At 40.3% G+C, this 143527-nt stretch overlaps 8 protein-coding genes and 1 long non-coding RNA gene across 21 annotated transcripts in view; 4 read left to right on the forward strand and 5 right to left on the reverse strand.

The window, feature by feature from the left end:
- Nucleotides 1-1219: 1219 nt before the first annotated feature.
- metrnla (meteorin like, glial cell differentiation regulator a) lies at nucleotides 1220-7361 on the forward strand. The gene is made up of 4 exons (XM_026164773.1): nucleotides 1220-1590; nucleotides 3276-3664; nucleotides 6570-6629; nucleotides 6769-7361. Exons 1-4 carry the CDS (start codon nucleotides 1493-1495, stop codon nucleotides 7080-7082), a joined length of 861 nt encoding a protein of 286 aa, XP_026020558.1. The 5' UTR covers nucleotides 1220-1492; the 3' UTR covers nucleotides 7083-7361.
- A 10368-nt stretch (nucleotides 7362-17729) lies between these two features.
- Nucleotides 17730-27286, reverse strand: atp5pd (ATP synthase peripheral stalk subunit d). 2 transcript variants are annotated; one of them, XM_026164781.1, is made up of 7 exons: nucleotides 27222-27285; nucleotides 23572-23716; nucleotides 20503-20641; nucleotides 20087-20183; nucleotides 19298-19369; nucleotides 19054-19116; nucleotides 17730-17995 (listed from the first exon to the last, which is right to left on the reverse strand). In XM_026164781.1, the coding sequence occupies exons 3-7, from the start codon at nucleotides 20622-20624 to the stop codon at nucleotides 17864-17866; spliced, it is 486 nt and encodes a 161-aa protein (XP_026020566.1). In that variant the 5' UTR covers nucleotides 20625-20641; nucleotides 23572-23716; nucleotides 27222-27285; the 3' UTR covers nucleotides 17730-17863. The 2 variants fall into 2 exon arrangements, with proteins under 2 accessions (XP_026020566.1, XP_026020567.1); XM_026164782.1 differs by lacking the exon at nucleotides 23572-23716 and having other exon boundaries at nucleotides 27222-27286.
- Nucleotides 26452-35677, forward strand: LOC113020639 (acyl-CoA synthetase family member 2, mitochondrial-like). 3 transcript variants are annotated; one of them, XM_026164775.1, is made up of 17 exons: nucleotides 26452-26500; nucleotides 26620-26758; nucleotides 31419-31614; nucleotides 32122-32250; nucleotides 32825-32878; nucleotides 33041-33159; nucleotides 33306-33468; nucleotides 33599-33694; nucleotides 33774-33925; nucleotides 34021-34109; nucleotides 34196-34272; nucleotides 34363-34470; nucleotides 34556-34707; nucleotides 34792-34933; nucleotides 35108-35218; nucleotides 35306-35374; nucleotides 35468-35677. In XM_026164775.1, exons 1-17 carry the CDS (start codon nucleotides 26467-26469, stop codon nucleotides 35516-35518), a joined length of 1881 nt encoding a protein of 626 aa, XP_026020560.1. In that variant the 5' UTR covers nucleotides 26452-26466; the 3' UTR covers nucleotides 35519-35677. The 3 variants fall into 3 exon arrangements, with proteins under 3 accessions (XP_026020560.1, XP_026020562.1, XP_026020561.1); XM_026164776.1 differs by lacking the exons at nucleotides 26452-26500; nucleotides 26620-26758 and adding an exon at nucleotides 27843-28683 and having other exon boundaries at nucleotides 35468-35675; XM_026164777.1 differs by lacking the exons at nucleotides 35306-35374; nucleotides 35468-35677 and having other exon boundaries at nucleotides 34836-34933; nucleotides 35108-35173.
- Nucleotides 35678-36213: 536 nt separating this feature from the next.
- On the reverse strand, nucleotides 36214-59050 carry ndel1b (nudE neurodevelopment protein 1-like 1b). 2 transcript variants are annotated; one of them, XM_026164780.1, is made up of 9 exons: nucleotides 58928-59050; nucleotides 41653-41749; nucleotides 39903-40056; nucleotides 39218-39366; nucleotides 38986-39122; nucleotides 38709-38876; nucleotides 38537-38628; nucleotides 38248-38393; nucleotides 36214-38112 (listed from the first exon to the last, which is right to left on the reverse strand). In XM_026164780.1, the coding sequence occupies exons 2-9, from the start codon at nucleotides 41736-41738 to the stop codon at nucleotides 38022-38024; spliced, it is 1023 nt and encodes a 340-aa protein (XP_026020565.1). In that variant the 5' UTR covers nucleotides 41739-41749; nucleotides 58928-59050; the 3' UTR covers nucleotides 36214-38021. The 2 variants fall into 2 exon arrangements, with proteins under 2 accessions (XP_026020565.1, XP_026020564.1); XM_026164779.1 differs by lacking the exon at nucleotides 58928-59050 and adding an exon at nucleotides 43942-44157.
- LOC113020640 (uncharacterized) lies at nucleotides 52028-57826 on the forward strand. Of its 2 annotated transcripts, none has more exons than XR_003272210.1 (2): nucleotides 52028-52514; nucleotides 52957-53055. XR_003272210.1 is itself a non-coding variant. In XM_026164778.1 (2 exons), the coding sequence occupies exon 2, from the start codon at nucleotides 56285-56287 to the stop codon at nucleotides 57599-57601; it is 1317 nt and encodes a 438-aa protein (XP_026020563.1). In that variant the 5' UTR covers nucleotides 52028-52514; nucleotides 55877-56284; the 3' UTR covers nucleotides 57602-57826. The 2 variants fall into 2 exon arrangements, 1 of the variants encoding a protein (XP_026020563.1); XM_026164778.1 differs by lacking the exon at nucleotides 52957-53055 and adding an exon at nucleotides 55877-57826.
- A 16583-nt stretch (nucleotides 59051-75633) lies between the features above and the next one.
- On the reverse strand, nucleotides 75634-77077 carry LOC113020012 (RING finger protein 222). The gene has a single exon (XM_026163683.1). The coding sequence runs from the start codon at nucleotides 76876-76878 to the stop codon at nucleotides 76258-76260; it is 621 nt and encodes a 206-aa protein (XP_026019468.1). The 5' UTR covers nucleotides 76879-77077; the 3' UTR covers nucleotides 75634-76257.
- Nucleotides 77078-90332: 13255 nt separating this feature from the next.
- Nucleotides 90333-92358, reverse strand: LOC113020013 (uncharacterized). Its single transcript, XR_003272135.1, has 3 exons — nucleotides 92266-92358; nucleotides 92018-92123; nucleotides 90333-91822 (listed from the first exon to the last, which is right to left on the reverse strand). It is a non-coding gene; the product is annotated as an uncharacterized LOC113020013 (long non-coding RNA).
- Nucleotides 92359-98632: 6274 nt separating this feature from the next.
- arhgap44a (Rho GTPase activating protein 44a) lies at nucleotides 98633-122808 on the reverse strand. Of its 7 annotated transcripts, XM_026164787.1 has the most exons (23): nucleotides 122493-122808; nucleotides 112552-112591; nucleotides 111757-111876; nucleotides 111601-111677; nucleotides 111335-111446; nucleotides 111125-111201; nucleotides 110903-111017; nucleotides 110652-110720; nucleotides 109964-110045; nucleotides 109578-109705; nucleotides 109325-109436; nucleotides 108817-108898; nucleotides 108563-108643; nucleotides 107962-108075; nucleotides 107776-107867; nucleotides 106759-106942; nucleotides 105897-105914; nucleotides 105600-105788; nucleotides 103948-104460; nucleotides 102224-102369; nucleotides 101713-102114; nucleotides 101012-101063; nucleotides 99930-99988 (listed from the first exon to the last, which is right to left on the reverse strand). In XM_026164787.1, exons 1-22 carry the CDS (start codon nucleotides 122543-122545, stop codon nucleotides 101056-101058), a joined length of 2814 nt encoding a protein of 937 aa, XP_026020572.1. In that variant the 5' UTR covers nucleotides 122546-122808; the 3' UTR covers nucleotides 99930-99988; nucleotides 101012-101055. The 7 variants fall into 7 exon arrangements, with proteins under 7 accessions (XP_026020573.1, XP_026020569.1, XP_026020570.1 ...); XM_026164788.1 differs by lacking the exon at nucleotides 101012-101063 and having other exon boundaries at nucleotides 98633-99988; nucleotides 102040-102114; XM_026164784.1 differs by lacking the exon at nucleotides 101012-101063 and having other exon boundaries at nucleotides 98633-99988.
- A 15462-nt stretch (nucleotides 122809-138270) lies between these two features.
- Nucleotides 138271-143527, forward strand: part of hs3st3b1a (heparan sulfate (glucosamine) 3-O-sulfotransferase 3B1a) — a 12324-nt gene continuing 7067 nt past the window's right edge. For both annotated transcript variants that reach the window (XM_026164792.1, XM_026164791.1), the window contains exon 1: nucleotides 138271-139069. In XM_026164792.1, coding sequence (XP_026020577.1) covers nucleotides 138576-139069 — 494 coding nt within the window. In that variant the 5' untranslated portion in view covers nucleotides 138271-138575. The remainder of the gene's footprint in view (nucleotides 139070-143527) is intronic.

Below are 143527 nucleotides of genomic sequence, written 5' to 3' on the forward strand. Positions count from 1 at the left end.
CTTACAAAGAGGGACTATGGGGATTTTTTTTAAACCATTATAATACTAGAGTTTCACCAGCATGCCAGTATTGCCAACATACCACTTTTAGGTAATTGAGTCTATGCACCTTTCCTTTGAAAGGACACTGCCAGGAATACCTGCCACTTTACTTCCTTACCTCTTTACCCTCATTGCACTAAGATCTCATTATTTGACAGGGATCTTTGCGGCTCCAGCATCGGGAAACAATAGTATTTCTGTTCATAGAGACAGACACCCACAGAACTATAAAACACTTTATATGAGGGATATAAAAGACCTCTTATAGACTGATTTCTTACAAAAATAAATAAAGTTTATTCTGTTGAAATATTCAACGAATGTCAAAGTGTTGCAACTGCGGAGCTGCTGTGGTTTCTACACAAGTTTTATGCAACTTTCAAGTGCTGTCGGAACTTTTACATGAGTCGAGCAACTAACCAGAAAACAGTCACAGAAAATAACATGGATATTGGGGATTGTTTGACATGATTATATTAACCAGTTTTAAGCAAGTTACCTTAACTCCAATCAGCAATCATATCAAGAATTCGATATTAGCCATATACTTATTCTTTAAAACATTCTGGTGTTTTCAGTCACAGAATAGGATTGTCTCCCCTCGGAGAAAATGATCTGTGTTTAGACAACTGACTACAACCCAACCTGTTAAAAAAAATCCCCTGGTGATGTAATTAACTTCTATTAATCTAAATGTGGCATAGCTATTTTTTTCAGCTGCTTCCTTGAGGGGTCACCACAACAAATCGTCTGCCCCCATCTCGCCCTTTCTTAGCATTCTCCTCTCTCATAACAATCCTCTGCATATCCTCCTTCACTACATCCACGAACCTCCTATGACCATGTCCAAACTATCCCAGATCCACATCCAACTTGACCTCCTGACTTCTTGTAAGTGCCACCGTCTCCAAACCACACATGACAGCAGGTCTCCTCTCCACTCTTGCTGCTATGCTTCTGTCACAAATAACCCCTCTTCAGCTATGCCAGCTGAAGATCAATCATTTGATATACCATATATCATTAATTATGGCGCATTTACAACAGATAACGTTCTAAAATTCAACCAACTTTAATATTTGGAAGGACACAAACCCGCAAAATTTCGAACTTCTAAAATCGGAGTCTGAGATGAGGCCCCTGAACGCAGCATACACAGAGCGCTCGGGTGTGACGTAGAGCGCAATCAGGGCTGCTGAGGCAGACTCGGAGCTGAACTCACTCCACATTTAACGGAGGGCTGTCAGCGCTGCGCGGAGCTACTGAGTGAGTGTGTGTGTTTGATGGGGAAAGCGCTTTTAATCCCCTGAACTTTTCGAGAATAAAAGAAGAAACCCCGGGGAGCGCACGGAGCGGACCGTGGCACATGGAAACGCTATGCAGCTGGAGAGACGGCGGTGGACTTTATCGTAGTTTCACTCAAGAGGAGGCTAAGTGAGGCGAGATAAACATGCTCACCCCGATGCTGGCCTCCTTGCTGCCGCTTTTCCTTCTCTTTAGGATTTCTTTCTGCCAATACTCAAGCGACCAGTGCAGCTGGAAGGGCAGGTGAGGTCTACAGACTTTTTTCCCCCCCCCTTTTAACTGAATGTATTTTGAACGTCAAACTAAACTGCTAAATAAGAAAAAGCGAGGATGTGAGCAAACATGAAAGCTGCTGGTGGCGACCTGAAATGACTGTGACTGAAACTCAAGTCGCCGCGGTGATGTGGGAAGCAGGCGGCAGGGTTAGACGATAAATTAAAACAAAGCTAGCCCCTATGGTGGCTGTAGGAAACAAAAGATTTGTGTAGTTTGTGATATAAGTTAAGAAACTACCGTAATTTTTTGTGTGTGAAAAATGTAGTAATGTCAGAGACACGTGTGTTTGGGGTTGTTTTGGACGTATGAATGACACGATGGTTCAACCAAAGATTTTAATAACATGATGGGAGGACGTTGGAATACGAAAATAACATGTTTATGACATCCCACACACAAATCGCCTTTTTATTTTATTTATTTATCTTTTTTACTTATGTTTTATTCCCCCCCCCTCCCTTCCCCTAAAGAAAGTGTGTGTGGGACATATGCACACACTCATAGGCTCAAAGTATTAAAGGTAGCCACACAGAGATGTATGATAAACGTCAGGAAATGAAGCATTCACTGGAAAGTTTCACCTCCCATCAAACATCTGCTGAAATCTGTTTTGCAGTTCAGAACTGCGCCTTAAATAAGTGTGGTTTTCTTTTTTGTTGTTGTTTTTTTTCATCATCCTGCAGTCAGGAGGGGCTGCCCATACTTTTGAGCTTTCCACCAATAATCTGTTGTTCATTAGGCAGACTCTTGACTAATCTCCTTTAATTGCCTGCAGAAGTGATGAAGTTAGAAAGGACTTAATTAGAGGCATGCTGAGGAGAGCCTGGTTATGGGGCTGCAGAGGCATATGCTCAGCATGTGCTGCGGGTTCCTTTTGAGATCTATGGCAAATTTTGAATTTCAGCATCTCATTTTCAGGAAACTGGGCGTTTCTCCTCCGGAGTCAAACCGCTAGCTTGGCATGTGTATGCTGGTAGACTGCTGATGGCTTCCTGCCTCAGGCTTTGCCACAGAATGACTGACAGAGCCGGAGTTTTCAAATCCCGACCAGGCATTAAGTTCTGGAGGGAGTCATTTGGTCATGCTGGCGCCAGAGGCCGAAGTGCTGCCCGGACAAGTCTCTTCCAGTCTCTTTGGTTGCTTGAAAGCAAGGGGAGGTTCGGTGCGTGACCTGCATTTGCACTTGCATGCTGCAGTCCCAGCTACTGTTGCTGCTGTTGTCTGCCCAGAAGCCCCTGTGTCCCTCCATTCATCCATTTCTGCCTCCAAACCCTTCCCAAAGGCAGCTTGCCAGTGATGCGTTTTGCCAAAGCGCTGGGCGGAACAATGCGGTACGGGGAGTGTGTGTTGGGAGCTGAGGTCATTTTGGCTGCTCCGGCTCGTGACTGGTCATGCAGCCAGTCTTGCGCACGGCCTTAATAATGCTTCAGGAGGAATGTGGTTTAATGTCCTTTGGGTCTGCCAGAGGTCTTCAACTTGGTCAGTTAATTCAGGCTATAAATGCCCCCAAAATCATTTTTAGATTAGTGAATAAGTCTCTTTATTCTTTATTTGGGTAAAGGGGGGTTGAAAAAAATTAAAGCTTTCCAGAGAAATGCCACTTTTATTGCAGCTTGTTTCATATGTTGTGCCTTTTTCTTTTCTTTATCCAGCGGTCTGACCCATGAAGGCCACACCAGGGATGTGGAGCAGGTGTACCTACGTTGCTCCCAAGGCTCTCTGGAATGGCTTTATCCCACAGGGGCCATCATCGTCAACCTCCGACCCAACATGGTCTCTCCCGCCGCCGCTCGGCTCTCTGTCTGCATTAAACCCTCCGCCGAGTCCAGCGGCACCAACATCTACCTGGACCGCAACGGCAAGCTGAGGTTACTGCTGCCTGAGCAGGACCAGGCTCAGGGCAAGGTGCACTGCTTCGGCATTCAGGAAGGGGCCCTCTTTATTGAGGCTGTCCCCCACATGGACATCAGTCGGCGGATTACGGCGTTCCAGTACGAGCTGGTCAGTGACAGGCACAAGGCGGGGCCGCACTTGCTCGTTGGTAAGATGCATCTTTGACATCTTTAGTGATACCCCTGAAAACTGCTGCTTCTTTGATCTGTGTAGCTCCTATAAAGGCCTTACTTTAGATTCCCTCTAGAACTGAGTGCCTTTGTGCTCTGCCCCTGTGGTGCACACCGAGCACTAAATGCAGCCATCTACTGGTGGAAACTTTTATTAGGTTGGACTCTAATAGTAGGAAACTTAACATTTGCTCCAGCACACTGCAAATACTACATCCAAAGACTTTTTTTTTCTAGTAGCATTGTGTTTACATTAAGGATTTTTTTTGGGGGGTGGGGGTTCTTGTCAAACTCATATTTTCACCGTGAGGATTAAAAGGTCAAAATCGGCTTTTAAACTTTAGTTTTTCGGGATAAAACGTTCACCTCTCAGCTCATTTTACAAACATTCTGACTGGATTTGACTTGAACGTTGCACTGTAAGCTTCTATTGTTTTCTTTTTTCTTCTTTTTTGCCTGGCTTGTGTGTGGAGGGGCACAGTCAAACAGAGGGCCTCCAATGGAAAAACAGCCGTGTATTTTCACGCTGCGTACCTGCCAAACCTGCACATTTTCAAGCTGTGCAGCTATGTTTTTTTTCCCCTTCTCTTCCACCTAAAGCAAAATATGAGCAGTATCAGGCCCACATCTGTTTTTACGGCTCTCTTGGTTCACATATTCACATCCTGCGTCATTATCTGGCACAGCAGACAGAAACAGACAGAGAGAGGGTTAAACGTAGAGTAGGAGTTGTTTTGACCGCATTAGCTCGCTCGGCTCAGCTCTGTAGTATAATCTGCTGCTGTAATGTGGCCTGAGATAGCACTGGGATGATTCACAAAGACATTGGTCTCGTGTCATCTGAAGCCTGGAGTCACAGATTGATTGCTGCTGCTCCTCCTTCTTTTTCATGTTTCTTCCTTTCCTCTTCTCTCTGACCTACTGTGCTGGGATTGAGTTGCTCACCATCAAATTGGAATGTATCTCCAACCAGATGTTGGGAGGAACTTCTAGGACCATATAGGCTTGTATTTCCCTTGCTGTCACTCCCTTAACCTCCCTTTCAGCTCGCTTGACTTATTCTCCCTTTTCCTGTCTTCAGTCTCACTATTTCCTACTTCTTAATTTTCTTTCTTGCCTATTTATCATTCTCGTATTTTTCCTTTTCGTTTCCCCCCCCCCCCCCCCCCCCCCTTCCTAGTTGTTTGAAGTGGGTTTCGTCTCTGCTGAGCGGTATTAGCAAGTTGTGCTCCATTACAGTGGAATGCATCTGGTCCCAGATGTTTCAGGGACACTCTAATGTGCCCCTCCACTCCCTCCTTTGCCACTCCTCCCATCCCTCATCCCTCTGTGCTCCTGTGAAGTGGTTCTGATCAGAGTGGCGCTGCATGTGCAGAGGGCCAGAAAGAGATGCTGACTCGGTTCTCAGCCCATTCCTGCGGTTCTATTTCATGTTTGACTTCCTTGGAGAAAAACATAAAAAAAAAACAACCTCTGCTCTGGGTGAGGTTGGCCTCTCTGAAGTCTTGGCTCTCCAGCTGCTACTAAGCCATCCAAGCTTGTGGCTGTTTGACCCTTGAGCCCTCTTTAGTGATGTCGCAGTGCCTTGTGTTGCTACACTAGCTGACCTCAAAGATCCCTCACCTCTGTACACCCATCATCAGACAATCCAGCTAAAAGCTAAAAATAAGGTTAAGCTGCGCTCCTAAATATGACCAAGGGTGAACATCACCGCTTTGGCAAGAAGTCTTATTAGATGTATTGCACACACCAAATTAATATTTATGCTCAGTTTTATGACTGGTTGTGCAAATTAGGGTGCTTTCCAGTGCACCGGGCCCACCTGAGTTAACATTTTTTAAACATTCTTCCACTTATTTTGTGGTCAGACGACTGCTCCTTCCTCACCCTCAACCCACTGCTGACTAGACAGTCCTCTTTTTGCTCCCACTCCTCCTCCTACCCCCACCTGCTTCAGAGTACTACTAAGGAAAACCAAAGCAGGTCTAGGGGTTAATAAAGGCATTCTGGTTAGGACAGCCACAGGACCACCTGAGTCAACTAATCACGGAGTTGACTGCTCTCATTAAGGGCCCTTTCTACTGCTATAAAACAGTCTGGACGAGGGGGCAGGCTGAGTTGCTGCTATGCAGACCCCAATCAAAGGTGAAATGGTGCCTGGAGCAGACTTTTAAATAATTGATGTGGGCTATTGTATTTAATTCACATTTTCTTTTTGGAAACTAAATTACCTGCACTTTAATTGCCCTGTGCCTGTGTAATGCAAGATGTGCACGAAACCGGCAAAATCTATCCTCTGTTTGCTTCTTCTGAATGTGGGCCCCCCTTGATGTTATAGTTGCAGTCTAAGTAGGCCTGCTGGAGTGCTGTGAGAGCTCAGGTCAGATGTAACCTCTACTAGTTTTGCTGTTCTTATACCCGTCATCTGGTCCTTGTTTGTCATGGGGTGTCAAGGGGTTCCTGTTTTGGCAAGGGAAGCTGACTGAACAGCTCCCAGGAGCATTAGACATGCATACACACACACACACACACACACACACACACACACACACACACACACACACACACACACACACACTCTCTTAGCTTTTTGAGTTGTGCTTACTATCAGCAGCGTGCCTCTGTCTGGTGTATAACTCTGAGCTCAGCTGAATCCTGGTCTCTCATTTCTAAATAAATATTCATTTGTCAGGATGGAAATGACTGTGACCCTAATTGTCTGTATGTGAGGAACACTTACTCAAACACAGCCACAGATGTGTGTTTACTGGAAGTCTGTGGGCCTGTTAACACGATTTTTATCACGCCACATGCGTTTTTTAATTTTATTTGCACACCATTTTTCTCTGAACTCATCCACCCTCTTTCTTTATTTCCACATAGCGTCCTGTCAGCCCTGCAGTGACACTGAAGTGCTTCTAGCTGTCTGCACAAGTGACTTTGGTAAGTGCTGTTTTGAAGAATTATAGGCTTCCTGCTTCCTGCTGCTGCATGGTTGGCGTCGATGTCCAATACAAACACACAGTTTGAAATATTGCTGTTACCAGTCTCTAAATCCCATCTTCCTGCTTGGTTTTTCCAGTGGCACGAGGCAGCATTAGGAAGGTGGATCAGGAGGAGGAGCACTCATCTGTCACTGTGGAGATCAGTCGCCTTTACAGACAGAAAACCCAGGTCTTTGTATCTGGGGGTGTCAGGGTACGGAGCTGGACTGGCCGTATCAAAATGCCCCTTCAGTGTGGGGTGAGGTCCGGTGAGGGGGAGTTTTTGTTCACTGGGGCCGTGAGGTTTGGGGAAGCCTGGATGGGCTGCGCACCACGCTACAAAGACTTCCTGCGGTTGTATCATGAGGCACAGCAGCAGGGCACCAACCCCTGTCACGTGGACACTAACTGAGCAGGTCATCTGCCCACATTTGGAGATGGAACAAGCCCTCAGTAACTGAGGAGACTGGCCCAGTAGCCCAGAGCCCCTCTCCTCTCCTGCTGCGCCGTGACTCTTTGGAGACAATGGCTGGAGCTGCTGGATGTTGCCAAGCAGCGTGCTAGCCGAACGCCGGTGATGCAACGTGGAATGTGTTCAGACCGCCTTTCTCACGCACGAGGAATCGCAAACTTTTAAATGTAGCAGACCCCATTTGGTTTTTATGTGTATAAAATGTGAATGAATATTGTACATTTTGAAGCTCTGTGTGCTTTGTTCAAAATCAAAACAAAAACAAAAAAAACGTGATGTACAGTTCTGAATTTATTTCCTATGACAGATGTATAAAATGAAAGACTCTTATTTTGTTTAAAAACGTATTGCAGTTTAAAACCTGAGTTATTTTTTTTCAGGTTGTACAATTGTTTAAAAAAAAAAAAGAAACCAAAAAGTTTTGTTTTGTTTTGTTTTTTTTTGTTTTTTTGTCACTGAGAAGAATAAAAACTTTTATTCCCATGTGCATGCTTACATGTGTGATGTTTGCATACTCTTCATGTATACAGATGTGTGTGTGTGTGTGTGTGTGTGTGTGTGTGTGGTGGCAGATTTTAGACAAAAGTATTAGTAATCGGAAGATAATTATTTAACTGCTTTGACTTTGACTAACTTGAGCTTTTATTTCTAATTTTATATTTTAGATAAAACTATGGTGGCCTGTAGGTACAAATACAAAACACAAAGGAATGAAAAGCAAAGCAACATTTGAGAAAACAAAAAAGTAAAGACCTCTTTTATTTAAGAAGTGTATCAATATCTAATCTTTAAAAAAATGTTATAAACCAAATTATTAGAAATTAATACTCATTGATAATATTCAATCATTTTGGCCATAATGAACCTAATTTAGGGACACAATAGTGCTCTAAGCCTAAATGCTGCAATTTTAAAGAAACCTGGTGGGTCAAAGTAGCTCAAACAATATTCACAAAGCTGTTAAAGAGTTTCATTTTCACCTGATTCTCCATTGGAATGAAAACGCAGTCATACGATGTGCATTAGCTTCTTCACCTCAGCTTTGAGCTGAGACTCTCTGCCAGGGGTACAGAGAGATTGATATCAGAGAGTTGGGGTGGATTCCTCTGCACTGGTTCCTGTGGTGATGGGGTGGCTGTGTTTCAAGGTCGATGTGAAAGGCCCCTTTGTTCCAGCGCAGCAGTCTAGTATGGGAGAGACGACTGAAGACAAACCTGAATACAACCCTGTGACGGGGCACGCAGCATAAAGTCGCGCTCTCCAACCACGCTAATTTTGAATGACGTGCACAACTCTGCTCAGGCACCACATTTAAATGAAAGCCTTTCATTTTCATCACCTCTAAATAAAACACAAAGAATCGGAATATTGGAACTTGTAGCTGTGCAGCACCAGCTGATGCAGCCTGTGAGCCAAGCCTGTTGAGATGACATCCAGTTCATGGCCAAGGCTCCTTTTGTCTGACTTTTCACTTTAAACGGAAATGCACCTAGAATGTCTTTCAGTAAGGTGCCCCACACGGACAATAGCTTTTCCAGACAGCACTGCCCATTGAAATGAATGTCTGGATTCCAGCTAAAAAGCCAGAGGTCCTGGAATTGCTCACTGGGAAATGCAAACAGAGTTTCTATGGTAATGATTCCTTACTGTGAACATTTTTTTGCTCTGGCTTTAAGACCAGGAGCCATGGAGTTAGAGGAGCAGGAGGAAGAGGAGGGTAAGTGGGTATTATTTGACTGCTGGGTCCTTCACTGGTTCTCAAAAGAACCCTCTCTCCTTTTTCCCGGGCCAAACGGCATTTTCATTTCAGGTAACAAACACAGAGTGTTCAGGTGTTTCCTACGCACACTTATATCTCTACATGACTGCTGTGCTGTGTACCCTTTCATATAAATTTCATATAAGTATCTATATCAGGCAAGCTGTACACATCCTGTGTGTTATGAGGATATTTTCAGAGTTTGTATAATTTGGAATATATTCTTTCTTTCTTTCTTTCTTTCTTTCTTTCTTTCTTTCTTTCTTTCTTTCTTTCTTTCTTTCTAGTACACATTGTTTCTTATCCTTTAAAAGTTAAACAATTAATTAAAGGGGAAAAAAATCACAGATTAACCAATATCAGGCCAGGGTGCAAAGTTCCACGGGATGGCTTAAATCAAAAAGTGTTTGATTATACATTAGTGAAGCAGCTTTGCAAAAAAAGAAAAAAGAAAAAGAAAAGAAGCTATCAACAATATAAATACAATTATGATGACCATCGTGTATATTTTCCAGTCAGTGTAGCCAGCTGGTGAGCAGTTCTTCAGAGGCTCTCGTGTCATGAGGGCGTGCATTCAATTAATGCATTGCACACATGCAATCGGTTAAACCTTCTTGGGCGAGGTCAGATTTTGTTGTATTACCAGTTGAGATGGATCAGTCTCAACCAGACATAAATATGTGGAGCCATTGTGCTGTCTGCGTGATTCAGCCAGAAGTCACTGCATGGTCATCTTGTGGGTGGAATTTTTTTAAAAAGAAGGGAAAAAACTGCTGTTGAAACTACAGCCAGGGTGCAAAGTCAGAAGGAAGGGCAGTCAAGTTAAAGAGCAGGAGAACCCCTGCAGTAGGATGAGGCCGAGTTTCTGAGTTTCGTGTAGTGGTTAATATTTCGGTGCCTCTTTGGGAAGTGCTGGAATGTGGGGAATGTGTTGACTTCACACACACATGCATGCGCGGCAACCCCCAACACACCGCCGCCTTGATTAGCCGGAATCAATAGAGTCTCTGTGGTTTTTCTGTTTGCATGCATGTGTGCGTGTGTGTATGCTAGTGCGTTAGTGTGTATGCCTCCACTGTGCACGTGGCTCTAACCCCAGCACACATAAACACACCGCCCCAGTGGCCAGATAGCTGCCACCCACACTGAGCCACAACTTACTCTGCAGCTGCAGTCCCAACGCCTCCAAGCTGACACAAATCTGCCGTGACACTTCTGTAATGCAGTCACATGTACACGGTGAACATAGTTTATCCGATTTTAAATCCATTTAAAATTTGCCCTTTTTCCTGTCTATTTGTCATGTGGAATATTATTATGCCTTTTATATTGTTTAGTGTTCATTTTATTTGATGAAACTGACTTCAGTTTATGGATTGTAGATGTATGTTTATTATACAAAATTACAGTTCAGCTGTGTACAATTTTCTAAAATTGTACATTTGTTTCTACCGCCTTGTTTTTTGACAGCTGGCCTTTGCTGGATGGGTTTTCCTTCTCTACTAACTACTTTAAAATGCTGCTCCATAGTAAATATACTGCATTTCTATAGTGGTTTTCTATTTCATTCTTCTTACAAGGTTCATTCACCCTTTCACACACACATTTTTACAAAAACTTTTTTTTCTGTGCCTAACCATTTTGCCTAACATTCACACACACACTCACACTTAGATGGAAATGTCAGGGGCAGCTCGGTGTTTAGTATGTTGCCCAAGGATGCTTCAGCATGCAAACTAGAGACGCCAGGGATAAAACCACCTTCTGGTTATTATATGACCAGCCCTACCTCCTGCCCCAGCTGCCCCAATTGTCAGTCACTTTTTATCTTCTTTGAAAATTTCTTCTTCTGTGATTATTTAAGTGGGATATTTATCATGTTGGAAAATTTACCTTGTGCTGTTCATCAATCTCCTTTTCATCGTATCTTACAATATTTAATCTGTGCCGAGAGCTCTGGTTTCCTTGTGGACGCTGCACAAGCTGACCTCTGTTGTGCCTGAGAATTCATCTCTTCAGTGCAAGGTTACATAAATCAAGAAATGCGTGTGTGGCTGTTTTCAAGGATAGCTGATAGTTTGTGTTTTACATAGTTGTGTCTTACTGCTTCATTTGTGATGTCTCGCATCTTTCTGAAATCTCACAGTTCAGTTTCTGACTTGTTTAGACCGTTCCTTTATATGTGCCGTAGAGGTAAAGCAGATCATCAACTAACCAGAGGTTGGTGGTTTGATCCCTGGCACTCCAGTCTGCATACCAAAGTATCCTTGGGCAATATACTAAAGTCTGAGTTGCCCCTTTTTCACTGACTCATTCACATAAGTGTGAATGTTAGATAGAAAGCACATAAATGTAGAAAAAAGTGATAGTATGAGTGGGTGAATGTTGTGTAAAGCACATTTATGTAAGTGCTTTCATGTATTTAGTCTAAACTGCATTTGTACTCACTGTTCTTGCAGTGGTCACAGTGGCACAAAGGTTCTACTTTAGGGGTCCTTTTTGATAAACATACGGCCTGCGGTCCAGAACCTGCCCACCAAATGAACTAATCTGGCCCACTAATTTGAAAAATGTAGAATGTTTATTTGTTACACAGTAAAAAAAAATCTGTGAATTTACTGATAATTTATTTTGCTTTTTTAGTAAATAAAGCCCATTTTTCCCACAGTGTAAGCCCAGAGAGCCACACTGCAGTCTGCTACTGCAGCATTTCTTCATAATGTGGAAAAACTGAGACATATTGCTAAACACCTGCTTCATCTTTTTAAAGATATCCCAGGGACTGTATGTGTAGTTAAACACATTTTACATGTTAGCGCTTAAACTAAGGGAAGCAGGTTTTTTAATAGCTTGTTGGGCAATAGCCTTACTGTTCCCGCGCACTTCAGATGAAACCGGGCTGTATGTGGCAAATTATAAACGAGTTCTCACTCCTGGTCTAACCTGTTTGCTTATATTGATGAATAGAATAAATTGCTCAGTTTTGCTGCACTCTGCATTGTTGTGCATGATTGCAATCCCACTTCAAGACATACAGAGATGAAACCTTAGAAAAAGTGGTTCAACAAGCTGTTAAGGCCCCTCCCTGCATGATTATTAATCCCCAGTGGGTCATGAGTTTCCCAGTCATAAAATTCCTTGCAGTCACCTCCCCCAACAAGGCTGCATGGCAGGATTAAAGACTAGGGTGTTGGGTGTCTATAGCAAAATGCAACTGCAGGGTCAGAGCATGGCCCTGCATGTCTCAGTATCAGGTATCAAAGAAGATTGGGAAATAACGTGTTCCAACGTACTAAATGTGTAGTATGCATTAAGCAAACCAGACGCTGTCTTCATCAGATGGTTTGGAGATCACCGTAGGTTCGTTTTGGCTGATGGTAGCCTGTCAAGACAAGGTTTCGCTCCATCTTCTAGTTGGCAGACAAGTTTTGGGATCACATCCAGACAAAAATACAGAGTAGCATTGGCCAAAGTCTGCTGATGAAAATAGAGTTCATGCACGTGATAGAAAAACGCCAGACTGCTATGTTTTATCATGTAGATGACTCCCTCTTGGCTGATGTCTGTATTATGACTAATTATTTCTGTTTGTGTGAATGGTGATTTAGTGCTGCAGTCTGCTCCTACAAGACAGCCTTTTGTCCTAAACCGTCCTCTTTCTCAATGAGTGACTGTGCGGCTGCTGTCAGCTCACATGGATCCCAGAGGCAGCGTCGAGGTGCCCCGTTCCCTCGGCAAACATGCCAGTGTCCTCCAGAGTGGGGGGTCCCGCTGCAAGGAGCAACTCTGAGTTCCCCCCACAATGCTCGGCGGCCCAATAAGGGAACAGAATTTGGCTCGGAGGACGTCAAGCAAACATGCAGCAAATGGCACTTTTATTTGCTTGCCGTCACATCCCCTCCCCCAGCGACCTTCATTTACTGGGATCCACAGTGCCATTTCCAGCAGCCCCATGGCAACAGCAGGACTTGTCAACAGGGGTACAACTTTCTCATGATGTCACCGTGCCGTGAATGATTTGCAGCCCCTAGAAAGTTGATGAAACTCCTTGAACTGATATTTTCTTGCAAACACAAAACAACACAAGCTTTGGATTTATAGATATGAAGCTTCACTTTGAACTGGATAGAAGGAGCATATTTTGCATCAAGTTAATAAGAACACGGTCCTGCTTTCTTTCATTCAATGATGCGATACATTGTAACTGGAACATTATAGAAATATTCACAGACCTGAATGACAAAAGACCATCCTGTCGCTACACCTACCCTGACTCAATCTTGCCTTTGAATGAGCGTGTTGTTGTGTGCTCTATACAACCTGTCATTCATCAGCACTTGCTTCTTTTCTAATTGTGATAATGTGACCTGCTCAGGCCCCATTGCTCTCAGGCCTGTCAGATGCATCGGTCAGAGAGGAAGATCTCCTGTTTGCACAGCCCAGTGAGCACCAGTTGCTTTGCCCTGTTGGTTGACTCCTCCTTGGTAACTGGGCCAACCCACTTTGACCTCTGACCGGGGCTGTGGCCTTTGGATAGGTGGAGAAAAAAATGGCTCCTGCCTAAATTCAGCCATTAAATTCTGGAGTAGACGGGGCCATGCCCTCTAGCCTCCAAAGGAAACACACATTTTAGGGCATTGTGGCATGACAAAGATCATCAGCCCATGGAGGTGCAAGTGCAGAGCGTGATAGATTGCGTAATTTAACATGTGACATTTGATGGATGTCCAAATGAGGGCTATAATAGGTTGTGTGAAGGATAGGTAGGAAGTGAACACTTAGATTTCCACACAGGAGCGGATGTGAGCTGTTTGCTCTGAGGACAGAATGATGGATCGATTCTGAATGGGGGACAACGGCACTAAAGAGGATCTAGGTGCATCCTCCCTGTGTTTAATATACAAACATTACTGTTTGTCCGGACAGCGAGACAGTTTCTAAGGCTAACACAATTCAAAGTAATATGTCAACAACACTGAACAAACCAAGAAATGAATGTGGCAAAAGTCACATTTAGCGAGGTAACAAATAAACATGTTTCCACCCTCATTGACTAATGCTCCACTGCTCCATTCGTGTCAAACAATCCCAATAACCATGCCAGAGTCCTTGGATCCAAGATTTCTCACAAAATTGCGTAGCCACCCCTTCTTTTCTTTTTTGTTTTCAAGGAGCCACACTTTATTGTAATATTTTAAAGTGTGCTTGAGTTATAACAGTTCTTCAGGCTTGTAGTTTTTCATTGGTGATTAAATCCTTTTTCACTCATTTTCAAGCCAGTCCTTGTACCTGACTATTTGAAGCCACTTAACGTTGCTCCATGAAGTGCTTAAGAATAAAAAGGCACCACACTCAAAAGTCCAACCAGTGTTGTGTCTACATACAAAAGGCAACTTAGGAAAATTGCATTTTAAATGACTTTGTTGCTAACAGCCTGTTGCAAAACAATAAATTCTTCCCTAATTTTCAAACTTAATCTACAACTAATGATCATTTTTGGTTTTTTTATTTTTATTTTTGCCCCCCCAAAAAGTGACTCCACCCAAAAATTGAAGAAACTGTAAAAGTGTCAGGCCTAAGAACTATCTGCAGTCGATGAACTATATCTGAAAATGATTTTCTTAAGAAATAGGAAAAAAAACTGAAGCATCAGATTCACAATGACTTCATTTTTCAAACTGAGAAATTACAAGAAAGCGAATAACAATACATGGCTGCTCGTATTTTCACATTTACAACATAAAGAATGGAGGGGTGACTTAAGACTTGTGAATAGCACTTTGGATGTTTAAGATATTTTCTTTCACACCAAGATTATGCCCTCCAAGTCATCTTGGCTCAGTTTTTTAATACACATTGGTGTTGAAACATCTTATACTCTGTATTCCAGGTTACATGCCACAGGAGAGCAGAGGGATTTCATTAAAATCATTACTGGCTGTAAAACAGTGCGCCGAGTCCTGAGCCGTGGCAACAGTTAATAAGCAGACAAGTGTTGGCAACAGCTGAATGGTCAGCTGGGAAAAGAATGGCTGAGGCAAGGGAAAGTATAACTACAGGGGGTCATGCACTCACACTTGCATATGTGTGTAGCTGTTTCGCATAGTAGCTTAGCACAGGTGACTCCCACTGACCATTAATCACAGTCGGGGAACCTGTTGTGTTGCACAGCAGAACAGAAAAATAAGAACACAGTTACAGACCGAGAGGGGATGAAACACATATGTTTGTGGTCTCATTTATCAAGAGAAAGAAAGAAAAAAAAGCATGTTTTTATTTTCCCCCTGCTTTGTTTTTGCCAACAATTTATCCCCACTGACTTTTTTTCAGACTGTTTCCTTCTCTTTTTCAGTCTCACTCTTTGGTATCTATTCCAGAAAACTGTGTTGAGGCTGTATGCAAAGGTGGCAACACCGTCACGTCGAGTTTGCCCAGTCGCAGACTAAAGAGACAAGCGCTCTGTAGTGTGACATGCTGTGTAGATTTTGTGAGGATTATCACCGCTCCACTGTGGAATGTCTTACTGGGAGAAATCAGAGTGGATGGATGAGGCCACGGGAGCCCACTCTGCTAAAAATGTGAAGCGGGCTGAAGATTTCCATTTCTAGTTTTTGTCTGTAACTACAGCAAGGCCGAAATGTTAATCTTACTCTTCATTTTATCTTTAAATTGAATCGTTTTAACATATTTATTCAATATTCAGGAGAAGACAGACCGAGGTTTCCATATATTAGAAGTTTGGTTTGATTCCCAGCTCCTCAAGTCAACATGTCAAAGTGGGTGATTGTGGCTCTGAGAGCTTTGAGTGGTCGAGCTAGACTAGAAGCATAAATGCAGTCTGCTTACCATTTTGTGTTGCTTTGTGTTTAAAATTAAAATCCTCATGAATCTCCTTTTATTGTGCAATCTAACTGCATGCAATTTTGTGAGTCTTATATTACTGCATTACTCTTTAAGTTAATTACAAGAACTGCTGATGCTCACTGTACTGTAAAGGATCACACTCTTTAGGGACCCATACTACTTACCTCTTATACAAGTAGTTGCAAATTTTAAAATCACTTGTATGCAGATAGCATCCAGCTGTTCTGCTCTTTCCCACCTAACCAGATTTCTAAACTTGCAGATCTAAAGACATATTAGACTGCCATCAAGTGTTGGTTAAAAGCTCATTTTCAACAATTACATTTCTGACAAAACAGTAGCTCAGATATTTAATCCCAAAGATCAAACAATACCTCAGATCTGCGAGATCTTCTGTAGATTAAAATTTTGTGTAACACTGGGGGTTATCTTGGACAGTTACCTGCCTTTAAGGCTTTTATGTCAGGAAGCTGACTTGATCTTTTCATCTCAGGGACACTGCTGAGGTAAGATGAAATGTTTCCAAGGTGGAATTGGAGAAATTGTTCATGCTCTTATCTTTTCCCGCTGAAATATTTGCAACTGTCTACTTAAATGTCTTGAAAAATCATCTTTAAATCAGGTTCAGTCTGTCTAAAATACAGCTAGGGATTTCATATCTCTCATATTTTGGAGTATCTTCACTCTGCCTCCTCTTAGCTTTGGAGTTCTTGTTTTAACTCTCAAAGCTTTGAATGGTTAAGACACCACAGACCCTCTCCGAACTTTTACTGACCTACTCTTCCAAGATGTTTGTTACGTCTTTGAAGCGTAGGTTACTGCTGGTGCCTTGTACTCATTTTACACTTAAGGCATTCTTTTTTGGCATTTGGGAAGTTTCATGTGTGTTCTTTAATATATGTTTTCCTTTTGTGTATTCTTTTAGGTGTCAAGCACCTTGTTACTTTGTCTGTAAAAGGTGCTTTATAAATGTACTAGAATTGCTTGTAGAGGTTTGCCAAAAGTTGGTCATGATTGAGAAAATGTTCTCATTTCATAGTAAATTAGGCTTAAACAGGCAAAAACGCTGGTAGAGCAATGTTTTTACTCTATGTTTCATTGCTGAACACAGAAGGCTCGACTCGCTTCATTATGCTTTTTCAGCCCAATGTCGCCCCCTGCAGGTTCCTCTTAATGCAGCAGCTTTCGTCGGTGTCGTCGAGGTTGGGGTACATTCCCGTACTTATCACCATTAAGCCTGCAGTGATGGGCCGAGTTACATACAGCATTAAGCCACAAACCAAAGCCATAATAATAGTGCAGTGAGAGCACAGAAAGCGGGCTTTATGTTTAAAGTCTCTCTCCAGTCCCAGAGAGACTGCTCGTATTTCCATCTGTGGTGAAATGCGGATTTATACTGTAGTCATAACAAAGCCTGAACAAGACTGACACTGCGTAATAAAAGGGTTGGATGATCATTTGTTCTGCAGACATAGCTGTCCACAAACTGATGGATTGCTTGACTGTCTAACGTAACAGTGTATAGCATGTATTCATACATCGAGGGATTACCTAACGACACACAGAAGTAAATATACAATAAGGAAGAGCTGCGTCTGCCTTTCTGATGAGGAAAACTGACAAAGACGAGGCATTGCGGGTTCCCCAAAGGCAGCACCGACCCCACGAAAGAGGGAAACTGTACTCTCCTTTCTGCTGAGTGTGACTTGGCCGAGTGTGTGCTTAAAAACTGTGTATCCACAAGGGTCGAGTTTTCAGTGAGAGCCGGGCGATATTTCATACCAAATTTAGAAAGAAAACAGTTAAAGGTATCAAGTTGAGTTCATGACGCCTGGGAAGAAATCCTGTAATAAAATAACAGTTGTTTGCCTGCGAGGGATCTGAGAGGTTGTTTATAATGGGTCTGTGAACACTGATGAACTTTGACGCTATTTGATGACCACAAAAAAACAAGACAGAGGAGCCACGATTTCAGGATTTAATTACGCCAAATTACAAAGAAATAAAACACACGATGCTTTCATTTCTTGAGAAGTTGATGTACAGACTTATAGACAGATCTTTCCTCAGCATATGGAATATAAATAGTGTGGTGAATTTACAGATCAGCAATGGGCTTGTGTGGCCAATAAGGATGCTTTTCTTTGTCCAGCTTTGTTTCTGGGAATGTGTCATTCAGGTCTTCAATCGTCATCTGGTCAAATGGGATCATGTTCTTGAATTTTTCCAGCTGGGAAAGGAAGAAAAGATGATCAGAAAAAAGAAAAAAAACAAAACATGGCTTTAATAAACCCTACTAGGCCTTAAGTGGAAATGTCTCAGCCGACTTTTTTCTCCTTCAGAATAAAATGTGCTGCCAGTTTTCCATGAACACCCAATATTCAGAAGCACTGGGTGCTACTGAATATCCACCTGAATCTGATAAATACAGAGTAAAGTGGTTGCCCCATGATCGGAAGGTTGGGGGTTCGAATCCACTGAACGGCTATTCTGAGGTACCCCTGAGCAAGGTACTGTCCCTACACACTGCTCTCCGGGCGCCTGCTCAGTGGCTGCCCACTGCTTCACTGAGTGAATGGGCCAAATGCAGAGGAAAAAAAACAAGTAATTTCCCCACGGGGATCAATAAAGTATACATCATTATTATTATCATCATTATTATCACTGACTGTGACTGTGTTCTGGACTGCCAATTTATTTAATATTCCTCTGTCTCTGAATGTGTGCCAGCCTGAAATTAAACTGTGGCTGTCAGAGTTGGTGGAGACACGTATACATAATAATGTATACGTGTGTATATATACATATACTTGTACTTCTGGGAGTATAAGTGTTGAGGGGGGAGCGGAGGCTGCCATTGCAACTTGGATAAATGCTATAATGATTACAGAGTATCTGAAGACTGCCCTTCGCCTCAAACAGGTGGAGCTCCAAACTGCCTTTTCTGCTAATTAATTCTGTGATGTTAACGCTGTGCGCCCCAGTGCACTTTTTCCAGCAGTCACCTGTTGTCTCGGGTGTGGCTATGATACTTTAACCTGATCTAACAGGTGCAAACGTTTTCTGGACCCCTGAGGCAAGTGAAAATCCCGTCATCGCTTCCTGTGTTTCTGCTCCAGCTCCTGACAAACTGCTGCCAGGTACTAACACCTAATGCAAAACCGAGTCAAGTCAAGTAGATGCTAGCGGAAAATAGCCTGATGTTTGAGCTTAAGGAAAGATGGTGTTGAAAAAGTTAAATGTCACTTAAGTTGTCCAAAAATAACAAATGAAAAGTATAAGGCTCACCTGTTTTTCATACTGAGCGATACGAGCCTTGGATGCTTCAATGTAGGCAGTGGCTGTTTTGTTCTGGAAGACAAGTAAACATTACAAAAGACTCATTCATGTGCATGTTCATTATCCGTGTTTATGTTGTGCTTGACTTTTTTTATTTTTTCAAAATTAAACTTTGGATTTTGTCCTTCTCAGCTTTATGTTCAGGATGGGACACACATTCTTACATCCACCATCTCCAAACAGAGGCACTCACCGCTTCCTCCTCCTGAGCATTTATAATTGCTGTCTGAGTGTCTACAGGCTCCGGGACCTTCAGGGCACTGAACTGTGGGACACATTAAATATAAGGTTTATACATTCAAGTAACTGGAAAAAAGGCCACAAGTACGCAAAATACACAAAGCACAGCTGCTAATTTTTTCCCAGTATTTTTAAGCAGTGGTTCAAATGTTTCTAACCCCTGTGAAAAACTGTAACTAAAGTGAATCTGGCTGCTGTTTTGGTTTAAACTTTAAAAAATGCTGGAAAAAATGAGTGCAAATTAAAAAGCATGATTATTTTGCCAAAAGCCTGTAACTGGAAAATATCAGTAATATTAATATGACGTTAACATTTTACATTTCTTCATTAAAGCTATCGTAGAGGCACTACGACACTGATTCTAAAAATGTTGGGACACTGTGTAAAATGTAAAGAACAGAATTCAAATCATATTTCATTTGCAATTCGTTGCTAATAAAACATCTCATTTTGTAACTAATTAGGTTAATTGGCAACAGGGCAGTTGCATGCTTGGTTATATAAAAAGCAGCTTAGATAGGCAGAATCTCAAAAGGAAAGGTGGGCAGAGGTTCACCCATCAACAGACTTTTATTAAAAGTGGTAGATTTTTCATATTTGATATGTTTCAAACACGTTTCTAGGTTTTACTATGAATAAAAAAAGGAGCTTATGAGATTTACAAATCATTGCATTCTATGTTTATTTGTATGTTGCGTAGGTGCCAACTTCTTTTGAATCGGTACATTTAGTGCAGGCTTACCTTCTTTTCAAACTCATCTACCATGCCTGCTTTAGCCACAACAGATCTGTAGTAGCTCCAGTCAATAGCAGGAGGTTTCTCGGGTAGAGAGGTGAGTCTGTGAACACACAACAGCTAACTTACTGTCATCACAAGACATGTAAACAGACAAGACATGACAGAAGAGCTCCTATTGACAAAATCTGCACACTTTCACAGATGTATTCTGGGCATACTCATGATGCAATGCCAATAACAGATGCAGAGGTCGTCTAAATAAAGTTAATTACAGTTAACTAAATACTAAGAAATAATACCAAACATGTATGACACGGGTGGCAAAGAAGAGCATGCTGGTGACTTCACATCAGGCTATTTTATGGGCGCAATGCGCCTTTGTAAAATGCTAGAACAGGGTTTGAAGACTGAATACACACTTGGCAGCAATGGCATCACTTCGTGTCTTCAGGTTGTTGAACATGGTCCTCTGGTTGGGCGGCACCCTCTCAGCGAAAGCCGTCCAGTCAATGGCCTTCAGTGCAGCTCGTCTCCCAGCCATGTTTGGGAATGTGTGAGCTGAAGAGGACAACAAGACCAGAGACCGGTGTTTCAGATTAACTGGTGTTGGTCAAACAGAACGCAGGGACTGAAGCTGTCACAATTTCAGCTTTACATTTGGATTCCTGTGCTGGTTGTTTTTAATGCAACACTTCAGTCATCAGAAAGACACTAAACAAAATCTGAAAACAAATAAAAGTATTGACTCATTTAAAGATTCTTCTCCTGAAAGTGAAACTCCTACAAATACCTCTGTTCCCAACTTTCAGGTGACAAACTTATACTGAGGCCATTTAGTAAATCCAGCAGCTTTTTAACATCAAAAGAAGGCTCTGCGCTGCTGCAGACATTAGTAAATCTGACCCTAAACTAGAGCTGGGCGATATGAGATTTTTTCATATCACGATATGTTTTTTTCATTTCAGGCGATAACGATATCTATCACGATATAAGCCAAATAACTATATTTGTAAGATTTAAATGTGCCGTTGCTCACAAGTAAAATGTGAAATAATCAGCAGCTTGTTTTTATTTAAAATTCAAATTCAATTTTTTTTTATTTGTCACGTACACAGTCATACACAGTACGATATGTAGTGAAATGTTAAATATTTATTTCCCATAATAAGTTCAACAGGGTAGATGTACTTAAGGAACATGAGACTTTTTCAGATAAATAAAGGCAAATATTGCAAACTACACAAAAGGCAGCCGCTAAAGCGTTTAAGTTTCAAAATAGAACAAACGAAACAGACTACTAAATTGTCAATTCCACTTAGAAACAAAATATTAATTCTAAAAATAAATCTTAGTTTGTTTTACAGAAGAACAGACAAAACTGACTAACTTTTGTCAATATCAAATAAACTGAGAACTAAAAGGAAATTCTCAATCTCTCCTTGTTGTATAGCTGAGCTTTTCAAACAGTTTTAACAGTTACTTTAGTCTGACAAAAGCCGAATGACGAATTAGCGCTTCCAGTCAGAGACTGAGGCTACGTCCACACGTACACGGGTATTTTTGAAAACGGAGATTTTCCATTTTCGTTTTAAAAAATAATCCCGTCCACACATAAAGGCAGAAATGAAGGAAAACGCTGCTATGAACATGCCAAAGCAGCAGGTGGCGCTAGATTCCTAACCGTGCCTAAATGTTGGCCAATCAGAAGTCTAGAAGCCTCGGTGGGAAAAAGTAAACAAAGCTGGGGCATAGAAGCAGAACCGAGTCGTATGTGTGGAGGGACAGTAACTGTGTGTATATGTAAGCATTTAAACACTGCAGAGAGTAGAATTAACAGTAACAGTATTGTAGAAATCCATTTCACCGAAACAATAACGTGGCGCACAGTGTGACGCATGCACCAGTTTATTGTATTTCCAGACTTGCTTTCGGCACAATTTACAGTGCACGCTACTCTATTTTTGTCAGACTTGAAATAGCCGAAATACCTTCCCACTACGGAACTTCTATGGCTCTTCCGTTTGACAATCTCTCCGGCATTGGAACCATCATCTGTTTTCTCTTCGGTCACGCTCGGTTGATTTTTCTAGTCGGCACACTCATTTCCTCCATTACCCGCTGGCTGCTTCCCAAACAAACACACGTGCGGCTTGGCACTTGTGCTGTACATAACAAGTCACGCGACGTGACGCTGCGGCTGTGATTGGTTCGGCTCTGCGCTACTTAATTTGGATTGGCTGACCTTTTTTTTTTTTTTTTTTTTTTTTTTTGAGGACAAGAGCGGCGAGGTCTATCGCGATAGCTTAATTTCTCTATCGAGTAAAAGTTATATCGCGATACATATCGTTATCGTTCTATCGCCCAGCTCTACCCTAAACGTTCTTCCATCTTTAAAATGCCAGCCTTTGTAATAAGGGATATTTTTTCACAGGCTTTTCTCATTTAAATCACCCCATAAAACAACAGGGTTGGAACGCAGTGTGCCGCTTTGTAGTCCATCTTCAACACGGCGGACATCCTGAGTCACATCGTTAAGGAGAGACAAGTGTAAGGCTGTTCTCTTTTCCTAAGTCCTGAGAAATTCTCCTATCCACTTTTCCTGGTAAGAGTTTAGGAAAAGAGATTAGGACTAGGATACAGGAGGTACTTTTGGAAAGCATTCCAGGTGTAGTTGTGTCACAGGTTAACCGGGTTTACTGTCACAATGACAGCGTAACATGGGCTGACATCCAATCTGAGTGCAGATACGTGTATGTGTAATTGTATGGTGTAGTTGCAGTGATGATCGATCTCACATCAAAGAAAGCTTTCGGGAATATTTAAAATATCCTGGTATGTTTAAAACACATTGAGCTGGTCATTGTCTAAAAATGGAGAATGAGCACTGAGCATATAGCTGCCCACGTTAGACTGACTGGGTGAACAGCACCATGCAGGGAAACCCGAAAGTCGGTGGAGCTGATCGGTGATGTCATAGGGAAAATATCAGCTTGTGATTTATGTTACAGAAACACAAAGGTGCGCGACCGGACAGAAGGCTTTTTAATATTTATTTATTTGTTTTTAATTAAAATAATGTAATCGTTGTCTGAAGATAATTTTCATACTGATTATCACCTTACAATCAATAACGATGCTGCTTTAACTTTCTGGGTAAAATATTGCTCAGTGAGAGCCATTAAAGGGTTGTTTTTCTTAACAGATTGTTTTTTTTTATTTATTATTGTTGTTCTTATTAAAATGTCCCATCCGCACACTTATGTTATACAGCTAACGCAATGTGCCTTCAGTCTAATGAACTTAAAACGTAGCTAAACATTAGCAGCATAAGCATCCCGAGGTTAGCACGCAGTAAACACAGTTTATACGTTGCTGTCGTTTTATTTTTTCTAACATTATGTGAACAACTTTGAAAAAGATGTCCAAGATTAGACTGTGGCGATTAGTTTTAAGGTTTGTTTTGATAAATCTGAACTTCATGTACATACCAACTCCGCAGGGACAGACCGCCGACAGGAAGCGGAAGACTGTCTTCTTCTTCTACATATATATTGGCGGTTGGCAAACAACTGAAAGGTGCATTACCGCCACCAACTGGTATGGAGTGTGGTCTGGAACATCACTCAAAAAACCCTAAAAAAACCCAAACAAACAAAGCCCATCATTAATCCTTTTCCCTATTTCCACCATAAACTCTGGGACCACAACTGCTACACCAGTTTCTCTCCACATCATATTGTAAGCCTTTTCTATGTCAAAAAACACTGCAACTACATTCTCTTTATTTATTTCTGCTGAGTTCATGTTCCAAACACAATACCGGATCCATTGCATTTCTCCCTCTTCGGAACCCACTTTGATGTTTAGATATATAGCCTTTACTTTCTGTATAGTATATTAATCTTTCATTTATCATTCGTTCCATTACTTTGCAGACATTTGATGTTAAAGCGATAGGCCTGTAAATTTCCTGGGTGGACACCACCACAGCCTCCTTCCAGCTTTGTGGCAGTTTTCCACCCTCCCAAACTCTGTTATACAACTCTAACAAAAGATCTTTAGCTGACTCACTGAGTTGGTTTAACATGATATAGCATGCCTGATCTATTCCTGGTGCTGATAATTTAGATTTCTAGAGTACTCGATGTAGTTCTGTCTTTGTAAAAGGAATATTTAATGAATCATCTGTATCCTCTACCAGTTCCAATAAGTCTCCATTCTCTGTAATTGTCATTTCTCTTCCTCATCGCCCTTCCTTACTAACATTGCCTGAACTGTGGATGTTAACAAAAGTTTTTGCCAACACATTTGCCTTTTTCTCATCTCATGTTACTACTCCATCCCTCAAGATTGGATAACGATACTCCCTTTTCATACCATTCATCCTTCTAATCATTGACCAAACATTCTGTATTTTTGTCTCCCTCCCCACTGAATTACAAAAACCCCTCCAGAATTCCCTCTTTGCATTTTTAATGGTTGTTTTTACCTTAGCTTGTTATCTTTTATATTCAGTGAAATTCTGAAAATTGTGATTCTTCTTTAATATCTTAAAAGCCTAATCACTTTATCACACTTCTTCGTCCACCAAGGTACAATTGTCTTCTTCCTTCTACCTTCTTTCCTTTTTATCACCCTGCTTGCCGCCTCTAAAACTGCCTCACAAATAGAATAATTTAACTCATCCACCCCCACATTCATATCAATCTTTTGCATTTCTTGATCACTAACTATTCTAAATGTATCCCAATCAGGATCATTAAAACACCACTTCTTCACCCCCTTATATCCTGTTTCTCTATAATCAACTCAATCTCTGTCATTATAGGATAATGGTCACTTTCAGTACCTGCCAGGAACAATTACCTCCCAATGAGTTTGACTCCAAAGTAAGGCCAATTGCTGATTCGGACCCTGTTATAACATTCACTCTTGTATCACTTCCATCATTTACGGAAGACGGTCAAACAGTTTAACTGCCTACATGGCTTAAAATTGCCATCTGCTGTTTGGTGTGTGTGACGATCGTGAATAGGGACGAAGGACAAATAGTACAATGAAACAAAGAAAAAAAAGAGAAGAAAAAAAATAGAAATCAACTAAACATAACATTCAATGCTGAAATGAATTATTCTGATAATAAATGCAAGTAAATAGCTGTAATTTGGCATGAATGTGCTTTACTAATTTTTCCAGCTTTACTCTAAAGAGCTGAATGAAATGAACCACAAACCTGGTAATTTTTACAATAAAGTAAAATTTGTAAAATTTTTAGCTGATTTCAAGCCAAAATAAACCAATAATTAATAATCTTTCAGAGACCTGAAAACAAAACACTACAAGAAGAAATACTGGTAAAATGAGAAACTTTATTTTACAACTGTTACATTTTTTTTTTTATTAAGAATAAACAAATTATGGCCAAACTTTGTGTCGGACAAATGGCTTCACATTTGGCTCTAGAACACTCTGGTATACAGAGAGGTTCGTACTTGAATCAGTGACTACAAGACTCTAGTTTCCAATAGCTGGGAATCGAATAAGCCGTGCTACCATGTTTCTTCAGAGAGAAGGTGCTTCTTCCTGTTAACCCTTCCAAACAACCCATGGTAATTAGTCTTTTTCTAACTGTTCTAATTGTCATGGACTTTAACATTTGAACTGAGCCCCGTAGTGTCTGAGATGTAGCTCCTGTTTTGTTAGTTTGTTTTTTTGTTTTTATTACAGTGCCACTGAGCATTGCATTGCCTGACCTTGGGGTGTATTTGCTGGGGAAGAGTGTGAGATTGTGTTAGCATACACCTGAATGCTCCACACCAGAAAACTGCCAAAACCTCTACTTTTATAGAGGTGCTCATGCTGGTTTTTAAAAAAACAACAACAAAAAAACCAAAAAACAAAATCTTAGTAGCATTTCACATAAGATGAACATGTGGATAACTGTGAATAATAAATAATCTGCTCTGGACTGCAGTGAATGATTGCACAGACAAGACAGACTGACATTGTTAATGATAGGAGGACAGCTGAGTTACAAAGAAAAATGTTGAACTTTGAATTTAATACTGACTACATACACTCCTAAAACTGTCCAGATTCGCTGTTGTATAGTGTAGGCTGCTCTGTTGTATCAGACAACTGCATTTCTTCTGACAGACTGAGCGATAAGTGATCAGTGATGACTATCAGAAGATCACTGTAGTCCTGGAATACTCCAAGGGGAACACAAGCAGACAATCAAAATTTGGGTGAATATGCTTTTACTTTGTCTTTGGTTTCATGAGCCTGTGGTGCATCATGCACACAGTTAACACTTAATATCAATGAAATCAAAGATTGCAATCCTGAATGCACTGAAATTAACCACTGACATTCACTTGGAAATGATTAACCCTGAACGCACGTCAGCCAGTGAGGGTGAGTGGAAGTTAAAGATTACACATGAAGTAATAAAATCCAGAGCAAACCAGCAGTCAGCAATATTTATTTACAAGACCCAGCATTTTGCAACCTAGATGTATTTTCACTCTACTTAGATCCAGCTGTCAGTCCAATGCCGACACAGATTTTATCCTTGCTGCTCGGATCCTGTGCCCACAGTCTGAGATGTGTGAATGGACTCAAATACAGCAACACGTGGAAATCATGCTCCGCAGCTTTACTGCAGTGGTGCCGGTAAGTTTATGTGACTAATTTTTAGCACATGTGCAATTCTGAGCAGCATAAAGATTCATCATTTTTTAGGTTTTTTCATTGCATTGGCTCTTCAAAACGATCATTTTAATTGCATTAGTCATTTTATGCCCTGATTGTTCTTGGCTTTTAACAGTGAGACTGAGCTTGATTACTGTGCACTGGTGCATGTTTGAATGCATTTTTTATTTATTTGACTTAAAGGTAAATATTTAAACAATCTCTGTTTTGGAGGAAGGAAGGTTCAGGGTTTAAGTAGTCATCATCATGGGCTCATCTGATTAGAATGAAAATAAGCAGTCAATCATTTACAGGTTTTGTCATTTTATTGAATAATGGGTAAAGGAAGGAAAGACACATGGACTGCTATCTCTAAAAAGGACAAAGTATGATTTAAGTGACTCAAAATGATACATGAACTCAGGCGACTCAAAGAGAAACTCACCTCAGCGGCTGCCCCTTGTGGGAGTGAAGAAAGAGTGAGTGGTAGGTGAGTGCAGTCCTTATATAACGAGTGACAGGTGAGTGCAATTAAGGCCAAGCACCACACCCAATCAAAGGTGAGGAAAAGAAACAAGGTGCATCTGGTGAAGTGAATGTGCTAAAAGGTGAGCCTTTACAACAGCTGCCCCCATATTTCTACTGAGAAATATGTTCAAAGGATTAGAGATGCTCTTTTTCACGAAGCGGGGGCAGAGGAATCAGACATACTACAGGTCTAATATAGTAGTGATGGTGAGATGAAGCCTCATGATGAACTGAAGCTTTCCATCCAATTGGTCGACTCATGGTTCGAAGCATTGTGATGATTCATTTGCTCTACTGCGCCATCAAGTGGACAATTCAAGTGAAGCGGGCTCTTTGATTATAATGATGTGTAAACCTTATGTACATCTGGATAATGACACAAACTAGTGTTTGGTGCTTCACTTTTTAATAAACTAAAAAACAGAAATCAGATTATAGGATGTGTAGTGTTGTTTATTTATATTTTGGTGTTTATCATTTGTGATATTTATTACTGTGTGCATACTTTATTAGGAGAGACAAAATTTAAAAAAAAAAAAAAAAAACATCTCTTCCTTGCTGGTTCCATCGAAGAAGAAATGCACAAGTAACTATGTAGCACGTACGTAATCCAATTCCACAACACGGTGTGATGGGGAATCAGCTGTTTTCCTGCCCATGTTATTTCGAATCTGGCGCGAACCGGTGAACCAGTCCCTGAATCAGTCACGTGGTACGGACTGCCCGCGAGGCCTCGAACGTCACTGCCTACGTAATCAAAGCAAGCCTCGATACGCGCTTCAGAAAAACGCCCCCGCGATTACCCGACGCACGATTCGAAGCTTCGACACACAGGACACATCACTATAATATAGGTTCAGGGGGTCGACCTAGAGGTACACAACGCAGGCCAGACAGTTCAGGGGGCCGACCATGTAGCCAGCGGTGGCGGCAAAGCAGATCCAAATGCCAACCACGTGGGATGCAGTGGCAGGCCCAGACCTGCAGACCGTCGGGCAGTTTTGCAGGCGCTGGGGGCAATGTACGGGGCTTGGCAGAGGCAGGACCAGGTGATGCAGGAGCAGGCAGCGCCCTGACCACTGGCGGAATGGCAGCCACAGGCAGTGGAACTGGTGATAGTGGCACTGCTGGTGACAACATAGGTACTGCTGATGGTAGAGTATGAGGTGGCTGAATGAATTCAGAGCCATCAGCGGACACAAGGATGTGCTGGAGCGGTTCTCCTGAACTGGAAGATGTGAACAAACATTGGGCATGCGTGGAACTGCTCTGGGGTTGGAAGTCTGTGATTGGACCTTGGAGTGTCCATCCTAAGCAGGTTTTGACTGCTGCAGGAGATCCAAATGGTCCATGTCTAACTGGTGCAATAGGCTAATAAGGTGGGTATGATCAGAGCCTATGAGCAGTAGTGGAGCTGCTTTGTTAATAAAGGTTAATGGGATACCTTGAAGACGCTTGTATCTCCGTTGAAGAGAGGATACGGGGTAGGTGTGGTCTGAAAGTGCTAAGTGACTTGTAGCGAAGGCATTATTAATTGTGTAAGTTTTCTCTGGATGTGCGATGGGAGAAATCTGGAAACTTACAGAAGAACCTTGAATAGTTTCAACTTCTTGATGGACAGTTCTGAGTGATGAGCTTCTCAGCTTTCCCAGTTAGGTGGAGATGCTGAGCTGCAGATGTCAGAAGCATGGTACGTTGGGAGCCATCATCAAGTATTGCATATGTTTCCAGGGTTCTTTTGCCATTATGCAGGAGCACTTTCACAACCTTTAATAGTACACTAGTACAATCGCTAGGTCTATCAAAGTACAGTGTCCTCACTACAGGATTAGTTCCAGTTCTAGGTCTCTGATTCACCTCACATAGGATCTGTAGATGTCTTTCCATGCAGGTGGCACATGCTTTCCTCAGATCACACTTCGCAGTGTGATAAGTTCTAGCACAATGCCAGCACCATTTGTTTCTCTTTATCCAGTGTATTTTCTCATCTTTTGTCTTGTTAATGAACATGGGGCACTTGCTAATGTGGTGTTCAGGTGAGCAGCAATATGCACATCTTGCCTTAATCATTATGATGGGTTGTGCTGCCTGTACAGGATCGGATGCATTTGTCCCATGAAATATTGTTGTGAGTGGAGAGGTGTACTTATGGGCAGGTCGTGGCTGGTTAAAGGATGAAACGGCACTGTCCTTTCTTGGTTGACACTTTCATTCCATTTGCAACCAGGATGAGAACAAAGGTAAGTCATACATCATCTCCTTGTTCCTTGTAAATGTGCCGTTTGAAGCAACTGGAATGCTCTGCGGGCAACTTTTCAAGTAGGCGATCGACATGGGAGCCACAATTTAGTTCTGTCCGTCCTTGATCACCCATAGTGCTAAGCAAACCAACTAAAGCTTGCACACGAAGAGCAAAGTTATCCAGAGTCCGACCATCACCTGCTCTGAAAGGAGGAAGCTCCAGTATATTCCGTAGCTCTTTCAATGCTAGCTGTCTTGGTTGCCCATAATGCTCATCAAGAGCTTTGATGGGTGTATTTGGGTGTATTTAAGTGTATGGGTCAGGAGCATAGGAAAAGGAAATAGCTAACCGTTTAGCTTTGTCTACTTTCAGATGATCGAGAAGGACATGATATTTGAAATGCTTTGTCTCATGAGGGTCAAGCAGGTTAGTAAGGGCCATTCGTAACAGCCTATACTGGATTTCATCTTCCCAGTAAGGTCTGGGAAAGAAGGACCCTCAAGCTTATACACATGTTCTAGTGCTAACAGGGTGACTAGAACTAGCAGTAATGGGTACTGAAGGGTTTTGTGCATGCAAACAATCAGATGTAGCTGGTTGCTGCTTTACAGGAGGGTGCTGCCTTGGTTCTGGAATGCAAACGAGAGGTTGAGCGGGGTCTTCGTCTAGAGGAACAGCAGGTTGAACACATGAAATCTGGTGGGGACCTTGCAGTGGTGTGGCCAGGAAATTAAAAGGAGTCTCATCAGGTGTAGGAAAAACTGGTCTAGGCAAACCACTTGAAGGAACTGCAGCATCTAATATTGTTGAATTAGGGAAAGGAGGGCTAGCAGCCAGAACTGCACCAGAGTGACAGCTAACCTGGGGGGGCTGAGAGGGTGATTGACATGTTGCTGGATCAATCACTGGGAACTGCTCATGATGCGTTTGGGGAATGGCTTGTAAACGGCATACAGAGGATTTGCTTTCATCAGATGAAACAGTGTGAATTGAAGATCTGGAGGAATGGGGAGGAGATAAATGAATCATAAATTGCCTAATCTCCCTCATTGTCATCAGGAGTTCCCTCATCACCTCATCTTGATTTGTGGGTAAAGGAGCAGGGGATGTCTCTGGTTGACTTTCTGACTGCCCGCCAGGATCCTGCAGCCCATGTGTGTCTGTGTCACTATGCTGGCATTCTGTTTGACTCTCTGTATCACATCTAGCACTTCTACTTCCGGGATACTGAACGTCATACTGCTGCAGGTGGGCAGGAGGTCGCCTTTCACGACCGGAACGTCTCAAATCTTCAGTCAATGGCTGCTGTGTATCCATGACGTTAACACTACTCCGGCTCGGAGGACCGTGTTTTGGAGGAAGGAAGGTTCAGGGTTTAAGTAGTCATCATGGGCTCATCTGATTAGAATGAGAATAAGCAGTCAATCATTTACAGGTTTTGTCGTTTTATTGAATAATGGGTAAAGGAAGGAAAGACACACATGGACTGCTATCTCTAAAAAGGACAAAGTATGATTTAAGTAACTCAAAATGATACATGAACTCAGGACTCAACGAGAAACTCACCTCAGCTACCACCCCTTGTGGGAGTGAAGACAGAGTGAGGGGCAGGTGAGTGCAGTCCTTATATAACGAGTGACAGGTGAGTGCAATTAAGGCCAAGCACCACACCCAATCAAAGGTGAGGAAAAGAAACAAGGTGCATCTGGTGAAGTGAATGTGCTAAAAGGTGAGCCTTTGCAACAATCTCCTCATTAATGACAATTACGACCTGTGGATTCCAGTTGGGTATTATCGGCAATAATATCACTAAAAATGCACTAAACTCACAGGTCGTACCATCTGATCTCCGAACCCTGTGTTCTATATCAGGGCTCTTCACGTGGACAGTCCTCCTCAAAACCCATCACTGACCACCAGCTATGTCCACGGCACCTCCTCTTTCTCACTACTCCCCCTGACTGTGAGCCAGAGTCTGGATGCAACTGCCCAACGCTGGCCTGAACGGGAAGCTGTGATCTTTGTGCAGGATGGCATCCGAAAAACGTTTGCACAGTTTCAACAAGACGTACGTGATTTCATCCATTTAGCTTTTGCTTTTTCATGCATTTGACAACCCTTACATGTTATTTATATGTATTTAGTTGTTGTTTTAGTGGTTGAATCTGACGTTTTAATCATATTAATATGGGCTTTTCCCATTAAGATCCAAGATGTAGGACCTTTACTGTCAGTGATGACTTTGCATAAGAATCTGGTTGATTGTTAAACCCGATTACATCATTTTAAGAAAAGCATGGACATAAAATGTGGTTCCTGGAAAGTATTAACCTGGTTTGATAGTGACTCTCTGTGCACCATCTGTAGTTTGTCTTTTGAAGAAATTAAAAAATAAGATTAGCTGTGTTAAAAAGCCCATCTTACTGACATCAGAAAGAGACTTAAAAACAAAAAGAAAAGACAGAAGAAGCTTATTTAAGTTTGCTGTTTTTTACCACAGAACCCTGTTAATCATTTTTAACTTTTGAAAGTGTTGTGTGTTTTTTTTTTTTTTTGTCATTTTATTTTTGTGCAGGTTGACAAGGCTGCTGCAGGCCTTCTTGCTCTGGGGCTGAAGCGAGGCGATCGACTGGGAGTCTGGGGGCCAAACACATATCAGTGGATCCTTTTCCAGTTTGCTTCAGCCAAGGCTGGAATCATACTGGTTAGTACAGGAGCTGTGTACATGCCCTTGAAACAGCTTTTACAGCACCGTAGCTTGTGTTATCAAACACAGTCAAATGTAAGTGACAAGGACATTGAACCTGGCAGTTGCATAGAGGAGCTGTTATGTAATCTCACAATTTTATGCTCACCAGCTCAAAAGTAATCTGTCATCATCACCTATAGTATAATGTGCATAATAAGACACCTTTCTCACTCACTATGTGTTAACAGACCTCTCTGCATTAAATCATACTTGTTATTAATCTCTGGCTCTCTTCCACAGCATGTCTTTTATCCTGTCTTCCTTCTCTCGTGTGAGGGAGTTTTTCCTTCCTACTGTCGCCAACCTGCTCGCTCATAGGGGGTCATATGATTGTTGGGTTTTTCTCTGTATGCATTATTGTAGGGTCTACCTACAATATAAAGCATCTTGAGGCAACTGTTATTGTGATTTGGTGCTCTTTAAATAAAATTGATTTGAATGATATGGTATGATTTCTGTAGTCTTTTGAAAAAAGACAGTGAAGCTTTGCATGGATAAAACTTTTGTCTTTGAACTGTTATCTTTGCAGGTGCCCTTGAACCCAGCCTATCAGGTAAAGGAAGTGGAGTTCACTATACTAAAGGTACAGTCAGTTGGCCCTATTGGGACAATAGCCTGAAATTGAATAGAAATGTTTAGCCTGCTTACAATTTCTATGCTGTACTTCCATTGGTTACTGATAATTTACTGGATTATTCAAGCGTAAAGGAATTTGAATGTATTTAAACAGATTTGTTGCATCTAGGTCCAGTGTAAGGCAGTGGTATGTCCAACCAGCTTTAAAACCCAGAGATTTTGTGAGATGCTGAGGGAGATTTGCCCAGAGATTGGCACAACACCAGGAGGCAAATTTAAAAGCTCCAGGTTAGTCAGATTCAAATATCCCTCCTCTGCTGATATTAAGGGACTATGAAATCTTTTTATAACATATCACTTTTAAAAAAATGATAGTGTTGAAGTTGAAGCTGTTTAGGATTTGAGACAAAGATATGGTCATGGTTTTTTTTTAGGTTGCCATACTTGGAAATGGTGATTGTGACCGACAGCAGGCAGCCAGGGATGCTCCACGTAGATGATGTGATGCAAGCAGGGGAGAGTCGGCACCACAGAGAGCTGATGGATCTGCAGAGCAAGCTTTCCTTTGATGACCCCATCAACATTCAGTTTACATCAGTAACATTCAGTGTTTCAACTTTTTCCAGGGCACACATGTATCATATTGACCTGTAACAACAATTAGAGCATTGAAAACGATCTAATAATCATTCTGCTCATTGTTGTACAAATTGCTCATTTGTATAAGGGTACGACTGGGAACCCAAAAGGAGCTGTGCTTTCCCACCACAACATTGTAAATAATGCCTACTTCCTGGGCCTCCGTGTCGGTTACGGATGGAGAGTAAGTTCATGTACGTGTTACTAACAAGAAGAAAGCACAAATAATAGTGAATTACTTCCTTATCTCTATTCACCATCAGCCTCGGGTGCGAGTGTGTGTGCCTGTTCCATTCTACCACTGCTTCGGCTCCGTGCTTGGAGGAATGAGCATGGCAGTTCACGGCATCACGCTAGTTTTTCCTTCCGCAGCCTACAACAGCTGTGCCAATTTAGAGGCCATTCAAAGTGAAAAGTACAGCACCACTCATCTTCACTATCATAAGTGTCCAGCTGTACGAGAATAAGCACTTTCACAGATTACCATCCATGTCTTTTCTTTTACTCCAGGTGCAATTTTGTGTACGGTACCCCCACCATGTTCACTGATCTGCTAAGCCAAGATTTACAAAAACATGATTTGTCTTCAGTTGAAGCTGGTGAGAGACCAAAAGACATGACACCACATTTAATGGGTTAAAATTGGTGTCATGTCTACCCTTCATATTTGCTACTGCATTTTTAGGGATCATGGGAGGTTCTCCGTGCCCTCCAGAGATTGTGAGAAGACTGACAACAGACATGAATATGAAGGAGATAACAGTGAGATGATACCTCTTCAGATAACACTAAAACTTACCGGAGAAGCACGTACCAGCACATAGCAACATATGCAAATCATTTTTCCCCCAGTTATGCTATGGAACAACTGAAAATAGTCCTGTTACATTTCTTGGGTTTCCAGAGGACAACGAGAAGCTGAAGATTAACACCGTAGGATGCATCCTGGGTCACACTGAGGTATAATTTCTTTCCCACACAAACCTTCATCTACACATCCCTCTAACACAGTGACACGTGGTATTTTTGCATGCCTTAACCTTAGGCTAAATTGGTGGACCCCACTACTGGGGAGATTGTCCCTCTTGGGGCCTCAGGTGAGCTGCTGATCAGAGGCAGCTGTGTGATGCATGGGTACTGGGATGAGCCAGAGAAAACCAGAGAGGTGATCTCCCAAGACCGCTGGTACAGGACTGGGTAAGGTGGAGTTTCACATATGTCCCTAGATACACAATTGTTGAGTAGAGGGCAGTGTGGGAAGTGTAGTTGTTGTCTGTACAGTGACACAGCCAGTCTGAACAGTCTGGGATACTGCTCCATTGAAGGACGCATAAAGGATATGATCATTCGAGGAGGAGAGAACATCTATCCAGCTGAGATAGAGCAATTTCTCTACAAGCATCCCAAAGTAAAGGAAGTGCAGGTAAGATTAAACCACTTGGGGGCAGCATATGAGTACTAAGTAGTGTCTCTGTGTGGGTATAGAGCTTAAAAATACTATTTTGGTTGTTGTAAGCAATAAGCAGCCTCTGAGAATACGCATTAATCAGCTGTAGTGTTCGGTATAAACTGTAACTCTTCCTTCCCGTGCTTTCAGGTGGTTGGAGTGAAAGATGAGCGGCTGGGTGAGCAAGTTTGTGCTTGCATCAAGCTGAAGGAGGGTCAGAGTTCCAGTGCGGAAGAGATAAGAGCTTTCTGCAAAGGCCAGGTAGGAAGAGATAAAACATAAGACTGCTAGCACCTGTAACCACTTTAAATTGAAGCATGACTGTAGCTTGCCCCCTCTTGCTTTTAGATTTCTCACTTCAAGATCCCACACTATGTGTTATTTGTGGACAGCTACCCTCTCACGGTCTCTGGAAAGGTAGGAAACGTTCACACCAACATGCCATCTGTTTCCGCCATGTATTTATATACTCATAACACATAATTAATATGAAATGAAATATTTTTCTAGATCAAGAAGAACATATTAAAGGAAACAATGGAGAAGAAGTTGGGCCTTTAATTTTGTGTCCACGGTTGGAGAGCACCTGAAATGCAGAACAGTGGAAACTGGAACATTTCCATGTTCTTTTTAAATTGTAGTTGTGGGGTGCTATATAAATAAAAATTATTACATTGTTGTTGTTGTTGTTTTTAAACCAACCATAAAACTTTCTTAACCAAACTATGAAACTTAAATTGCCGAACTGTTCTGTTTTTTTTTAAAGATCTATGACAACACCAATATTTCACTGAATTAAAAGACAAATTGTACCATTGTGCAGTGTGACAAAAAGAACAAAACAAAAAAACCTTTGGGAAAACGATGCTTTGGAAAAGTAAAAGTAAGCGCTCTTTGTGCTGTGTAATCATGAAGCTCCTTTAAACCACTACCACCCTTCTAACCTGGGACACTGTTGAATGGTTAGTAATGGTGCTTTTCTATTCAGTTTGTGCACTCAAAGTTTTTTCTTATTACTAGTCTCATTTACACAGATGTTCAAATTATTGCTCATTTTCTATGTCGAACAAGTTGTAACCTTGTAACATTCTCACTCCTGATGGATGCGCTGGGTTTAATATCTTGTTTAAGGATACTTCAACACAAAGGCTGGAAGAGCCAGAGATCAAACCATCAACCTTCTGATTAGTAAACAAAACCACTATATCTTGATTCACTACTACTGTGTACATTTCAAAAAAAACAACAACAACACATCCATCATATCAATCTTTATTTAAACAATTTGATATCATAATACAATGGGCTTAACCACCGTACAATAGTAAAACCCATTATCCGAACACATGCCATACAGAATCTGAAATAAATAGGACCTTATTGCCAAATGTCAATATCCACAAAGTGGTAGGCAAAATTGTCATCTATACAAGCTATACACCAACTATAGAACCAATTTAAGTAACAGGCTCCTATTGTGCCCCAAGTGGCATCAAATGATCAACTAACAATGAATACAAGTCTTTGTGTGAGCCTTTAGGGTGCAAATTGGTGACGCTGAGGAATTAAAGATATGTAAGTGAGGGGATGCAGAGCCAAATATGTAAAAATGTAAGTATTGCCAAAATAACATTATAGTTGTTGTTATTAATGCACCATAACTCCAGATAAAACTGAGGGAAAAAAAAAAAATCCTTGAGTCAGTTTTAAGCAGTTTGATTTGTATGAGCCAAAAATGACACCCATCAATAATTAATAGCTGCTAACTCCTAACATGTCACAATGAGGTAATAAGCCTGGAACGACACAAAAAAAAAAAAAAAAATCAATACATTAAATATTATAAAAAGGCAATACTGTTCTCTTGAAAAAACGTCAGTGGACGTCTGCAGAGGAATACACTCGACAGCAGCAGAAACCTGTAAATTCAGGTTTAACCCAGAGGGGAGAACAAGCTGATATTTCCACAAGCACTCCAGACATCAGCCAGTAACAAGAGGAACAACTGCAGCACGGCTACATGGCTTTAAACAGTCAACATTCATTTCGGTCATTCTTCAATTTAAACACATGCAAGAAAAAAATAAAATAAAATCATACAGGAAAATTTCACTTTAAAGTATACTGTGAGATAAATTAGTTAATGTGAACATATCCCTTTTTAAATATAGAAAAATCTAAACAGAAATTAGTTTAACTGTGCAATGCAATGAAACAGAAAAGGAAGGAAAGTTCAAAGGAAGCTGTGGTCTCTCATAGACCAGTTGTCAAGGATGAGTCTTCATATGAACTGTGGAATCACCTAGGTAACCGTGCCAGTTCAAAGTTGACATCTTAAGGTCAAAACATTGCAGTGACATTCATTCAAGCACAGTGCAGTACAGCTTTAGGCACAAGCAAGAAGAGAATGTGGTAGGAACACACACCAGTCAGCCACAACATTAAAACCACTAAAAGCTGATGTGAAAAATGATGATCACCTGGTTACGAAGCACTGTTCTGCTGCAAAGCCCCAGGTACTAAGCTTAACCTCATGGTATATCACTCCCTGATGGTAGTGCCCTTCCTGCTGGAGGAGAACACACCCAGCCACACTCCAAAACAGCTCCTAAACTGCCTGAGAAAGAGTATAAGGCATTGATCTCCAGAGTCCCCAGCTCCCAAACTTACTGAACATCTGTGTGGGAGGCACCAGAAACATCTGCTTCCCGTGCTCCCCAGACACCACAGCTGCTCCAGAAGCCCACCAGGTCCATGCCCCGATGGGTATATACACAATATAGGAAAGTGCTTTCAATGCTTTTTTGGCTGACTGGTGCAAATGACTGCACCTACTCACAGATGCACTTAGAGCTGCAAAACAGACACAAGCCTCTCTTGCACACACCGAGCTAAAAAATTCACACATCACTCCAGCTCTGTTTTCATTCACTCACACACTTACACACACATACACACACACACACACACACACACACACACATACACACCCTCTGTGTTCCCAGACTGTGTTGAGGAGATAAGAGTTTCTTTAGAGCTTTCTCTGGCTTGAGGAGCTCCTCAATCACACACTCAAAGGCAGCATGCCCGGTGGAGACAGGGCTCTGGATGGTGTCATGGAAGTCAAGGTGCTGGGGTCCAATCCATTAACAGTGCTGCAGATGTCAAAAGACATACTCAACATTAGCAAAGATATACACACAGCCGGGGCATCCGATTTTAACATCAAACTAAATAACAGAAGGACAAACAGACAGGGAAAGGAGAAAAGCACATGCTAAAAGACTTACGTTTTGTCGAAGTAGGTAGCATGTAGTGAGTGAGAGAAATTGGTGGCATTGCTGTTGAGAAGCATGCTTTTGTCTGTGGAGTAGTTTTTTCTTGCTGCCTGGTCTTTGGCAAAGTTCCTACAGGCAGCAAGTTTCGACTCCAAAGCCTAATGACAAAACAGGAAATCTCAAATTAGCATCATCATAATTATCTTTCCTTTTAGCGTCGCTGAAAAGACTTGCTCCTCAGTGCAACATGTGCAGAGCTGTTAAAATGTAAAGCCAAAACAGTAAAGTGAGTAACACCTACCCCGACTTTTCTCAGAAGGTCGCCAACAATGTTAAGAGCTGAGATTCTTGCAGAGGGAGTCAGAGACGAGTTACCGCAGCCGTTGGTCAGTGCTAGGACATATAAGCCAGAGTTAACTCATATTACAACTTTTACTCAAACAAGAGGAAAATGGAGTAGGAATAATTCTAACCTTTGGGACTGATAAAAGAGTGCTCTATATTCTTTCCTACAGGTGTTGCTGGGAGGGATAAAGAGGCTTGTACAGCTGAATCAATCTTGTCTATGTCTAAAGTGGGTGAGCTGGGTGCTGACATCCTGTCTGTGGTCCTTTCGCGCACTGCCAGCTCCTGCCTCAGGTCTAAAGAAGGAAAACAAAAAAGAGAGAAAGTTAAGAAACACCGGCTCTTGCACAAATGATGCACGGCCCAGAAAGGGGAAGAATTCATTTATGTGGGCTTTATCTTTACCTCGTGCTTCATCTTTCAACCGCTGCACAGATACAAGGAGAGACTCTTTCTCATCCAGTTCACTCTCCAGAAAGGCATTCCTTTCAATTGCCTGGTTCAAACGGGTCTCAAAGTCTTCAAGAGACACTATTGTAGCCCTACAAAAACAGTGATAAGTATTTTATGAGTGCTGACATGTTTGAGGTAAATGCTAGAATACAAACAGAATTTGCACATTGCACGTCATTCTCACCTTTTTGCTCTCTCGAGGTCATCGTTGGCCTGTTCAAGCTCTCGGACATATTTATGGAGTTGATCCTTGATGCTGCGAGTCTGTCCCAGGTCGTCCTCTAGCAAAGAGATCTGTTTATAACTCTGGGCATATTGCTGCTCCAGCTTTTCCTGGAAGACATGGAAAATGTGCAGATAAGAGAATAGTGAGTCTATAAAGAGAAACAAGGACAACAAAGATGCTACTTGATGAGGAATCTAGTTTAAAAATAACGTTTTATCCACTACAAAGATCAGCATCAGTCAGAACGAATCTCAGGACGGTCACAAGGTTTCAAAGAACATCGTTGTCCGACAGTTGTTAAAGGAAGGCATAATTTATGAGCTCTCTGGTGTAGTTGTACAGTACAGTCACCAATGTGCATAACCAAACAAGCACACTGAAACCAGTGTTCATGTCTACTGTGATAAGAACTAGGCTTGCCTTGCAGTTTTCTATTTTCTTCTTCTTTATCCTGACATCCTATTAAGAAGTGCTGGAGGATTACCTAAGAAAACCCAGATTAACACCTACCATACAAATGAGGCATTAGACCTTGTGTGCAGGATCCAACAAAGATCAGATAACCTCTTAGGTAATCACAAATGACTTTATTAGTGTTCTAGCCAAAGGTAAACGCTAAATGAAGATCAAAAAGGCCCGTTACCTTGAGGTTGGAAACCTCATTCTTTAGCCTCTCGTTTTCACTCTGTAGGTCTCGAAGACGTTGTTCAGCTTGACCAAGTTGTGCCTCCAACTCAGCTTCCAGTTCTCTGCTCCCCTCCTGGAACTCCTGCAACTCCTCTTGGGCTTCATGGCAACTAAATGGCAAAAATACAGAGAGAGTGGGTAAAACCATAAACGGTCATTGTGATAAAAGCTTTCCTGTTCATCGTCCCCCATTCAGTTCTGCACAGCTAACCGGCTGAATGACTGTGCCTATGAGCTCTAGAAAACTGACAGACCTTTGTCCTGCAAGCTGAGCCAAGCCAAGCATGTTCTAGCAGCTTTCTACCCCACTAATGGCCAGAAATAAACCTGTATGAAAGCCAGTTACAGGTTCGTATTTGTAGTCTGGCCTCTGTCAAAGAGGAAATAAGGGTTCAGCTCAGCATTGTCGAGTTAAGCATTCTAAATATACAGCTCTGAAGAGACAGCTGAACTGTGACAGTAGCTGGTTCAAAAATAGGTGAGAAGAACAGGCATGCTGCCATGCATCTCCAGAGTGGAACAGGTTAAAGGTCACAAGCAGGGAAAAAAAACAGGAGGATAAAAGTTATGAAACAGGATGTTTTTACACACTAAATATTGCATAAAATAGTAATTATTTGTAAATGCATTTATGTAAAGGTAGAAAAGAGAGGAAAAGGCTTCTTAATACAATTTATTTTTCTCCTGCCGAGCTGACACTTGGTAACACTGGTCAGCTGACTCTGTGCTGGGATAATGCCTTCACAGTGGCTCCACAGAGCACTGAAATGCATGAATCAGTTGTTGTGTGTTCGACACATACCAGCATCACACATGGTGCTTGATCAGCAAACACAGGGCCCTGTAACATAACTATGTAACCCTAATAGATTAAATTGGCCAATAGTATTCCATACATCAGAATGAAAAAAAAAGTTCTATTAATGATAATGATAAACAATGTTGCGGTTGCCTTGTAAATAAACTCAAAATAAAAAGTTTAAAAATATCACTTCAGTGGAAGGATATTCTGAGAAAATGCATGCCCTAAAAACTGCAACACACTATGGCAAATCTACTTGAAGCCACTTTTCTTTCCATGCACTGATGTTTTTTTCCACCATGTGCCCACAGGAATGTCTCAAAGTAAGCAGGACTTTAACCCCTGCTGTGCACTTTTACACTTCTTCTCATAGACTGTACGTCCACAAATAGGAAAGGAAGACAAAACAAATGTCAAATGACACTCTTAAGTGACACTAATGCCCATCCTGTGGCCTGTGTCATTTCCTATTGAGTAAACCATGAAGTTTGTCAGTGCTGATTTCATTACTCTTTTCTGGCCATTTGCCTTATACGGCTAAACACAGCCTGTGTGGAAACTTTTGGCACAAAGTTATTATGTAATCACATCTTTCAAAACTACTGCGCAAACCACATAGTCAGCAAAACAAAGCAGCTGCTTATTATGCAAGGATGAGCATCTACTGTCCCTAAAAGCTGTCTTTCATCTTATGCTATATTTGAAGAATCGCTGTCATTCGATTTCCAACTCCGCTTTCTTTCAAGACAGTATGTTATGTAACCTAATTTTGGCTTAATATCAAACTGAAATGAAAAACTCACACAGGCCTGTTCTTTGAAGAAATGAAGCCATACACACCAACTCATACCATAAATAAATTCAGGCATGCATTGCTGTCAGATGCGACACAAATGCCACCTACCTTTTCTTATATTTGAGGGCTTGGGACTTCCAGTAATCAACCTCCTCATCCTTTGACGAAAATTTGGGAATCATCTCTGTGTCCATGTCAGGGCAACCTGAGGATTGAAGGCACATTTGTATTACATTTACAGATTTTTTCAGTTAGATTAGAATTAGTAAACGGACAGCTCAGCAGTTTTGCCATTTGCATCCTCTGACATGTTAAATCAAGCGGAGCACATTCCGTTCTTATCTCAGAGCAGAGCCACCATCAAACATTCTCCTCATTCATCACTGGAGAAGAAAGGCCCTATCTCAGCGACAGACCATCCTGACCGCGTAACCCTGTGGGATGAGGTCGTCCATCCTCAGTTACTCATAAATCAACAATGCTAAGAACCCCCCCCCAACTTAAGTACAGTTTGAAGCAATTACTTCCAAATACCACAAATAATTGATAATAACGTGTGCTCAGTGTGCCAATGCCTTTATATACCTGGGAAATCTTCAGTGTTATGTGCATTAAATTATTAAGTTTTAACCTCTTAGCTCGCTCAACTCATGCAACCTCAACATGACGAGTTCATTTGCTAAAAAGATCAACATGTGAGTCCAGTTCTTACATTTTTCGCAAGTGGGTACGTTTTTCATCTTCCTTCCTGTTTGCAGAGTTACCACTTTAACAGACAGTCGTTCCTCTTTTCTGGTGAGCAATTCAACTCTGATGTATATGGACCTACGCAGCTGTTGTCAGGGAATCATTAAACACATCTGGAAAGAGCTGCTGTTGGCTTCATGTGTGGGTCTGGTGAAACAGCTGCCAAAACCAGCACTACCACTGCTGTAGCCCCGGGAATATTTATAATCTGGCCCTGGATTTTAAGGATTTCCTGCAGATAGGACCAGCAGCAAGTGGACATGACACAGGAAAACCCTGAGCTGAAATCAAATGTGCTCTGATTTTTGTGTAAACTGCCTCGACAAAAGTCTCCTATAAAATAAATAAATAAAGAGAATCTAGTGGCTTGCTTGGCTTGGGCCTGGGTGTTGCTTCTAAGTCTAGACTCAGAGAGATGATGACTTTGACTGCAGTTTCCTTTACAGCATTCCTCAGAGATGCCGTCATGAACAGCTTCCCGTCTATAAGACCCTCACGTGTCAGCGCGCTGCAGACCATAATAACAAGGGGGTAACAGAAAGTAAGGGAAATTTTTCAAAGCTTCCTCTGACAAAACATGCTGGATGTCAGGAGACCAGACACAACACTCTAGGGAAGTACCTAAAAAGTTTCTTTTGATTTACTAGACAAAGATCAAACACTACACATCTCTCTCAATGCTAGGATACAGAGGCTTGAAAGGGATCTGGTGCTTTCTGCTAAATCTTGTAGCCCATCAAAGCCCTACACAGAACAATAACCCAAAGTCATATCCTGTACCAGGTAAAAGCAGAGACAGTCAGAACAGGATAGGCTCCTGTTATTTTTCATTTCCTTTGGATAGCTCTCTGGTTCATCCCTGGATCTGTTTGTCTATTGCAACAACACCGCTACAGACATGGCCCGAATCCAGCAAAGATCTGGAAATTACAGACAAGGGAAGGCAAGTAAAGAGAGTGCTTCCTTTTCCACATTTGTGTCTCTGTTGATGCTGACAAAGTCACTTTTCCCCCCTCCTGTACAGAAAAATCCTACATTTTTCTTCAGATTCCTTCTTGAAGTTTTGCTGGTTTGTATAGCTTTATAGGGTGTGGTGGCACAACCCCTGCCCTGGGTCCATATTTTGGTCTCCATGTTATGGATTAGCCCACCATACAGACAAACATGTTTAATGAGACAAAAAAAAAAGCGTAAGATTCAATAAAAAGCATGAGACCAAGAACCTCTTATCGATTATGTGACGGCTGGTATTGATCTCAAATGTATCAAAAGGTCTAATTCAGCCCAGCAGCTACAGGCTGTGATTTAACGACGCTGATGATTTTTAGACGTTTGAACGTGTCGGTATCTGATAGTGGGAGGTATGACCGCACAGAGGCTCGGGCTCACGCCAAAAACTGTCGGCTCGCTCTCGCGTTACAAGTAAAAATGCAGCACACAGAACGAGCGGGATTTAAAGGTGTATGAAGCAAACATTTAAGGTGACACTTCTCGATATTTATCCCGAAATAACCATATAATCTTCGTAACGTTTAGGAGAGTAAAATCTAAAAAACACACACACACAAATGCCTCGACAGCTGGTTACACGGACAGGTCAAACACTAAAAAACGCGTTAGAGGTCAAATTTAAGAGATTTAAACGGCTACCTGCTCATGTCAAGTCGGTCTACTGTTGTCTTCCGTAGCAGCGAGTCGATTTCCAGCCGGTAAAACACCCAACGATAAGCAGAGCTCCTCTTTGCCGGGCCTCGGGTGATACTGACGTTTCCCAATGAGGTAACTGAGCTCTGTTTAGGAAATTGCCAACGCGTCTCCCGGAACCAACGTAAATCCTGACAGGGGCGTACGTGATGACGTGATTTCACGTTACATCACACGTAGGCCTGCTCCTGAAATAGATCTTCGCGATTTAACCACACCACACCCTTTTTTCGGACTGAACCTCCACTAAACAATAACTTTTTTTTTTCTATTCCATGAAATGTCGTCAAATAAATAGGCATGATTATCAAACCCCTGCCTATCAAATAATTCAAGAAGAAAAAACAACAAAAAGGGCAAATATCAAACATAAAAAAATAAATAAATTAAAAAACTTAAGTAAATAGCATGTAAAGAAAAAATTGTTCTTTTTCACACAAACTACATAAATGACTGTTAAGCTTAAAGCAATCTCAAACTTACAGTACATGGACAAATATCATTGATTATCATGAAACGAACTAACAAATATATAAGATAACAAATATATGTGATAAAGATATCTTTGATGCTTCGTCAGCTTTATTTGTAAAACTGCTTAGTACTGTGATACCTTAGATTGGCCTCTTGTACACCAAGTGATGTGGCCTTTTTTTAAATCTCAAATTATTATTATTTATAACATTTATGTGAACTGTGGTGATACAAGAGAACGGAATACCAAATTGGGACAAGACAGTTCAAGAAACCTTTTTAATTTGAAATCATATATCTATGTTCGTCTTGATAGGATGTACCTTTGAAATAGGTCTAGGTGACAGGCCTAGGTGGTGTGACCCACTACAATGGTCCTGATTTCTCAAGTGGCACCTTGGGAAAATGAATTGTGTTCCTGATGGATAAATATTGAAAATCTTTGAAGAATACTCATAAAAAGCCCCATATGACAACTGAAACTGGAACAAAACACGCAAACCAAAACTTCACAACCAGGGGAACCAGTCAGTCACGTCACTGTTCCCACTGGCAACAGGACCTGTTTTACATAGCAGCTCGTCTCTCCACCTCAGGGAGGATTCTGATTTGCCTCCACTCCAGGTGTAGGTGAGGGAGAGTCAGGGAACAGGAATCGGAAATGACTATTCAAAACAAAAGCAACCTTGAAAATTGTCTTAAAAAGCACTGTACGTGATTTTAAGGGCTTTTGTAGTGCCCTGTCATAACACACGTGGTCTTACGTAATATGCTGTAAACAGATGTTACATATATACAAAGGAATTTTTAACTAACACTGGTAAATTAAGTTAATTGAGGGTTATACCATCATGGTTAAATGTTTTACATAATCTTATAGTCCGAGTTGCCTTTGAAACATTTACATTAGTATTTCATTCTTTGCTTGTTAAACACAGAATACTAACAGGACTTGTTAAGGGCCCCTGGATCCAACCTGGGGTGGATTTCTTACTTGCCTCTATGTTGTGACCTACCTGCCTTACTCATCTCGATCATGGAGGTGGCACATTTGTGCCAAAGGAATGGAAAAGTTCCAGCAGGGATAAATGCAGTTCTGGAAATTGTCTAAGAATAGACTATGCCTGATTTTCAGACTCTATAGATGTGCCTATAATTTTTAGAGTATATAATTTATTTAATATTTATGTACTAGTGTGTCCAATTGTTAAAGATTGCCACACTAAGTAATCCCTGCTGCTACAGATTCCTGACCTCTTTTACCATGCAGCTTTCCCCTCTACCCCAGTGGGGAATTCCCTCATGACAGGTTACCCAATTCCAATGACAACATAAATAATTCATTTCTACACTCAAATACAGCACATATGAACACTTTAGAAAATAGTGCCCAAAATGTAAGACTGTAAGAAAACAATGTGTAAAACTGTTCTTTAAAACATAACATCTTTGTTCATTCACAGATTTTGTTTTAAATTGTAGAACACTTGTTAAAAACATAGATAAAAAAACAAGAGCTTTTCTGCCATTGTCATCTATTACTTAATTGCTTTAATATGGTATGAATAATCAATCAGTAGGAAAAGGTGTAAAACCTATGAAAGCACAACTGAAAGTCCAAAAGTTTATGCCACTTATCTGTGAGCTTTTTAAAATGTTTTTGTTAAACCCCCAAAAACAAATCTAAGAAAATATCGGTTTTCTACGGTCGTTGGTTTTCTCCGGGAGATAACAGACCATTCATGACCCTAGTCGGGCATGATGAACACTAGAGGTCGCTAAAATTTAACTCCAAACAAAAGTTGATCAGTTGCTTTTCAGTTTTTTTTAAAAGCGTGTAAAAACAAGTATCAAATTGTATAGATATCTAATTAAAATAATTACATTCATAAACTGTCAGTTTTTCTGATGACAGCTCGTTGGGGACGCTTTTTATCTACAATAAGTCAAATATTAATTTGTAATCTTTGTTGAAGCCATTTCTTTGTTATGGAAAAAATATTAAAATAATCATAAAGAATAGCAGTGGTTATTTCTAGAACTTTGTGTATATGATTTGGCATTTATCAAGACAAGATTGTTGATTCTTGCTGTCCTGTGAACATCATCGGCGTGGTGACGTTTATTTGTTTGCCGTTTTCGCGGTCGCCTCGTGATTGAGAATATCGCCAGGTAAACTCGTGACAGTTTTTAATGTTTTATTGTTCAAGTGCAATAAGCCTGTGTTTAAGGTGACCTCACAAATGTTGCAGATTATATATTCAGTGTTTATTTGCTGGTTTGTCGGTAGCGGCTCATGAAAAGCAAGTTTGCCACACATCTTTTTCACCGTCACCAGTTAATCTGAAACACCGGTGTTCCAGATTAACTGGATTTGGTCGAACAGATGTGTGGCAGACTTGCTTTTCAAGAGCTGCTACCGACAAATCAGCAAAAAACAAAAAAAAAAAAAACAAAACAAAAAACAAAAACGGCAAAGATATCATCTGTGACCCTTGTGAGGTTAACTCAAACACACCCCGTCAGTCTTGATGCTGTTGAACAACAAAATGTTTAAAAATATTGCGAGTTTACCTGGTGATATTCTCATGCACAGCGCGATCGCGAAAACAGCAAACAATTAACACCACGCCGATGTTGTTCACAGGACAGCAAGAGTAGACGATCGGGAGAATCGAGTCGTCGTTATCGTCCCCCTCGTACGTTTTATTATTCTGATTTCAGCGTTTTAACTTCTCAACTAAAGCGTGCAGTTTACTTTGTGTGAACTAACATGGACTCGAATCAACCAGCGCCACCTCTGGCCAAGTGCCATAGCCTACAGCCAAATCAACTTGTGACACATCTGCAGCTGGCTCTATCACCACTTTGAATTCTTTTCATGCACAATACACTTGTAACAAAAGAAAACCCGTTGAACTACATGAAATGCAGTTTTGCTTATTTTGAGCTTATCATACGCTTGAAGATTCCAAAATCAGCACTGCTTTTGTTTATATCATTTCACAGCAAAAACATTTGTATTCAACAAATATATTACAGATTGTTTGACTACTGTTGTCACAACACATTCTGTCAGCACAGTCAGCATTCATATGTCTATCCCTATTGTGGAATATATTTTCAATTACCTTTCCCAGGTATGTCGTGCCAGTGGTGAGAGAAGCTCAGGTGCAGAAACTGATCAGTGTGTAAGATAACCAAATTGATACCATTAGACGGAAACACCTTGAATGGGTTACTTAAACATCACTGGGTGAAATGTCACATTGATGCACCAACAGAAAACGTATAGTTCAGGTAACCTGCATGCCTTTGCACTTTAAAGAGACTGGAGCCCCTAAAGGACACATGAAAATATAGACTGATTCACAGATAAGGCTTTTGCACAGAAAACTACATTACCTGCACATTTGAACATGTTTAATTGCGTCACTCAACAGCCTGACGTCAGATGAATGACTCTGACAATCTAATTTTTCCTGCAGATTGAATGTACCTTCTGTGTAAATTGGTACCATGCAGTGTTTGTGGACTTCCCCTGTAAAGAAGGCGACTACAAATGTGTGCATGCCAAATAAACATGGGGGGGGGGGGGGGGGGGAAGATCCCTGTGGTCTTTGCTTAATGACTGTTTTTAGTGTTGACAATCTACATTGCTGGCATTACATCTTTCAACATGTCTGTGGGTGAATTTGAATGCACTAGGTGTAAGTGCAGCCACTCAGTCTCTACTCAATGTGACCATATGCAGGTGCAGATGTGTCACAAGTTAATCTAGTAGTAGGCTATGGCACTTAGCCACAGGTGGCAGCAGTGGACTGACGCTCCATTGGAGACTGGTCCAGCTGCTATGTGATAGTGGATCTGCTACAAATTGAAGATCATATGCAAGCCCTTAACCCTTGCATTATGTTTTAAAAAAAAAAAAAAAAAAAAAAAAAAATTATTTTGTTGCGGGTCATTTTGACCCGTAGTGAGTAAATCCACTCAGAATTGTCAAAAAAACTGCAATAAAACAATAGCAACTTTATTTTCCATTACATAAACATGTAGGACAGACATACAACAGTTTGACTTTACATAACTATTTTTAGGAACAATTTGGTAAAGGTTTTTCCTTCCTACAAACACATTTCTTTTGAACTTGCCCGATGTTCTCGGTTTTTCAATGTTCAACATTTTCAATTTTGTCCACATGATGGACAGAATGTAACTGTGTGCTTTCTGCAGATGTACTTCTTGCATTTCTCACAAAAAGTGGTTGTTTTAAAACATGAATCTTCCTAACTTAGATTTAAAACAAAAAATTTCTATGTCTAGTCCAGACTCAAAAACAGATGACAAACCAATCGACACGCCTGAGCCACTCACTTTCTTAAATCCACTCACTCTCACTGGCTCTGTTTATTACTAATCACTGTGTAACTGCCATCTCCTTACAAATGTTTACTGGATTAACCACACTTATACAGACTGTCTATAACTACCAACATAGTCTTATTTTTCCAAGGCGTATTTCATTGTTATGGAAAAAGAGAATATTAAAATCACGATGACCAATTGGAGTGGTGATTCCTATTACTTTGTGTATGTAATTTAACATTTTTTTGTTTTAACAGATGTAGGCCAAAAATAAATACATGATATCATTTCATTAATGTCAAAGGTTTGCATGACGCACAAACAGACAATTGAAAGGTACAGAGGTGGCGCTGGTTGATTCGAGTCCATGTTAGTGCACACAAAGTAAACTGCACGCTTTAGTCGTGAAGCAAAAACGCTGAAAGCGGAATAATAAAACATAGGAGGGGGACGTTTCCCCAGCAAGAGGAAAATACTACTAAAATTTATACATACACCTGTAGTCAACCATTTTTTTTACATTTGCCAACCTAATTCAGTAAATGCACAAAGAGAATTTAGAAATGTAATTATTGTCAAGAGTGAACAAGCACTGATAGTGTAATCTACAGCTGTGGCCAAACGTTTAGAGAATGAGAAGTGTTGTTTATTTACAAAGTTTGCTGTTTCAGTGATAGTTGTAAATCACTTCAAACAGAGGTGATCCAGTAATGCTGCACTAATGAATTAGACTAACTATTCACTTTAGCTAAAGTTATTAAGTTAGCTAAAGAGTTGGGATGCTGTGTAAGACATAAATAAAGCTAAAATACAAAGGTTTGGGCCCCGTTTTGCATATTTCCCTACTGTAGGGGTCTCTGCAAGCATACAGAGGGGGTACAAGATGACAACTTTGGAATTCTACTAGAAACAGTCGATCATATTTGTTTGTCAAAGCTGAATTCAGGGCAAACTACGCTAAATTAGCGTTTTTAGCTAACAGCTACAATAAGCATAAAAGTTACTGTACGGCTATTATTTGTTAACATGACGCTTGTTCTTATACATGTAATACATTTATTACCAACCTGAGAGTTTATCCGCTGGTCATTCGACATGACGAATGACTTCTGAAGTCTTAATTCAGCTCAAGACGCTGTAGATTCCCGTCAGTAACACTTTCGGTCCGCTAGTAAAACTTAGTTCTATTAATCTGCGCTTGAACCGGATGTAAGTTCCAAAAAACTGAATTTTGGAACTGAAATTGAATTGTAGAACTGAAACTGAATGGTGAGAAGTGAAACTGAAATTATTCGAGAGCTGAATTTTTAAAGGATAAAATGCAGTTTCAATTTAGTGATGATCATTTTCAAACCATAAATTCAATTTCAAATTAGACTAATTCAAATTCAGTTTTCAAAAGCATTCATTCAAGTTACAATTCAGATTCAATCTGAGCAATTCAAATTCAAATTGAACTTATTCAAATTCAGTTTCTGATGGCACAGATTTCTGCCCATACTCAGGTTTTTATAATCAGCAACCAACTGAAACCCACGACACGCAACGATACTGCTGTCACTAGGGCTTCCTAAATGAGACTGCATTTGCCTGGTAGTGGTGATTTATTCACACTGGCACTTCAGACAAATTAAGGTAACGTGAAAAACAAGATTACTAAACATCCAGTGTGCTGTAATCTCTCTACCAGACATCAGGCGAAATGATGTGTGGTTGCTCTCCATTACAACTCAGTCATCAACATGCTGGTGACCATCAAATGCTGAGCCCTGTCTTCTGATGTGTTACAGCCATAAAGACACCAGAAGCCCTCAAGTTTCTTACAGCAGACAACCCACACGAAGAACTGACACAGGAGCATCATATAGCGGCACTGGTGCAGTTCACAAGTCCAGTATTAAAAAACAACCCCCCCAAAAAAGGCTGATTTCCTGCCAAAACCTTTGACTTCTCCACAGAACGGTTTTGTCTTCAAATAGGCTCCAAGTCTGGTTAACAGAGTTTTGAATGTTTAAAGCAATGTGGTTTTTGTTATGATATTTTGATACCACGGTAAGCATTTACAGGATATTGTTTTATACAGGAAAACTGTTACTCAATAAGGCCGATCTACTAGTTGTTTTTCTCTTTCTCTGTGACCCAAGAATTAATGTGTAGGACTCACAAGCTGGTACCTGAAGGTCAAAAACACCACAGAGATGAGACCACTTCCTTACTCCCATCCTCCCTTTTTCTTTATCTCCTGGAAAAGGCTCGTTAAAGGCTAGGTGGTTCGTTTCAGAATTCACTGATGAAAGAACTCTGTATTCTATGTCTAGGAGTGTATTTTGCTGGGATGATCATAAATTATAGCTGAACTGATAAACTACACACAGGATACTTCTTGGCTCACAAGGCAGGAAGACGTTTCCTTATTTGGTCTGTACCGGTTTGAACTGGGAAAGCTGACACACGAACCTTTTTTCATCTATATAAACTGCTGTGTATCAAATAAACCTTTGAGTCGATTTGGGAAGACAACCTGAAGCAGTCTGTGTTTCCTTGTTCTCCCAAGCTGCTCCCGACGTCGTAACTAACCCAGCTGAATGGCATACCTGAGTGTTACTTTAAATAATTAGGAATCTTATAAGGAAAGGACAGAACTCTGCTTATCGCTCACGCCACGGAGGAAACCCGGGAAGGCAATTTCCTTCAATCTTGGTGTCAGAAGTGGGATTACTGACAGAAGGTAAATATGCGTCTTTCATATTTATATAAAGACCTATTATACCTCTCTCAGTGATCGATCCATAAAAAAACGGGATATGCTGACGAAGTTTCACTTAGTGATCCAGAGAGATACACTGACTGACTTCCTCAGTCCCCGAATAAAGAAACGGGATATGCTGACGAAGTTTCACTTAGTGATCCAGAGAGATACACTGACTGACTTCCTCAGTCCCCGAATAAAGTAGATTAACCCTTGTGACCCGCTAGAGTTGTGGCTTTCCAAATTAACACTATCAAACAATTTTATGTTAAATTACTATGAATTAATGTGCTTCTCGTTTTTCTTTTATATAAAATGTTATAAATAAATCAGTTATAATCAAGTGGAAAGACAACACATTTATACGTAAAAAATAATAATAATAATAATAATTAATTGTTTAATTTTTCTTTAAAAAAAAAAAAAAAAAACACGGGTCTCAAGGGTTAAAAGCAGTAAATTAAAAGCAGAAAGACACAGGGAGTTGCCTGTTGTTTTGCGAGGAGTTGCTCGCTAAGTGAGAGTTGCTCACCCAAACAAAAATTGCTAGCAATAAATTTAAAGTGACCTCAGCTGTGCCGCAGCGAAAATACTAACCTAAATCCTCCTAGCGTGTAAACCCCTCTGGAAATCACTGAACATGGGTCAGAATTATTCAAAGACCACAGACAGGTCCGATAAAAAAATCTAAAGTACCTGTAAAACCAAAAATTAATAAAATACAAAATAAAGTCTCAAATAACGGCTCAGTACAACTCCCATTTCCGGTTACGTGTAACCTACGTCCGCGAATCGGTGAAGACGTCCATGATCACGTATCCAGAACATGCGGGAGTGCTTATGTGACTGACTTTGTTTACAACTTAAGAAGTTCAATGCATTCTAATTTCTTTTCGGAGCCTTATCCCGAACGATTATCGCCAGAAAACAGGTCAGTAGAAATGTTGAATATCATTTGTGATAAGAAAAGTAGTCTGCTTAAAAAGTCCTGTAGAAAATATATGATAGAATGCCGCGACGTGATGCATCAAATGTTACCGCTATGGACAAAAGGAGGGTAAATAATGACAAAGTCGCCGATTTCTTTAAGAATCTAAAGAAATTCCTGCTAACAATGTCCAGAGACAAAAGTGACTTAAATGCAGTAACTATGTGTAAACAGAAGCCTGATGAATCTATCCTAGTATTCATAAAACGCTTTATGCACTGTTGGACAAGCTAGAGGTGCAAATTCAGCTCAGTTTTCCAGCAGCCGCAGACACCCAAAGCAAAAATGAATTTGTGTATTTAATTTAACATAAAGGGTGAAATGTTTGCTGACACTGATAACAGCTTATGTTTTCTCTGCCCTATGTACCGACATGATGGAGAAGGAACATCCTCTGTGTCAGCTGGACCCTCAGCAGAGAATGAACTCAACATCCTTTTTGTCCGGTACTCTATGTCACACACTGTGCCAAAAAAAAAAAAAAAAAAAAAAAAACGTGTACAGACGCCACTACCAGGTAATCCCATGACTGGGAGCCACACTTTTGTTTCTCTCACACTGTTCAACAACATGATAACTGCTCACACAAGTGAAGGTCAAACAGTGATTTTGTCACATAACTCAGACATAGGTTATGATATAACTACACCATGTCGTCACATAGATCTAACCTATCCTATCCACTGTACTATTTCTGCAGTTACATTGCCAGCTGAATACCAGAATATGACATTGTGGTCTAAAAGTGAGAATGATATAGGATTTATTGACTGTACACTTTATCACGTACACCTATTAAAACACAACAAGCAGTATATGTCAAGCAGCATCCCATTTCCACGGAAAAAGCCGCAGCCCTAGATGTCATGATAGGAGATTTATTGACTACAGGAGTAATAAAGCCCACACTCCTGTCAATCCTGTGCCAAAGCCTAACAAACCTGGCGTATGGCGTTTCATACAAGACTTAAGGCAAATTAATGCAGTCAACATTCCTCTGCCACCTCTCGTTTCAGATGTTCACAGCATATTGACATGCATTGCATACACATTTTACCGTGGTGGATTTATGCTCCGCTCCTTTTTCTCATGAAGACACACAGCCGTTATTTGCATTCACACATAGAAATAAGCAGTACACTTGGACTCGTTTGCCCCAAGGCATGATAGACGGCTCTGCTGCTTTCTCAATGGTGCTTCACTCCTCCAGGGCTGCACCCTGATCCACATGTGGATGACCTCCTCCTCTGTGCTGAAAGTGAAAAACTGTGTCAAACTGCTACACACATGCTTCTCCAGCACCTCCAAAAGACTGGCCACAAAGCATCAGCAAAGAAAATGCAGTATTGTCAGACTTCTGTTCAATATTTGGGATTCACACTGTCTCACGGAAAACGTTCCATGACTGCAGACAGGGTCAAAGCTGTGACCTCCGTCCCTCGTCCCACTACACAGGAGGAAATGTCGTCCTTCTTAGGCATGGTGAACTATTGCAGACAGTGGATACCAGACTGTTCTTTTCATGACCACATTCTGCGTGACTGTTGTAAAAAAGACAAGCCTCCTCGAATACTGTGGTCCACAGAAATGACTGCCTCTTTCAATGCATTACAGGGAGTGCTGACCTCCGCCACTCAAAGGTGCTGCCTGAATTGTTCAGGAATGCCGGCCTGCCTGAGGGCAGTAGCAGCTTGCTCTATCATGATAAGGGACTGCGGGAAGCTCACACTCTCACATGACACTATTCTACACACCAATCACCAGGTCACGACCATTCTAGCAAACATAACTAAACAGCATATGCAAATCTCACTATAAAAGCGAGCAGCACACCTGATTCGCCAGCACATTTATTGATCCTATGCTGTGTTCTTCTGACCGACAGGATGGCTCAGACAGGCTTGACGATCATGACTGCATGACACGTATACAGGAATCCACAGCACAACGTCCAGATTTAGAGCAAACACCTATCCCAGACTCAGCCACGGTTTATGTGGACGGGTCCTGTTCAAGGCCGAGTGACAACTCATTTCTTTGTGGCTATTCAGTGGTAACAGTGCCTGACATCATACTAGAGGCTCACTCATTACCATTTCACTCAGCACAAAAAGCAGAGCTCATGGCTTTAATACGCGCCTGTGAGCTACATTTGGATAAGCATGTGACGATTTACACAGACAGCCGCTATGCATTTGGCGTTGTGCATGACTTTGGCACATTGTGGAGACAGAGAGGATTTAGATCTGCTGATGGAAAATAAATTGCTAAATTCTGATTTTGTTCAAAGACTTTTTCAGGCTATACAGCTGCCATCGGCCATTGCAGTTGTAAAAACGAAAGGACACAGTACAGCTGACACAGACGAAGCAACAGGTAATGCCTTAGCAGACGTGACAGCCAAGGCTGCAGCTGCATCACAGCTCCCACCGCTGCAGGAAGTATTATCTGTGCCCCTACAGCTGCCACTTGTTACACTCCCAGACTATTTAGACACAAATGTTGATTTAAAATTCATACAAGAGCAAGCCTCTGCATGTGATTACACCTATTGGGAGAATAATGACTGTACCTTAGATGACGGAGATGGCTTATACAAAATCTTAAGGGTTTGATTGCCCTCCCATATTCCCTGCTGCCAGTCCTTGCCCGACATTTTCACTGTGTGAGTCATGTCGGACAAAGAGGGGTAATAGGGGCAATAAAATCAAGATTTGTAATTGAGAAAACATCACATGCAGTAAAAAGCATATTAGCAACCTGCCTAACATGTGCACGAACTAATGTAGGAAAATCAAAAGCAAAACATCAGCATTTACCACAACCAGATTTTCCATTTCATACATTACAAATTGATTTTATACATATGCCAGCACAAGGAAGCATCAAGTACTTACTGGTAATAGTGGATCAATTTAGTAAATGAGTAGAAGCTTATCCAACCTCAAAAGAAACTGCAGAAGTAGTCTGTCAAAAGTTGAGCAATGAAATAATACCCAGATTCGGAATACCTCACCAAATTAACAGTGATAGAGGATCTTCATTCACATGAGAAGTAATTAAAAAATGTGCTAAAACTTTAATGACCTGGGTCAAATTACTTACTCAAGTCCTGTGTGAGATTAGAATGACTCAATCTGCAGTAACCAAATTATTTCCATTTGAAATAAGACTATTTCCAAGACCATGGTCAGCTTCCAGAGGGGCACTGCTAGTAGAAGGTGATGTATATTGCATTGTCCACTGATGTTCACAACCTGGTAGAAAAACTGAATAATAACTATCAGAAAGTTTGTCTCTCTCAGCTTTTCCCCTCCACAGTTCCACCAGTGGAGACAAGGAGACGCATGTTGGAGAAGCCACTAAAACCAAGGACACTCTGGGAGGCCGCGTTTTCCAGCCCCCAGGCTTTACTGGCAGTGACGAAGAACCAGCATCCTCACAGACGGACAACCTCAGTGGATTCATGCCAGCAGGGTTAAGACCAGCCCAATCGGACCATCTCAGGCGTCGGATCAAGCAGACGACATCTCCGGCGAGCCAGCGCCCGGAACTAGAGCAAATAAACACACGGGTAGATGACATCTCCGGCGAGCCAGCGCCAGGATCCAATTTACACACACACACACAATCACTGATTAAGACACAACGTCTGAAAGAACAACAACAAGGTACTCAAACATCCAGCAGGAACAGAAAGCCAAAAGTACCACATGATGTCTAACCTGATAAAGCCAGACTCATTTCATCCTGATAATGGAGAAAATGAAATGCCCATTGTCATCATACGACGCTTATTCAATGTCTCTCGAACCTGGGACCAGGCCAGGAGACAACTGAAGAACTGTTTTTCTTATATACTTTCTTATATATTTAGGTTATTTATTATATCTATCGCATTAACCTTAGGATTTCTCTTTGCTATTTTGTATTGTAAACTGCAACCATGTTCACATTTCTGCAGGTCATATTTTGCTGACTATACCTCATGCTCCATTTTGCAAGACACCTACTTAATGCACTCCTCACGTTCCCTAAAATCAGTAAATAGCAACATAGACGCCACTAATAAACCATCTTATGCGCCCTCTAGAACAGGAGCTAACGCCTGGTATGAAAATGCCAGAACAGCCGCTCGTGATTTAGGAAACAGTAACTGTTATGTCTGTTCAAAGGCTAATCCAGAACAGGTAGGATACCCCATATCCGGTTTCCCCCTCACTGAGGGACTAGAGAAAATCGGCAGAGATAATGCTCTCTTTAAAGACGCTTTACAGTTGACTCTGAGCCCTCTCGACTGCCTACTTAGACACACACACACACCAACTAACCCTGAGACTCCATTAGGCGAATTATTGAAGTTATCTAATGACACCGCAGGGACCTGCGCCCCAATGAAACGCCCTAAGAATAGGTTAAAGCCCTCACTGCCCTTAGGACAGATCCCTCTCCATTTTAATACTAGTATGATATGTCTGCGCAGACTAAAGTTAACTGGCCCAGACACACACATAGATTATACAAAGGATAACTACACATTTTTCTCTGACTCCCCAGGTGCACGCTGTAATGAGACATGGCTAGCTGTCTCTGTGGCTGAAGTTGTATCATATCTGGAGGAACACACACACAGTTCAAGTTCGAGCAGAGAATCGATCGTTGTTCCCCCAGAAGGTGTATTAAATGATACTGACTGGGGGGAGTTAGTTAAATCACACATGGTCACGCGCCTAACTAGACCAATCCCACATGCTTATTGGTTGTGCAATAATACTCTTAGATTAGCTTTACCTGTTAATTGGACCGGTACCTGTGGTTTAGTAACCGTTGATGTATGCTGTACTTTCATTCCCAATAACACCGCTCCTAACGGTTCATTCACACAAGCTATGAATAAACTTGAAGCATTGCAGATAGAACTAATTGCCAATACAGGTCACGGTCAGTGGCTACATAAGTGGCTACAGGACACGTTTGGAAGATGGAAGAAACTAATTGTAGCCTTTGTAACCGTTGCAGCAGGTTTTTGATGATTATTGTCTGTTGTGTGATACCATGTATACGCTCTCGGAATTTTTGATATTAAGCTTGCTCGAAGGACCAGTTACAGTTATGATTTGTTTCACATTTATGATTTATCTTTATATTATGTTATTACATTCTGTCTTTATACTATGTTATCATTACATGATAAAAGGGGAGAACTGTTATGATATTTTGATACCACGGTAAGCATTTACAGGATATTGTTTTATACAGGAAAACTGTTACTCAATAAGGCCGATCTACTAGTTGTTTTTCTCTTTCTCTGTGACCCAAGAATTAATGTGTAAGACTCACAAGCTGGTACCTGAAGGTCAAAAACACCACAGAGATGAGACCACTTCCTTACTCCCATCCTCCCTTTTTCTTTATCTCCTGGAAAAGGCTCGTTAAAGGCTAGGTGGTTTGTTTCAGAATTCACTGATGAAAGAACTCTGTATTCTATGTCTAGGAGTGTATTTTGCTGGGATGATCATAAATTATAGCTGAACTGATAAACTACACACAGGATACTTCTTGGCTCACAAGGCAGGAAGACGTTTCCTTATTTGGTCTGTACCGGTTTGAACTGGGAAAGCTGACACACGAACCTTTTTTCATCTATATAAACTGCTGTGTATCAAATAAACCTTTGAGTCGATTTGGGAAGACAACCTGAAGCAGTCTGTGTTTCCTTGTTCTCCCAAGCTGCTCCCGACGTCGTAACTAACCCAGCTGAATGGCATACCTGAGTGTTACTTTAAATAATTAGGAATCTTATAAGGAAAGGACAGAACTCTGCTTATCGCTCACGCCACGGAGGAAACCCGGGAAGGCAATTTCCTTCAGTTTTCAAGAAGCAGACAGAACAAATTAAGGTTTAAAAGCCCACTGAGCCCAAGCTCCATAAGTAGCAAACCCATTCCCTAACTAGTCTCAACCCTAGTCTTCAGACAGATACTTGTGGTGGGTACTTATGCACTGATTCCACCAGAGCCAAAAGGCAACCAGAAACTGGCAACCTTCTGGTAACCAGGGAAGTGCTCCCAAGACACTTTCTTTAGCCACGTTCTCCATTGCAATAAAGTGAAAACAAGCTGGTTGATCTCCTATTGAGATCAGCCCCTTCAACCTACAAGAGGAGCTTGGCTCATGTCTAATATAGTATACAAATACAGGCCATTTACTCAGTAATAGATACAAAAGGCTTTTGACAAAAATCTTTGAAAACCCAACAAAATAAGGACTACAGCCAGAGTCCTCAAAAGCAGAAATATTGACAAACGCTAAAATGACAAGTCAAATTGGTCATTATCAGTAAATAACACTCAAACCTTAACGAATGAATTGAAGACACAAGCGGAGACACCAGGTATACCGATCCACACAAGAGCTTGACTGAAACAAACCAGCACCAATTCTAAACTAAACCACCAGCCCCACCAAAGAAAGTTGATGTCACACCAACTGAGAATAGACAGCAGTGAACACATGATCCAGCTTTTAAAGACTGAAGGCTCAGGTGAACTGGATTAACTGATGACCATCTAATTTCAGCTAATTACCCTCCAGAGTTTGAAGAGTGGGAGGGGCTCCACACTGAGGTTCATTTATACATAAAACTAACAGAATTAAGTTCTCCTCCCAGTGTATTAAAAACCATATTTTTATTGAGCTCATTTGTCATTTCTTTAATCAAGTACTTTTCATAGTTTTGATTCTTATTCATCTTATAATGGCAGTATTTCAATCTTTTAAACCTGTTTAAGTCTAAAAATATATATTTAAATCAAAAGACTAAATGTGTTTTGCTTCTTTATAAAAAGTTAACATTTATCACATTTTCACAGGTTAACTCTGACCAGTCATAACAGTCCATTTCACACACATCTTTATATCATCCACTGCTGAGAAACTTCTGAAACATGAAGAAACTTTCCTCAACGTCAAACTGCTCTGGTTGAAAATTGTGAAGAAACAGACCACCTGTATGTAATAGTTGTGTTTTTCTAGCTTTTCTTTTTGTTGTATAAAGATTTTCCTCATTGCTGCACAAAATGTAACTATTGAGGATGCCGTCACTTCATGTTGCAAATAGAGCTGGGCGATAGAACGATAACGATATGTATGTATATGTATTGCTGTGTGGTTGTTGTTGAAATGGTTTTGTGAGCTTTAATCTGAGAATCTGGCGTTTCTGGCAAAACACAGTTATATTTAAAAGTCGATTCAGGATTTAATGAATTGATATCGCTTTATTCAAGCTACTCACCTCACACTTCCACCTACACTTTCAACTGGACCACGGCCGATCAGAGAGGTCCCGCCCCTTACTATCTCTGATTAGTTTAGTCTGATTTGTTGTTGACCACAGGGAAGGTTGCAGATTTTTTTTTTTTTTTTTTTTTGCTACCCAAACAGTTGGTCGCACAGGTGCAACCAAATATGCCACCGTGAGATAAAAAAAAATCAGCACTACTAGGCAAAAGAGGCCTCCACAGATGAGCTGATACGCCGTACACCCCGGAGCACGGTCCTCGGTTATATTGACAGTAGTACAGTTGTCTGTGGTCTGTCTTCCTTGCCTGTTTCCAGTGGAAATATGCGATTCACTTGCAGTAACTATCTGTTCAGCGCCTTGCTGAGAAATTTCTCTCAGGTGTGGTGACACCCAGTTACCTCCGTGGCACACAGCACCTGTGGAGGTGTGCGGCACTAACTGAAAACAACCCACAGGGAGAAGAAGAGGGGCCTCCTGTGTGTGGCCTTCATCTGCTGCCAGGTTTTCGCCGTCTTCCTTCTGTTCATCATGATTAGTGGGGTGACAGCAGAGAGGACAAACGATGGATCCTTCAGTCTGAGCGACCACCAGTATTTTACTCAGGCAGTCCTGGCAGAGGACATGCCTGCAGACCAATGTGCTTTTTGCAGCCAAAATAGTTTCAAAGCATATGGAGCCCTCCTGTGAGGCCTCGTGTCTGTTTTCCTGTGTCAGTGCCATTTTCCTGTTCTAGAATTTGTAGGTCACTTGTACACTGCAGTGCTCTTCAAGTTCTTCTGTTCTCAGCACAAGACTTTCTGTCCTTTTTTAATTGTATAGGGAGCAGGGGCCTGTACAAAGTGATGGGAAGGGGTGGCACCGACCCCACCCTCAACCACTTTCCCAAATCTGATGTCTTGACTTGGTGACCCACTAAAATTCACTAAAATTTTGAAATCATAAATAACATAATGTTTTGTAATTACATTTTTATCAAATATTTTAAAAAACATTACATATTTAAATGCAGTTTTCCCCTGAAATGCTTGAAAATGGTTCAGTCCAATCCCCAACTCTAAACACAGCTGTATGAGTGTTGTTGAGCCAGTATCTCTGGTAGTGAACCCTCAAAGGTTATCAATGTTGTTTGTACCTGAATGTGTTCGTATTTTAACCCTTTAAGACCTACCATAGAACCAAGTCCGCTAGAGCTTATAGTATATTTTTACATGCTGTGGAGCCATTTTTTGGAGCATTTCAAGTTGCTGTACATCAATACAACTATTATAGCCCAAATTTTAATAATATGTCTGCATTAAGTGCATAGTAATTACATAAATTGCAAAAAAGTGCAATAAACTACAAAAAAAATTGAAAATCGTTTTTGATTTTTTAACATATATTTCTAGTTAAATAAATTTAAGAGGCTTATCCCTCAAAACTGTAAATACAAAAAAGTTGCACAAACTAGTTTCCCACCAAAGGAAATTTATTTTAAGTGTCTTCATAGTTTTATTTTTGAGATACACCAATTTTCATTTACTGCAGGAAAAACGAAAAAATATATTATAGTGCAAATTTGCAAAATAACAGCATATGCATCAAAATAAAATATTTCCAGCAGTGCAATATGAGTCCTCAGCATCCCAGAAACAACACAGAAAGTCATAAAGTCAAACATAACTTTTAAAAACACAAGTATAGGCTCATAAGGCCACGATGGTAAAAAACGACATTTCCGCAAAATGACGTCACTTCCGGTTTCGGGCAGGTCATGCGGTCATGTGATAGTTCACGCTGATGGACGTAGGAAGTGTTACAAACAGCTGATCGGATCGGCAAAGCGTGTTTCTGGAATATTATGTTTTTGTTGCTGCAAGTGCTTTTTATGCAGTTTTTGCAAAGCTATATGTGGAAAGAAACCGTGACCTAGGACAAGCTGATGGCATAAGATGTAAGTACAACTCCTCCGGTTTCATATGCAAAAAAAATTATTGCGCTAGCTTACGTGGTTGCAGTGCTACCGGGATTTAAAAATAGTTACGCAAAATGGAGCGTGTCCGCTCCAACCGGCTTTCAATCAATCAATCCTTTATTTGTCACATGCAAATATAGCAGTCCCTCTGAATATGGATTTGAACAAATGACAGACTGGCTGCCTAGGACTTTAAACAGTAGTCTTTAAAATAAATTCAGCAACTACTAGTGCTATTAATAACAATAATAGTTATAATTATCATTGCCTTTCGGTCATTATTTATGGTTTTCCAAAGCACCATAAGTCACAAAATGCTTAGAATTACATCAAACTGGGTTTTAAATTACTTATATTATTGCTTGATGTCATCACAGTATCATTTGTTTGTGTCATCTCATAGATGCAGGGTATCAGGGTATTTGTTTCTTTTCATTGAGTTTCATTAAGTTTCTCATGTTGGGCTGGGACATTAGGCTCCATGGTTTTTGTCCTCCACATGGAGTTGTTTTTCTTTTTTTCTTGTAGTCTGTTAGCCGTCTTCATTTAACCTTTGATTCCAAACTCTTTTTGTTTGTCTTGATTTTTTAACTTGAAACACTGCAAGTGTCTCAGGGGAAAAGCCTAGCTGGACCGGCTGGACAGACAGAATCACATCACATAGAATCACATTAATCCTTCCCAACTGCTTGTCTATGGACTGTGGGAGGAAGCCAGAGTATCCAGAATGAACCTGGTACATGCAAACTCCACACAATGCAGCCATGGTGGTGGATTCCAGCCAAGGACTTTCTTGCTGTGCGACAGCAAGACCATTTCCCCCCAAGAAATGTCCCCTTCTACTGCTGTAATCTTATGTTAACTTTCTCAAATAATGCAGGTCAGCACACACATTAGTGCTGGAACTGGACTTACTTGCTTAAGTTTCAGGTTTTACGTGAATAGTGAGGCACAGATCCAAGAGATGGTCATCTGTGAGTCTTAGACCCACCCAGCATTGACATGGATTGTTTTGCTAACCTACAGCAGGTCTATCTGGATACTCAAACATCTTGGTGGAGGTGTGAGAAATGCACTAACTAGAAATGATTGTCCCACTTTTCGTATAGATTTTTTGCTGTTGTTTTCTTTATTTCAATTGAGACATTTTGTCCTAAAATACCTGAGTTTTTATTGTCTTTTCGAGGCAATGTTTATTTTTTTGTTGTTTTTACCTAAATGTACTTTGTGATTCACAAATGTTTTTCATTATGAAGCTAATGGCGGCATTGTCCGTCAGTTAGGTGCAGTTTGGTTTGTGAGTACAGGAGAATTATGCAAAGATTTTACACTCAGTTTCATACACAGTCTGGAAAAACTCTTACTAGCTATTACTGTTTTTCAGTTCTGTGATTCCCTCTACTCTAAATCTGAGTAAGTCCTATTTTTATGGTCGGGTTAGACTTCAGAGTGATAATCCACAGGAACCCACGAATATTAAAGATACTTTGACACTGTTCAGCTGTCGTCATACACATTTTCTAATATAAGTTTTAACATTGCATTCACTTCTAGTGAACTTTTTGCATTTTGTCATTACACCCCACCCCAAGCCCCAGGGTGGAGGCCAGAACCCCTCCTTAAACAGGTGCTGTTTGTTTAAGTCAATCATCTACTCCTTGTGTCCCCTAGAACTTAAACTATTACACATTTACACTCTTGTAAAATAAGAACACTCAGCCACTTAAGGAAAATTTAAGCAAATTGTCTCTGATTTCTTCTTTAGACAAGAAATACTCACACCACCTTTTTTTGGACGACCTCATGCTGGTATGCAGTTGTCTGAATGAAACGAACAACAGAAACAGGGAGGAAAGAGGAAAAGAACATAATAAAAGGACCTGTTTTACAAGTCAGCTTTCCCCCTCCACACCTGAGGGATTACCTCATCACCTGCAGGCTGTGGGCCTGGGTATCAGGGCTGGTGAAAGAATATGATGTAGGTTTCCAGTATGCTTTAAATCAATGCTGGGTGGGTCAAAGACTCCCGACACCCTGACACTGTGATCATTAAAGTGCCTCACCAGTCAGGTAAAACCTGAAACTCCAGTTCCAGCACTAAGGTATACATTGACCAGCACGACTGAGTAATCCAAAAATAACAATTCAACAGTTGTAATAAGAGGCCATGTTTGGGCTCAGAAGCTGACGCTGTACAAGAATAATGGAATGAATGACGATTTTCTATTCAGTGATAAAGATAAACAATATTATCTGACACATTACTTGTTTAACCCTCTGGGGTCCAGGTTTTAATTGGCTGTTTTTCACTACTTTTGATTTTACCTTTGTATTTCTCCTTTAAAAACTATTTACCTTGACTAATTTGACTTTAAAAACCACAAACATGTTTAACGAATCATTTTCATAACTTGAAATATAAATTTACATTTTTTTTTTAAATTTATATTTCTTTTTTTTAAAAAAGTTTTTTTGTACAACAATTTCAAACCACTAAACTTAAAATAAAATTACAGAACAATTAGGTGTCACAATAAGTTGCCACACAAATTATTTGTGCTATTTCAAAAAAGAGTTTGTCGTAAAAACAGAGTTCTTGTGAACGCTGTCCTTAGAAAGTGCAGTTTTTACAGTTATTTCACTAAATGTGACGATAGTATTCAGAAAAATGCATCGCCTATGCTTTTAAATTACATTGGATTAATTAGATTTTATTTAGATTAGATTGGTTTTATGTGGCCTATCAACACAATTATAAACTGTTATATAGTTTGGTGTCTGCACTTTAAATACAAGTTTAACTGAATCTTAAATTGGTCGTGTGATTTGCACATGCTGGCGTTAAATAATCTAGCTAGGCTAGCCCCTTTAGAGGACAATATCAGATACTGGTCATTGAGACTCATACCATTGTGTTTAGAGGTGGGGGTTGGACTGAACCATTTTCAGGAATATCAGGGGGCTAGCTTCTTTTAAAAATTATATTTTTTAAATATATTTTTTATCAGCATAAATGTTGTAAATGCAAAACATTATGCTATTAAATATTTTATGATTTTATTCCATTTTATTTGGACACCTGTGCGAGGCATCCGATTTTTTGGGGGGGTTATGTGTGGGTAGTGCCACCCCGTGCCACAACTTTGTACAGGCCCCTGCTCCATCCCCCACATTCTTTAAAAGGGCAGAAAGTTCCGTGTTGTGAACAGAAGTTGGAGAACACTACTGTACCAGTAATCAGCTGATTTTACGACGGAATAATGGCACTGGCAGCAGAAAATAGACACGAGGCCCCACAGGAGTGTCCTGTATGCTTTGAAAATGTTCTGCTTGCAAAACGCACTCTGAGCTGCAGGCACGTCTTTTGCCAGGACTGCCTGAGCAAAATAATGGTAGTCGCCCGGAGTCGAGGATCTATCATTTGTCCTCTCTGCCGTCAAGCCACTTATCTTAACAAAGAGAACCCAGCTGACGATACCCTGGCTGCAGATGTGGACACCACACAGGGGGTGGCTCTTCCTCTCCCGATGGGGTATCTTGTGATTGCGGCGAGGGCCTCCATAGACAGTGTGTTGCGTGGAGGAAACTGGATGATGCGTCATTTGAGGACACTTTCTCGCCGAAGCAGCAACCAAACGGTCATCTACAGGAATGGGTCTGAGGTTTTCATAATCAGCGACCACGTGAGACCAACGACATGCAGCGATACTGCTGTCGGAATTCCTGCTGAACCTCCTGATTGTCAGGTCACCAAATCCGTCTGCATTTGCCTGGTAGTGGTGATTTGTTTGATCGCACTGATGTGGCTTCTGGTGTGGCTTCTGGTGAGTCACCTATGAGGATGTGCAGACTCCAACATCCATTCTCAGGACTGACACATTGCCTCACTTTGTGATAACGGTAAGACTTTATTATTTACTATGTTCTGTAGTTTTTTTTTCTTCTTTTCCCTGTTGCGTTTGACTTGTTGGGTGTACACAGTTGAAAGGAGAGAGTTAATGAGCTGAGTCAGCTCGTGCTGACTTTAACTTGTAGCTTGTTCTCGTCCCTCAGACATTTTGTTATAACATTGTTTCTGTCTGCAGATGCATCAATCCAGTCTCCTTCCAGAGGACCTGTGAATGGGAAGCCCCACAATGAGCTGCTATCAGGAAAACCGACGATTATTTATTATTATGTTTAATATTTAATATTTTATAGTTTGACTTTTTCCAGTAATGACTGGAAAAATGAAAAAAAATGTTTAGAATGCTTTTTTCATTGTTTTATGAATCGCTGTGGCCAACAAATTATGTTTGAAAATGTCAGAGTCACTTTATAAATACCTATTGCTGCACTTTGTATTTTTATATATTGCTTGTTTATAGTTGATTCAAGAGGCCCACACCTTTTCTACAGTTGGTCAAGATTAAAGATTTTAGAACTCTGGTTTTGTGTGTTGTAATAAATACAAACAATAACTCTTTGCATAAATGGCTTATGCAAAGAAGAAATTACACACACACACTCTAATCAAAGCTGTGTGTGTATCTATACACAACACACACACACACACACACACACACACACACACACACGCACACACACACACCTATAGTCAATCATTTTCAGTTTGGTACCCTGCAGTCTTAATCTGATTAACTAGTTGGATTAATTGTAGTGTCTAATAATCACAGATTTAAGAGTTTTATAAGAATTTTTATTTATTTTTAACATCTCCACTATTCTTCATGGCAGTGGTTAAAACTTCAGTCATCACAGCAAACATCACACCTCAAAACCATCTAAGCCACAGCCACCTGTGATGTCTAACTCCTGTTGGGATAGATTATGGATGGCTTTGAGACAACATGATTTGCTGCTATAAGAATAATACTGAATTGGATGCACATAGTTCTGCACCTAGAAAAATGAAGTGTGATCAAATATTTCCAGTAGTAAACAACAAAACTCATGTGCCTACAGAAACAACTCACTCGTATAAGTCTATGGGTAAACTTCCACAGACATCACACATCATGCCCATGATGTATTTGTTAAATCTTCCCATTGTGTTGTTTTGTTGTTTTGGGTTTTTTTGGCTGTTTTTTCTTTGAGCCATTTTAAAGCCACATGGCTGTACTTGTTGAAATGTCCTACAAGCATGTATTTGATCATTTAGGTTTTAAATATAAACATTTTCATCTCAAGCCAGCCTTTTTATGTTTTTTTGCGTTTGCTTGGGGGTTGTTTTTTCAGAAAAATGTAACAATTATTTTTTAGACTATATAAAAAGCCACATGCCTTATATGCAAAAGTATATTTACATGAGAAAATTTACACTAAATGAAATCAAATTTGCAAATTTGATGACCTGACAATGGCACATGGCAGGATGAACTATCACACATGAATAACTAAAGATAAAATGACCTAACAACAGGTCATGTTTTACAAGGGGCTCCTGCCTCCACCCTTGGGCTTGGGGGTGAGGTGGAATGTAGGAATGTGAAAGTTTCACTAGCAGTGAATGCAATGCTGGAAATTATCTTGGAAAACTTGCATGAATTTAAGTAACTTGAATGGCTGAGAATCTCCAAAGACATCCACTAAAAACAGTATAATATATATTTATAACAGTATTAGGAAGAGAACATCTTTGGATTGTAAAGCTCTAAGGTTATAAGCAAAGATTTATTTTTTTAATCATAAAAATAACAATTGTTTTTTTTATAACTTTTTATTTATCATTTTACAGTATGGGAATACAAAACTTAAGGTCAGCATGGGAGACATTCACAGTTCCAGTAATAGCATCTACTTACATCATGGTAATATTCATTTATTCAGTGCAAAGGGGAGTACACAACCCATTTTTCCCAGAGCTTCTTAAATTTCTCGAGCTCGAGTCTAAGGACAAAGGTAAGCCTTTCCATTCCAAAAATTTCTTCCACTATCCCACGCCATTGGGCCCGAGTTGGAGGGTCTGCCTTTAGCCACCTACGGGTTATGGCCTTTCTGCAGCCAGCCAAAAGTATTTTCAATAAATAAATATCTTTATGTGGGAGTGCCGTAGGCAGTTTGCCAAGATACAACGTATCAAATGAATAGTCTATTGTAATCCCAATTATTTTGTTTATCTCAAGGGCCACCTCCCCCCAATATGGCTGAATCCTTGGGCAGGCCCAGAAGACATGAAAATGGTATGCCATAGGGGTTCCACAACCTCTCCAACATAGGCCCTGGCTCTGTGAGCCTGTTTGCCGAGCTGTGAGTTTAGGAGTGTTAAAGAATCTCACTACATTCTTCCAACCAAACTCTCTTAAGGACCTTGAATTTGCAGTGGTAGCCTGAGACTCACATATTCCCCACCAGCTGTCCTCCGAAATTCGTGAGCCTGATTCCCTCTCCCATTCATGCTTAATGTACAGCGTAGAGTGATTTTTAGAGGCTTGTATACTACCGAATTTAAGTAACTTGAATGGCTGAGAATCTCCAAAGACATTCACTAAAAACAGTATAATATATATTTATAACAGTATTAGGAAGAGAACATCTTTGGATTGTAAAGCTCTAAGGTTATAAGCAAAGATTTATTTTTTTAATCATAAAAATAACAATTGTAATAAACTAAAAGCACTTGAAAGTCAGAGTGAGTTATGGCTTTAATTGGGATTTTAATTAACATTTTAAAAAGTCAACCAGGTTGGTTACAATTTTAAATGTGCTTTATTTTAATAGAACTAAGATAACCTAAGATAAAAGGTCAGCCCTCTAACCAAATACTACCAGAGATACCTACTCAACAACACTCACACCATTGTGTAAGGTTTGGGGGTTGGTAGGCAGCGGACTAAACTAATTTGAAGTCTGTGAGGAGGGATAACGTCTTACATATATCAAGTGTTTTATATGTTTGATTAGCACAAGTGTTTTAAAAGGAAAACACTGTGTTGTTTAGTATTACATAGTTGTTTTGATTTTTTGAGGGACACCGGGTTAAGACAGTTAGGGGTATACTGAATAACTCCCACCCACAGTGGTACCCCGTACTGAAACTTGATAGAGACCCTTGGTCCTGCACACACAGACTAAAAGGGCAGAGAGATCTTGCCTGGGAAAGAATTCGGGGAGCACTTCACTGTAGCAGCAGCAACCCAAAACTAGTTCTTGGCCATACATCTTCAGCAGAAGCACAACAAACGAGAACAATGGCTGATGAGGCTGCTGATATAGATCAGCTTGAACCACAGCCCAGCCAAATCCACAGTGACTCTCAGTTTACTGGGCTAGACTTTCTCTTGATGCTACTGGAGATTTTGACTATTTTGCTATCAACCATTTGTCTTTCGTTTGATGGATATTTTGGCTGTTTCCGACTTCCAGATATCGAGGCCCCAGAGAGGTTAGCGCAGATTTTGATAATGGTAAGGCTCTTTTATTCATTCATTTTTGTATTTATTTAATCACTACATTTATTGTGCTCTGTATTTTTAAGAACAAAAAAAATTGATGTAACTTAAATAGTGTGGCTGTTTGTCTCAAACATGAAGCAGGGGGGTTTGTTTAGAAATTTCATTCTGGAAGTTAATAAAATAACAGAGCCTTTTATGATGTTTATTAAATGTGAAATTGTAAGTTTTCTTAAGTTGTTTCTGGTTCTTTGTAGATGCATTAATGAAATATCCTGCCAGAGGTCGTGCAGACAAAACAGAAACGTCCACAACAAGCTGCAGCTGCTGATTCTTCAGTATTTGTGCTCCTGACAAGTTTCCAACACACCAGGATATTTTGTGTCTATACGTTTGTATTATAGCCTACAGGCTTCCTCAGTAAGATCTACAATTGCTGACAGTAATTTGTTTCTTAATGTATTAACAAATGGCCTTGTAGTGTAGTGGTTTACACATTGCCAATTTGATTCTGTGAGAACCTTTGGGCTTACATCTGGAAGGGGATGTAGTATAAAAATCTGCCAAATAAAACATCTGGAATGGGCTGTTGTGGTAATCCTTTGTGTACAAGATAGCAGCTGAAACTCATTTACAAGATTGGAAAGTATTACAGTACAGAACCTAATGGAGGCCAGTAATTGTAACTACCCAAGATCCAAGCAGTTGGAGGAGCCCTTGGAAACCTGGAATGAAGAGTTTGTATCTGTTTGCCATTTTTATTTCTAAATAATTGAGATCCAAATAAGTTGCCCGAATAAATCAATTGTGTGACTGTACTTTGATTAAAATAAATAATTAAATACTGGAGCCTTTCTTTTATCACTCATTCAAAGTTAGGCAAAATGGTTTAGTTCACCTCACACTCCACTAATTTAATCCTAATAATTTCCTTAGGGATTAATAAAGTATGCTGATTCTGATTCTTAAGTATTTTTATTCATCTTAAGGCATGAGAAAAAGATTTTTGAACTTCATTTTTTTAAACATACTTTTCAAAGAGTTTTTTTTTTTTGTTTTTTTTACATGTGGACAACTGGCTGACCACTGTGTGTGAAAGGGTTAAAAGTTGTGCTGTGAGATAAGCAGAGCAATTTGAGGAAGCCAACATGTTTATTTATCTTTAGCGAGTTCTAATTAAACACTGTTGGGTAGCATACCGACATAACATATTCATATCTTTGTAATTCCAGTATCAGAAAGAGCATTAGACCACACGAGTATGTCATCCCTAACTCTTGTGTTTGAAACCATCAAAGGTTTCAGCACTGATAGAAAAGCCACTCCTGTCCTTTATGTGGAATATCTGCTCCAAGTGACTCAGGTGCTTCTTGTCTCTTGATGGCTATAATATACCAGCAGTGAGGGCTTACTTTGCTGCAGTATGATGGCTACCAGGATGTTGTAATGAGAGCATTACATTAATGTGTGCCCGGAACACATTCTGAGCACACCGTCCTGGCTGTTTTTACCTCTATTACAGTGCAGCATCACTGCATTCAACCTTGTGCTTTGGGTACAGAAACTGGTTCTCTCTTGGTTTGCGGTTTGTTAACATATAATGGTAATGAGCAAAGGTAGATTTTGACTTTCTTATGGTCTCTCTTGAAGCACCAGTGAGTATGACTGAGCCTTACCATTGTCAGTGTGAGCAAACTTGTCTCCATGTTTTGTCTCTGACCCTTGCTGGGCCTATTTTGACACTGTGGGTTTTGACCAGGCAGCAGAGCTTGTCTGCAGATAACAATGTCTTTCGTGCAAAAACAGATTGAAAAACCGATTCTGAGCATACAGGATATTGTGTTCCATAATTTTAAACAGCAATGTTGTCATGTTTATTGTACATGTTCAGTAGCTGGGGAAGAAACATTTACAGCATATTGAACATTCTTGAGTCCCTTTGGCTATCTTCAGTATCAATTGCCTACAGTATTGATACTATTGTCTTCAGCCTTGTACTTGTTTGGGTACAACAACTGGATTTATGTTCTTCTTAAAATTGATCTCAATAATTTAAAAAAATAGAGATCAATAATCAGTCATGGTTGTATCTCTGAAAGCACCAATCATAATTTGGTCTTACTGTTGCTGGTGTGGGCAAATATCTTGTATCTCAAGATCTGTCTTGCGAATGGACACTGGAAGTCTGCAGCCAGGACATCCTCTAAACTGGTTTACCAAAAGCCATGCTAGCACAAAAACTCCTACCACAGAGCGGTTTTACTGCTGAGAGGAACAGAGAATGAGTCAGACATTGTTTTAGCAAAATTACATACAAACTGAATATTGATTCAGCTGGGTGCCATAATCCCAGCAATACAACAAGAATGCGTCTTGGCACCAAAGGAATTTTGATTTGTAGACATGCTTTTGGCTACGATTGTCTTGTCAAAATGCTGGTGGCCATTCATAGTCATGAAGGCATCACAATTATTTGTGCTGTCTGCTAACATCTCATTTTCGAGTGTCAATCATCTTACACACTTGCAATAAATTAAGGTCTACCCAGCACGTGTCGACCTTGACGCATGTTGACTGATGCATTCTGAGCACAGCCAATGCTTGAAACTTTGGCTTGTGTAGTTATTACTGCACAGGGGTGGTAAGTGGCCTCTTTTTACACTCCCTGCTTCCACTGAGTTCAGATGATTTTAGAGGACACATAATGGGTCATCTGGTTGAGAATTTACTTCTGAGTCATGTTTGACATCTAAACAGGAACAACAAATCCAGGCAAATGGAAAAGTAGACTTTCATTACTAAGAAAAATATAACTGTCTTTACTTGATGATTGCTTCAAATGCTTGTGAAATCACAAGTTAACATCATACTACACTGCCCTCTTCTGTTTCAGGAGGATCCTGTCATCTTTAGGACAATGATATCTGAAAAATATCTGAAGGTAGAGTACTTGATGTTTTAAGATGGAGAGTAAGATGGGAGAATCATATCACCAATATAAGTGCACACAAGTATTTGCTATATTTTATGACTACATTAATGTCAAGTTTGTAGTAAAGAGGTTTTGAAAAGATTTGCATCATAAATCATAAACTATAATAAAATAACTTTCTGAGGAATAAATCTGACTCAGTATGCAAAGTTATTTTGTGAAAACATCGTTTAACATGATTGAAGTTAAATTTTATATAACTTCAATCAACCACCTGAAACCTTGCAATTTTTTTTCTATCAAAATTCCTCTTCTGTTCCTGTTGCTCTGTTTTATCTACTCTGTTTACCATACTCATCTTTATATATCTCCATTAGATATCATCCGTTAAATTTTGTACATCAGTGCCAATTTAGGCAGGTTCATTAATGAGTTAAGCTATGCCCTCTACAGGATGTCCCTGGTAGTGACATATTTCTGACACATTTCTTTATGCCAGCGGCCAAGTTAAAAGTATCCCAGTAAATACATTTAACTCTTACTAGTGTTCATATTCTGTGCCTTCACAACATGGTTTGAGTTCATTTTGACCTAGGCTAAAAACTCCCCCTGTCAAATCCCCTCAAATTTTGAGCTACAGATCTGTTTAGGATGTTTATAAAGCCATGTCTGTGTATATAATAAATGGATGATTAAGCTTTAATGGTTTCAAGAGCAGCGGAAATTTTTTTTTAAAGGTTTTACAATCACTTTTAGACAAAGCAACTATTGTCACACAATAATTACTATAATTTTAATCTAACTTATTTAAGAATAAATGGAGGAAAGACCCTGCTGTTATTTAACTAAAAAATCACCTTACCGTGATGTGATGGTGCTAACTACTCTACTACCATACCACCCTTTTTCAGGTCACATCTCTGGGTCAAGACACCCTCCAACCTCTGTATGACCTCTGTTGCATATAAGCAACACTGTTTGTAGATTCACCCATGACCCTTGTAAGACCAGCAGATGTCTCTGCAGGAACCCATTGGAAAAAAAAGTTTCAAGATTCATCTAAAGTCTTAATTTTCTTCATTTAACACTGACTGGATCTGAAAAGCTTTCAAATAGATGCTGGTTAAATTTTTACCAGAATAGTCTCATTTCTGGCTGAAAGAATAACAGAGTTTCTGCTGCTGTCAAATATCAAAACAGGTTAAACCTGACCCAAACACAATGTGTTAACTGTCTTCACTGAGGACAAACTTGCTTGACCAGTATGTGCATGTATGTCATTGACTGACACATATGTGCACTGACATTAATGAATAAATCCACAAACTCAGTAGATGCAACAAATATCTGTGCATAAATTACAGTATATTCTATTGAGTTTTGGGTAAATTCAACTTAATTCAAATCGGTTTTATTTATATAGCCTTGAAAGTTGCCTTGAAACACAGGACTTAGCAGTCCTTTGTCATGGGTCACTCATTTGAGACTAATAAACACCACATTTCAGCTGGGTATGAAGTTTGGAAAGACATTTTGGAAAGAATTAATGACCATTTGATGGTACTGATTGGGAGTGATTGTTAAAATATATACAATCAGTGTAAGTTGAAAATTGTAAATATCAGTGTATCATCATACATTATGTTTTTTGCACAGTTTTGTCATCTAATGCCATCTAACTTTTAAGGTACAGCAGCCTCAAGACCTAATACAGTTAAACATGTAATTAGTTGTCATGAAATTATATATAAGCTATAGATAATAAAATTACTTTTCAAACCAGTCCTAAAAGTGTTTATTCTAAAGTTAGGAGTCTAAAAAATTGGAAGCCAGCCCTCAGAGGTCTTAAAAAAAGCAGTTTTTGATACTTAATTTCGACCTTAGTGTTATTAGCATCAGAAGTGACTGCCTGTTTAATTCATATCCTCTGCCATAAATACACAGCAGTCAGTTCTATTTCATATTTACTTTCAAAGGATTATATTTAAAAATCCAACTTTTCATCAAAAATAACTTAATAGTTTTACGAGACTTGTTTGTGATTTTCAAAAAACATTATTCAGCATTTTGATTTAAAAAAATACTTTTGAATTAAATGTAAGCATCTCTTACTGAATAATTATAGCTAAAAACTTACAAAGCACCATTAGCATGGCAGATATATTTTCCTTATATTGAAACATTGCTACACTTTGTTCATTAAATGCTGCTTTCCTTTTCTACTTAAAAAATACAAATCCTGCATTCAATATATCTGACATAAGATAAATACCTTAAGCACTTGAGATAATATATTTTATGATGGACAGCATATTCAGTATATATTGCAGCTGGATCTAGTTTATATACTGATCTGTGGCTTAGCTACATTCACACAGCAAAATGTACATATCTCAAAATAAGGTATCAAAGCTTTTCAATACTTGAGTACAGTGTACATTGTTTCTCTCTAATATACCCACTTCATACCAGCAAAGCATGTAGAATCCTATTTCAATTAAAATGTTTGTACCTCCATTTGTTACTGAGGAGGAAAGAAAGCCCCATAATGTTTTTCCTGACGAGCTAATATGTTCAATTTACATCTGAAAGGTCTGAGAATGGCAGTGCTTTATATTGTGCATTTTGTTAGTCGCACTGAGAAGTAACTGTGTTGTATCCGTTTGATGATTGACTGGACTGACTTAAGATTTAATGATTTTCTTTCTTAAGTTTGTATCAAGTGCTTCAGGTTCAATGACCTTCGACCCCTTGCAGTAAAAGCAGAGAGAAAAATACATAAAAAAAAATTTCCTAGCCATACGTAATGTAAATAAATATAGTTATCAGCCTGTGTTGTTAGACTGATTGCATGTTTACTTGTGTCATTAGCCAATATTGTAGCTCAGAACATTCAAAGATGTTTCTACAATAATCATATAACAGATGCTGCAGTTTCACTTTGATAATCTTTGATAATTAAAGAGAAAAAGACATATATAGACAGTTCTCCTCTCAAATGGTTTAATTTATGTAAATATTCTATGTCTAAAAACACACACAGTATGAACATGTTCACTTTTTGCTGTCAATAATTCGAGGCTATTTCTCTTGTGCTCTTGTATCATCACAAATGTATTCTCAATGTGGGGCCATCTATCAATATGGAATCCAGTAACAGGGTATATTATCTAAAAGATAAACTAATACTTTTTAATATTACCATTATGGAGACAAATATATCTGAAAGGAAGAACCCTCTGCAGGTTGCAACTTGTAGGACTGGCTCAGCAAGACAGCCAACCCAGAGACTGACAGAAACTAGGAGTGTACGGGTTTCCCAGTATGGTGGTGATAACTGCACAGCACACTGTCAAAATGAGTCTTTGCATTTGTCATGAGGCTCCACCTGCACTGCCATATACAAGTGTTTTAACAGTTTGCTCAAACGTTTAATGTTAAACTTAGTGTATATTTTTAATATATCATTTGCAAGTATGTGTGTTTTTTAAGTTCTATCATCTCATTTTGTCTGCAAAAATAAATAAACCAAGGTCAAGTTCATATTAAATGTACCATTTTGACTTTCTTTTTTGGGCAAATGCAGACAAACTAAACAATCCTGAGATCGGGGTTGAATGTGCAGCTTGGCTTTGCGCACAAAGGTATTTGCTCCTGCTTGGAAACAGGGTGTTGAACAACAAACAGGGTAACACAACTAAAGTTAGCAGCTCTAACAGCAAAGTGATTGTTTTCTTCACCTTTTTAACAGTTCAATTACGTTACTGTGTCCACTTTTATTGGATTTACTATCTATGGGCTGTGATATGTGGTTCTCCAGCAGGTTGAACACGTCAGACAAGATTGCAGAACAAAAGGTTTTACTGTTTAAGGCTTCCTAAGATAAACACTTGCTTGGCGATTCTCAGTAAAGGACAAGTCACGTGTATAAACTTTTCCAAAGAATCAAGGAAGGAAACTGATAACATCTTAAAAATCCTCACTCCAACTAAAGCACATCACTCCATTTTCAGTAATTCTGGACACTGAATACAGCCAATCGCGTGTCTTTCTTTAAATGTCAGTAAATTACTCAATTCTTTGACCGAGGGATGCGGATCGCTGGGCTACATCAGTACAATCCAGGGAAAAACCGAAGCTGTCACTGCGAGTAAAACAAACAAAGACAGCAGGCAGAACAACCATCCCGTTGTCGTGCAAATCCTACGCCTGCGCTGGGGGCGAGCCACAGATATTACAACACCGGGCGCATCTCCTTCAGTCATGGGTCGCCCTTGGGCGCTTATGATGAATATCTGGGATCCCTCTTGGCAGGGGCTGATCCGCTTCTGTCGGCGAGCTCGCTGAGAAAAGCCTCTAAAGCAGCGAGTGATACAGTAAACTTCACTCCGTAAACTGTCTCCTGAGGCGCGCCGTGCGCTCTGCTGCTGTCCCACCGGCAAAGGGAGAGGCACCTTCAGGGTCTGCCGCTCTTTCGGATCATTATCGGCTTCGAGTGAGTTCAGCGCTTCATTTTGTTTTTCGATGAATGTAAGATGTCGGCAGATCGAGCAAACGATCGTGTTTCTGATATTTCCATCGCTGTTGATGGTCACCAGCGTTTTGACGAGACAATCGTGGCAGAAAACATGTCCGCAGCTCAAAGTTCGTTCGGTCCCAGAAAGATACTCGTAACATACCGGGCATTCTGGTCCGTCGTCCTGGCTTTCGTCCTTATAGAGTGCCATACTTCCAGTGTGAACTTAATACAGAGAGCATGAAAAGATAGACTTTGTTTACCCGTTGAGGGAAAGCTCCAAGTTCTTTCTCTTCGATACAACTCTCTTACTTTTAACTGTGGGTGGAGCAGAGGCGTGCATAAACGTGTGGCACAGGGTGGCAGTAATCCTTGAATGGTCTTACCTCCTGGGTAGGTCTTACTTTCAAACTTGTCCTGCCTTTCTCCAAAACTTAATTAGCTCTGACTGGATCTATTCTCTCAAGAATATTTTTTTTCATTTTCATTGTTCAATGATAAAAACATCAAGATATTTCATCATAGTTTTTGCGCAATCGTTTTTATTTGATTATCATGTTGTTTTTGTCAGGTTGTTTGCAAAAACTATGCAAGGAAAGTTACTGGTTAACAAAATTAGTACACAGCAAATTCAAAAGTGTTAAATGTATTGGTGTTAGTAGTCTTCTTGCAAAAGTAGAGTTAATTTTACTCTAAGTAGAGTCACATTCTTTTAATGTAACTCTGAGGTGTAAAATGATAGTAGTTAAAACCGAGTGTTAAAAATTAGTGTTTCTATGTCAAATCTGGAGGTGTTAAAATGGAAACATTAACTCTTGACCTCTTAACTCTGAACTCCTAGAGGGGCTATGACCAGAGGTGGGTCGAGTATCCAAAAATTGTACTCAAGTAAGAGTAGCATTACTTTAAAATATTATTACCCAAGTAAAAGTGAAAAGTAGTCGTCAAAAAAGTTACTCGAGTAAGAGTAAAAAAGTACTTGGTGAAAAGACTACTCAAGTAGCGAGTAACTGTTTGAAATGTCCGATTTATTTTATAAATAAATGCTATCAGACAAACAAAATAAATATACAAATTTTAGTATTTTCAAAAGGAATATATGTAAAAAGATCCACAAAATAAGGCACAACAATTCTAATTTCAAGATTTCAGATTTTCACAACATTTTTCAAACAGGCTTTTTTCACCAATACCTACAGTAAGTAATATATAAACAGTGCAAACAATTTCCAGTGACAAGATATGCTGTAAACTTTAGATTCATTTTTGCTCCAAATGGCACAGCAGCTTCAGAGAAAACAGAACGAGGCATCTTCAACATATGTACATACAAGGCAGCTCAGTTTACCATAAATTGTATAAGTGTGCATTTTTTTCTGCATATTTAGCAAAAATGTGCCCTTTCTTCACTCGGTGAGGTGATGGTTAAGCTTCAGCAGCAGTTTGCTCTCAAGGTGCATACACATAAGGTAAATGTACACCAATATTCCAATGACAGGTGTGTGATTCATATCGAAGTTATGTGCGGATTAGTGTACAATGATAGAAATTTAGTATGTTTTTAGAGGCCCGTGTGCAGTGTTGGTGCCCAGTCTGGAATTGTTACATCCATTTCACATGCTGGTTTGCCTGCAATAATGTATATAAAAATGTATATAAAAATTGGTGTATTTCAAAAATAAAACTATGAAGATATTCAAAATAAATTTCCTGTGGTGGGAAACTATTTTGTGCAACTTTTTTGTATTTACAGTTTTGAGGCATAAGCCTCTTAAATTTCTCTAACTAGAAATATATGTTAAAAAATCAAAAGCGATTTTCTTTTTTTTCTTTTTTTTTTTTTAGCTTATTGCACTTTTTTGCAATTTATGTAATTACTATGCACTTAATGCATACATATTATTAAAATTTGGGCTATAATGGTTGTATTGATAGCAACTTGGAATGCTCCCACAAATGGCACTATAACATGTAAAAATATAATATAAGCTCTAAGGTTCACAGGAACAGTTTAATTAGACACACGTTTAGCATTTTTCTTTATATTCTTGTTTCCATCACTGACTAGGGATGGGTATCGTTTAGGTTTTATCCGATACCGGTGCCAAACCGGTACTTTTGAAATGGTGCCGGTGCTTAAACGGTGCTTAAACCGGTGCTTAAAGAATGGAGAACACAAAATTGGTCCAAAAACCTCTCATGTTCAGCTGTTTTTTTGTAAAAAGATAATAATGTTAGCCTTTTCTGCAGCTATAGGGGATTTATGGCATCACTCTTGGCTGGAAGCAGTGCTTAAACAATGGAAAAAACACAAACTTTGTCCAAAAACCTCTCATGTTTAACTGTTTTCCACTTTTTCTTGGCCTTTTTGGCCAGGGTGAAGGGAGTATCTGCCATCAAACAAGAAGACAGCCACATGTAGCTATGATGATGTTTGCTAGTTCACCTTACATACATTAATGTAATAACGTGGTTAGCCTACTCAACGTAAATTACACACGAACAACATTAAGCTACTCATGCAGAGAAGAATGGCTGCTGCTGCCATCATCATCCGTCATCATTTCTGCTACACTGGCAGGGCTAGGGGCCAGGCCTCTCCTCTTCGTGTTTTTGGGGGATGTTGCTAACTCCGGGTCCGATAACAGGCAACCCACCCGCAGTAGATGCGCTCAGTGTGAGGTCTCACAGCAAGCTATCAAATACGGCGCATTTCTCGGCTTTTAAAAAAAACGCTATGCATCGCCAGGTGTTTCATCAGATTTGAGGTGTTACCTCCTTTGACAGTATTACCTTAAATCACTTGTTGCAGGCTGCTGAGTTTGCATATTTTGCTGTGAAGTACAGCCAGACTTTTGACCGCTTTGCCTTGGTCATTTTTAATCTGTAGCTCTGCTCTAAAAGAACGTACGTACCTGGCCCCGCCTGCTATCCTCGGAAACGTAAAATGATTGGCTAGAATCTAAAGTGTATCACAGCTCAGGAAAAAAAAGCACCGAAATGTGCGCTGCTTTTCGGTCTGGTTACTACCGTTTATGTCAGAAGTGGTACTGGTACCCATTCCTATCACTGACATGTTCAATATGATTACTATCAAAGGAGAAAATAAACCCTGTGTAGTTTAAAAAAAACTTTAATTTAATCAAACTGAAATGTTGCCGAACTCTGATGGACATGTCTTTTAATCTTGTCAACAAAATCCGTAATCATCTAAAGCTGCCATTTATCATCTTGTAAAATGTTCCCTCTGCTGCTGTTGCACATCTCCCCCGACACTCTCTTCTTCACCTGTCATGTGCAGCTGGTCCAACCCCTGCATGCCTCCTTAAACTGGTGTGTTTAAATCTCTTTACCTCTGTTGTGAACTTTACACAAAGTTTGTGGTAACAAAATCAAACTGATGAAGATCTCCTTTGAAAAACACACACTCACGAGACAAAATAAAACCAGACTTCTCAAAGTAAAAGCAGAGACCTCAAAGCTGGTAGTACAAAACACAGTGACAACGTGCGTATTAGATACCCTCACTCCAAAAGCATAAATATAAAAAAAATGAATCTCCAAGAATATCACCCTAAAAAATGGCACTGAGGGGGGTGTTACAGTGGGAAAAAAAGCAGCCATATTTTCATCAGAAAATGCTGAATTTTAGTAAAAACAATGCTCTGCAGTTTGATACTGTCATTACAGACAAAGCGGATGTTTAAAGCCTTTGGACGCACATTTGAAATGGCGTAAGTCTCCTTATCAGCTGGAAATATTAAAGCCATAAAATGACTTTTGAGAGTGGATAAAAACTATTGAACAACAGCAATGTTGAGTCTGTTCCAAAATTTGAATGTACGTGTGTTGAAGGTGCGACTCTTGTTGAATTATTAAACATATTTTTCTTCAATCTTTCGAGCCATAAAAAAAAAAAAAACAACTTTTAATTTTCTTCTGCTTGAGTCTCAGCCTCAGGTAGCTCTACTTATCATTGATGAGTCAGTTGTCTGTTTGTGTTACTTTTTTCAAGGAACAGTCACCCTTACCAACATTATTGGTAAGGGTGACTTTATGTGTTTGGTTACTTACTTAAGTGGATGTACTGTGGAAAGTTTAACCTTACATACTGTTACACCCCAGCCTAGGCAACCGGCGTGCAACACAGGAAAAATAAAAATAAGGAAAAAAAAAACAAAACAAAAAAAACTACTACGGGTCTCCACAAAAAAATCCCAAAACGAAAGTATCGACAACTACTTACATCAAAGCAAAATAAGACATTTATTTACATCAAAACCCCAAACTATTTACAACCGGGGGGGAAGATCGCAACCCTCACAAACTGAAACACAAGGCTTAAATACATAGAGGGAGCAATCAGGGAATGGACCACAGGAGGGAAACACAGCTGGGGCAAATCAGACCTGACGAGACAAAAAAAGGTGAGCTGAACACACTGAGATACAACAGACCTTCAAAGTAAAACAGGAAACATAACAGTCATGCCTAAAACAAAACACTGACAACACCGAATCGTAACAATACATAGATCTGACAGTACAGGTTCTGAGGTAACTATTTACAAAATGTATCCTATCCAAAAGTTCTTTGCAATGTTACATTGAGAAACATTATCCTTAACATATTTGACCCGCATAAAGTACTATGGCCATCACGCTGTCATTTAGAACTGTTTAAATAACTCGTGTCTTAAGTCATCCCATCATACAGAAAATAAAATAGCCGCATGGTTCACTTTTACATCACAAAATGTTAGAAATATAAGCCATTCATAACAACCTGAAAGGTTGGGAGTTTAAAATGCAAACCAATGGAAGCAGAAGTAGAAGACCATAATGTCACAGAGCACACGATGTCTCTTATTGTGTAGACATTTATAAATAAGAGCTTAATAAAGACGCTTCATTTCTTAAGAAATATGCAGGTGGAGTGGTCTTTATCAAAAGTAGAAGTCACGTCTGTGGCTATGCCATTGTACACCACAACTTTAAAAATCTATGGTGTGTGAGGCTGTGCAAATAAAGGGTGACTTGCCCTTCTTGAACCTGCTGTTGTGCTGCTTTTTGAGTGTTTGAACCGAGCGTGTGACAAACCATCTGTTGGGGATTGTGGATTTGACACCTTAGCATTGTGAAAGTGGGGAAATACGCTTCAGGCTGAGCATAATAAAAACGCAGTCATTCATCTTCCAACTGTATCTTTCTGTTCTGACTTCAGAGTCCTTGTTTGTTTACTGAGTCGTACTTTGGGAGTCATACTGTTGTGATGCTGGGGAGAAAAGGGTAAGGTGTGAGAGGCTAAACCATTACACACAAAACTTCAAAAATCTAAAGAGTGTGTGAGACTGCTAGCTGTGTTGTCCAGCAATAAACTTATCTACAATGTGTTAGTGACTTGTACTTCTGTCCCATTAAGCAACGGTTTAACAAATTTCACTGCAAACTATAAAAGGAATCTGGATCTGTCAAATCTGTCAACTTTGAGTAGAGTTCTGTTATTTTGACCTCTTTTATGGGCCCAAGATTTTGATTCTTTTTGCATGATTTAACCAATTATGTTTTTTGGGTTAAATAAAAAAACATTTTTTTGGACTTTAACCTGTGCCTAAGTTTCCTTCACTGCTCGGTCCATCACACATAATGTGCATGAACTTAAAATCTTTAGAGTTTCATACTTGTAAAGTATAGAAAAGAATACATTTATTCCAATGTATGAAATACACTTCTTGTAAAACAAAAAAAGTTGATTCAAAATGCATTTTAAAAAAAAAGAAGCTCCTGCCATCACCTTTCTTCTGTACACACACACACACACACACACACACACACACACACACACACACACACACACACACACACACACACACACACACACACACACACAAAAAGTGCCACATTAAAAACAAATCAGCAGATCCACAAATTATGGATACAGACTCTTTTCAGCTATAGAGGTAAAGGTATACTTCATGCACTTATCAGCTTACAGTTTAAAGGCTTGCATTACAGTGCATTGGTGCACACTTAGGCATCTTTTATTTAACATGGTTATACCATTGTGAATTTTGCTATATAAATATGCTCAAGAGTCTATCATATGTGTGACATCCAGCTAAAAATCGAAAATATATATTTTTAAATCAGTAACTTTGCAAATTTAGAGGAAATGTTTTTGGACAACAAATGAGTCGCCTTTAAAACAGGGTTTGAATAATTAGCGCTGACAGACAGACATACTTACCGTGTGAAAGGACCGCGGATGTCTTGGAGCAGAGAAGCACGCTGTATTGTTCCTTCTCTCTTATGCATAAGCAACGCCAGCCTGTCAGAAACGCTCTGTGCGGGCAAAGCTGGTTCCAACGCACGTCGAGGCATCAACTGGCCTTTCTGCCGGCTGGCTGGTCCCTCAGCTTTCATGCTGGGATCTGCAGCACAACTTCGCACTGGCCACTGGGGCACGGCAAAACTTGCAAGTCCTAGTCTGACTCTTCACTGCTCGCAAAGAATTAACAATTAAAGAAAGTGATCCAACACGAAACTCAAATCAAACAGCGCAGTCGGAATTGTCCACAACCACGCTCAGTTTCACAAATAAACAAAAAACTTGCACCAGCCATAGACACAGGAGGGAAAACTGAAAACTTCCCAGAAACTGACATTGTAATAAATTAATCACGCTAAAGTCACCTCTACGCCTTTTTGGATAGGTCCAGAGCCTTTATACATAGCATATGCCAAGCAGACTTAGTGCGAGATAAATAATGTGTAGCCTTAGAATTTAACATTTACAGTATAAAGAGACACACAGGTCAGTACCTTCGCCATTGTCTCTAAACATTGAGATCCATTAAAAAAAACAATCAGTTTTATCAACAGAGGACCCATGAAACGAGCAAAGCTGACAGTTCTGAAGAGCACGGTGCATGCTCTCATTTCACAAGTTGGTCTACATTTTCCAGAAAGACCACACAGTTAAAACCTGTAAAAATACTGAATTAAGAGTTTTGCACTATGTTTCACCAAATTAAAAACAAATCCTGCAAAGCTGCTTCTAACACAAACATTTATCTTTCAGATCAGTGTCTAAAAAGCACCAAGCGCTGGAGCTTGCTGCTACTGGCGGATATTTTACCTGGATCTTTGTTTAAAAATGTCTTTCAGTCTATTGGTCCCTGTGTGCTCACAATCATCAATACCTCACTGGTTTCTGGTCAGGTCCCTGTTTATTGTAAGAATGCTGTTATTCACCCACTGTTAAAAAAAAACCTAAGCTTGATGCTTCTCTTCTCAGTAGCTACAGACCGATTTCAAAATTACCGTTCATTGCTAAGATTTTAGAAAAGGTTGTGGCTAAGCAGCTTATAGCTGTTCTAGGTGACTACAGCATTCTGGATAAATTCCAATCTGGCTTTCGTAGAGCTCACTTTACTGAAACTACACTTCTTAGAGTCTCCAACGACATTTTGATGAGATGTGATGGAGGAGAATGCTCCGTTCTGTTGATGTTGGACCTGACCTCTGCCTTTGATACTGTGGACCATCATATTCTGCTAGATAGGCTGAGACACTGGGTGGGTATATCAGGGGCTGCTTTGGACTGGTTTGAATCCTATTTGCATGAACGATCCTTTTCTGTGGCTACCTCTAAGTACAGTTCCTCTTCTACTTTTCTTGCCTATGGTGTGCCACAAGGTTCAGTTTTGGGGCCTTTATTGTTCTTGCTGTATTTACTTCCTCTTCAACACTTATTGAGCACTTTTAAGGACATTTCGTATCACTGCTATGCAGATGATATTCAGTTATATATCTCCTTTAAGCCCCATGATGTTTCCAAGCTACAGATTTTGCATAAGTGCATAGACTCCATTAGAGGTTGGATGGCTGGAAACTTTCTTCAACTAAATGAGGAGAAGACTGAAGTGTCATGCCAGGGTGTCTCCCTCCGAGTTGGCATCTCCACCCCTGGGAGGGGCCTCAGTGTTCTGCTGATTGCTCACACCTGTGGGTAATTAAGCCGGGGACTCATAAGGCCAGCGCACTCAACCTCTCTTTGCCAGATTCTCAGCTAACCCTAGTTAGTGCAGGCCACCACTGTGATGTTGCACACACTTTGTAAACTACCTTGTCTCATTGTGTGTTTCTCTCACAGCCACGCACCAAGTTGCCAGTAGTGATGTGCGATACCACTGATTTCCTTTCCGATCTGATACCAAGTAAAATTCAGGGTGGTATCGACGATACTGATCCGATACCGATACTTTGTACAAAAACTTATTTTATTTATTGTATCTCAAATTTAAGTGTCATAATGATTAAAGGACAACAGATTACTTGTTCTTATCACTTAATAATGCAGAGTTCATCATATAGAAATAAAAAAACTGAAGTTGTGCGCTATTTGAACACCTTGCCTGCCTGCAGCACTAAAGGACTCCATGACAGACGTCTGTCTCGCCCTAGCAGCACCTGTCCCTCTCCTTCTCTTCAGTTCGCCTCAACATACGCTCGTCATATTCTGTGATATGATTTACTCTGAGGTGTTTGACAAAGTTAGTGATGTTGCCACAACACCTCACTTTTTTGCCACATGTATCGCAAACCAGCTCAGCTGTTTGTGGAGGTAAAATACGTCCGCACATGACTCCAATTACGCTCAGCCATTGTTGTGAGTGCGCACGCCAAGGGGCTGCAGACATTTATGCAGCCGTATTTCGCACATGACTATGAAAGGCGGAAGAGGAAGTAGTTCCTTCGAATGTAGACAATCTGAATGATATAGTTACTTTCCACTGTGTTCATGTTAATGGTAAACTACAAATTTACCCTAAATTACTAAAATATCGATATTTTAATGTGAGAATCGATTCTAAAACATAAATGACTGGTATCGGAGGAATCGATATTTCAGGATCGATCCGCACATCACTAGTTGCCAGACACAAATCTCCGCCGAAGAGCTCCAATCCGGACGCTGGACCACCTGACAGTCCCACGGGCTGTTCACCCGACTCACCTGCCTGCCTCCCTGCCTCAACGCCAGGAATTTCGGACCACTCACCCGGACCACCCACCCCTCCACGCCACTACAGACCACCCGCGGCAAGTACGCAGTGCTAAGGAAAATTCAGAACGAACAGCTTGCCCATATTCCTCCTGAACCATACCTGAACGTCTGTACTCTATTTACAGGAACTGCTGTTTCCACTGACCAACACCAGATTGCTTACTTAGCCCAGGCTGCTTAAAACCCTTTTGGTTTAGTTGTGGCATTTTGCACTTGTTAAACACACATTCCAGTTTCCTGTTTATGAACACTAACTGAGAAAATAAACGTTGTCTCTAAAACTACTTATGTGCTGTTCGGCGTCCAGCATTTGAGTCCTTTCTCTTTTGAGGCGGCCTCGGCCGTGATATGAAGTCCTTGTTTGTGCTCCTAAAAATTTTGTACCTAGTGTTATGGAAAACTTGGGTCCACTTGCTACATTTGCCAAACTGTCTATCAGGAACCTTGGTGTTGCTATTGACTCAGCTCTGACTTTGGATGCCCATGTAAAATCTCTGGTTCGCTCCTGTTTTTATCACTTGAGAAACATTGCTACGCTGAGTCCCATTGTATCGCGCTTCGAATTAGAAATTGTCATTCATGCATTTGTTTCATCTCGTCTGGATAATTGTAATTCTTTGTTTACTTATGTAAAGCAGGGGTCGGCAACCCTAGGCACGCGTGCCACAGTTGGCACGCAAAGGGTTAACTGATGGCACGACCATAGCTGGACTGGCCATCTGGCATTTGCTCGGTTTTCCTTTGTAACGGTATAAACAATGAAAGGTGGTGGATTGGCCAGATGCTGGTCGTTGTGTAAAAATTAGGGCTGGGCGATATATCGAGTTTTTAAAAAATATCGATATATTTTCATACGAGATATAAGATGTGACAATATCCTTTATATCGACATAGTCTATGTTACGTTATAATTATACTTGTGAAGCCACAAGTTTGCCTCTCTTTCGTCCACTTTTGTCTCTAAGCAACGTTACTCGGCCTCGCCTCTCCTTGACTGAATACAACTCCCCCTCCCCCATAGCTTCACCTGCAGGCAGCGACCAGATGGACACGGCAAATCTCCGTTAGCGAGTTGTGGGGCTGGACGGCGTCAACGTGTTAGCGAGCTAACCGCGCTAACCACGCTAACGACATGCAGCCCACAGGGGCTGCACGGCCTAAAATCCTTTCATTTTCTCAAAAGTTGACAGCGCGCCTTATGTATGAATTCTGGTTGTGCTTACTGACCGCAAACCGATTTTAGGTGGTACACGGCGCTCAGCAATCTGTCAAAAAATGTTTTACGACTTTGGTAAGCTACGGAGCTGCAGCGCTTGATGAATTGTCGGAGCATTACGGCTACCGTAGTCTGGAGCCTCGCGGAGTGATACGTACTGTGCTTCGATGTAATATTACCGTATTGTGTGTGTATAAGGACCATAAATGGCACCTGTTAAGAGACATGGTTACGAAGCGGATTTCAAACTCAAGGCTGTCAGTCACACAGTAGAAGTTGGGAACAGAGCAGCTGTGAAATCTGTCTTTGTTATTATGCTCAGCGTCTGTTAGTTTACATTTTGACTGCACAATTATGAGCTTTTTGTTATGCACAAAAACAACATTGTTTTCTTTTATTTATGGAGCATGATTATTTAATAAATGCTGATAATTTATTTTTGAGTAATTTCTTCATGTAAATCTATGCTGTATGTAAATAAAAATGCCTGTGTGACATCTGGGACAGTGTGACTAAGAACTCTCTTTTTGTTCTTAACTTATGGCTTTAAAAAATATCGAGATATATATCTTATATTGCCACCCAGCTAAATAATATCGAGATATGAATTTTGGGTCATATTGCCCAGCCCTAGTAAAAATAACTCAGTTGTTTGGTGGTGGCTATGGCGGAGCTTCCTCAGATTCAGTAAGTGATGGAGGCCAGCAGGTGGATGAGTGAAAGGGGAGGCAGGAGGAGGAGAGACCCAAGGCAGCCGCCAGTCCGAGTGTCAGGTGAACTGAACTTCAGGTAAGAAGTTATGACCTGCAGTCTATCTGGGTCAGATATAAACCAAGTTTAGGTGGAGTTTATTTTCGTTGTGCTGACTTTTTACAGTCAGTTACAATAACTCGTACTGCGTGCTAGCTAGCATGACGGAGTTTCTATAGAGTTGGGTGGGTGCTTTGATGTTAGTGATACCATAGTGAACTGTATTTTATTCATAAGGTTAGTTGGTAGAGTTGCCTGTAAAAAGACGGAATCATCCCTCATTTAGAGAAAACATTACGCGTTTTGTATTAATAATAATAATAATAATAATAATAATAATAGATTGGATTTATATAGCGCTTTTCAAGTGTGGTGGCAGATTTCTTTTCTCATGGATTAATCACATATTTAATCATTAGGGGTGCAACGATACACAAAATTCACGGTTCAGTTCGATACTTTGGTGTCACGGTTCGATATTTTTTCGATACAAAAAAAATGTTCCTGCCTTTTTAATTTGTCATTTATTAAAATTATAAATATATATATTAACTCAAAAGTACAGTTTTTAAATTTAATGTTGCTGAAACAACAAAGTAATAAAAAAACTAAATCTATCTGATCGAGAAATCACTCATCTTTGGAAAAGACTGTTTATTACAGAGAAATGGCTCTTTCCAAAATAAAAGCTATACTATACGCTTCTTCTGGGGTATATTCTCAGCAGCATATTAAACATATCAGGTCCCCATAAGGAGAATCATGTGCTAACGGCTGCCTAAATGACTCGGGTAAAGTTTGTAGCATGCGTGCTTGTTGTTTTTGTCTGCTTCCACTTCTCTTTTCACTAGGATGATGTCGGCGTAAATGTGCAGTCATATTCATTGTGTTCCTACTAGTGCTGTCAGCGTTAATCTCGTTGAAATGACGTTAACGAGCTACCGCGGATCGCCCGTGCATGGGACTGGACGGCCAACACGTTAACAAGCTAACTGCGCTAACGCACTAGTTCCCATCAATGTAATTGAGCATTGCGTGGCACATTCGACATACTGTTTTACTTTTGTCCATGACGCGCTTACCTTCAGGGTCATACTTCACATGAAAACCAAAATAGTTCCAAACGCCAGATCTGAATGAGGGTGGGGGAGGTTCAATTTGCCATGTTGCAAGGAGCTTAACTTCTGTCTCGCTAGCTTGCCCTGCGCTCAGTGAATCTGCGTTTGACTACTCCGCCTAGGCTTCACTGTCGAGCGCAGATCCACTGAGTGCTCAACACAGACAGCATCGTCAGAAGAAAAAAATTAATTAAAAATTTTGTATTGTTCGATACATATGCGTACCGAACCGAAAGCACTGTATCAAACGGTTCAATATCGATACGAGTATTGTTGCACCCCTATTAATCATGTCACATTAGTTATAGTAATATCTCTTTCTCACTTTACTATAGTAAGAGCACTCCTGTCAGTACTTTACATGCATGTGGAAAGTTAACACAGTCAGGCCATTGTAATGGGAGATGTTAAACAGATAGTGAGGTTCCTTCTGCTTATCAGGGATGTAAATCCTTAGGTGATGGCTAAGCAGAAAACAAGGTCATAATTCTCTCTGTGAGGGAGGCAGACTGACAGAAGTGAGGCTGCCATATCACGGTAGGGCAGTGTCTTGCCCAAGGACACAATGACCAGGACAGAGTACGGAGATCGAACCGGCGACCTTCTGGTTACAGATGCGCTTCCCAACCCCCTGAGCCACGGTCGTATTAAGGTGAAAAGGAACACAGTTTGTCCCGTACTTCAGCTAGAATGAAAAAAAGACACAAAGCTGGAGTTATTCTGTCGTTACGCTGCACAGCTGCCTCTTCTCATCTCATTCTCTCCCCATTCTCTCAGTCCTCCAAGTACTCCCATGTCACACCCCTGCTGATTCAGCCGCACTGGCTCCCCGGTAAATTCAGAATCCACTTTAAGGTTTTGACCTTGACTTTCAGGGCTCTGCATGTACAAGCACCAACATATATAAGTGAACTTTTACATCCATACATTCCCAGCATGTCCCTGAGGTCATGTGACCAGGGCTTGCTGGTTGTCCAACACACGAGGCTGAAAACAAAAGGCAACAAAGCTTTTGTAACTGTGGCCCCCAGATTGTGGAACTCTCTCCCTTTGAGCCTGAGATCTGTGGACTCCGTGGTCGCTTTTAAAAAAACAGCTAAAAACTCATCTTTTTAAACTTGCTTTTGGTTGATTTTTATTTTTAGGTTTTAGCTTCTGTGAAGCACTTTGTGATTTTTATCTTGAAAGGTGCTATATAAATAAAATTTTATTTACTTGCTTATTGTCACGGATTTCTAGAATCGATTCGATTCAGATTCACAAGGTCCCAAATCGATCGATTCGATCAGGGAGAGGATGGACAGACTGTTTTCACTTCTTGAAAAATCAGTTCCAATATCAGTTATGCATTAAGAAATGTATTTATTTGAATATTTTGTGACATTGTTATATGTGTTGCATTAGTTTGAAAGTTTTTTTTGTTATTAATAAATTGATTACAACAAACACTTACTGTCACTGAACTCATTTTATTTTCAGGTATTTTTAACATCTATGAACATAATGGTCACTTTGAACAATTTTACATGGATACTGTTAAATTCTCATTTTATTCCATACAATTCTCATTATTCCATGCAACACTTTTGAGCATAAACCATTGGTAGGGGAGATGAGCGCGGGAGGGTGTCCGCCTGATCTCGACGTGTCTCAGCGTTTCCCACATTCTTATACCTTCAGCCCCCCTTCCACAGTCATAAAACCTAAACATCCACATTCTTTATCCCACTTTTCGAGTTTCATCGCTAAATTGGTGTACTTAGGTGCTACTTTTACAACAGGGAAGCAGGTTTTCTCATTAGCAGAAATGCTTTTACAACAAGGAGGCGGGTTTTCTCATTAGCAGAAATGCTCAATAGACAGAAGAACAGAAACCCCAAAAGAAAATTACAGTGAGATTAAGAGAAACGGCCTTGTTTTACGCACACCACGGGTCAAGAAGGAGTCAGAATAATTTTTGTGTGTGTATATTTGTGTGTATTTATCCCACTTTTCGAGTTTCATTGCTAAATTGGTGTACTTAGGTGCACAAGATTGAAAACAATTTATTCTGAAAAAATGCAGATGAAGAGTTGTTTGTTGACAGTATAGATGGTTTGTTTTTAAACCTCTTACCACTCACAGAGTCCCCGGTGACGGTCTAGCTATGTCAGATGCCAGTCATTTAAGAGACTAATACTTTTTTTGAATTGAAATTGTGCTAAATCACTTTGTTCAACACAGCCCCTAGTAACATTAAAAATAAAACATATTAGAATTTTGTTGGACGCAAGAAAAACTCGAGCATCTTTTTAGGGAGCCGAACTAGGGCTTACAAGTTTTGCAGTGACTTTGCTATCTGCACAGAGCGTTTCTGGTGTGGCTTATGCAAAAGAGAATTGCAACAATACAGCGTGTTTCTCTGCTCCCTTTCACACAGTAAGTATGTCTGTTGTAGACTGTGCTTTATAAATGTCTCTTTGATTATTCAAACAGTGTTTGAAAACTTTATCGTCATCGCCAGCATGCTTTGTACCTCAGGCTCATCAGAGACAATCGTATCCAGAGAATCGTAATTTCAGTGACTGAATTATTGCCCGTCATTCGTACATTTACTTTATTATATAAAATATATAAATTAAATCTCTTTGAAACTTATAGAAAATCTAATCCTTTGGTTTCTTTTTTTTTCATAGCCTTTTATCAAACTGTTGTCTGCTACAGAGTTAAAAGTATTGTACTAGTAGTAATATAGCATCCACCATCTCCTGCTTGCATATTTCTGAAAACATCTTAGTGGTGTGGCAGCCATGGGTTGAGCCAGCCCTGCAAACCCTGTGGATGGACGATACAGTGGACAGTGGGAGGAAGCATCCTAAAGCTCTCTTTGCAGACCAGCTTGTGTGATTCTCCACTCGCCGACCAGAAAAGACAAACGGCGGGTCTCAGTTGCAGCACCTCATCCATCCATGTCTGATCTTGCATCGGCAGATTCAGCAACACAGCCAGAGACTCCCTGTAATCTATTACAGTTGTTAAAAAAACAGTCCAGGAACAGGTCACTCAGGTTAATCCTGTATAAACAACTGCGCCTGCGCTACTGTGCATGTATGAAGTGGACCGACTTGTGATCAGGCACACGTGAGGCCGACCGGCTGAGAATACTGAAGGATTCAAAGGAAATCAAACTCTTCTGTCTGGTGAAATGTTATACTTACCAAATCATGCTCCCTGGCCTTGTATCCTTTGCAGGTGGAACTGGACCCAGTTATGAAAACCAATGATTTCCGTTCCTGATTTTGTCTCGCCAACAAAGAGTCCAGGCTGGTGATGATATATTTAAGAACAGAAACACACACTTCTTACCAAAGAAATGAATATTATTTTACAGTGTTGCTGAATCACATGGATGAATTTAACACCTGGACACAGTTATAGCGTGATGACTGGCAGGAGGAGATCTCACCCTGTGTTTCTCTGCCTGTGGTAGAGGTGGAACCAGATCAAGTGGAGCTGATTCTTGAACAGCCTCAAGTCAGAGCTGGATTGGCCTTCTGTCACCAGGTACTGATGAGCCCGCTGTGGAGAAACATCACCGATGATGTTCATGAATCCCCAGCTGACTCTGGTAACCTTAATACAGCACAGAAAAAATGTCACAACATTCATTTATGTTGTGATTATTGTGATAATAACAGAAACAGATGCATCTATGTCATCATCTTTGACCTTTTACACTTAACATAATTATAAAAACACGAGTATAAAAGGTGCTAAAACTCTGATGCCATCTTGGAATACTGCACTTTGTTCATGTCATTACAACATTTCTCTCTTTCTAATCATACATGATGATAATGGTTGGAGCCGCTGCGATGCTTTCGACCAAAACAGGCACAGCTTGATGACATCATCAACATGCGCTATCGCGATAGAGCGATATAATATAAGTCAAAATCTCTATCGTTGGCCAAATTTATATCGTTTCTATCGTATATCGTTTATATCGCCCACCTCTACTTATAAATACATGTTCATACTTTTATTAAACAATCAGAGAGAAAGAAAACGAGAGAGAGTGCAGGACAGACAGACAGGTGACAGTCTCAGGTGTATACACTGCTACAAATCAGCACCAGAGAAGGAGGATTTAGTGTTTGTGTTATTACGAGTGCTAAACAAGAAGAGTTCCCAGATGGTACAGTGGACACATGTGTGACTCCTGTGATTAAAGCATCTTTCTTTCAGCTTAACGAGTGAACCGTCAGCTCGTTCAAACACACGTTAAAGTCCGTTCAGCTCGACACCACCTAACAGAGGCAGCAATATAACATAGCTAACATTAACAGTGCAGGGAATCCTGCTTGTGCTGATATTTATGACACTAATAGAGTAAATTCACAGACTCCGCCCCCAGCACCATAGGCTCCAATCGAAGCTGAAGTGAAGCAGTTTCAGAACATTTTGCTCTACATATTTGAGTTGTCTGCCATGCTTGGTAAGTCATTTTTTCAAAGATTGTTTCAATTATTATTATTAGCTTTTACTTCTGTGGCTCTTTGGAGTTGAGACAAAGCTGTGTGAAAGGCATTAGCCATGTTGCTCGCTGATAGCATAATAATCTGTTTTAGCTAGCCAAATACTACAGCCTTGAAAAAAAGCTTACATGTGAATTTTCAGTCAAATTTTTGGTTAACTTAAATGCACCTAAAACAATGTCTAGAATGTGAAATGTTGGTATAATGGTGCTACTTGAAGCCTGAAAACGATCTCCCATAAAAAAACGAGCAAACAGCAGTAGCAGATGTCTTGACTGGGTTCTACGTTAGCATTTAGATCCCTCCAGAGTTTTGTGCACATGGTTTAGGTAAAAATGAAAAAGGTTGAAGTTTTACATTTAGTTCAGTATTACCTGTTGCCTGTGTCCTTGTCTTTTGGGAAAATACTTTACACAAGTAATGGCTCAAAAATGATTCCTTTTTTTTACTGTGCTGCAATTGATTACCAGATTATTTGTGCAATTAATTAGTGTCAACTAATTTTTAATACATTTTTAATCAATCTCCACACAGAATATGCTGTGAATATGAAGGTGGAATATGGGGGACAGCAGAAGTGCGTTGAAGTTCCACAAAGTGATGAATGAAGGACATGCATATTGTATTGAAGAAATAAGTGATGAGAATGCTGTTATTTGCATTTGCCATGTCAGACCTTTTGATAAACAAAATTCTAATGAAAGTGAGAACATGTACATTGTTACATCTTTCAGAAAATGTTTTGAAATTGTGGTGCACAGTTCAGAATAAATGTTTTTCAAAAACCATTGCATCTTTTTAATATATGTTTATTTCCAAAGGAATTTCTAGAAGTTCAGAACAGTAAAATTTCCACTTTTTAGAATTAATTAGAAGATAACTCTTATGTAGTTAAACTAAAATACTCCTTGAGAGTTAATATATAAACTCTTAACACCTAGTTAGCATTAGCAAGTGTTAAATTATCAACTCCAGATAGATTTGGTGTTTAACACTAAATCAGAGTTAACATACCAACTTTCCAAAAAGAGTTAAATTAACACTCTCTGGTGTGGACCCATATAGACACTTTAATAGTGTTGAAATCAAATCTGACAGTGTTAATTTGGACATGCTGGATTTGGTGTGCACTGAAAAGGAGAGAGATGACCTCCCCAAGGGCTTCAATCTGGCTTCACTCAAATGTGAGCATGAATTTGAGTTAAAAACAAAACAGGGCAGAGTGGGTTGTCTATCGGTCAGGAGGTCGTTATACATCGTTGAAGTATCCTTGGGATACTGAAGCCTGAGATCCCCCTGATGCATCCATGAATGTGCACGTGAATGTGAGGTATAGAAAAAAGTGCTTGTATACAATGTTCCCTCTAATTTTTCATGTGTCTGACTGAACACACAAACTTGGACCACTGTGAGCAACAGTAGACATGTGCACTGTGGTCACGCCAGCATCGAATCCATCCAAGTTACATGGTTTATTAAAATAATCAAATTACAGCATTTACATTTATGTTAGACTACTTTTAATTAACTGCTTTAGCCCATTTACAATGAAAATTAAAAAAATCTTGTTCATGACCTGTGTAGTATGTTAACACTATTGGAAGTAAAAACTTGAACTCCAAATTTGAAAACACAACTTTCTTTTTTTTTTAAAAAAGAAAAAGAAAAAAAAAAGCTGTGACTTGTGTTATAGGTATGAGTCTGTGGTCTGGGAGAGAGTCCTGTAACTCTCTGTCTGCAAAATACAGAATATAATGACCAATGTTTGGCAATTAATTATATAGTTACTTCTTTAAAAAAGTAACTGAGTTATGTAAACAACAAAGTTTTTTGCAGCTGTTTACCTAAAAATGCAGCCAAGGCGTTTTTTTTTAACATTTCAAACTATTTATAGAACAATCAGGTGTTCTGCATCAAATTTGATGCCACACAAATTATTTGTGCCACTCCAAAAAATAATTTCTGTCCACTATGAGATAAAGAAGAACAATAGCCTGATACCTGCAGGCCTGACAACAGGAGATGTATCACTCCTGTAACACCTGTAACATTCAGTAGTGGCCTCATTGTTCTGACACACACAACAAAACTATTGACTACACTACACACTAACTGCACGAGATTTGCGTTAAACATCGAAAATCTCTCACTCAATCTCAAGACACTGCTGTCGCTCCTAAAACTTCCCCCTTCCTAAACAACTAAATGCCATGTTGCCATATCGTTTTTTGATTGGTCGACATGGTATATTTTTCGACCAATAGGAAAGGTTGGGGTTTTTTTGGTTTTGTTTTTGCTCAAAGGCGGAGAGCGCTTTCGAGGTTTTCCTTATAAAACACCGTTTTTACCGTTTCTTCCCACAGTAAATATAAACAACGATAGTATTCAGGAAGAAAACCAAACGTTGCATATATTTTTATCATAACTCCGGTTTTACGTGGCCTATCAACGCAATATAAAATCTGGTATAAAGTCCACACTTTTCCCATCAATTGTTCAGTCTGTCCTGCTCACATCTCCAATGGTTGTACACGTTGTGATTAACGTGGCTTCACTCCACATCAGCCACGCCGCTTTGCTAGCTAAAACCCCGGTGTCTGCACACAAGGACGCTGTCATAGCTTGTCAACGACGTTGATTAGCTGCATATATACGAATGTGAATCTCATTATTAGCTGGACTATGGGATAAAGTGGCATTGTTCTAATCCCATACAGGAGCAGCTAGTCACTTACTGACTAACACTGCAAAACAGAATTGTTAAAGTATTAATTTTACTTTAAATTCAGGTTAGATTTTTTTTTTTGTGTGCGCAACGCAGATTTTCTGTGCGCAATTGCACTCGTGCGCAGCTTAGAGGGAACATTGCTTGTATATGTGTGTAATTGGGTAAATGTAACTTGTAGTAAAAAACACTTTGACTGATCAGTTTGAGTAGAGAAGTGCTATGCAAGTACCAGTCCATTTACCAGAAAAAGGGACATTGATGTGAACAAAAACACACAAGAACCCATTATTCCTCTCTCCAACATCGGGCAAACAGGTGCCTAATATTAGCCATCAGTATCACCCCAATCATGTGAACAACAACAAAAAATATTACAAAGTGAACTTAACCAAAATATAACTTCCACTAGCATCACATTGTTTACTTTGTTTGAAATTTAGCACTAGTTAACTTAGCTAGCACATCAGTGACCATAACATTGAAGCTTGGAGAGTGGCAGTCGACATGTTAGCATAGCTAGCACGCTAAAAGAATGCAAAAGCTAACCATCAGCTTTTTCTTATGTGCTGTTACTGAAATAAAGATGGTTTCTGTCATATGTAAAATTTTGCATGGGGTCTAATAGAATAATGTAGTAGAGAAACATGCTCTTGAAAAGTAGAAAAACTAACATGGACGTGTCTCAAATTGCAATTACAACTTGAATAGGAACCTTAAAATTGTAACTAGGTAAGGAACTTTTATAAATATTCACTTTATAAATAACAAGACGTATATCAAATAAAACCCACGTTAACCAGGTGAGATTATTAAAAATGTAGAGTTTAATATATATATTTCTTTCTGACATTCTGATAAGGATTGCAGGTAGGCTTCACAGTACATACTGTGTTCCACTTGATATGCTAAGCAGAGGAAGGGGTGGGACGGGTGGGCTTGACAAGCAGCAGGTTTTTTTTGTACATTAGTAGTGAAAGCAGAAGGAGGCAGTACATCCACAGACAACGTCTACTCCTCCACCGTATTGCTCTGAAACCCACAAAGGACCATTTGTCTTAACGATCCACATTCTCTAGAGTCCATCTACAGGCTTAGAGTTTATTCATGGTCCTTCTTACAATCCATAAAGAAAATTGTGATCGACAGAAAACATGGATTATCAAAACACTATCTAAGCGCATGCATGAAACACATTTTCACATTTTACTTTTTTATTTTTTGCTTTTCTTTCACGCCACCCTCTCACCCATGCACGCACGCACACACATGCACACACACAAAATAATGCAAACAAACTGGGCTTTACTTTTTCAACATACTTGATGATGAGGTGAGTTAGGAAATATAGGCCAACTTAAGTTAAATGATAAACCTATGCAACTTTGTTGCAACCGATGGATATGCACTTGAAATCTGCTGTTAATTTACTGTCGTAATTCTTTTAAACAATTATGATTTGTGTTATGGGGAAGGGTACAGATTTTTTCCCTTGTTTGGCGACATAATAATTACACCTATATATGCATGCTTTTAAGTGGCTCCAAGTTCCAGTAATGATTCACAAAAACGTTACATTTATGCTGCTCGGTACTGGTAACAATACATGCCATAAGGCCCTAGTCAACCTTCTGTCCAATGCTAACTCTTACTTGTCCTGTTAGGTATTACAAAATCAGGTAGCCTGCTATATGAGATCTGAGTCAGTCACATTCAGAAACAAACCTGCCTCCTTGTATAAATGTATGGATCCAGCACAGAAAATTAAATCCTCTAGCACACATTAATTATGTCTATAGTTCCAAAATAACAACCGGTGTGAGGGCACTTGCAATTGTCATACAATTACCACAACTATCAATATAATCAACATCACTAAAATCTTCATAAACAAAGTCCATTGAGAACACACACTGAGGCATACAGTTGATTACTTCTGGAGTGAGAATAATCTATAATTAATTTTGGCAGAGATTAATTCACACATAAAATAATAATAATTATAATCAAAAAGGCTTTCAAATGAAATTAATGGCTTATTTCTGCAGGTTCGGGAAAGGTGACTTTGACCACTTTTTGGACTCTCGTGGATGAGTAAACACTGTAATTGCACTTTAACTGACAACGTTATTGTACTCGGAATATTTGAAGGAAATTATACTACCACTGCAGCATCTGTTACATGATAAATTTGTATCATTAATTGTCTGAAAATAACAGCAAAGGGCAATTATTTCAAATTTAAACGTGCGCCAATTTTACTACTAACAACAGCAGTTTAGGGGATAAATGTGTCCTCATTATGAATTCATTAGATGGCCCGTGCAAACAAATCATTGAGTCGAACAAAAAAGAAGAGAAGATGGCATCTGTGTGCAACTCCTTCGGCCTTTAGCATGCCTGAAGTCAAAGCTTAAGAGGAAGAATTAGAAAGACCACATTTGATTTTTTTTTTCTTTAAGCAGAAAAAAACATTCTGCATTTCTGCTGCAGCATCATAGTTACCTGGTGTTAAAGTGAAAAAATTATGACTCTACAGTAAACCTGTTCATTGTGTGTCGGGACAAAAATAACATCAAATTTTTAATCATTACATTTTCTACACAATAAATATCAGCACATATATCATTATTATATATTCAAGATATGCATTTTACATATAGTTTTCCTCTCAGCTTATATACATCAGTTTATGTACAGTCTTTGTATTTACACAAGGGGTCAAAGGTCACTGAACCTGAAGCACTTGAAACAAAGTTAAAAGAGAAAGACATACGAACCTAAAGGCAGTGTAGTCATCCATCCGTTATCACTCACTGTTACAGCACTGGGGTGGGAACTAAAGTTACTTTTCGGTGTGAACAACAACAGTAACACTCGCACAAAATAAAGCACTGCCATTCTCAGGCCCTTGGTAAGAAGCAGGTCGATCGATATTGGCTTGTCATGCAAACACGTCGTGGTGCTTTCTAAATAAATAATGGATGCAAGAAGTACAAAAACTTGAATCATAATAACATTCTTCTCTTACTGTGCTGGTATAAAGTGAGTTAAAGTGAGTTCACCTAAAGGTAAATTTCAGACAGAGCACTGTAGCTGTACTTGCGACAGAAGAGGGGAATTTAAAATGGGGAGTGGCACTAAGAAAAACAACGTTAAATGTTACTCTGGCATGCAAAGCCTGTCTCTGGGGCTCCGCATATTCCTAATGTGCACAAAGCTTGAATACCCTGTGAGCAATAAAATCAGACTACGCTCTCGCTCCGTGTTTCCGTTTCACCCTGAGGATGGGCTTTGCTCCAAACCATGTCAGGCTCTGAGTTTCCCTAACCAAATATTGTACAACTTGCAAATATCATATTGCAATTTGATTGCATGTTCTAATAAGGCAAAAAGAAACTTGAAAACACAGAAATACAGACCACTGCATTAAACGACAAAGCAAAGCTATAAAAAGAAATTAGAAAAAAAAATCTTTTTAATGCAATACTCATCTAAATTCCAGTCTTTCCTCCTAAAGGCAACTGTTCCTCCACTATGGCATTTTGGTGTGTTTTTTTTTTCTTTTTTCTTTTGGTAGTTGTAGTCACACTAATTTACTAGCAAGCAGTTGGAAAAGTTCAGTTTGTTTGCAGCCTGTAGCAGATGTGAGGGAGGGTTCATTTTCTGGTTGGCAATGGTGCGGCCAGTGTTTTTCCATCGGGCCTTGGCGGAGACAGTTAAAGAGTATGTACAGCCATAGGGGTTCTGGAAATGATGCCTATGGGTGATAGGTCATAGAGTGGTGCTCTGGGGCTCCTCCTCAGGCACACCATCCCCCTCTGGATCTGTCACTGCCATGGACCTCCTGCAGGGGGCACCGCTGAACTCATCGATGAGGCTGTCCAGATTGACATTGATGGAAGGGATTTCATAATTGAAGATATCTAATGGTGAGGATGGGAAAGGTGAGTATGGTGAGCAGAATAGTGTGGATGGTGATAATGAGCACCGGGAAAAGGAAGAGGAGGAGGAGAGGGCAATATGACAATGAAAATGGAGTGTAAAAATGAAAGAGAGCAGAAATAATATTAATTGTTTTGAGTCTGAACTCATGGTAAGTGGCATATGATCGAAGGAATCAGTAGATTACGTGTGCTTCACATTTTACAGTGTGGTGCTGATTATGTCAATAAACTTGGTAGAGGCTAGTGTAGCGAGTCGCTGCCTTTTGTGTCTTTTGAGACAGGAAGAACAGATATTCTGTCAGATAAAATACAATAACAAGTCAAAATGACTGCACAGTGACAAATTACATGTTTACAACAGTGGACAGATAAACATCAAGGAGGCAACAGGATGTGTGTGGAACTCTCTGGAAAGAAAATGGCACCAAGACACCAAGTGGGCTTAAAGTAAGAATGGAGATCTCTAGAGGACTGAAATTAGTATTTGCTGTGAATATAGATACTCTTACGTGCTGCTCCATTTAATGGAAGCGGCAGATCCAAACAGAGACGGATGGCTACTCCTGTGTCGGAATGAGATGGAGTGTGGCAGTGTAGTAAGAGGAAGCAGAGGTTATAAAAAGCGATGAACCTGCCAAAGGAGGAGTGGGGGTTACCTGTGACCCCCCTGATACGAGTGGCAGGGGCGTTGGAGATGTCTGCCAGCATAGGGCTGGGAATGGGGAACAAAAGGAAAGGGGCTTTAAGATGAAACCGTTGTAAGCAATGGCATCTGCAATGTGAGCGCAGTGTGATGCACTCTGGGAAGTCCTTAAGCCGTGCATTATTGGTTGAAGACAGTGCAAGGAAAGTACAGCCAACCTGCTAAAAAAGGACGGGGATTATGATTGGGCATTACAGGGTAGGTATGTTTGAGGCAGGCTGCAGGAGACCCCAGAGGCATCCACGGTACGAGGCCAGGCAGTGAGATGGAGTATATGGGGCGGGGGCGGTCTGGCTTACCCTAAAAGTCCCCCTCACACTTAGCCCACACTGAATCCCTGGCCTCACACAGCTGCAAAGTACACAATAGTAGCAGGGGGAACAAGAGAATGATAAATATAACAAAGTGACAAAATCACTGGTGTATATATATTGACAGAGCACCTCAGTTTGAGAACATCATATTGTAGCTTTATCGTTGGGTTTGTCTGGCTAGGTTTCCACTCCTGCTACCCAGTAAGAGATGCTAGACTGGTGTGAACTGTGTAAGCCTCTGACCTACCTCTGCCAAGTGGGGGTCTGGGTAACACAGATAAACAGAGAGCACATGATGAATCTAATGGCAACTTTCATACAAGCAGGACGAGCTATGCTTCTCTGATGTTTCCACACATTACCCAGAAACATCATCACATAACACAAGCAATGAATACATTGTTCAAGAGATTTCCTTACTACAGTAGCACAAGAAATGCTAATATTTACATTTTCTTATCATTCTCAGGCATCTGTGTCTAAAAGGCAACTTGTATTCATTCGGACATTTGTTTGGGAGCAGTCAGTAAAGGGGACAGGTTTGTCTACAGTGACAGGTTCTACAGAGTCCTACACTCGTCCACCGTCTCCATTGGACAGAGCCACAGCGAGTCTGAGAGAGGGCCGCTGCAGCCCCACCTGTGGGGGTGGCGGTGGGGGTGTTGTTGCCAAGGGTTGATGTTTACCTGTAGACATGCTCTCCCCAGGAGACAGTCCATCCAGGAGGCCCTGCTCCATGGGCTGAGGGACTGGGGCCACAGGTGGGCCAGTTAGCCCCGGAGGGGCTATGGGTGGCTGAGGAGGGGGCAGGCTGGGTCTCTGCCTGGGCTTAGGGGCAGGCCGCGACTTGGTGAGTGTCCCCGTCAGGGAAGGCGGGGACGAAAGAGAGTGGGGTGTACCCAGTGGGGTCTGCCCAGGGGAGGACGGTGGTACTTGACCTGGAGGACATGCCAGTCCATAAGGGGAAGGGGTGCTAGGAGGTGTAGGGGACAGGCTGACTGGTGACGGCTGACCTGTGGACTGGTCAGACATCCCTCCAGACTGGCCGTATGGGACCTTAGGAGGCACGGGAGCCAACTTCTTGGAACCTGTTAACACACCATAGTCATATTAAAGTTACCTGTGGAAATACGAATAAGACATGTTTAAAACTTCAATGTCAATGTCAATGAAAGCACATATTACTGAGGCCCTGACCTTTGCGCAGGGTGTGTGGACTGTGCTCTGTGGAGTGGGGAGACTGGCTGCTGCTTTGAGGGCTACTGCTGGGGGGTACTGTTGGACCTGCGACCTGGATGGCTTTGTGTCCAATTACAGGGGAAAGCTCTTTACTCTTCAATGAACTGAAAAGGATGGATATATATTATTATGTGAACATATAAACATATAAACAGTGTTTTGGACTCATCGCAGTCTACATTTACAGTCACTACACCATCATCACCATCATATACATGGCTGCTTCCACTGTTAATAACATTTTTCTAATCTCAAGGAAAGCAGTTCAAAATCTCAACACCTGTTTGTTATTTTTTTAATAGATTTACAAAAAGTTGGTGCACAATATTCTGTATGGATGCAGATGCTTTCAATCCCCCTGCAACAAAAGCTACTTCTGGGTGTTTCCTTATTCACAAGGGGTTGCCACAGCAGGTAGCTCTACATATTTGATTGGGCAGATTTTTACAGCAGATGCCCTTCCTGATGCATCCCTGGAGGATTTCTGTCTCCCTCTTAAAAGGAATCATGGCTCTGTTGCTTGGCAAATGTGTAAACCACTACACTATAGAAAAAAATAAGACAAACACTTCAAAAAATAATTGAGCAATACCAGTATATTGACTATATATGTGCTAAGAAACTCAATTACTGGGATGTGACATTCATTTTCACGAGTGATTAACAAACAGAAAAATTCCACCTGGGCTTGCAGAACGTTTGCCAGATTTAGTAAACAACAGGGTGTGAATACGGATTGAATGTGTCTTTGGACAGTGACAATACACTCAAAATAGATGAGAGACACTTCATGCAACTAGATATGACTGACAAAGTATTAACTGAGTACATAAATGAACCGAAGTCGAGTGACTCTAAATAAACTGCATGAACAACAATAACAAATAATTGCTTAAAAACGGTTTAGAAACTTTGTTTTACATGACCCATTTGAATACCCCCCCACCCCCTCCACCATCACCACCACCACAAGTAAGAAAAAAACAGACAAACAAACAAAAAATAACACACTTATAGAAGTGCCATTTAAAGTTGCCATCTAATTAAATGGTATTCGTTTTAGTTGTACATCTTCAGCAGACTTCCGAACCACAGGTCATCAGCTTTCCAAATCACAGGAAAAGTGTTAAAAAAACAAGTTCTGACCACAGACAGAGATTTGGTGTAATGATTCACACCGTCCTGTTTGGTAGTAGCACCAAAGACTTCTGACTCAAGAAACTATCAGAGGCAAAACTGTAAAACTCAGCACTTTGGGTCCAGCTGGAGGTACTGCACTGTTAGGGTTCCCATTTTGCTAATCTCATAAATCCTTAAAATTCTTCAAAAAAAACGAAGAGGTTTTTCATGTACTGTGTGCTGGTTAGTAGAAAAACTGCAGCAGACTTGACAATAAATACATTTCTATTCTAGTTCGAAGCCATTCCTTGTGTATTTATCATCTACTCAATAACAGCAACAAACTGAGCGCTATATAAGCCAGTAACATCCTTGGTTGCTAGGCAACCCAGCTGACAGGCATCCTGAGACAACCTGTGTGTTACAGAATCTCAGCTATGCAATTTGATGGGAGAGGTAATAAAAAAAGAAAAAAAGAAAAAATATGAGCCAGCGAGCTAAAGGAGAAATACAGCTGCCACTCTGTGATGCATCCATAGTGGCCAGGCGTGTGTTGTATTTACCTAGTCAGCCTGGGGGGTCCTCTCTCTCTGGCACAGGGGCAGGCAGCCCACGGCGGGGGCGGGGGCACGGATGAAGGGAGGCTAGGGGGGTTGCCAAGGCTCTGGTCATGACGGGTTAGTACCAAGGGGGTTTTGACGTAGAGGGGCAAAGCATTAGTGTCTTGTGGGGGGGCATGCGACATGTCACCAGGCGGGCTGTGTTTGGGGAAGTGAAGACAGCTAGGTTTGGGGTTCGAATTGATGTCAAGTGACGAGGAGGAGGAGGAAGAAGAGGAGGAAGGGGGAGGAACAGGGGGAGTGAAGCCAGACCAGCGCATTGGGGGTGGGGGTGAGCCAGGCGGCTGGGACTCTGGACCTGGTGCCACAGGGCGAGCGCAGGGCGGGGGTTTGGGATAGAAGTGGTGGGGGGCAGTGTGGCACATAGAAGTGGGGTAAGGGGGGGGTGGACGGTCCTCCCCTGGGGGCGGGTGGGCATGAGAGGTGTCCGGCCGATTGAGCGACACGTTGTCTGAGCTGTAGATATTAAGAGAATAGACAGCACAAAAGAAACAGCTCTATTGACTGAACAGGGAAACGCACTGGAGCGATATAGGATAAGCTGTTTGGATGATTAAGGTGTGTTAGTGTGTTAGTCAGTTCGAAGCCGAAACCAGTTGGCAAAAAAAAAGTGCTGCATCTTGCGGTGGGCAGTGGGTACACAGTCAGCTTATTGCAAATACAAAGACAAGCACAAAGAAATAGCAAAGAAAATTAAGTTTCATTGTGAAAGAAAAAATGATACAGTGTGTAGGACTCCCTCTGTGATCACCTTGTGTCTGCACACTGCATAGAGCTGTGAGGATCCTTCTCTGGAACCAAAGTGCTGGTCTGCAGCTTTCAGTAATACCAAGTTGAGTTGATGACTGAAACTCTCCTCACTGCTGGATATGGAAGCCCTACCCGCCTTAATCCTATATGACTTGTTTGTATCGCAGGTCCTGCAGTCAGCCCAGGGCAGTGTGAAACAGACACAAAACCCTTTCAAAGGCTGAAAGAGCCACAGGAAATGGGGGTGGGGGGGAGAAAGACAGCCAAGCCAGAAGCCATAATATTTCTTGTCTGCCACATAGGCAGAGCCAGTGACCATGAGGTGATTACTCATGTGTTTAATTGTGATAATGATACCAAAGAAATTGTGAAATCAGTCTGCGTGTCAACAGAAAAATAACTAATTCACGACCAAAGCTGAGAAAGCCAAGCCACAACAATGGGATATTGGATAGATTAGCATGCACGCAACAACTAGCAGGTTGAAGCTTTGCGTCACGTAGATAAACAAAACTTGTTTATACAGTATTAGGACTAAAATCCTTCAGATTTGAAAAGAAATGGGCTTTTTTTGGGCAAATTTTACCCACAGTGACCTGACAAATGGACACAAGGACAACTCTAAGAATGTGTGATGTCTGAAAACAAATTCAGAACAGAATGCGACATGAACATGTTGAGGGAGATACTCCAAAAAAAAAGATGGAAGCATTGCATATGAATGGAAGCATGGTTAACACGGCCAAGAACCAGTGCAAGATGATGGTAATGATGGTGATGACAATAAAAACGAACACGGGTGGATGCATGGAGAAGCGAGGGCCAGGGTCTCCACGGTGACTTACCAAACCCTTTCTCCAAGTGGAGGTGTGGCAGACGGAGAGATGGCAAGCTCTCCGGGCTGCTCGGGGATGAGTGTGTCTGCAGGGGAGCCGGGGCCTTGCATGCCTGGAGGAGTGGAGGAAGCCTTACGCGCCAGGGTGGATGAACCCTTACGAGACACCCAGGAGGTATCCATAACCCTGACGCCCATACTGGAGACAAAAACATGTACAGACTCATGTGTGACATCAGCAAAACTCATGTGAGGCAAGTGGGGATAGTAAGGAAAGAAGTCGTGGGAAGAAGGAATGATACAATACCTTTGTATCTTCCTAATGCTGCGTTAGTAAGGGAGAAGAGAGGCAAAAGTGACATGAGGTCATAAGTAATGCAGACAAGGGTCACAAAATGTTTAATATTTGATATGAAGCAATGATTATGGCAGGGAGATGAGTAGAGGGAACAGTAAAGGGATTCAGAGAGAAAGTCAGGTCATATAACCAGTATGTGCTAATCTGCTGAATGCCATTTAGAGGGTTATTTCTTCCAATTAAACCTTTATAGTCTAAGAAAAGCTCAGGCTTCTCCCCCACATTGAATAGTTGCTTAAACAAATTTAGATTGATGCCTTTAGTGTTACATCCTTTGTGTTCACTTGATTGGGGTGTTTTGTTCAAGGTGTTGGTTCTAATTTCTCCAGTGATATTCCACCGTCTCAGTGAATGAGTCATGCCAGGTGACGTGCAATCCAGACTGTGAACGAGGAGTTGGGTGTGGGAGGATGGGATTGGAGAAATATTTCCTCTTGAAGAAAAAAACCTAGCAGCTCTCCATCAGAAACCTGTTGCCATAGAGACCATGCCATTCAAACTTATTCAGCCCTACGTATTTAAATGAGGGCAGTTTTCAGGCTTCTCTTGATGAATCCTGATAATTAAAGATACACCTGTATATATTACGGTGAGATAAGATATTTAACAAGAAACTGATTTCTGTGCTGCTTATGAAGGCTTCTGACTCATCCGAATGAAAACTTTAGATCGGAGGATCTTAATGTGCAAACGCTGCTCTCCTCAAATATAAGAATTCAGTATCTGTTGCCTGAGAAGAGGCGTGGGTGGAAAGAGAGAGACTGAAGGAGAGTGAGAGGTGGGTAGCAGAAGTGAGCACTTGGCATCATACCCATCTTTCTTGTAAAACTCCAGCATCATGTTGTCAGTGGCGACACTCAGTGGGCGTCGGCTCTGATCGTGCTGCTGCTTGCGATCGGATTGGTCCATGTCTGGTGAGGGCATAGAGCTGTAGTTGGAGTTGTGGTTGGTGTGGATCGGGCTTCCATAGCTGCCTGTCAAGTTGAACTCAATCTCTGAGGCAGAAGCAGACACACCATCAGCATGTAGTCTATTATACTTACAGTAATGTTTAGAATTGTGTGCGTTTTGAGTGCACACAATTACTCCAAAAAAACCCACAGTTAGTATGAAGAACTGAAATAACTATAATAAAATTAAGATTAAGCTATGCAACAAATACAGTACTAAAATGACATTTTAATGCTTTTTTAGCATATGAAAGTCTACAGAGAACATCCAATCAATAACAGTTAATCTTCAATTTAAGTCACATGCTGCAACATCAGCATTGCACTGTGCTGTGAATCAATGTATAATAGTAGTTGATACACCAACCAGGTGCTGCTGTTCAAATCCACAAAAATGAAAAAAAAAAAAAGATGTATACATTTAAATATCACCAGAGTGAGTTTCTTGCAGTCCCTTCAACATACAGAAATATGAAACATCAGTGGTTCTTTTATTTCTGAAGCGTGACAAAAAACAGGCATTACCTTTGTTAAGGGTCCATAGTGTCTTGTCCATTGTTAAGTATGTTTATGTATGTTTTTTATTGGGTTAGTCAGTTTGCTGTATTGCTGTATGGTGTTTGTTTGTATCATTATTGTCTTGTATTATCAGGCTGGGGAGAATAGCCATGCAACCATATGATTTTTGAGATGTTTGCATGATTATGACATGCAAAACTATGTCCATTTGAATAAAGCTAAACACTTTTTTGTTCTGGGCAATGTTTTTATCATCTCAAATCCCCTAATTGTTACTTACAATGATATAATTTAAACAAGAAAACAGATAAGATGCCCAGCGCAGTTACAATTTTACATACATAGTGTGTAATCCCCACCTCCAGGGAAGAACCAGTCAGCATGCTGAATGATTGGCTCGATGATGCCAACAATCTGTAGGGACACGGTCGTCATCATCTCTGTCATGTTCCTGGATAGAGCAGACAAGTGAGCTATAGCAGAGTCACTCAATCGTTGGTTTAAATCCAAAGAATAAAATTATTAGTTGCTTTAAGAATACATACGGTTCATTGTGTGTCCAGAGCAAGTTTGGTCCAAGGACAATAGCCATGTTACCAGGAGTCATCTTGTTAGCATCCTGATACTCACTCAGCTTGGCTAAGAATTTGATCAAATATCTGTAGGATTGGATAAAATTAACTGTGCATTTTAAAAGTATAACCCACTGTTTTTGGTTAGATGTGACATGTCTGCTTGTACCATTTACTGATTATAAAGTAAAAAAAAAAATAATAGCAGCAATATTAGACGTGCCACCTGCAGGCAGTAAATAAGACTGTAAAACAGCATGAGTTATTGCCTGCAGGAGGTACAACTACGAGTACTGCAAAGACATTACAGTAATTTTCTTGTCAGTGATTCTTGTACTTCTAAAGTTGCTGATCCTGCTGTTAATATTATTTCCTGTAGGTGGCACAAGTTGAGTAGATATTTGTAGGATTGAAAGGATTTCACCCGGATTTTCACTTGGATGTGGTCCAGTTTTGTTTCTACATACTTTCCCGGTTTTTGATCTCCTAATGTCTTGTTTATGATAGTAAGGCTACACTGAAACATGTGCAATCCTGCAAATCAATGGGCAGAAAATCAGGGAAAGAAACTGACCTGAAATTGTTTAAGTTGTCTGTGGGGAGTTTTTCACATGTTGCCATCAACGCCTGTAGTCTCTTGTCAATGTCTTGAATGCTGAGGAAATATAAAGTTATTACGGTTTACTGTTGCTCTACTTCTTTATAAATGTCATCATTTTTCTTTTTGACAGTTAGGGGCCCTGTACTAACACGCTGAACTGGTTTCTATTTTTAATCACTGCCAATGGCACAATTTGAGAAAATACTCTTAAGAGTACAGCAACTCACTTGGAGGCTTGAATCCATTCATCATAAAGTTCAGTGGTCATCAGTGGATCTGGGAGCTCACGAAGGTATGATTTCAGGGCCCCTGTGGGATTAAAAAAACAAGGACAGCGTAAAAACTGGTCAGCTCTTTGAAAGAAGTGGAGGGTTGTTTTCTCTCTACTGGCGAGCCCATGCTCCATATCTCTACTCCCCTCTAGCAGGCCCTCATAGCTAGTGCATCTGCCAAAGTCAGACAGCTCAACACAGATTTCATGCTAATCTGTGAAATGAACAGCAATATCTGAAGAGAAAGCTCTTGGGAAGAAGACATTTTCCAAAGAACCACATTTGCAAAGTGCATTATGTCCAAAAAAAGACTGCAAACACTTCAGCTTTTTACAAATGAACTTTTGATCATGGAGTGAAAATAATTGGCTGTTTACAATTTAGCCTCTAACAATTACAGAGAGTTGGGATTGTTGTTATGGAAATGTGCTTTGAACAATGCATTTATGTGGGCGTAGATCACCTGCGATGGCGTGTGGATCGGAGGAGTACTCCTGCACATCAAGAACTCCACAGTCCAGGGACGCTTTCAGCTTCTTCAGCTTGGAGGCTGATGGAGCCACTCTAAAGAGGCCCTACAGCCCCCACACAGGAAACACGTGATGTGTAATTATCATATCTAACACATCTGAGCAGGAACACAACGCAGATTTTGAATATTTCCATTAAATGTTAATTATGGACAAGTGATTCATGTATATGTGCGTTTCTTCTACCTCCTCTTGCATGCCGCACTCTAGCAACATGGTGACACAGGCTTCGATGGGGAAGGCAATCTCTCTCCCACTTATAGTCAGGTGTTCCTCCAGGGACTTGCCATACGACGGCTTCTCCACCCACGCCTCTGCAATACCAAACAGTGCCCAGAATCACACGTGGATAAAAACAACCCTATGCATCATGTCTTTTGTCTAGCAATTGTAAATTAACCATTAATTAAATATCAAGGTGCATAACTGTTCCTTAATTATGTTGTTATGTAACATGCCAGGCCTATTAGTGTATTCTTTACTGATCATCTTGGTATTCCTTCGGGTACAGAAATGGAGCAGATCTCAACACAAACACACACACATAGCTCTTGACACAATGCATGACTCACCTTGGTGAGCTTTAATCTGGGGTAGGACACTATGAAGAATCTCTAATGACTTCCTGTGATATTCTGCCTGCGTTTCTATCAGCTACAGAGGAGAGCAGGGGGAAATAAAATATAAGATAATGCACCAAACAATTATGATTTTAAAGTCATCTTCAGTGTTTACTACAGCTTGTGCTTAAACGCAAAAAAAATCTGATTCTTATCAGCCGCAACGTTAAAATGTCCGGCAGGTTAAGACAGCAACACTCATCGTCTTATTCATTCATTCACTGACACGTAGTACTCATCGCTGCGCACCAACCACACCCACCAATTCAGGCAATGACATGCCCTGAAGGCAGTGGCTTCAACCAGTAGGGCAATGCTCACCGCCAAATAACAAACCCGCTCGGACATGGTTTTAATCGACACAACAAAGACACCAAGGCGTTGACCTAACCGAGCCTCTTAGAATCCTAATCTGGATATGCCAGAGAAGGCCTGATCACAAAGGAGCCAAAATATCAAGTTTTAATGCCACATGTCCTGTCCATACCCCAACAGGTTAGAAGTGACAACATGAGTGGGACCTACATGATATGAAGCAGTTGTGTAGCTCCCATATATAATGTTGTTGGTGTAAATGAACTCTTACACCAAAAGACAAAAAACAAAACAATTTGCCAATTTGATGACATATTTGACTTACCGTCTGGAAGTAGTTTGCATAGTCTATTTCTTTGGCCATGAAATTGTACATATCTGCTGACAACTGATCCTGAAAAAGAAAAATCGTCTTAAGGAAATAATCTCACTAACATCATAGATAGAACTTTAATATCATTCCATGACTGTGGCCCATTTGTGTCTGATTCATGTGCAAGTGTTATAAATCAAAGAGGAGGGCAAAAGTAGCTGGATGAAGGCATGATATACACGTAGCTCTGATCGTTGACTCACTCTGCAAATTTCCATCCGATTGGCTGTCTCCTCCATCTCCTCTCTTAGGGACTCAGACTTGGCACCGGGCTGCAGAGTGCTGGGGTGACTGGATGACTTGGATGACTGTTGATATCTGTGGGTAAATGAGGCAGTCGCCCCTGCTTTAGACATTCCAAGTTTTTATTTTAGCAATACACTAACCACAGCAGGTTTTAGCCTCACTGTTTGAACACTGTTCACCTTGTTCGTGCTGAGTCCATGTCCAGGACAAGTTTAGCTAAGTGCTTCCTCTGTTTCTGGATATTAGGAATGTCCACCTGAAAAAAAAATCCAAGGAGTTAATATGAAAACAGTCAACTCATTATACTTTGTTTCTGCTAATAGCAATGGAAATAAAAACACCAAAATGCAACTTTTAACTGGTACATTAAAATAACACTATCTGCTCACCTCCGCAAGGACATAAAGAGGCTCCACCACATCTCTCTCTATCTGGTACTCAAACTGAATGAGTTCCTGGGCGAGCTTCTCCTCTGTCTCCCCACAGAGCTTCAGCATTTTTCTGTTGGTAAAAGCCAAGCACAAAGTCATAAGCAATCAAATACAATTAAACACAAGGATAATAAGGACAGAGAAGAATTCAGCTGCCAAATCTGTAATTAAAGATGACTCTGTGTGTGTGTGAGTTAAGCACAGGCGTATTAGTAGTCACTAACCCCAGGAGAGAGTCTTCCCCCAACACTGCAGCCCCTTCTTCCATGCATTGTGCCAGGATGGTAAGCGGTAATTTTTTCTGACGGTACATAGAAAAAATGTTACACGCACTTCTGTAAACTTCAACAGTTGCCAGCAGGACTGACGCCCGTACTCACAGAAGGTGACTTTACAGATCTCTTCTCCATATCAGTCCCCTGCTGACCCTGCAGGCAGGCATTCAGTTTTTTGTGAGTGCTGTGTGACACCTGCTTGACCAGATCTAGGCGTTTCTCCACCTGGGAAAGCACACGCAGAGCAGGTGAATGTGCTTACATGCACACATGTATCCTCACAGATGCAACATAACTGTCAGCTCTAACGCAGCATCATGAATCAGCACCTGCTCTCTCTTCACGGTACATACTGACAGTAAACCTGTGATATTTTAAAAAAGGATTGAAAAAAGGCAAGCTTTCTTGCCATTTCTTCAATTAGTCTTCAGGAATAGTTCTCTGGGCTTCTTGAAGGACATTTAGAGCTCTTCTTTGAATTTTGGCTGGTTCTGTTCTGTGTCAAAATAATAAAAGGGCAGCCCTCAGCCCTGACCGATTGGGCATGATGGGAGGAAAACAAAGAAGCAAAAAAAGAAATCCTCTGAAAATGGTCATGTTTGAGGATTTGACTGAAAATAATTGAAAAAGCAGCCAATGTCCAAAGAAAAAATACAAATAAAAAACACTTTGGAAAGCTGGCAGAACTGTGACTCAAGTGCACTTTAAAAAAAGTACAGAATATATAGCAATTAAAGTACATTGTTCCCAATGTACCATGTGGTGATTTTGACGGACATTATTTTTGATGTTTAATAATCATTATCAATTTATTACAGACTACTAATAATTCACTGCTGTTCACAGGTGCACATATATACACATCTGACATCACAGCTCCCATACACATCTACAGCTCACCTGTAGAAGGTCTTCGCTCAACACCTCTGTTTTTTCTGCTCTGTAAAGATAAAAAAACAAACAAACATATATATTAATACGTTTTCTTTCGTATTCTTAAATCCACAGAAACATGATTGCATGTGGCAATTTTATCAGTATGTAGGGAAAGATATGGGAATCAATTCTAGACCAATAAAACATTACTGCAAGATAGCAGAAATTCTTGGAAAATGTTCATTCATCATCTTTCCAATGCAGAGCTTATTAAATTTCATATATTAAACACTGCATTCAAGAAAGAGAAGCAAACTTTCTCACTGGGAAACTAACCCATGGTTTAAAGTATTCGGCTTCTCTCTTCCTTGTATTATTTTATGTTATTTTTTGTTTTCTGATGAAAACAAATGAAAGGAATTATTGCACAATGCGCACAAAGAATTACGAAGCTTTGGTATGCTCTTCATTGGGTAGGCGGCATCTTGGTGCTTCCATATACACACAGAACAGCTGCCACAATCACACAGTTTCTGATTCACACAGGAGAAATAACATCAGACATGCTACCTTTTTAAGTTCTTGATGACATGCCAGTTTAGTTTTGAATAATTTAACACATTTTACAATTCTTGCGTGTCTTTCTCAAAATGCTGTGGGTATAGAAGGCTCATTTACCAATGTGGCAATGCTCCAAAATTTATAGGCCGCATGCACACCTGCCTCTTTGGTGTAAGTGGGTGAGTTTGTGTAAGAATGCAAGTGTCTCTTTAAGTTATCATCTTCAACAATGCATAACAACAGCACATTAAAGCCGCCGATTCAAATGTGTTAATTCCCACTGCATCACATCCTACTAAAAATCCAGCAGATGGGGATTGAGCCAAAGACTGAAGGAAAGGGCTGCAGAGCAGATGAAGCAGATAAAGCTACTCATCCGGAGAAGTGAAAGAGCCATTAGTTCAGAAAAGAGCAAACCACTGGATTTTACAAATACATGGTGTCAGCTCAGTTCAATCAGCTTTCATTTTATGACTTTAGTCAGCAAGGACATTTTCCATATAGCTTAACATGCCGTTTATGATCCTATAAGAAAAGACAGAATAGCCACTTGTCTCCTAAGAACAATTTTATTGTACATTTTCTTTTTTGTGGTAAACTATTACAGAATCTGACACCAACCAAACTTTAATGCATGCAATATATAAACAATATATAAGGAATACCTAATGTGGAGGTTAACATATGCTTTCTGCCAAGAAACAGGGATCGGGCAGACCATCTGACCTCCTAAAATGAGGCATTTTCAGATCCCCAGCAGAACACAGTTACTTGGGACTTCCCTTCCTGTACACACAGCCTCTTCCTGTGATTGTGCCCAGACTATGCCCATGCCAACCGCAAATAATGAATCTGAATTTATCTTGGCAAAGCAAATTATATAAAGGACCTTGGTTTGTGCAATAATTGTCACGAGCCAGGGGAAATAATTCAGAAGCATATTACCAAAATGCTGTTTTCATGTATGTTATCAAACAGGCAACATAACAGCTCTCTAAAACTGTTGCTAAAAAGAGGCAAAGTATGAAATGACTAAAAAGTGTCTAATGTTGACACACAGTTGTTTACACATTACCAATAACAGAAAGCTGAACTATTGAGACATTAGCATCTCCAGCCTCAGAGAAAAAAAAAAGTGAGCATGGAGCCATGGGAACTGGGTCAAATCATGTACCAGTGGATCTAATCACAGCCAGCCTCTCGGAAAACTGCTCTACTCAATGAGCTAGGAGGCAAAATACAGGAAATGTGTGTGTGCATGTCTAAGAGAGAGCGACAGAAAGATAGCAAAGCAAGAGATTTCTGGCGTGATTTATAAGGATAACTGCGATCGCAGATTGCAGATTACATGACAAAGGGAGGACAAAAATAACCCAAGCAGCACACTAAAGTTTGGCACCGTTCTGCTGAACACTCCACCAGACAAAAAAACTCTGAAATGCCATGGTTTATGAAACAACCTCCCATGCAAGACTGTATTATGTACTGAAAGTAGGTAGTTGCTCTGCATTGTCACTGCCACTGTCTATTGCAGGCTGATCAGCTGACTGGATTTGTTGTTTAAAAGGAGGCAATAACAATTTAAATCATAGACATCTAGCATCCTCAAGGACCGCAAGCGGTGTGGCTATTATGACCTAGACATCAAACAGATTGGAGCCTATCTTCAAAGGCAGCGCTGTCTTGTTCTATGAGTTTGTTTGTTTTCAGAGAGTGGCATTTCCTCTTAGGAAAGCAGCATCGCACATAATCTTGCTGCGAAGATGCAGAGAAAAAGCAGCATTGTCGAGGCATGAAAACTGGGGGGTACTGAAGTTTCTTGGCCCTACTGAACCTGATGTAAGTCTAGCTTCAGGGACAGCTTAGAGGTGAGGAGAGATGTTCTTCTCAGCAAATATCGTGCAAAGTGAGACCTGGGAGGAAAATAAAGACGTGGGAGAGTTGGCAACCTCGCAGGTGGTATGCTCATGGAGGGAAAGGGAGACGTTGCCAGGTTTATGCCAACCATCTGCCACTATGCAGGCATTCCTTTACCTGGAACTGGTGATGACTCAATACAAACACGTGCACAGTCATCTAAAAATATGCAGGTTAATGAAGTAATGTTCAAATTGCAGACATTTATTACAGTCTTGCATGCAAAATGTAACACTGGTGAAAAGGACTTCAAATCGGAGCAATGCAAACATGAACGATCCCAGAGAGCGGAGGAAGATAAATGAGTTGACACAATATTTGCGCAAGATGATCAGCTGCCAGAATGACAAACTTTTTCTACATCTGGGAGGAACATTAGCAAAGAGCTGACATGAATAAAAGTCTAGGTAAGGTCTGTTTAGGACATATTTGTAAGGTTTCAGAGATTATAATTCGTTGTATTTCTGTTAAGTTGCAGTTAAAATGTTAGCTTGCATCTATATATTTTTATCTCAAGCTGTGTCAATGTTGGACAGCTGCATCGTTAGCCCCCCAGCACTGAGCATGGTTTATGAAAGCATAAATAATCCATGCTGACATAATCAAAATGCGAATAAAGAAGCAGCCGCTGTCTAGAACATATTGCATTGGTAGCGAGCCAATTGCTGGCTGTTGCTGACTTTCAGTTTGTCTGAGATTCAGCAGGACAAAAAGGAAAAAAAAGGTCATTATCTGGTTTGCTCACACTGCTAGCATGGCTAACAAAGGCCCCTACTCTGAGGCCTGGAAGAGCTACACTGGATGCTAGGTCTTGTACTGCTAGGGGAGGGTAGTGGAGCAGAATGGTGGCCCTGGGCCTCAGCGGGGCATTACACACCCTGGAGCGCTGGCATGAGATCCACAGTCAGTTATATACATACACACAAGCAATGACACACACAAAAACCCACAATGGTGTTTATGCTTGAGATGCTCCGTGAATATTTCTCCACTGATTGCTTTTTGTTTTCTCTAGACCTGCATCGTGCATCTAAAGGCCCAGTTGGTTTCTACCCAAACGATGAGGCGGGGCAGGCGATGGGATACGGGGTTACTAAAACAGAAAAACCCACTTACTGTAGTTGTCCACTAAACTAGGTCACAGTTCTGTCAGGTATGCAACTGTGAGCACATACATGCACACAGGCATGCACATATACACACACACATGCGTCCAGAGAAGGAGTGAATGAAAGAGAGAGTGAGAGCCTGCAGTGTTCAGTAATGTTTCACTGGAAACACAAGCACTGAGTTATCTCTAATAACTTTATTCATGGTGCGCTGAATAATTTCGACAAAAAGGCGCGCAACAATGTGGCTTAACTGTGTTTTTACACTTGTCATCTTCCGAAAGACACACACAGACACACACACACACACACACACACACACACACACACAGACACACACACACACACACACACAGCAGCTAAATGACTTCAAATGCAAGCAAACAATAAACTACGACAAAGCAGCAAAGGTCAAAACAATCCTTTACTTAGAAATGAAACCTTTTTTTTGCCACCTTTTTTGTTAAAGCTATAAATTTCTTCACCATTTTGGGAAATGTAACATGTGCGCTGGCAGAGTCAAACGAATGTGATGAAACAGCTAATACTAAATGAGCGTTTCTAGGCAACCAAAGCAAAGGAACGACTATATTTGCTGTGCACAAAAAAAAAGGAGCTGGAGAATGATTAAACAGCAAAGGGGAAAAAGCAAAGGGGAAAAAGAGGTAAATAAAACAGGAAGTTGTTATTAGTAGATCAGTGCTTCCTGTTCTGAGCCTATTGACATTCTTGAATGGACGGAAGTGAGCATGCTTAAAGGGAGTCACCCGTCTCGTTTTTCTTTTTAACAATGCCAAGCTTGTCCAGTTCATTTATAGCAGTTTAGTACTAAGAATTATATACCAGAGAACTTTATGTACAGTGGTATCATCATAAATTTAGCCTTTAGTGATTCATTCTCTGCATCCCTGTTGGAGATGATATCATGAGCAACAGCCTGGGTCAACCCTAATACTTTGACATGTCACGTCAAAATATTGATGCAGCAATGCTATTCTACTGCTTTCTCTTGCAATCCAGTTATTGAGTCGCTGTTAAACAGTTAAACAGCTTCCCTGACATTTTGACTTGCTATTTTACGGGTTTTTGTGGGGGGAGGCCTCTCAGATAAATGAGGGTAATGCGAATGGAAACTTAAATGAAGAAGAAGATATTCACAAGAGGAAAATGGTGGATGGTGGTGGAAAGCGAATCAGATCTCTAATTAGCTCAACTGACACATTACTGGAATGAACAATAATGACATTACACACACACACACACACACGCTCACACTGACATTAAAGCGCAGTGAATAAATACACAATCCCTATTTCTTTTTTTTTCTTTTATTTTTCTTTTTCTTTATTTATTTTTACCAATTTAGGGCAAATTACTTCAGTTACACAGATCTCATTATGTATCAGAGAAGATTGTCTTGTGATATATTGCAGAATTTCTGTGACACCATTATTATCATGTGAGTTCTTCTATTTGCCACCCTGCTGTGTACATGATCACTTGTACAGGAGCCAGGTCAATAGGGACAAAACGAAAATAAAACTCCACAGGAGAATCTGGATCTGATGGGATTAATCAATCTCCTTCAAAATGTTGCAAGTTTTGTTGTTTGTTCTTTAAAAAAATAAAAATAAAAAAATAAAAAATCAGTACCGAGTTTTTTAGTTGATCTTTAGTACAGGGGCTCTTTAAGAGGTTAGTCTTTTGAATGAATCAACACGAGTGACATGGAGAGGGAGAAACAGCGCTTCTCTCTGATATTACATCATCTCTCTTTTGATGGCCAAAATGGCCCCTTGACAAAGGCTCTTTATCTCTACCATACCCTGTAGTATGCTGTCTCTGAAAGGCACTGATGGGGATATGGGAGGGTTACACTTATTTAGCAACGGCTCTCGCATGATCTAGCGCACACATAATGATTCACTTCTGACTGTTGATGGCTTCATAATAATTCATAACACCATAATGTCGTTCCATGTTCAGCTAGAAATGATTACAAAAAAGACAATAACAGCAGTGAATCAGATTGTGAATGCAACTTGCTCCAAGATTTCTATGGTTCCAACCCAGAGAATCAAGGCTAAGAGGAGGAACAGAGAGCTGAGAGGTGGGGGACGCTGCATTTTCATGCAACAAGTTACCTGTCAGCGACCATATGCCCTTTTAGAGCCTGGCACACATTCTCACCAAGAGGTGTGAATGTGTTAATCTTGCACTGAATTTAAAAACAAGCACAGACACCTACTTCTTATTCTAACAGTAATTTGTTTTCAGTGTTAATATGGTCAGCTACATATTAGTGCTCAATGCTGTTTCTGCCCCTTCCTCTCTCTACTTTATACAGTGCAGTGAGAAAGTATTTGCTTCATTGCTTATTTATTTTGTGCATATTTGTCACACTTAGATGTTTTAGATAATCAAACAAATTTCAATAGTAGAAAAACCCAACGTAACTCAAGTAAATACAAAATGCATTGTTTTATATGATGATTTCATTTAGTAAGGAAAAAACGACAACAACTTATCCATACCTACCTGATCCTGTGTAAAACAATAATATGAGCCCTAATCATAATAACTTGTTGCACCACTCTTGGCAGCAAGAACTGCAATCACGCGTTTCTAATAACTGGCAATGAGTCTTTCACATCACTGTGGAGGAATGATGGCCCACTCTTCTTTGCAGAATTGTTTTAACTCAGCCACATTGGAGGGATTTTAAGCGTGGACAGCTTGTTTAAGCTTATATCTCAACCTAATATTAGTACTAAACTTCGATTAGGTCACTCAAAAACCTTTCAAATGTGGACTTCCTGGTGTGTTTTAGATTGTCCTGCTACATAAGCCGAGTGTGCTTGAGCTTCAGGGTATGAACTAATGACCAGACATTTAACTTCAGGATATTCTGGTCGACAGCAGAATTCATGGTTCCATCAATTACATCAAGTCGACCATTTCCTAAAGCAGCAAAGCAGCCCCAGAGCATCACACTGTTTGACCACCACCATGTTTGACTGTTGATATGATGTTATTTTTTATGAAATTCTGTGTTAGTGTTACACCAGATATAACGGGACTGAAACCTTCAAAAAATGTGGACATTTTCCACATCCACATCCACAATCTGTAAATCGGCCACCTGCGTGCTTAACAATAATTCATTCGCCTACTGCGTCAGAAAAGAGATAGAAACCGAGTAAGAGACAATGCATGAAAGAGAAAACAGCCCACAAATGACTGCCATTTTCAGATAATTGCATTGTGGATTGGTGAGCTAGAAGGCACAAGTAAGAAGAATGCATCTATCATAGAGGTATTTGCGAACACCACAAAGGTGGCTGAAGCAGAGTGCAAAGATGGAATGTGGGTGTGTTAGGGAATGAGATAGTCCTGGGTTTTTTTTTTGTATCTATATGTAAATGTTACTGTGCAGGAAATCATATTCTTACAGTCTTGAATCATAGAATCTTTTTAACAGTCTGTCCTAGACCTACATAGGACAGTGAGTTGGGAATAGAGAAATAGGTCAAGAGAAATGAAGGGTGGGAGCTGGATGAACCAATATAATCTTTTGCTTGCTTCCTGTAAGGACACCAAAAAATTAGAATGTCTTTTTTTAGACAAACGCAAACACTAAAGTACAGGAGAGTTTTCACGGAGACTAAAATCTCAATTAAAGGTTAATGTCCAAAAATAATATTTATAATACAGGTCTCTCCTGCTGTACCAAAACACATTTCTGTTAGCACTAAAGTATGCATGGCTGCACACCCTTTTGCTCCACAGAGGTAATTGGTCAAGCTGGTGATCACATGACATGGGTCTCACCCAGGCAAGCTGCAGCAGAAGCAGAAGCAGGAGCAGCAGCCGCCTTGGAGAGCCAGAGGGATGCTGACACAGCACACCTGAACACCAACCCCCAGCTAAAAGAAGACCTTCATTATAGACTTGCCATTACAAATGCCAATACAAGACAAAAAGACGAGCAGATATAGTAAAAAACAGTTATTAAAAAGATATGAGTTATGAGTCTATTCTTAATAAAGAAACCTACAATAAATAAACTAAAGCATAATTTTATTATTAAATCTTGTTTCTAAATGATAAAATGTAACTCTACATATTCTTAGTAACAGGACCTGTCACTGGTATTATCAAATCTAAAGAGAGCACTGAGTTTCAGGGGGACCAAAGGCCATACCCACAGAGAAACCCTGCTCCAGTCTGAGGATGGTTAAAGCTTGAGTCAGCAGAACAGTTAATATGAAGCCTGTTTTCACTGTTTTGGCACTTTATTCTTTCCTATAGGAGCCCTGCATTACTCACAGGACAAAACCAGCGGAATTAAAAGACAGCTCAGGGGTAAAGCTAAATCAAGTCCATTTTACTTAATGCACTATATAATAGTATATCTTCTGCAAGAGCAGTGTGCAAGGAAGAGCAGCAAAATGACATTGGCATGATAAGACTGTTTCTTGTATAAATGCTTGTAAAAGTCCAATAAATCTGCACATTTGTGATATGTACACATTTTTCCCACTGTCCGACACTAACACTCTAAGGCATGTAGGTGCAGAACACCTGGATCCACACATAGTGTATGCATACAGCATACGTGTTTACTTTATTGGTGGTAATATCAAGAAACATTTATGTTACGTGGTTTAATCTAAATAAGAGCTGTTTAAATTTAGCTCTCCAAATGAACCATGCTTCAGCACCTCTATACACCTCTTAAAATCCTTCAAATTATAAGTGGTGGAGAAATACAGACATAGTTACTGAATGGAGACACCTGCTCTTTTCTAGCGAAAGAAACCTCAAAACAAACAAAACATGATCGTCAAACCAGCATGATCAGGTCATTAGTTGTTAGATTTGGTTTTTCCAGATAGATAGTGATCTATCTCCATTGGCATAGCCAGTGTTTGACACTGTTCAAGGTCACCACAGGGTCAGATCCATTACTTCTTGATCCAAAGATCAAATCTCTGACTATGGTTTGAGAGTGGCAGTTCTTGTTATGGACCACTGTTATTATTAAGAGCCCAGCAGGGCTGTCCGGGGAGAGTTATGTTCCTCATTATCACTGTGGTACAAACAGACCAACTTAGACAGCCCCAGAAATGAGCTAATTTTCTACTTACACTAGCACCACTTGGACCATCTGCATTAAATAAGCTGTATATGCGCACGTACACATGCATAAAAGGAAAAGTGCCATATCTTCTGTGGCCATCTGAAGTCCTCCAACCTGCTTGCCCACACACATATCCAGAATCACACCCACACACACAAACACTCTAATGAGTCACTAGAAGAAATGATGATAAAAAAGACTGAGGCTAGAAAAAGCAGTATGACCTATGGGGAAAACAAAAATGATAGCACCAACACAGCCTGCAATGTGTGCCCCTCCGCATAATAATAATAATAATAATGACAGACACACCTCCTGGTCCTAATCCCCCACCTCCCCTCCCACCCCCCTGCTGGGCAGAGAACACCTTCTGGCCCAGCGCTGCTTGACAAGCTGCTTTCCCTGAACACAGAGGGTGGGGGAAGACTGATAAGCCCACTGGATCGGTGTAAAATGTCACCGGATTTCAGAACCATTCAGAAGCAGAGCAAGAACATGAAAAGATTGGACGGTGAGGACAGAGGTGGAAATCTGTCTTCAGAAACCCCTAATTTAGTTTTAGCACGTTCAGTGGAATGGAAAACCGTCCATTTAAACTGACACATATCATTCCAGAAGCGCATCAGGGAGGCGTGATCACGACCTTCAGGAATTCACGGAGTGGATAACTCACGCCTAAGAGGTGCTTCCCTCCTCACAGCTGATATCACTGCGTAATAAAAACATTGCGCCTTTTTCTCATTTTCCCCTCACGTCGCAGCCCACACTGCATCCGTCTGCATCACGTTTACCTATCGACAGGTTCGGTGACAGGAGTCTATTTTAATCACGACATAACTTGGCAATGCCATATTTGTCAAACTCCACCGATGATACTCTGTCATAAAAATTGGGTCGTCACTATTTGATGGTCCATGTCGCTGTGATTTTCTATATTTAACATATTTCCGTGGGCAGGTTGGAGCTACTGTGGCAATGCGCCTACACGCTGCCTATGCGGTAGCCTATTCCAGTTGGTATTACGCATAGAACACTTAGGGCGTTTTGAACATGAGGTATACAATATACTTCAGTAAATAAGCAAAAAGCGCAAAAAGGGGAAAAAAGGGGCAAATTAAAGAATGAAAGTCTGTTTGCATTCATCCGATTCGCATCCTTCTGGGGCCATGCAGGGGGGTTCTCCTCTCTTTGACTTGGCCAGTCGCGACAATAGCGCACGGAAACGGTTTCCTTACCTTCCCACCGTTTGGTTGGCGAGCTGTCGCATCCGATTGAATTGCTTCTTCATCTTGTATTTTCTCTGTTAGCACCTACGAGGGGAAATATTCCGCATTACTTCTCACAATACATATCTCCATCCTCCACAGAGGTGCAGCACAAATTCCAATCTCCCATTCCCCCCCTTTCCCTCATCGCAAGCTGCCAGCGCCGAAGAAGTATTCCACGATTACATATTTTCAATTGATAGATATATGTATATTTTTTGCACATCTATATTTGCTCCATTGCCTGCGCAGGGATGCTGGACCAGTCCACCGCGCGTACACACAGGCAGGGAGCGACAGCAGTGACAAGTAGCGGCTGCGCAGCAATGCAGTGTGGGAAATGTAGTGTATCTATGGCTGACTCTTGAATAAAGACTCTATTCTTGCCGGTTCCTGTGAGCTATTAGGCTTAAACGGATCAAATGTGTATTCATTTTTGCATTTTTGTATTTATTTCTTATGTGTGTGTGTGTGTGTGTGTGTTTCTGTAGATATCAGTGGTTGCCTATACTGGTCCACTGAAAGCGTGAAGGGAAGCCCAGTTAATTACTGATTGATTGGTTGATTGATTGAGAAAATTTTACTATTCATTTGTATTTTTATTTTTACCCTTATGGCAAATTAAGCTGCTACAGGAGTTTCAATAAGGAAACGTGCACTCAAACCTCCACTAATAGCTCAATTACTGTAAGTCAGCCTTGGCCACAACCCCATCTAATGTCCATTATGTGCCAATACATTGCCAATTCACCCTTTTGTTGCATTTGCACAACATCCCCATCTAGTGTCATTTGTTTGCCAGTGCAATGTAACTACATGGCACATGTAGTATTAAGTTATAATATTAAGGGGGAAAAGTTAATTATTACGTGAAAAATACGAAACTTTGACTGAAGTTCTCGTGCTCATAATGTCATTTTTAATGACACTAAGAATAACACACATATTTCTGAAATATATTTTCTGTCCTATAACTGGTTGGAGTGCAGAACTGAAAATATCAACTATGAAGGGGTCTTTCTATTTGTCTCCTTTGTGAAAGTTAAAAGTAAGGGCATAGGCTTTGTTGCATCTGTGTTATGGGCTCTTTGCTGCTTTTAGGGTAACTGTCCAGAAGGGAGCAGTCTTGCTTTATAAACCACTTAAAATTTTCACAGCTGCAGTGTGAAATAACAGTGTTAGCATCATAACGTCTGGTATGTTCCCACATTCAAACAAAAATGATGTGTGAGCTCAAATGTTTGGACTAGCTGTACTTGTCTTTTGTGCATGCTCGTCTGCTGAGTTTATCACATAAATCCAAAACTTGCAAATGTAAAATGCATATTTATTAGTCACAGTGTCATTGCTGTTTTTTTATTTATTGCCTGAAAGCACTGTGCAAACCTTTATTCAAGGGAAACACTGCTAACAATTGTGACTACAACCTACGACACATCATTTTGCGTTTTTCTTTTCTTCTTAATGCTAAGCGAATACTTATAAATTAAGCTATAGGAAGCCTATGGATAGAGCTATCATAACAAAATATATCCCTGCATGTCAGTTCACAGCACAAAGCAGTTAAAACCTCTGACTAGGAGTGACGCCCTCTGGCTTAGTGTCATATGCCTTAATGGGCCAACAGGTGGGGTACACGCTGCTGCCATAAGGTTCAGAGGCCTCGGGGAGTAAATGATACAGAGAAATAGCTGTTTTCTGCCCTCATTAATCTCACATGTTGGAAATTGAGAAGGGCGGGGGAACCTTCAGCCTTGATCTCAACCTTTTGACCTTGTCAGATCATTTGTTTTCATTAGTCCGCACTCAGATGAACTGGCCAGTTCCAGTTCAGACACCTACCCTGCCCCCTTAAAGAAGGGAGGATTCCTAAAAGTATCTCCAGGGGTCTTCTTAACTCTAGAGCCCCCAACCCCCAAAACGTACTGCTCTAGAGTCTCTGGACACTTCTAAATCAGCGTGGATGATTTCTCACATCCGCTTAGCCTGTTTCAGAAACGCTTTCACCGGTAATCCCTGCACAATGAACAGTATGCCCTTTTTCAGAGAAACAGGAAGGGTGAACATAAACTTAAACCACACGGGAACTGTGTGGTGCATTTCAATGTTAAAGAAAACTATTAAAGATCTCCTGGGTTTACAGTATTTTTGCAGCATATTTCACATTATGGCACAACGGGAAGAAAAAAATGAACCCTTCATCTGGTCTCCTGCTGTTCGTGCCACTGAACGAGATGACTGAGTGTTCTTCCTCTCACTCTAATGCTCCTTTAGCTTGGCAGTTGGGGAGTAATTGGCTCCCAGTTTGTCTAATGAAGCCGTCTCTCAGGTCATGACCTGTCCACCTGATGACCCACTGCTGCTACTGATGTGTCCTCTGCACTTCGACAGTGACCCGGTAAGACGGGTGCCTTGTGGTTCGTTCACTAAGGCGTGGTATCATAGTCACTACTGCAAAGCAACAGGACCTTCGCATGCAGCCAGTGGAGGTGTTAGGTCTTGCTGGAAATGAACTGGTGGCATGTGTTTGCTTTGTTCAAAACAAACAAAGGTAGGGCCTTAGGAAAGCTTTAATGGCATGTTACGAGATCAGGTTAAAAGCTGCCCAGTCAACAAAGGCACGATTGGTGGGATCGTCACGCTTGTGTTTTTATCTTCAGACAGTTAGCATCATATTACCCACATCAATTAGTCCAGGCGTGAGGAGTGGGGTGCTACAAGCCTTTGGTCTTTCATTAAAGAGAACTAATATATTCATCAAGGAAGTGTGGGCAAGGCAACAGATAGACACAGTGGCCCCCCTTTTAAACAAGAAGAATTTACCTATTTGGTAATCATTCTGACCCTGTTGATAACCAATATACAGATCTGTGTCAAATTACTTTTAAAGGCCATTCTTTGGAGTTAATATACTTTAGTTCTTGCCTCTCGGGTGTGGAAACAAAAAGTTCTGCACAGGCATTAACGTCAGCATTTCAGGTAAGCCCGAGAGCTGAGGCCTGACTTTGTGGTGTGTCTTTAAAGGGTTACCTTGGGCCATAATGAGTCTCAGCAAGCCAAGCGCCAGGCCTAATGAAAACACTGTGACATCTGAGGGCGAAAAGGCATTACGGGTCTAAACTACAGGGGTTGTTTTAACATGCAAATGACAGAAAATGATGGTTATCACAAACACCTTTCAGACACACTAAATGCAGGTCTGCTAGCCAGTGGGCCTCGAGTCGAGAGAAACAAGCAGAGCGTTAAACACTGATGGTGTGTTGGACATGCAACATATGAGAAAACATAAAAATACTTTTTCGTTTATTTTGCTCTGGACAAAGCAGAAGATAACACTTTAGCAGAAAAACACATGGTTCTATTTATACAGTAAGGTGCGGACTAAGAAGATGGCGCTATCATATCAGCTACGAAGGTGTTATCTTTCACAGCACATCACCTAGATCTTCTAGCATGGAACCCGCGCCGTATCGAGGAAAATTAAACCCGAGAGCAGCAAATGAGCTAAAAGCATACAAATTTTCATCATCTCGGTTGGAAATAAACAGTCACATGCGCGCTAATGAAAACTGTTGCACTCGAGGTTTTCATCTGTGCAGAAAACCTCTCCAGAGAATTGCATTTCCACTTTGATACAAAAATAATGAGAAATGAGAAGTTAAACATAGAAGACCGACAATAATTAAAGATGTAAAGGACGCTGTCGGAGTGAGTTAACATAAAAATAAATCTTGGCTACAACAGAAAGTTTGTTCTTAAAGAAAATATTTAAAGCCACCTGGCAGTTGTAAAATTGTTGAGTCATTACCCTCTTATCGTTTTGTTTTACTAAACTGATCATTACGTAAGTTTCATAACCAATTGCCAGTTATAACAACCTAATATTATATAAAAGGACTTAAACCATCTTTTATCATTTAAACAGGTAGTAGTTCACCAGAGTGACAGGTCTTTGCCTGTGGCAAGCTCAGTGATGTGTTTTACAGGAAGTTTTTGGCATGGTACACTTGGTCAATCTTTTTTTAATACCAACTCAATAACTGTGCTCGGGTGTGGTGAGTTGCAGCTGCGGTGTATTGTGAATGTATTTGTGATTGGAGTCTGCATGTATACACATGCAAGCACACGAAATGCAAGCTGGGTTTTGCTTGAAAGAGAGCCTGAATATGCACTAAATGTTGGTCTGTCTTTTCTGTTTAGAGGTTAATATGTGGAACTTTTTAAATACAATACTGTGCAAAAGTCTTGAGTCATCCCTCATTTTAACATTTTTCTATGTTTCCAAAGAGTCCAACGTTCTGGTCAATTTTTAAAAACTGGTCTTGAGTAATAGTTCTGCAAGCCACTTGTAAATCCTAATGAATTAAGCCTTAGCTTGACGTTCTTGACGGCTCCTCCTCAAATAAATCCGCACTTCCGAACAAACAGCCTCACCAGACTATTTGTTAAACTTCACAGAGGCTCTTTACTTTGACACCAAGCTATTTACGAACATCGTGGCAGTGCTATGTTTCACCCTGAATGCTTACAAAACGATTAATGATGCGAGGTGATGAGAGACAGATGGGTAAAAGGAAACTGTGAGGCTCTCTCAAATAAATGACATTTTATTATAATAATTATCCCACCTTGTTGAAAAATAACTAAGTTGTACATGAACACTAAATACTGCTCAGAATAATGAATTAGGAAATCAGTTTAACTCATTATGGTGTTCTTGTGAAATACAGAAAATGAAATTAACACAAACACACTATTAAATATGAAAAAATGCATTTAGGCTCCCATCAGTCATTTTAGCATAATTCAGCTGAAGGGATGAACCAGTGTTGCGTCTACTCAAAACAGACAAATTCACAAAGAACCAATTTTAAACTGCACCTTTTGGCACTTTGTTATCTGCAGCCTGTTAAAACACACACACACACACACACACACACACACACACACACACACACACACACACACACACACACACACACACACACACACACACAATTTGTTCCAATTCTTTAGCTGAATCTTTGAAAAGTGCTAAAGATAAAACAATTTGACAAGCGGAAAATAGTATTTTTGTACCAACAAGGTGATTCGCAAACAGCTAAGGACACATGCTGTGCAGTGTGTCCTCTAAAAAATTGAGGATACTGAACAAGTGGAGGATGAAAGAAGAAGTGTCAGGCCTAAAAATCTATCCACAGCAGATGAACAGCATTGGAAAGTGAGAGAAAAAACCCAGCAAAAGCCTGACACAGGACCTGAGAGATGAATCTGGCCTTTCATTTGATCAGTCTACTGTTCAATGAAGCCTTATCAAAAATGGTCTCAGTGAAAGGGTGACTGGGTGCAGGACAGAAAAACACAAAATGGAGCATTGTTAGTCATGGATTGGTTCCTCCAGAGAGCAAACCAAAAAGCAGCAAACATCCAGAGAAGAGCTTTGAATGTCTTTCAAGAAGCCTGGACTTCAAATCCTAAAGACGACTTAAAGAAATTACAAGAAAGCTGCCTAAGACAGCTCAGGCTGTGTTGAAGAATAAAGGTTTCAAATATTGCTTTCGCAAACTATGCAAAATATAAAGAAATGAAGGGTTGTAAACAGGATTGTATACCTCTAGAAATGGATAAAGCTGAACTGGAAATCATGGGTGAGGTGGTACTGCTGTACAACTGTACCTGTGTGATGCTGGTGTTTTAGGAGCAGATGTCACATTATAGGCCTGTAAACTGAAACATGAGGCCACTGTTACCCTCCCTCATTATATTTTCTTATTACTTGTGTGTGAAGGAGCAGTCCAGGTTCAAATGTGCAGTAGATGTTTAAAATGCAGGTTAGGAAAAGTTTCAGAGGGGCATGTGAAGTTTATGTGTGCAGCTTGTTATCAGCTTAGATATGAACAGGTCATAAATCAAAATTTTAACATTAACAGAGTGATCTGTTTTAGAGAATTTGAGCATTTTCCTACTCATTATTATGAGAGAGACTGCAGCTGTAACGCCACACTTGGATATTGTTGCAGGTGGGGCTGGTTCATCGTTTACACAAAGATTTATCCCAGCAGATCACTCACATACGCTCACCCACACAGACACAGAAGACTTTTGATATGAGACCAACACACGGAAACCAAGGCCTTGAGGCAGCCTTGGCATTTTATGGATCTGAAAGACAGATTGAGCTCAGATGGTTCAGGATTTATGATGCAAGGCGAGCAACCTGAGGGACAAGCCAACTCCTCCCTGTGCTGGCAGCCACTAGTGATAGAGAGATTTACAGTCGGGATATTACAGCTGATTGCTCATAAAGCATGGGAAAAGTAAAATGTACAGCGAGCAAACAAATTTCGTGTTCTTTTGCAGAGCCTGAAGCTGAGCTGAAGTGTTGGACGTTTGGAGTATATGTTTGACAAAACAGCTCAAAAACCTCGATCTAACAAAGATATTATAATAAAGATGTTTTTGGTGTTTGTCCACACTTCGTACTGTAGTATGTACAGTAAATCTGGAAGAGGTTGAATTTTCAACGGGCTGTCAAATCCCAATGAAATATACATACACTGCACAGATTTGTAGGGCACTGGTGTGTTTATTTAATGCTAATGAGCGCGGTTAGCCTCGCTGAGAGAGTTCATGATTGTTAATGCCGTATTTGTATTGGCCTCACACTACTCCTTCATGCTCTGTTAAGACGGGATCAGTATATTATTAAAATTAATGTTTTTGCAGACATATGGCTGAACAGAATCAAGGTTGCGTGTTTGTCTTTTTTCCCCGGGTTTGTTTTCAAAAGACTGAACCTAATGTAAAAACCAACCTCTTTGTCCTGCTGAGATTTCAGGAATGTAGAAAGCATCATCCTTGGTGAAGAGCTTAGGTGACAGACCGACCTTATTTCTCTCAACCCTGAGCTGAACTCCATTAAGGGCTGCCTCAAGTCTGTAATTTTACCGACAGCCTCTTATCATGTTTGTCTTGTCTCTTCCTCAGGGGGTTGACTGCTTGCCCACAGACAAGCTTTACTTCATTTCAGCTGGCTCTCCACAGAGACATCCGTGACTGGATAAAAAGTTCAACTGGAAGATTAGATATTTACTTTGTACATCTCTAATCACAGCATTTCAGAGAAAAGTAGCATTTAATTCTTTCCCTGGGAATGTCTGAGTTACGTTTTCAATGGAGTGATTGCACGCACGCTAAACTTTACTTTATGAAACTAGACGGATCCAAGAGGGTATTTTAAAAAAAAAATATTTTAAGCAACATTTTTGACAGTGATTGATTTTCATTGATTGTGGGATATTATTTTACTTATGCACATTGCTTCAGTGGTTAAATCCGACATACTTGTATAATTTTCTTGCACAGCTATTATTTGAAATCCGATCAATTTTATGAGGGGAAGATGTTTTTGAATACCCCCAAAATGTATAGCTTAGTACTGCAAATGCTTAGCCCTGGAGCCACACAGCTTTGTCATCTTAGCCCAGATCAAAGCGAACCTGTCCGGTCTGACAGGAGCCAAGGCCCTCGATGAAGGCTCTGATGAGCTTGCAGTTGGAAACCAGAACTTAGTCAGCACCACGGGTGGCATGAGGCTGCAAGAGGAAATTTTGGATACAGTAGTTCTTAGAGATGCTCCACAAATGTGAAGTGAGATCCATATGAAGTCCTAATCGGAAAATGATGAGGGAGATAAAAGAAGATCTAAAGATGAAGTATGACTGGAATGTTGAAACAAAAGCACAGAGAAGGACATGTGGTGCTGAGCATAATGCGTCTTTAGAGAACCTCCACCCAGACGGAGCTTCAGTGAGAAATTTGTCTTGGCCCCAGCCTGAATTTCTTGTGACCTCAGAGCGCTGCTGACATGCCATGTTTCCTTATTGGAAAATAAACACTGGCTGAGAATAAAGATAAAAAAATGAAGTCACAGGAATAAAATAAATGACTTATGAAGCTGCGTGACAGTATGTTCAGTTTTATGGAATCTGTGCTTTGAAGTAAAATTTTAAAAAGTGCATATGATTTAGAGAGATTAATGAAAACTCAAGTATAACATATTATTTATCAATAAAATTTGGATGTTGAGTTAAAAAAGAATAAAATTGCACATTTTCCATTATCATATAAAGTTTATTCAGTACAGTAATAAACACAATTCTTCGCAGAGCATAAATGGCAGAATCAACATAAGTTTTTGAGTATAACTCATAATGTCTGCATGCATAAACCTGAGATGTGCAGGTTAAGAAAACTCTCTGAACTTCCAGTTTAATTTACAGAAAGCCTCCCTTGTTTTTCCTCCTTTATTTATAACTGGCTTCACCACTTTGACTCACAACCCTGGCATCTGATCTGCTTTGCTTTCAAAAGGCCACATCGTAAATTCCTAGACCTTGATATTTTCCCTAATTTCCCACAGGACTGTAATGATGCAGGCTTCTTTGTTGAAAGCACCTGTTCTCTGCTCAGATAATGGGCTACATTTCCATCCAGGATATACTCCCTAAGGGACACTGCAAACCTTAGACTTGAGGGTATCTAGTTGCCACGATTGCCAATGAGCGTTCACTGCAACCTTTTGAACGCTAACAGTCAGTTGTGCTCTCTGGCTGGTAGGATCTGTTTATGGAAGTGGTCAAATAGCAAGGTCGTGTTATCTTTTGAAGTTTTTTTTTATCTGTGTACATTATGATAAAGCAGTCATCAGGGTCAAATATACTCAGCATGAATGTCTCAGGGATTTACTTCAGAGCCATGTACATTCCACAGTCTCTCCTTGCCATGTGTCACTTTTTGTTTTCTTTAAAGTTATGCAAGTACAGTCACTCTGAAGCAGCAGGTGAAAATATGATAAGATTTCTGAATGAAAGCATTCCTAAACAAGATAAATTACATTTTATTTAAACTCAGATATCAAAGGTAGTCAGCCGATAAGCCAGCTTGTTAACTAGTAAACATTCAGTTTATCATACGCCGTATCAGTCTCCTGCAAATAAGAGCTTTTGTTTAGAAGTCTAGTTTAGAAATCTTCTTCTAATGTTCGACATTAAAGCTCACACTTCTTACCCAAAATATTGTACCATGACATTAACTACGAAATGAAGACATGGATATATTTTTCTAAATATCTAAACATTTGATATATAACATTTCAATTCAATTCACCTGTATTTATATGGGGGTCATATGGTAAAAGCCTACAATAGTAGATAAAAAAAAATCCCCCAAGTTCAGACTTTTCTCCTTTAGCAATCACCTGGCAACAGTGCAAATGAAGAACTCCTTTTAAACAGGAAGAGGGAGGGGCAGCCATCTGCTGTTACGGTTGTGAGGTCGGAGACAACACACACAAACAAAAGAGAGAACATAGGAAAAGAGGATAAATTGCAAACTGTGAAAGAGAGGCAAAAATGACAAAAATGTAATGACATACTGGAGTGTTGCATAAACTCATGGGGAGTTAAAAGATGGGAGTGGGGAAGAAGTGCTTCATGGGAAGTCCCCCAGCATACCTAAGAGATGGCTCAGGGTCACCTGATTCAGTCCTCACTGGAACATCAATTACTGTCAAAAAATTTGTGTTTTTGTTTTTAATCAAACCTGTTTTGCTCACGAAGATGGAAAAATAATACAGGCAACTGAGCAGACTATAACATAACAGCTGAAAAGTTGTTTTCGCTGCTGTCCTAAGCCTTGACACTATGAAGCTGCAAATGTTAACCTCAGTTCCAGTCACTTTGGACATTAAATGATTGAGCATATTATCCTTACGTACATAAAGGTAAACGTGACAAACACTGTACCGCTGTGCTGTCCCTACACCTTGTTTAAAATAATCAAATGAGAACCTTACTGTCTGGAACTGTCTGGGGTTTTGTTTAAAATGTGTTAATAAAAACAAAAATTAAAACAAGAAAATAAAGGTTTTAAAAAAAGAACTAAAAAGAAAATGCCAACCAAGACTGGTAGAATTCAGTCTGATGGATGAATCATGGGTGATCACAGCTAATGTGGCTCAAGTAGAAAACTGACAGTAAGAGATCATAACCTACAGCAAGCCTTTCACTTACTCAGGTGCTGTGAGCCCTATTTTGAAATTTACCTCTTTAGTTCCACTTAAAAGGCCTGTCAATAACACACTTTATATACCATTAAGAGACTTTGGAACACACTATCTGATGGATAGTTTGTGTGGGCTTTTCCAGGCTATGACAGTCATTTTCTCAGTGGCTGTTAAAACCCGAGCTCAGCTTAGATTTCTAACTTTTATGAACATGAAGCAAAGATATGTCGAGCTGGTAGGCGAAGGCTAATGTATCTGATATTATTTAAAATAAATCTGAAAGTGAGGTGCTAAAACTGTATCATAACAGATACTGCAAACTTGATAATGAACTTGTAACCATCTGGATATTGCCGAAAAATAAAAATTAAAGAAAAAAAAAAATCGAACAACACAGATGATGCCAGGAATTCACAGCCTTTTTTGATACATGCGAAACAGCTGCCAGAGGAACTCAAATATTCTCAGTACCCTTTTCTTTGTGAGTTCATTGTTGATGACTTGTTTCTTACACTGAATAATCTACCTTTTGTGCCACTGGGAGAAAGCAGTGAAACAAAAGGCTGTGGTCTATGTGCAGCAAAATACAAGAAGCATCCTTATAGAGTGAAAGGGAGGTCAGAACAAATACACCATGTATGTTTTAGTTTTTTATTTGTCTAAGAGGAGAAATTAGACAGCGACTGCATCCAGATACACCGCTAACTCTGTATATACTCTCCAAAAATTGCAAAAAGCATAAATGCATCTGCATCTTTTTGCTGTTATTATAGCCACACTGACCAATATTAAAAAAGCTAAAATTATAATGGGAATTTTAGCTTGTGCAGGACTTGGCAAGGCCAGAACATCTAAGCCTGCCTGAGCTTTCCAACCTGTCACAAGGTTTTGTTTCCATGTCCAGGAGGACATCAGTATGGGATAAGACTTTTTCTACAGGATCAAGTGAGGAAATCCACTCAGGCTACGGTGGCTTTTCCTTAAGAGAAGATAAGATGGTCTTTAGCACGGCTCCAGAGAATTTATAGACATTTTAAATGGCCTTAGCTAGAGTCAAAGACCTTGAAGGAAGACTAATGGAGTCAGAGAAGTGTCTTGATCGGCCTCTCAGCTTACCTAATAACCCTGTCATTAGATTGAAGGCTTTGCGTGTGTAGGATCTCGGTCATCCCCGCTGTTATTTGCTTTTTCTAGGACAGAGTGCCGGATGAGATCATCCATCAGTCGACTTTACCCTCTAATTGGCTCAGATCTCTGACATCTGCAGGTTGCTGAGACTCTTGTGCTATGCCATGTGTTTATGTTTATGTTTGTATTTGTCTATATGTACACATTAGATATGACCATAGACGGCACACAGGATGCACAAGTGAACACGCACGCAAGAGCACAGATGGTTTACATTTCCACCTGCTTCCCTCTTTCTTCACACAACTGCGAGGATGGTGAAAAGAGGTTTCTGAAAAGACGTTGACAGGACAAGGTGATAAGTGAGCACAGGATAAAGCAGTGCCATTGAAGTTCTATTGTGCAGGCAGATGTTTAATAAGACTCAGCTTTAGGGTTCTTTTTTTACCTGGCAGTAAAGTAACAGCACTCTTCACTAATGCGAACAGTCACGATGTTAAACGGTTCTATATTTGAACTTTCTGCATTTCTTAATTGCATTATAATTGCAGACTGGCAACCCAAATACACAAAAGGAAGATAAGGTTGTATTTGTTTATAACAAGAGTACACATTTTAGTGGTTAACACACACACTGAATCCCATGATTGGAGTAGGAGTGTGTGCTGAGACACAGGTCTTTATTTGACTGTCTGGTTTTCATGTATGAGCTGGGTGCTGTTTATGTCATCTGTTTAGGCTGCAGAATAGAAGTCTGTTAACACAGTCCAGGATGTGTAGAACAAGTCAAGCGCTCCCTTTAGTGTGTCCACTTTGCTTTTCATCGGCCCTTGTGAAGTGACACAGAGTGCAGAGTGCATGTGTGTGTGTCTGCTGGATATTGTTTATTGTAAAGGATGACAGATGGAACAAATTAACACACACTTTTATAGAAATCTGAAAAAAACAACAACAAAAAAACGTGCTTGGGCACCTTCTGTGCTCTCTGTGCGTGTGTGTATTTGTGTGCATCTGTGTGTATCCTCCCTCAGGTGTCTTTTGTTCTAACTCTAGGTTTCATCCTCCCAAAACTGTGCACCACTTTGAAGTTTGTCAATCCCCCAGCACGGAGACAAAAAGGAGGCCTTAGAAAAAGCTAACAATAGGGCTTATGCCCTCTTTGATAACTGCTCTACAGTGTTTCTCAATCACAAGCAAATAAATGATCAATGTGATAATAGTTTATCTTTATAGCTCTTTCAGTCAAATTACCAGCGAGCTGACTACACATCTATACAGATGCTGTAGTATTGATCATATTAAAACATATGAGTGTTCTTGAGCAGCTAGTGCCTTGATACATTATATATTAATGCTGATCTTTCTTTCCTTTTTTCTTTGGCTCTTTGGCACAAGCTTCAGTCTTGGCTTTTCTCCCACGGGTCCTTCACACTTATAAATACACGTACAGCCTACATTCATTTATACATAAACATCATAAAACAAAGTGGCTAGAGTTTGTAAAAGAGGACATAAGAGATCCTCTCTTAAGATCACATTAATATCAAATAAAATACTAAACAGGATATATACTAAATCTGTGGGCGTTTTCATTATTAGTTGCTAAGTATTTTTCCCAGTGGCTTGAAATGTGGCTCAAGTCTGATTCTTCTACTGTGTGTGAACTTTAAGCGGCTGCATTACACAAGGCGAAATTCTATGACTTCTGAAATTTCTGTTAATTTTTGGACTAATTCAAACTTTTGTCACCTGCATAAATAACAATACTCGATCTGGTATGGACTGCAGTGCCCCTATGATCCTAGCTTATAGATTGGAGGCTAATATAAAAGGTTCATGAGCTAAAGTAGCACACCTGGGTCTCCCAGCCTATTAAAGTCAACCCTTTGATTCACCTGGTTTGCATTCAAAACATTATTATTATTTTGTTTAACCAGAGTGGTGTGATTTATGTAGGCATTGCTGTGTGATAGGACAACTCTTCTTGCACACCCACCAAATGAGAGCGCACATGCTTCCAAGCCCACCGGTGACTCCACACATCCTTTCAAGGAAGCATTTCATTCATCCCCAAAAAATGGAACAAAACAAAACACTGTGCATCGTGTTCAGGTTTGAACGTGCCCCTGGCCTCTCTCTGCCATCCACCTGGCATCGGCCTTCTTGTGTGTTTGTACCTCCAACAACCCAACAGCACATACGACACACATCCACTGACATTTGATGTTTTGAAGTTTTGGTAAAGTTTTAATAAATTCCACTTTTTTATAAGTACATTTCATCTGTGAACTCCTGCTTCTCACTCTCCTTGAGCCAATTTGTGACAGGGAACATTACATAAGAAAACTAATATTTCCCCTTTTTATTCTGTTTATCTGACGCTCCTCCATATGAGTGTTCCAGTGTGTTTACACTTGGCAAAAACAGACTGAATTTGTCAGTAGAACCTTGGCTTCAGCCAAGTTAGATAAACACATTGTATCTCTTTCAAAACAGCAGTGTAGTAGTTTGTTCATTGTGATACTTACTTAGATAGTTTTCCCATTTTGTGAGCTCTGAATGTGGAAAATGTCTCAGTGACACATCCACATGAAAACGGCATTACTCATTTGCACGTCAAATGAACAAGCTTTTTGGACTTTAACTTTACTGCTGATGCTTCGATACTTGAACTCAACAGTTCAACTTCCACTCAGAGGTACAAGTACACAGAGCAAAGATAAACATGATCTGTACACAAAGTGGAAAGGGCAAACCACAAGTGCATAGCTCCAACCAAACCCCTTGGTGCACACAGTTTCCCAAACAGGTTATCTTGTGCCTGTGTCCTGTGGAAGTGCAACTATTAGGATTAGAAAACACACACACACTTAGCCGCACACCACACGCATATCATATATAGCAGTGTCTGAGAGATGAGATAAGGGGCTTAGATGAAGGGGGCAGGGTGGTCTCTGGCAAAACTCTGACTGACATGGCAGCTCTGGGGTAATCTTGCTAATCCTCTGCTAGCTCAGGGGTGCAGTGGGACTGGAGGCCTTTGACCCTGCACCAGAAGGAGGTGCTAACACAAACACACTGAAACAAACTTTTGTGCTTCCAAATTCACAATCACGCATCTTCATCGTTGTCGTGATTGCCGTGGCCCCACCCCCACAGCCTTAAGGGGTAAATGATTAACTTTTATGGTTCGTGATACCGTTTGTTTGTGTGGAACTACACGTTCACATTTTTGTGGCGTTAGCAAGGCCGTTCGGAATCATTATGAGGCAATTAAAGGTGACTCACGTGAACCGGTTATAGCACAGAAATGTGGGAGGCTGTCAACAAACAGCTGATCTTTGACACATGTGTTAGTTGGATGTATGTTTGTGTCAGTAAGTTATAAAGTTATAAAATCTGTGATGGCTTGATCTCCCTTGACAGAAACACGTATGTAGTAACGTGCTTCCATTTGCTCAGTAGGTATTTAAAAATCACACGGGTCAGATGTGCAAATGAGATAATAGCGTAATTAGTATTCCTTTGTTTTTAAATAAATAAATAAACACATTTTTGATCTATTTCTATTTAGTTAAAATAAAAATTACCTACTGCTTTCCTTGGTGGTTCCCTGTGCTATAGTAAGCCACCTGTAAATTAAATTGTGCCTTACACCAAAGAGAGACCTCCTCTGTTATTATAATCATAAATACTTCAACTTCATTCTTTCATAACTAATTATTTTTATTTATGTATTTATTTATTTTTAAAAAGGCATATTTTGATTTTATTAAAGTTCCGCTCCAGGCTGAAGTTCGTGTGTGTTTTGGTGAGTTTTTTTTGTTTTTGTTTTTGTTTTTTTGCTTAGTCTACATTCAGCGCTTCACCTGCATCAAAGTAGACCAAGGCTGAAAGAAAAATCCCTGAACTTTCAAAATAAAAGTCAAGTGATATGGTAGAGAAAAGAGGTTTCTGGCCGACTTCTAATGTGCACGGAGGGGAAAAAACAGGAAAAGAAAAAGAAAATGTCAAAAATCTTCCAAAATTTGAAATGTGTGTTTTTAAAAAAATAATATTATTGTGTGTAATATTTTTTAAGCACAACCTGAATCGATGTTGTTCTAGTAATAAAAATGAACAAATCACAGTAAGTACCAAAGGGTGGCACATATTATCATATGAATGTAAATTTCAGCCTAAATTATGATCAGTGTGTGCTGTAATGTGAGTACATAGGTTTTTCTTCTTCTTCTTCTACTTATTATCATCATCATTATTATTATTTGTCTATGGATAATATCCTGCCATAGATTTAAAGTTATAATCTGATCCACTGTCTATAGATTGCAGTTGTATTAAAGTAGCGTATGCAAAAAATCTATATAAGGAAAAATGTATTAAATAAAGACAAATCATGGATAAAATGTGAATATGCGAGTGTAGACCGTATGTATAGATTTCTTTTACCACTTGACAACGCTTACTTTGAAAAGCTTATCGGAAGTGATAATTTCTCTGCTTGACGCTCTCGCCTGAAAATAACTTGGTGCCTCAGAGTGATCGCTCAGACGCTCAGAGGCAGTGATGGGAGGCAAGCTGGTTCCTGACGCGCATATCGCTCAACTGGTGATCTGTTCGAATTGCTTTTTGCCGCTCAGTTTTTTTGTTTTTATTTTAAATTAAAGTATTTTTACAGGTATTAAAGTGGAACTAGATGAGCATATGCAGTTCAGTTTTACTTCCCATGTTGGTTAAACGCTAATTTATGTTTTGGGAAATTGCGCAGCGGTTGTCCAGGAGCAGAACTATGGCAGAGGAGTGAGGCAGCTTTGTCAAAATGCAAAGTAACTGGAATACAACTTTGTCACGGCGGTCCTATGGAATATAGTCCGATTATACACAGTCTACATGTTGTGCCATCATCCCACGTGAAAAACAAACTCTTTGTATTTTGCATAATGCTGTCCCTTTGGGTGTATATGATATATTGCTGTGTTGGCTACTGCTCCACTGTTCCAAACCTGACGTACGGATCGGTGAACAGACGCGAAAACCACGCAGAAGTTGACAACCAGGGGTCCTCTTTAGGAGCGTCCAGGGACTTACTAAATAACGAGAACGAGTTGGACAGCAGAGGAGACGAGTGGGATGAAATTAGAGGCGAGGCGAAAGCGTTGGATGATAATGCCATGTCAGGTTCCCTCAATGAGTCGGAAAGTAAAAAGTTGCCCCAGGCAATCATCATCGGAGTGAAGAAAGGAGGCACCCGGGCGCTGCTGGAGTTTCTGCGCCTGCATCCGGACATCCGAGCGGTGGGAGCGGAGCCGCACTTCTTCGACCGCAACTACGATAAAGGACTGGAGTGGTACAGGTAGACTAGCTCACTCATCCTCACAGTGCAGTATTAAAAACCCACGAGTCACGCACACGAGCGCTACAAAAACACGCCATGCCTCATTTTCCAAAAAGCTGTTTGCTCATTGAAACGTGGGCTACTTATGTGGACATAAATCTCCAGTTGTCTGCAAATGTATCGCAATAATTGAGGTTTACATTGCTGTGATTGATCGTCATATTTTCAATCTTCATAAAACCCAACAACCACCTTCTCCCCTGGCTTATTAAAGACACAGTTATATTTACATTTCTACTAAAGCCTTTCATGTCCTGAAAGTCTAGCCTCACTTAACCAAAAGTTACGCCTGTAAATCATTTTGACAGGTAGCCTCATAACATCAGCTCTGATGATCGAGCTATGTGTGAAAGTTGATAAGAAGAAGAAACCAAGAGATTACATTAAAAAAAAGAAAAATAATTTTACGCGGTGTATTTGTCACAGCGAAAACCATGTAACACTCGATTTCTATTTTATGAATATTAACAATAATGAATTAAATAAATAAATAAATACAAACACTCATACTGAGATTATGTAGTGTAGAGTGTGTCATGTATTATGGGCTCTAGTTAAACAGATTCACAGTTTGTCATGCTGATTACCAATCATGAAGGAGGAATATATAATGTAAAATATCCATTGTGGAAAGGAGGAAACACCATGCAGGTTCATTGCCTCTAACTGAAGCTCAACCATGGGGTTTATCCACAAAATAAATACTGCTGGTGAGATGTTATTTGTTTCCTCCTGTCATAGAGATATCTGCAGCACTGTATAATCTCTATATCTACCAGCATGAAGAGCAGGTTCAGGCTTTTAGCATATAAATGACAAACTTTTACAGTTTTAACAACTGTCAGTGAAGTCAAACCTTTAATGCACTCTAAGCACTTGAATAAGTGACACAGTACGAATTCACATTTTAATAAAGGGAAATTGTTATCATTTGCGCAGTTTTGTTTGGCCGCTTTTCCAAGTTGTGTCGATTTACACAAAGGACAGTTATTTTGTGCGTGTTTGCTTGACCCTGACTGACAGTTCCCGGAATTTTTCTACATCTATCCTTGGATCTTGACTTTCGCTGGCTTTCCAAAAAGGAGAGCAGGCACCAGGGAGAAAATGATAATGCAGAGCTTCCATTTAGACTTGACCTGAATTCTGGATGCGGTTCAGAGTAATAGCCTTTGGTTTATAGCTAGGAGTCAGCAAGTTACATAAAACTGTCATCTAACTTCCTGAAGTGAGATTCAACTTTCTGTTGATTCATTTGGAGTAATTTGTTTCAGAAGCTCAGTCGATCAGAGGCTCTCATCACAGATCTTTGGTTGCTTAAACACTGAATAAGGCAACATTTTTACTGTATTCTCTGTCATGGCAACTGTTGTCCTTGTATGCAAGCTCTTTACTATCACCTCAGCTGCACAATAACAATGCACTACTCTTAGTGGAAAAAGAAAATACTGTAGATTGGAACTGAGTGCTTTACATCAGAGCAGCCACATTGTTAACAAGAGATAATAGGAGATACTGCTGCTTCAGGTGTCCATTTGACTGAGCCCAGGGATTAACAGGCAATGTCAAAGGATGTAGACACTGTTTCAAAGCTGGCTTCATAGAGCTACAATAGGGGAAGCGAAGCATTGTTCAAAGGACTTCTTGCCTAATCTCCTTTGAGAATTTCCGGACAGGTTTAGGGCATTTTTGGATGATCAGTCTACGGAGAAATTCTTTTGTCCATCACTGTAGACTCAAAAATAACATGAAACCGTCCTGCGCTTGAACACTTATTAGTCTTCATGCTGTTTTAATCTACAAGTAACACATGTCTGGAATGAACGATGGCTTAAAGAAAAGGAAATACCATCATTAAAGATGGATAGAATTTAATGTTCATTAAGTAAAAGTCCAAGAAAAAAACCTTTTACAGATAAGTGAGGCATACTTACTTCTTGTTCACAGTGACACATGCACACTAAACACACAGTTAGTGGCTGTGAGAAGCAGTTTGATCTTGAGAATGTTTAATGCGTAATGAAGACTTCTTCTTTTTTCAGAGAGGTGATCCAGCTAATTAAAACAACTCGGCTTGAGTTGTCACAGTGAGATCGCTGTGCCACAAATTGACCCCCTTGCAGCACAGCCCTGTGACATCTAGTCAGCCCTTAATGATCATTTAGTGGTGCTCAGAAAACCTCCGGCTGCCTTTAAGGAAGAGTGCATTGTTGCTGGATGATCTTTAAAAGTATACTCTGTAATACATTTGAGCTTTTGCTGAAAAAAAAAGTCATCAGACAATCCTGTGTCCACACTAACCAAGTCAGAAAGAGGCATCCACTGACTTGTTGGCCCATATCTTTCACTTCATTGCCCCCCGACTAATGGTGAGCAGTGGCTTGGGGAGAGGTGCGTTCTGCTGGGTGGGCTTATCAGCTCCTGGGGTGGCATTGAGTTGTGCCCGCACCATTTATCTGCTGTGATTGGTGTGTTCCATTCTGTTGGAGGTCTGTTGTGTCCATCCCTCTGGAGCCCCACATAGAGGAGGGGCCCTCGCCCAGCAGGAGGCCAACCACAATATAGCATGTTTTCACTCTAAGGCAAAAAAAGCGAAGCAGACATACAATACCACATGCTTACTCGAACAAAGCGCAGGAGGCAACTTCCAAAAGCCGTGGGAATGGCTTTTTTAGCACAATTCTAACTTCCTCCTCTATATCTTTTTGGACAGGTTATCTTCTGTTCAACGCTCTGATCAAGGTCTTTTGGGCTCTGTGCAGTAGATGTGACTTAATTGCTGTAATCATGTTTTTCCTCTTGAGGTTCCAAATATAGAACAATGAAGAGCTTTCTTACTAACTCATGGAGGGTGTCGGAGAACAGGGCCTAATCCTCCTTGGAGCCCCGGGGGAGCTTACTGCAGCCCAGCGGCAGATAGAGGGCAGTAAATTTAAAGTGAGTCCTTTCTTACTTTTGCGTGATGGAGCTCCATGAAAAGGGATGTTGGAGAACCCCTGAGGATTGCATTAACCCTGACAATAAAAGAGCAGACAATTAGTGTGAAACATGTTTTCTCTGCCTTCACTTTGTATGCAAATGTGCTCAAAAGGGTGAAAGTGCCCTTTGACGAAGCCCAGCAGGAGTTCATCAGGAAGAGCATTCACTGGAACCCGCCCAAGAAAAGACTCAAACACTACGCTTAAGCTTTTTTAGCCCGAAAGTTGACTTTCAGATTTTCTGTGCGAAAAGTTGCATTTCCCAGGAGCGGGTTTATTTAAATCCACTGGTATCTTTTTGCGCACTCAACACTTTTAGCTGCAAGGACACATGAGAACTGGTGTAAGTGAGACAGCTCTCGATGAAGGTATCACCCGGCTTAAACTAATGTGTCAGCACACTCACAAGAAAAGAAGTTTTGGGGTTTTTTTTCCCAGCAAACCATGAAACCTTGCACTTTAAGAACTTCATTTCCTACAAAGACCTTTTTGTTTGCTAGCAATTCCTAGAATAAATCCTATAAATCGTCGATACTAGTAATGTGCGCATCCTCTCCCTATTCCAGAGATTGGAGGCTTAATTTGCTGCAACAACCCCCTGGGCTTTTGCTTGAGGCAATTTGTCAAACCACAGCACTTATTACAGCACTTTGGAAACACTGAAACAAAACAAGTTCACTCCATTATATCCCCATGAGTTGTTGACTTCCTCATCTCTCTCTTTTGTAGTTTCTTCAGGGAAAATGTGTTGTTTCCTGAAGCTGTCTTTCACTCTGCTGCAGAGACTCCCTGACAGAAAGTCAGGGCAACTTTAGAAACAACCAGTCTGCCTCAGCCATCTTTGTTTTTCTTCTTTGAAGTCTTGTTTTCGTTTTCTGATCCTCTCAAACCACCTTGCATCTGTGAGGAATAGTCTAATTGTTCCAAACATCACATATGCCAGAAACATAGATGTTGGATTTCTTTTCTATTTTATAATAACTCTAAAACACAATTTAAGCTTTTTAATGTACACTATTTCTATTCCATTACTGCTCAAAACAATACAAAGCTAAGCTGACGAGGCTCCGATATATTAATGCTATTAAGCTCTCGACAACTTTGTGCTTATTCAGTCAGCACACTAAAGCTTGATCATATTAGTTCGTTTTTCCTGGCCCTGTTATATCTGTGTCACAGTTTTTACATCCACAACTATGCAAGTGTTTGTCAGTGCTTTTTGCATTTGAGTGACTACTAGTTCACTTCAGCTTGGCTGCTGTTGCAGGACTGTTCACCCCTGAACTTTGATCCATAGATTCAGACACAAACACATTCCTGTGAACCCCCCTTAAATTTGATGGCTCACACTGTTGTCTCTTTTCATCTACTGTGTGTAAAGAAAGTAGCGAGTAACTCATACAGGCTTACTATGCACTGATAGCAACAAAGGTTTTTATAG

Source organism: Astatotilapia calliptera, chromosome 4, assembly GCF_900246225.1.
Source record: "Astatotilapia calliptera chromosome 4, fAstCal1.2, whole genome shotgun sequence".
Taxonomy (NCBI): Eukaryota; Metazoa; Chordata; class Actinopteri; order Cichliformes; family Cichlidae; genus Astatotilapia; species Astatotilapia calliptera.

Bases quoted from the DNA above. Each gene is read 5' to 3' on its own strand.
- metrnla (XM_026164773.1), top strand. From the start codon at position 1,493: ATGCTCACCCCGATGCTGGCCTCCTTGCTGCCGCTTTTCCTTCTCTTT. The intron at 1,591-3,275 runs GTGAGGTCTACA...TTCTTTATCCAG, and splicing joins CAGTGCAGCTGGAAGGGCAG to CGGTCTGACCCATGAAGGCC. The intron at 3,665-6,569 runs GTAAGATGCATC...ATTTCCACATAG, and splicing joins GGGGCCGCACTTGCTCGTTG to CGTCCTGTCAGCCCTGCAGT.
- atp5pd (XM_026164782.1), bottom strand. From the start codon at position 20,624: ATGGCTGGGAGACGAGCTGCACTGAAGGCCATTGACTGGACGGCTTTC. The intron at 20,184-20,502 runs GTGTGTATTCAG...GTGTGTTCACAG, and splicing joins AGTGATGCCATTGCTGCCAA to ACTCACCTCTCTACCCGAGA. The intron at 19,117-19,297 runs GTGAGTGCCTCT...CTTGTCTTCCAG, and splicing joins ATGCTCAGGAGGAGGAAGCG to AACAAAACAGCCACTGCCTA.
- LOC113020639 (XM_026164775.1), top strand. From the start codon at position 26,467: ATGATTAACCCTGAACGCACGTCAGCCAGTGAGG. The intron at 33,695-33,773 runs GTAAGTTCATGT...ATTCACCATCAG, and splicing joins GTGTCGGTTACGGATGGAGA to CCTCGGGTGCGAGTGTGTGT. The intron at 34,273-34,362 runs GTGAGATGATAC...TTTTTCCCCCAG, and splicing joins TGAATATGAAGGAGATAACA to TTATGCTATGGAACAACTGA.
- ndel1b (XM_026164780.1), bottom strand. From the start codon at position 41,738: ATGGACACAGAGATGATTCCCAAATTTTCGTCAAAGGATGAGGAGGTT. The intron at 38,877-38,985 runs GTAAAGATAAAG...TTCCTTCTTTAG, and splicing joins GTTGAAAGATGAAGCACGAG to ACCTGAGGCAGGAGCTGGCA. The intron at 38,394-38,536 runs GTAGGTGTTACT...TTTTGTCATTAG, and splicing joins ACCTTCTGAGAAAAGTCGGG to GCTTTGGAGTCGAAACTTGC.
- LOC113020640 (XM_026164778.1), top strand. From the start codon at position 56,285: ATGATGTCTAACCTGATAAAGCCAGACTCATTTCATCCTGATAATGGA.
- LOC113020012 (XM_026163683.1), bottom strand. From the start codon at position 76,878: ATGGCACTCTATAAGGACGAAAGCCAGGACGACGGACCAGAATGCCCG.
- arhgap44a (XM_026164784.1), bottom strand. From the start codon at position 122,545: ATGAAGAAGCAATTCAATCGGATGCGACAGCTCGCCAACCAAACGGTG. The intron at 112,592-122,492 runs GTAAGGAAACCG...TTATCTTTACAG, and splicing joins GCCAACCAAACGGTGGGAAG to AGCAGAAAAAACAGAGGTGT. The intron at 111,202-111,334 runs GTGAGCAGATAG...TTTTTTTTTCAG, and splicing joins CTCTTTATGTCCTTGCGGAG to GTGGACATTCCTAATATCCA.